Here is a 144,179-nt window from a genome sequence, read left to right on the forward strand (position 1 = left end):
TGAATGTGGCTGGGTGAACATTCGCAAGAGGCAATGGGTGTTACAAATACTATCCAGCTTATGAAGCACTGCTTTATGGTATCACTGTGTGCAGAGTATAAAAAAGATATTTCATGCCACGGCATAGCCGACCAATCGTGTTCAAAGGACAGAGCACTAGATTCATCTTTCTTAAGTTCTGTAACTGTAGTTCTGTATGTTGATCTTGTTGAGGTGGTGAGGTTGGAATTCTTATCAAGCCGTCTCATGCGGGCTTTACAGATCAGGGAAACTGAAACAAAGAGCTCTGGCCTCTTGGAAAGGATGCCTCCTAATTATGTATTGTTCACCAGTTATTTTGTTTCCCAACAGGTTGGGGTTCTTCTATCTAAGGACAACTACTGTAGGTTGCTGTGCCTGCAATTAATTTACCTCAGAGTCTATCAGGAGTTTTCCTCATGCTAATCTTCCTGTAAAGAATACACAAAAGGGGCATAGCACCTCAACAACTTGCACCTATGGACTCACACATTACATTAGGACATTTCTCAGAAAACATTTTCAAGGTTCCTGAAAATTAATTGCACTTTTGCTGTAAAGCCAGCCACTTGTTGCCATTAGATGGTACCAGACAATCAAACCAGAGAATTGAGGCCCATCACATTGTTGTTCAGCAAAGGATTGGCCTCCTCAGCATCATGTCTGTGTCTGGATCATACAGTTCATGCAATCAGTCTGTACTTTCACAGAAACCAACCCATGTACCAAATTTGCTGAAATGGACTCAGAAATATCCTTAAGATATGGTCTCACTTCCTATTCAATCATGTCTTTGAGTTATTTACACCTCATCATCAGGTCAACAATCTGGGAGGAGATGCTCAAAATAGAACCAGTCTGAATATACAATACAGTAGAAACTGACATCACTATGTACAATCAACAGACATCACTATGTGCACTGAATCAGGAATCAGAGAATAAAATGATTCCCCAACAGGTCAAGCACCCTGAGCACTAATGCATGAGCAGGTTTAGTCAGTGGATGGCACCAAAGGGTCACAGAACGGGAGATGCCTGGACTTGTGAATGTTTTGGACAGTTCACATATGTAGTGTGCCTTTGAGAAACCACACTGTGCCTGCATTTTGGCTGGTAAGCCCCTAAATAAACTGTAAATAGTTTTCTGGCTCCATAACAAATAAATCCTCTCTTTATCCAAAGTTTCAGCGTCATTCTGTTAATGAATCCTGACATTTTGTGAAGCAGTTCAGTGAGACAGTTTTCACAAAACCTGAACTAAAAATAGAAACCTCAGGATGAAAAGGTCTGGAGTCTCCACTGTATATCTTGAGCGTCTGCCTTGGTTCTCTCTTCCTCTCTGTGTCTCAGACTGAACCATAACAGAATCAGAACCATGACATCCCCAGAGGTTGCATTCTGTGCCCAGAAGGGGCTGAAGTCTCCTCTCTCACTCGTTCTGGGTCGAGCTGGGCCAAAAGAACAAACTGGGCAGTCGGTATGAGGAGCCTCTGCGGGCGGGGTCTGGGAGGGTGAGTGTCTCAGGGGCAGACTTCTTGCGGGGCCAGTCTTTAGGCACGGGCAGGAAGTCAGGGGCCTCGGTGCAGAGAGGGGTAGTGGGGGCGCTGGAGGTGCCGCAGGACACCAGTGGGTTCTGACTGATGGTAATGGCAGGGGGGAAGGAGCCGATCTTCTTGTTGGTGGCTTCCTGTGTGACACGCTCGTATTCTCGCACCTCATCCATGGTCATGTCTAGAGATGAGAGACGCACAGTCATACGTTACTCTAAATGTGGCAGTTTCTATGGAGGCTTCACTTACTAATGGATTTCCTCATAAATTTAAGGCTTGAGATCGGTGCGTTCTTCAGATATCGATAATCAAAAAAGTGTTCTCGATGATTATGGATCTATCTCAGATAGAAATAAAAAGGTGTCTCTTTGCTACGACAAACCATGTATCTATGGTGTGAAGGCAGATTTTCAGTGTCTTATAAGGAAGCGGCACTAGATGAAGCCGTTTTAACCTGAACGAGCAGTGGAGTTGTCATGTCAGAGTGTCATTATAAATTACAAAGCTAATAATTTCAGCCAATCATAAAAGTAAGCACATCAAATAAGATTCCCACAAGAGATATTTTGTGCAGCCTATAAATCAAAAGTTGATGCAATAGCTAATAAAAACATTATGAAAGGCTGGTCTCATATTAATAGTTAACTAAACATGATAATGTATCCCGTCCTGTCAAGACTGGGGCGGGCTACATCACATAAACATGGCCTCACAACGCAAATATATCGTTTTAATGAGCTATACTTGTTTATTAGTATTTAACTCGACTGGATGAAACATCTTCTGCGGCGTATCCATCTTTCACCGTTGAGCCTTAGCGAAACAAACTAAATAGTGTAACATTGCTCAGTCTGTTTAAATAAACTGGCGTGTTATAGGACGGATATAATATTAATGTTTTTGATTATGTTTAACGTGTTTGCCAGCCCTCCTCAGAAGGCTTAGAAGGGCTGCTTGTGCCTTCACAGCCTATTTCTCAACACGTTAGTGAAGTAGGGTGTGAGAGAGAGGTGAGCCAAGTTATTTAATTATAACTATAGAAGGCCTTGATTTTATATTGCACCCTTGTGGTTTTGAAAGCTTTGATTCCAGACTACATAATAGGCAGGAGGCCAACTGAATTAATTGCAGATCACACATATTAGCGTCAAATTTAAATGTTGGCTCATTTTGATATCGATGGCACAAAAACATATTGTGGAAATAACGTGAATCACAACGTTAATCAATAATCGATACATCAGTCTTGTTATTGCTAATAATTTCGATTTCAATGAGATGTGACATTTGACAACCATTATAACTGAGGTTTTAGAAGCAAGCATAACTAAGCTAAAGTTTTCCAGACCTTTGTTGCAATTAACCTGCATAAGCTCTACAGTGCATGTTATGGATACATGGTTTGGATGTGGAGTGTGACAGCTGCTTAAAAACATTCACAGGTATTGATGTGCATTCTACATAAAAAAACTGTTGTGGAGTGCCTTGGTAACTAACAACTGAGGGCGCTAAAGAAACAAAAAAAATTGACACGAGAATTTACCAATCCATTCATCAACCCAGGAAAAAGCCTGCTTGTGACCGAGCAGAAGGACATCCTTAACCATCTGAAGAGAGGGAAATTGAGAGAGAGAAAATGAGAGAGAGAAAGAGAGAGAGAAAATGAGAGAGAGAAATATCTGAAATCCTGACAATAACAAGAGCTGTGAGGATCCACAGATTAACAAGCGGTCCTGACCTTGTGAACAAACTGTTCCACGCGGGTTTGGAGCCCCCACACTTCAAACTTGACAGTCACCAGTTTGTAGGAGCACATGATGGGATCCTGGGTATCCCTCCAGTCCTCCTGCAGCATTCCCCTGAGTGTCTTTTCTGACCTGAAGTAGCGAAGGTCCTGAGAGGCAGGAACAAACGGTTGGTCAGGTGAATGTGGTGAACCCGGGAAACAATGCAAGTTCTTAGGGACAAAGATAGGCAATTCAAATAGTGGCTATGATTACATCCAAGCATTTTCATCAATCTATTTAGACTTATTCCAGTATCAAATTCATCATTTATATGTGTCCAGATATGTTTATCATAAGATAATGATTATAGAGCTCAGGAACAGTTTCCAGTGTGGTCTTCTGATTTTTGGGTCACCTGTAGAGCTACAGGTGACCCAAAAATCAGAAGACCACACTGGAAACTGTTCCTGATTCTGCCCTTCTTGCCATGGTAGAGGCTGCCCACCCAGAAGACACTAAAATACATGACAGAATGAATCTCCATGTGTGGGGTGGTTGTTTGCATAGTAATTCTTGTGGGAGAAATGCTCATATGGGGGACTGATGTATCCGAATATTTATGTTTCCATGTACTAATTGGTTGTGTACATAGTCATTCTTGATCATAAGATAATGAGCTCTATAAGTGACCCAAGAATCACACAAACGAACCTGTATTTATAAATCTGTATCAGAATCAGAAAGGTTTTTACTGCCAAGTAGGTTTTCACCTACCAGGAATTTTTTTGTGGGAGGTTGGTGCAAACAATAAACATACACAATAAACTATACAAATATTAGTTATTATACACATATTAAGTTATTAATTATAGGAAAACCTAAATCTAGAATATCTATGATCAGGGATCCATAGTGACTTTTGCCACACAAATCATGGTCTTTCTACCTTTTTCTCTTTCTTTTTCTCTCTCAAAAGTACAGAACCTTACAAAATAGGTTTAATTTGAAAATATAAAAAGTAAAAATATAAAATCATACTCATCATATTGTGCCAATATCTCACTACAAGGTGAATTAAGTCTGGATATATGTGAGGTTCTGGAGTGCCACTTAACATAGTCAGAAGACTCGAATAATAAACAGCTGCACCAGAACTGGTTGCACAATACCCTGTTTCACTTTCTAATGAACTGGGGAAGTCTAATTATAAAGCATCGATACCACACAATAGGGCCTCTGCTTGTCACTTGAGCCTTACATCAGTGGAACACTTCCTTTCAGGCCAATTAAGTCTGCTTTTGAATCCCACATTCACATCAGATGTGTGAAGGCCATGAATGGAAGCTTGTGTGCATGTCCTCACTGCCTCCAGGTGCGTGACCTCTAAGGACTGACATTTGCATCATAACTGATATCAGAGGAGAGTGTTATTGTTCGTCTAAAAGATTGAGAAATGAATGTTTGATTGTGATTGTGATTACCCTGTGGTTGATTAGGAGGGTGAAAATTGTACAAAGATTGCCTCCTACAGATCGTGACTCGGGTGCAAAACAAAACCTGCTAATTAATCCCCCTTAGTGAAACACTCTTTTCCTGCCATATGTCACGAGGAAGAAGGTGTAATGAGGTGCGCTATTCCTCAGCATCTTCATTTCCAGTTCCAGTCCAAATGTTTTGACCTCTGCAGCTCACCAGAATTCAAACATTTCAGTGTAGCCATAAATATAACGGTATATACCGTTTTATTTAATTGCTTTGCAGAGTAGAATAATGAATACTAGAGATAATCTGCTCAAGGGATTCCGGAACAAAGTATATAAAAAATATACCCCCAACCCCATACACAAACTAATGGATCTATTTTTATTTATTAGTTCCCTTATTATCACAAATAGATTTCTATTTTGAAACTGCTTGAAACTGATGATTTTAATTTGATTTGCTGTAAACTGACAAGATCTATTAATCCACACTGGATTGTCCGAGCAGGTATTGTTTCACCCTCGCTGAATAATGAAATAAACTAGAAAATGCATTTCCTGAAGGAAATACCAGTGCATAAAATGCAAAAGTTAAGAAAGTAAGAAGAAAAGAAAGAAGAGTGAAAGAAGGAAACAAGAAAAGAAAGAAGAGTGAAAGAAGAAAGGAAAGAAGAGTGGAAGAAGGAAAGAAGAGTGGAAGAAGGAAACAAGAAAAGAAAGGAAAGAGTGGGAGAAGAAAAGAAGAAAAGAAAGAAGAGTGAAAGAAGGAAAGAAGACTGGAAGAAGGAAAGAAGAAAGGAAAGAAGAGTGGAAGAAGGAAAGAAGAAAAGAAAGAAGAGTGAAGAAAGGAAAGAAGAGTGGAAGAAGGAAAGAAGAAAAAAGGAAACAGTGAAAGAAGGAAAGAAGACTGAAAGAAGGAAAGAAGAAAGGAAAGAAGAGTGGGAGAAGGAAAGAAGAAAAGAAAGAAGAGTGAAAGAAGGGTGGAAGAAGGAAAGAAGGGTGAAAGAAGGAAAGAAGAGTGGAAGAAGGAAAGAAGAGGGAAGAAGAGTGGAAGAAAGAAAGAAGAAAAGAAAGAAGAGTGAAAGAAGGAAAGAGCGGAAGAAGGAAAGAAGAGTGGAAGAAGGGAAAAAGAGAGGAAAGAAGAGTGGAAGAAGGAAAGAAGAGTGGAAGAAAGGAAAAAAGAAAGGAAGGAAGAGTGGAATTAAGAAAGAAGAGAGGAGAGAAGAGAGAACAAGTGTGGCTCTTGTTAAAGACAGTAAAGAGAGAGTGAAAACGGAAAATATTGAGAGAGAGAGATTGAGTGTGAGAGAAAAAAAAGTAGAGTATGGAAGGTGTCTCTTAATATTCCTAGTTATACAGTTGAATGGAGAGGGACAGAGAGAAGAGGAGCCTTGGGACCTTGGCGCAGGTGTCAGTGAAGCACAGGTGCAAGCCAGTTTAATGACCCTATTATGATGTCATAATGGCCCAATGTAAGTCAATGGGAAAATTTGTATTAGTTTTTCTTTAATATCTTAAAAAGTATAAAGTTTAAAAAAGTAAAAAATACATAGCATAAGTGTCCTTTACAAGACCTACGCGACAAAGTTTGAACGAAGTTTCTAAGTTAAGCGGTTCGAGCTGAATTAATCGCAGAAAAAGGTGAGAAGAAGAAGAAGAAGAAGAAGAAGAAGAAGAAGAAGAAGCCTAGGATTAACAATACAGGGCATTTCATGCACTGTAATAACAATAAAGTCCCAGTGAGGAAAAACTGCTGATTTTAATTGCATCCTAATCAGCATGCGATTTCATTAGCAGCCACCGACTGCCTCTGCCTGCCAGTCACTCACACATTACCATGCCTCTGTCAGCTTGAGTTACGGGCCTGGTGGAAAATCAACGATGACAGGCTCCTTGATTCATTAAAGTGTATTGATTGGCTGAACATTTCCCTTCTCAATGGAGGATACAGAGAGTAGGCAGGCAGTGAATTGAAAAGGTATTGATCCAACAGCAGGGTGTTCTCATTCAGAGGACGGCTGGAGGAAATACATAGAAACAGCCCTTCAGCACGGGGGGTGTCCATCTGAAGCTATGCTCACTGGCCAACGGCTGGACTTAAGGTAAATGTATGGTACTTCAAGCTCTCCAAGTTAGGAAAATTAGTCGGTGCACGACAGCCTCTCCGAGGTGCTCGGACAGGGTTCGGAGAGAGCGGTTAAAAATCGGAGAGGCTTCCCCTGTTTCCGACTCCGTGAATCGGAGTAGCATACATTTCGCTTAACTGATCTCTAAAGGTGTCTGAGGGTCTGTCACGGAACTGAACACGACCACTGCAGGTATTCGTGAATGACTGTTTTATTTCGCGAATGGATTGACAGCACAAACAAACAGGGATACCGAACGGCAACACAGGGCGCGTTCGCTCCTCGGTAATAGTCCAGCCCAGGAGGGGCGCAGGCTCACAGCACTGCTGAAAATAAGGCACGGGTTCACAAGAACCCGGAAACAAAAACAAAGAGCCACGCTCTTAAAGAAAAGGACTAATATAACAAAACCCAGGAGGGTTAACAAAACACAGGTCTAACTCGGACAGGGCTAAACAAAACCGGACAAAAACAGAAGGGAGCATTAACTAGACGATAGCAAGCGAAGATAGAAACTCTTACGGTCAGTAAGATGAGAAGAACGTTTGGCAACCTGTGATGTGCGATACCAGACACCGAGTGTGAGGTGAGTGGAGTATAAGAAGGGACTGTGACAAGTGTATATGATTAGTCCTCGTGAACACTTCTCGGGACTCTCGGGAATGGGCAGCGGTTGCAGCTTCCATCGCCATGGCACAGGCAGCACAACCAGCCACGAACCTACGAACTGACTCGGCCATGCCATGCCACCAGAACCGGTCTTGAAGAAGCGAGAGGGTCACATTGACCCCTGGATGACCTGTGCCCAGTGAGGTGTGTGCTGATTTGATGACCTGCTCTCGCAGGGACGCAGGAAGATAAGTCTTTCCGGAGGGGGTGCCCGGCGGAGCAGGATCTTGCTGCTGCGCTTGGCGAATCTCCTCCTCCAGGTGCCACTGAATGGGGGCGACGATCAGGACCTTGGGCAGGATCTTCTCGGGCTCCTCCGTGCTCACCTCACTCTCGTGGAGCCGTGACAACGCGTCTGCCTTCTTCGACCCGGGTCGGTATGAGAGAGAGAAGTCGAAACGAGTGAAGAAGAGAGCCCACCTGGCCTGCCTGGGGTTCAGGCTGCGGGCCTCTCGGATGTACTCCAGGTTCTTGTGGTCAGTGAGCACGGTGAAGAGGAATCGAGCCCCCTCAAACCAGTGTCGCCATTCTTCCAGGGCGAGCTTCACCGCCAGGAGTTCACGATCCCCAACATCATAATTTAGCTCCGCCGGGCTGAACGGCACATGGGTGGAGCCGCGATGGTGACCCGAAGCGCTGGGAGAGGGCCGCCCCCGCTCCTGTCTTCGAGGCATCTACCTCCACGAGAAATGGGACCTCCGAATCCGGCAGGGTGAGGATGGGGGCGGTTCCGAAAGCATCCTTCAGCAGGGTAAAGGCCGCGACGGCCTCAGGGTTCCAGGGTAAGGACCTCGGCTGGCCCCGTAGTAGAGTGGTTAGGGGCGCTGTGATTTGGCTGTAACCTCGGATGAAGCGTCTATAGAAGTTTGCGAAGCCGAGGAAGCGCCTTCACCGTCTTGGGTTGGAGCCAGGTCTTGATTGCGCTCACCTTCCCCTCGTCCATGCTGATGCCAGCTGGGCTAATGTAGTGGCCCAGATACTTCAGCCGGTCCAGGTGGAACTCACACTTCTCCCTCTTGGCGAAGAGGTGGTGCTCACGAAGCTTCTGGAGGACCTGGGAGACATGCTGGATGTGTTCCCTCTCGTTCCGGGAGTATATCAAAATGTCGTCGATGTAGACAATCACAAATCGATTCAGGTACTCCCGGAACATGTTGTCCATGAAGCTTTGGAATACGGAGGGGGCGTTGGCCAAACCGAAAGGCATCACGCAGTACTCGTAGTGGCCACTAGGGGTGATGAAGGCCGTCTTACACTCGTCCCCCTCGCGTATTCGGATGAGATTGTAGGCGCTGCGAAGGTCCAGCTTCGTGAACACCTGAGCCCCCTGCAGCTGCTCCATTGCGGACGGGACGAGAGGAAGAGGGTAGCGGTTCTTGACGGTGATGGAGTTGAGGGCTCGGTAGTCGATGCATGGCCGAAGTCCTCCCTGCCTCTTCTTCACGAAGAAGAAACTGGAGGCCGCCGGGGATGTGGATGGCCGGATGCAACCCTGCTGAAGCGCCTCCTGTACGTAGTCCTCCATGGCCTTCCTCTCCGGAAGGGCGAGAGGGTAAACCCTTCCTAGCGGCACACACCCACCGGGCAACAGGTCGATGCAGCAATCCTCCGGGCGATCAGGGGGCAGGCGAGATGCCCGCTGGGAACAGAAAACATCAGAGAATGATGCGCACGGAGAGGGAAGCTGATGACTGACCTGTTTGGTGGTGCTCTCCACCGTGGTGGCATGCAAGGCCAGACGTGCGGGGGTGGAGAAGGACCGGTGACCCCGAGGTGGCGCCGTGGTGGGGCGTGAGACGATGGGGCAGCGGTTGAAGCACTCGGCGCCCCACTCTTTCACCTCTCCGGTCTCCAAATTGAGCGCGGGCGAATGTTTGAGAAGCCACGGCCGTCCGAGGATGAGGTTGGCCGTTCACTCCTCCAGAACGAGAAATTGGATCTCCTCCTTATGGAGAACGCAGATCTTGAGCTGTAACGGAGAGGTGAACTGCCGCACCTGCCGTCTCGTGACGGGTGACCTGTGATAGAGTGCAAAGAGAAAGAAGTGGTGCTCGGGATGCGTTGGAGACCTAATCGCTGACATAAAGACCCTGAAATGAAGTTGCCTGTGTCAATCAGGGCTTGGGCTGTGAGGGAAGTAGATGAAGTGAGAAGTGAGTATGACTGGGGAACATAAGGGGTTACACACTTCAATCTTTGGTGGTCTTGAACTCACCCCGGATCGGGTGGGACGAGTTGGACACTCCGTCACCACGTGACCCTTACCCCCACAGTACAGGCACAAGCCCTGCGAGTGGCGGCGAGCTCTTTCCTCCGGGGAAAGTCTTAGTGTGTCAATGTGCATGGGCTCCTCCTCGCCGCTCTCTCTACCCCTGGTGGGCTGCCATGCGCGAAGAGAGGAGGGGATGGGCCACTGGTCCTGAAGGCACTGCTGTCGCCGATTCAACACCCGAATGGCGAGCAGAATGAATCTCTCGAGGCCGATCGTGTCGTCGTAGCCCGCCAGCTGGAGCCGTAGTTCTGGTTCGATCCCCTGGCGGAAGACGGTGATCAGGGCAGGCTCGTTCCAGCCACTCTCACTGGCCAACGTGCGGAACTGCTGCGTGTACTCCTGAAAAGACATCCTGGAGCCCTGCTGCAAATGAAGCAGCTGGACCTGCGAAGAGGAGTCCCCCTCAGGGACGGCGAACACCTCCCGGAAGTGGTGAATGAATGCATCGTACGACCCCATGGCAGGTCCCTCCTGATACCACACCGTCTCTGCCCAACGAAGCGCCCGACCCTGGAGAAGGGAGATGATGAAGGCGATCCTCGCCCTCTCTGACGGGTAGCGATGAGCCTCCATCTCGAGGATAAGTGTGCACTGGAAAAGGAAGCCCCGACAGCTGACTGCCGACCCAGCCCGTGGGCAGGAACCGGGCAGGAACCGGCCTCGGAACTGGCTGAATCCATCCGGCTCTTGGTCTGGTATTCTGTCACGGAACTGAACACAACCACTGCAGGTATTTGTGAATGACTGTTTTATTTCGCGAATGGATTGACAGCACAAACAAACAGGGATACCGAACGGCAACACAGGGCGCGTTAGCTCCTCTGTAATAGTCCAGCCCAGGAGGGGCGCAGGCTCACAGCACTGCTGAAAATAAGGCACGGGTTCACAAGAACCCGGAAACAAAAACAAAGAGCCACGCTCTTAAAGAAAAGGACTAATATAACAAAACCCAGGAGGGTTAACAAAACACAGGTCTAACTCGGACAGGGCTAAACAAAACCGGACAAAAACAGAAGGGAGCATTAACTAGACGATAGCAAGCGAAGATAGAAACTCTTACGGTCAGTAAGATGAGAAGAACGTTTGGCAACCTGTGATGTGCGATACCAGACACCGAGTGTGAGGTGAGTGGAGTATAAGAAGGGACTGTGACAAGTGTATATGATTAGTCCTCGTGAACACTTCTCGGGACTCTCGGGAATGGGCAGCGGTTGCAGCTTCCATCGCCATGGCACAGGCAGCACAACCAGCCACGAACCTACGAACTGACTCGGCCATGCCATGCCACCAGAACCGGTCTTGAAGAAGCGAGAGGGTCACATTGACCCCTGGATGACCTGTGCCCAGTGAGGTGTGTGCTGATTTGATGACCTGCTCTCGCAGGGACGCAGGAAGATAAGTCTTTCCGGAGGGGGTGCCCGGCGGAGCAGGATCTTGCTGCTGCGCTTGGCGAATCTCCTCCTCCAGGTGCCACTGGATGGGGGCGACGATCAGGACCTTGGGCAGGATCTTCTCGGGCTCCTCCGTGCTCACCTCACTCTCGTGGAGCCGTGACAACGCGTCTGCCTTCTTCGACCCGGGTCGGTATGAGAGAGAGAAGTCGAAACGAGTGAAGAAGAGAGCCCACCTGGCCTGCCTGGGGTTCAGGCTGCGGGCCTCTCGGATGTACTCCAGGTTCTTGTGGTCAGTGAGCACGGTGAAGAGGAATCGAGCCCCCTCAAACCAGTGTCGCCATTCTTCCAGGGCGAGCTTCACCGCCAGGAGTTCACGATCCCCAACATCATAATTTAGCTCCGCCGGGCTGAACGGCACATGGGTGGAGCCGCGATGGTGACCCGAAGCGCTGGGAGAGGGCCGCCCCCGCTCCTGTCTTCGAGGCATCTACCTCCACGAGAAATGGGACCTCCGAATCCGGCAGGGTGAGGATGGGGGCGGTTCCGAAAGCATCCTTCAGCAGGGTAAAGGCCGCGACGGCCTCAGGGTTCCAGGGTAAGGACCTCGGCTGGCCCCGTAGTAGAGTGGTTAGGGGCGCTGTGATTTGGCTGTAACCTCGGATGAAGCGTCTATAGAAGTTTGCGAAGCCGAGGAAGCGCCTTCACCGTCTTGGGTTGGAGCCAGGTCTTGATTGCGCTCACCTTCCCCTCGTCCATGCTGATGCCAGCTGGGCTAATGTAGTGGCCCAGATACTTCAGCCGGTCCAGGTGGAACTCACACTTCTCCCTCTTGGCGAAGAGGTGGTGCTCACGAAGCTTCTGGAGGACCTGGGAGACATGCTGGATGTGTTCCCTCTCGTTCCGGGAGTATATCAAAATGTCGTCGATGTAGACAATCACAAATCGATTCAGGTACTCCCGGAACATGTTGTCCATGAAGCTTTGGAATACGGAGGGGGCGTTGGCCAAACCGAAAGGCATCACGCAGTACTCGTAGTGGCCACTAGGGGTGATGAAGGCCGTCTTACACTCGTCCCCCTCGCGTATTCGGATGAGATTGTAGGCGCTGCGAAGGTCCAGCTTCGTGAACACCTGAGCCCCCTGCAGCTGCTCCATTGCGGACGGGACGAGAGGAAGAGGGTAGCGGTTCTTGACGGTGATGGAGTTGAGGGCTCGGTAGTCGATGCATGGCCGAAGTCCTCCCTGCCTCTTCTTCACGAAGAAGAAACTGGAGGCCGCCGGGGATGTGGATGGCCGGATGCAACCCTGCTGAAGCGCCTCCTGTACGTAGTCCTCCATGGCCTTCCTCTCCGGAAGGGCGAGAGGGTAAACCCTTCCTAGCGGCACACACCCACCGGGCAACAGGTCGATGCAGCAATCCTCCGGGCGATCAGGGGGCAGGCGAGATGCCCGCTGGGAACAGAAAACATCAGAGAATGATGCGCACGGAGAGGGAAGCTGATGACTGACCTGTTTGGTGGTGCTCTCCACCGTGGTGGCATGCAAGGCCAGACGTGCGGGGGTGGAGAAGGACCGGTGACCCCGAGGTGGCGCCGTGGTGGGGCGTGAGACGATGGGGCAGCGGTTGAAGCACTCGGCGCCCCACTCTTTCACCTCTCCGGTCTCCAAATTGAGCGCGGGCGAATGTTTGAGAAGCCACGGCCGTCCGAGGATGAGGTTGGCCGTTCACTCCTCCAGAACGAGAAATTGGATCTCCTCCTTATGGAGAACGCAGATCTTGAGCTGTAACGGAGAGGTGAACTGCCGCACCTGCCGTCTCGTGACGGGTGACCTGTGATAGAGTGCAAAGAGAAAGAAGTGGTGCTCGGGATGCGTTGGAGACCTAATCGCTGACATAAAGACCCTGAAATGAAGTTGCCTGTGTCAATCAGGGCTTGGGCTGTGAGGGAAGTAGATGAAGTGAGAAGTGAGTATGACTGGGGAACATAAGGGGTTACACACTTCAATCTTTGGTGGTCTTGAACTCACCCCGGATCGGGTGGGACGAGTTGGACACTCCGTCACCACGTGACCCTTACCCCCACAGTACAGGCACAAGCCCTGCGAGTGGCGGCGAGCTCTTTCCTCCGGGGAAAGTCTTAGTGTGTCAATGTGCATGGGCTCCTCCTCGCCGCTCTCTCTACCCCTGGTGGGCTGCCATGCGCGAAGAGAGGAGGGGATGGGCCACTGGTCCTGAAGGCACTGCTGTCGCCGATTCAACACCCGAATGGCGAGCAGAATGAATCTCTCGAGGCCGATCGTGTCGTCGTAGCCCGCCAGCTGGAGCCGTAGTTCTGGTTCGATCCCCTGGCGGAAGACGGTGATCAGGGCAGGCTCGTTCCAGCCACTCTCACTGGCCAACGTGCGGAACTGCTGCGTGTACTCCTGAAAAGACATCCTGGAGCCCTGCTGCAAATGAAGCAGCTGGACCTGCGAAGAGGAGTCCCCCTCAGGGACGGCGAACACCTCCCGGAAGTGGTGAATGAATGCATCGTACGACCCCATGGCAGGTCCCTCCTGATACCACACCGTCTCTGCCCAACGAAGCGCCCGACCCTGGAGAAGGGAGATGATGAAGGCGATCCTCGCCCTCTCTGACGGGTAGCGATGAGCCTCCATCTCGAGGATAAGTGTGCACTGGAAAAGGAAGCCCCGACAGCTGACTGCCGACCCAGCCCGTGGGCAGGAACCGGGCAGGAACCGGCCTCGGAACTGGCTGAATCCATCCGGCTCTTGGTCTGGTATTCTGTCACGGAACTGAACACAACCACTGCAGGTATTTGTGAATGACTGTTTTATTTCGCGAATGGATTGACAGCACAAACAAACAGGGATACCGAACGGCAACACAGGGCGCGTTAGCTCCTCTGTAATAGTCCAGCCCAGGAGGGGCGCAGGCTCACAGCACTGCTGAAAATAAGGCACGGGTTCACAAGAACCCGGAAACAAAAACAAAGAGCCACGCTCTGAAAGAAAAGGACTAATATAACAAAACCCAGGAGGGTAAACAAAACACGAGTCTAACTCGGAGAGGAGGGAGCATTAACTAGACGATAGCAAGCGAAGATAGAAACTCTTACGGTCAGCAAGATGAGAAGAACGTTTGGCAACCTGTGATGTGGATACCAGACACCGAGTGTAAGGTGAGTGGAGTATAAGAAGGAACTGTGACAGGTGTATGTGATAAGTCGTCGTGAACACTTCATGCGATGCAGGTGTGTGAGAGTGCAGGTGCGAGTGATCAATACACCGGTGAGTGTGAGCGAGAGAGCGCTGAGGTGGGCGTGGCTGGTGCAGGTCCGGGCTCTGACGTGACAGGGTCACTGCTAGTTTAAACACATGCACCTGTAGAATTGAAAAAAGTCTGTGTTGCAATGTGAGAATGAAACACAGATATTCAGGTCCTCACCTCAGTTCAGTATCTATTTGATGTAATCAGCACTGATGCCAACAACAAGGAAAAGCACATTACATTTAACTATATCCACTTAAATTGCCTAAACTGCTTGGATCCATCAACAATATTTATGTAAATAACATGAAAAGTGTCTGAACTCAGCCGGTGGTCTGTACCCCCCCTTATCTCTATGACCTCTCACCTCTGACTCTTTGTAATGGCGTTCAGGGACCTCATCATAGGCGATGTCAACGGAGCACACCTCTGTCGCCTCATCCTTCTCCAAGCTGTCGAAAATCTATGTGAGAGCAGTGACACACAAGAGAGTTATATTCCTAATACAGGGACAATTAGCTTAATGGGAATATGGTGACAGAGGAAGTACAACAAACAAAGTAATCATAGTCACTGCTGAAACCTAATTAAAACAAAACAAATAAACAACATGTGTGAGTAATGTGAGGGAGAAAACAAAGCATGCACTCCAACTCAAGTGCTTTTCATTTGATGAGCACAAGATGGCGCTCTGGGTTGCTTTTTTTTTTGCAAGGTTTTGTCCGCAAGACAGCATTGCATAATCCTCTTGTATCAGTTCCTCTGCCTCGGCTTCAAAAAGCCCCGGTTTGTGAGAGCAAAGCAAGGCAAAGCGGAGCTAGGGGTGATATATGTTGATGTTGAGCTTCATAGGGCAGGGAGGAGTGCTGAAGGCGGACACTCAGCTTTTATTTTTAACTTGGGTTAACTTGGGTACTCGTGCCGTCTCAGAGGACAGAATTGCACAACAATGATCTGTAAAGACTAGCAGAGCCTTTGTGGACAACTAACTAAAACTAACCGAGGAGATGTTCTGAGAAGGAAAAACAAGAGTCTCTGTGCTACAAGGTTACTGTAGAATAGGCTTGATCAGCCTGGGCGATTTTAAGAGGGAATTAATGAACTGAAACATAAATCAAATTCACCTGAGACCTGATTGAAAGACTTTAATGAGCTCAGCTGACAAGAGAAAACGAACATTAGTTTAGGGGTAAAGATCCATCAAGTGAGTGAGTTCAAAGTGACTGATTACATTAGAGTAGAACATCCTCAGATCAATGACTGACATTTAATTCAATAGCTCTGTGGAAAACAACATGTGACCAATGAGCATCAATCATCTGTGCATGAAATCAGAAAAAAAGTTGGGCCTCTCATGTTTTCACAGAAACATTTTCACAGAAAATTGCCTTGACTGTCAACCCCTTGGAAAAACACAGCACTGCGTCCATCTTTGGCTCAGGAGAAGGTGACAGATGGGCCGTTCCCATTTTCTGCATCATAAAAGTACGATACAGATCAAGCTATTTGCAGCCTTCACACCAATGGTTTGACTTTTTCTAAAAAGAAAAGCACTGAACTGAATGCCCCTTTTCTGTAAAGATGAGCACACATCATCATGAATCATCCTTCAGAACTGTTCTCTTGCTCTTCACTCAAGGTTATGGTGACACATCAACAAACAGATGCAGTACATTTTTATGCAGCCTGAGTCCCAACCCGTGGTGGGTGGGCACAGCACCAGAGCGAAGCCCAGCCGTTCCTTGGGTGCACCAATTAAGTACGCCAAGTGGATGCTGAATGGAAAACAGCCTTCAGACAGGGCAAAAGAACAAAGGGCCTAAACAAAACTAAACAAAAATATTTATTCTATTTCAGAATAAAGCAGTCTGCCGAAGCTGAAAAGAGACTGCACACGTCTCTGGATCTGCCGTGTTTACATGGCCATGAATTGCAAACATTCACAATGCCACTTCTACATGGATCTACTACTCATCTTCTGCCCCGGAGGCCTAGGTCTGACTCATGTCAGTGTCTCTTTTCATTTCTCACGTAATGAGATTTTTCAAGTATGAGACTTTTCACATTATGGAAACGTGCATGCTAGGAAGCCTGAAGCTCAAACCCAGACCAGGCAGGATATATATGGCTCTGGTCAGTTGAGTATGAGAAGACAGATGTGAAATTCAACCTTGATTTGATTTTCACCTCTTCATGTCTCCTACTGAGCGTGTGTCTTAGCCTATAAACAATTCCAGATCATATTCAGCATCCCATCTGCACAGACGAGGCTCCCTTTCAATACATGAACCGACAGGAAATAAGCCACACCTATTCTATGACATGGTTTTCTCAGCGGGGTGCTTCCACTTGAGTGGGAGTGTGGTCGATAAAAAAGGCAATTAAAGTGTTACTAATGCTGCAGCTGGATGCACCAATCAGTGCTATTTCTGGGGGCCTTAAGTCGTTGAGAAAGTGAAAGCTTCTGGGGTAGAACCTTCCATAGGAGGTTTGAAGATGTGAAAAAAGACACCCTGCTAAAAGTTGTTATCTTTGTTAGTTATAAACTGCATGAAGTTCAATGACACACTGAGCACAGAAATGAGGTAATATAGCCTTTAAAAGCAGAGGGGATTAATGCACGTGCCCAGAATGGGTAAAATGCATGTGGTTAAACATACACATTGTTACTGTGAGATAATTAAACGTTATGGGTGAGACAAACAGAGAAAAAACACAACAGTAACGGCTCAGCCAGAAACAAGGAGATGGCAAGAAAACCGCAAAACTGGAGTTATACAGCCTCTGCAAACCTTGCACAATTATAAGAATTGTAATACATAAACAATTCAATTACTTTAAAGGTGGTGGACGTAATTATTCTTTCAGTTCACATTTGACATGTTAAATACCAACCAACAGGGTCAAACATGCCAACATGAGTCAAATCTTTGGTTGCTTCAATCATCAAGTTTAAATCCTCAGCAAATGTTAGCCATAGTTCTTGAGAAACTTACATTGTCATTGCTGCCTTTGTTGTCCTCATACTTAGTTTCTATATGAATGGAGAACTTGGGCAGAAATGAACACTGCGGAACAGAAAAAGATAATTAGTGCTCTTTGCATGATAACTTCAAACTGAATTAAATTGCGAGTTCTAAACTTTGTCACGGCATTCAGTCCAACTGATTTAAATGAATTATGGCCAGCTATCGGATGCTGAGTGGGGACAAAAAGACTGTAGTTTAATGGGAAAAAACACATTATTATATTATATTGAAGTAATTCAAACTAAGAACAGTTCAAAGCCAGCATGTGCAATGGTATTGACACTATTGCTTCTCTCAAAAGATGAGTGCTGGAAAGTCAGTGGTGAAACCTCAAGATCAGCTTTAGATGATGTGTCCTCAACCTTTCCCTTACAAGAGCAGGCCTTCTCAGTGCGCTACCTCATCTTGGAATAATGAAGATTTTCCGCCTTACAGATACATGATTTATGGATATGGATATATGTCTTCTTTCAGCTACCCCTCTTCCCCCTGCCTGTGGATCAGAAGCCTCCCCTTTTCTCCACAGCTGCCCACGACATGCCTGATTAAATCAACTATGTACGACCAAGCAATCACAATGGGCACCTAGTGCATTGGTTACGCAACAGAAGAAGGGAGGAGACCAAACAGATCAGTAGGAGTATTATAGGCTGTGAGGGCCACGAGGGACTGAGAAGAGAAACACATGAGGCTGGGGCATCTCAGTAATTAATGATCTCCCATTCTCCTTGGACCCGCTCTCCGTCTGCTCCCCACTGATTTGTGTGGCAGGACCGGGGCCGGCGTGGGGGAGAGGAAGAAATAATAAATCGTTCCACGGATGACAAGAAATGGCGCGTGGCGAAGCAGTAGATCACCGTGGTTCTGTATCGTTTCTCAGCATACGTCCCCAGGACGTCCTTCAAAAACGTCCCCGTTACCTTTACCTGTGGTCCTCTGCCTGACGTTCGCATGAGCCTTAAAACGGACTTTTAGGGAACATTCTTATTTGGTCTCTCAGCATACGTCCCCAGGACGTCCTTCAAAAACGTCCCCGTTACCTTTACCTGTGGTCCTCTGCGTGACGTTCGAATGAGTTTTAAAACGGACTTTTAGGGAACGTTCTTATTTGGTCTCTCAGCAACATACGTCCCCAGGACATCCTTCAAAAACGTCCCTGTTACCTTTACCTGTGGTCCACTGCGGGACGTTCGCATGAGCCTTAAAACGGACTTGCGTGCATGCATTTATCTCAAGTCGGTTAGATTACTGAAACGCACTCTATGCTGGTCTAACAAAACAGATGTTAAACAAACTTCACCTTATCCAAAATGCAGCTGCTAGAATAGTCACTAAGGGCCTGATTTACTAGCATTGCGACCGCAGCTTAAACTGCGATCGCACATTAACGCACAGTGTTTTTGCATTTTCCGTGGTATTTATTTAGGAAGAGAAAATGAAGGTTCAGCGAAGAGGAGATATATACAGTATATTGGTTCACGTTCGCTCAATCACTGAACCTGATTCAATGTGTGCGCTGTTATATTGTTGTTCTGCCCGCCATCACCTACAGCGAGATGTTTAAAAGAACACGATTATAAAGAATATGCTATTGGTGGCATTAATGCATAAACTGTCTATTATAACAATATAGATGTGTACCTGGCGAGATTAATAATTTCTACAAGGGACATGGGTTCACTACAATATATGTGGATGTGGGTGCAATCAATGGTTCCAATTACGTTCAGAAAGTTTGCGATTTCAAAAAAAGTCCTGTTTGATGTCTCTAATTTCAGCTATGGCAGTGGGGAAATGTATTGACCAGTGCGCCGTAGCAATGCGTCGAGTACCTGGGTGAATTTTTGGCTGAGTGAAGGCTGAGATATACCAACTGCTGATGCTGTAACTGTTTGAAATGATCCGATGCCAATATTTGTTGTCCGGAATTTAACAACTGATGGAATGGAATGTGATCTCCGGTTGGAGGGTTCGATGTCGTCTCTGATCTGGTTCAGTAACTGAAGTATTGCGTGGCTGGTTAACCTGTACCGTCTAATGATTTGTGGATCGCTTAACGGGAAAAGTGTTCTGTGCGCTGTTTCTGTCTATATCTTAGCCTTGCTCTTATAACTGCTGCCATATCAACGTTTTCAGACTCAATGGAAATGCGCTTCCTGGTTAAGACGTGCTTTTATGAGGCGGAGAATTATCCCGCAAATTAGAGACGTGTGCTCGCCAGGCAGTTTAAGTAAATACCACGCAATACATCATTAGGCGCACTTATCTTCTCTCCTCCCATATATTTGCGCTTCACGCCCATGTTTCCACCCACGTTTCCGTGCCCTCCCCATCCACACCCACAAAGCGTTGATATGCGCCTCTACTCAAATGCGCCCCCTTAGTAAATACCATTTTATGTTTACGACCGCTATTTTTCGCCTGAAATGGGTGCAATCCTGTTAGTAAATAAGGCCCTTCAAAATTCAATCATATCACCCCTGTCCTTAAATCACTTCACTGGCTCCCTGTACAAAAAATAATTGAGTTTAAAATACTCCTTCTTGTCTATAAATCACTAAACGGCCTTGCCCCACCCTATATTTCCGATTTGATTTCTTTTTATGATCCATTGCGTTGCCTAAGGTCCTCCAATAAATGTCTTCTCACGACCCCAAGAATAAACACCAATGCTGCACACGGTGCCTTTAGGCCATGTACAGACGAAGTCTAGTTTGTCTGCGTCCGTAAAGTTCAGAATACAGATAGCCCTATCATTTAGACGAACACTCTCTATCCGCACACGGTATCCGCAACGATCCGAATCGGGGGTAGAAAGTGAGTAGAACGGTACGGGGGCTGGTGTTCGTCTGCACGGATTCACGCAACCTGATGACGTCATTGCCCCACATGATCGCTTTACGACCTCCAACCAATTTATATAAATCACTTGTTCTCCGTTTACATATCACTCGTGGTGGGTCTCGAATTCACTCTCATTAATCCAGCCTACTGATTTTTGTTTAGCCTCCTATCTTGATCTAATTCTTTTTATTCAGACGTTACATAACTTTCATGACCACAAATATAAATTGGCCAGCGATTTAATTAGCTTTTTTCTTCATATATTAATGTAGAATGGTCGGAGCAAAGCCTCATGGGAAATGGGATGACAGCCATGTCATGTTGTACTGTTCCAAACTCTTTATTATCAATAGAAAATATAATTCATTTTCGCATAACCTTTAGTCTGACCACTGATTTTATTAACCACCATAATGTAATGTTGCTAATTGGAGCTAGAATGTCTTGTGTAATGTTTTTAACCGTGTGCTGTTTAGTCTTTTCTTCTACATTTTTTCAGGTCTATGTAGCAGCGCTAAAGCGCCACCCACAGGCGTGGGGTATGTACTACAGCCCGTTCAACACAATCTGGTGGCTCCGTTTTTACGCAAATCTCTCGTTACCAGGCTCCGTCTTCACGAAATTAAAAGATTTGATTTGTGTGAAAAATGAACCCTATTCAGTGAATCTAGGCTTCATGTAAATGAGGCTTCAGTGAATCTAGGCTTCATGTTAATGGGGCTTCAGTTACTGTGCCCCAACCCTCTGGAATAGCCTACCTCTGGAGTTAAGGTCATCGCACTCAGTGCTCTCTTTTAAAAAGGGAATTAAAACTTTTTTATTTTCTTCTGCCTATTCATGACCTGTATGTGTTGATGTCTTCATGTTCATGTTCATTGTGTTGTCTCTGTTCAACTAAATGAATTCGCAAAATGTACCGTTTGAAATTGAACTGCAACTTTCATTCATTCAATCATTTTGTGCATCAAAATCGCCCAAATTCCCCTGTTTTTTTCCCAGCAAGCCTGCATTTCTTTCAAATAAACACAACAATGATCGCAATGATTACAGACATTCAAACATTAATTTAAAAAACAAAAACTGTCACTTCTACATTCTGAATTCCGCTACGGTCAAGCCCCCCTATACAGTTCCGCTACAGCCTGTCACATTTATTCGCTCATCTTCCCAATCACCTGCAAATAATGTTTTTTTAGTCTTTTGTTCTGTTGATGGCTGGCAAACAACAATCTTAGAAGGTTTGGGTCACTTGCAGCACATATTATTCACTAATTTTAAGCCATCAATCTACCTCTGGGTGAACAAAATGAGCAGAAATGGAATAAAACGTGTAAAGAACTTTTTTTTAAGGGGGGTTACAAACATGAAAAAAAAACAGGGGGGTACGTAGCTTGAGATTGAATGTCTGAAGGGGTACGGGACTGTAAAAAGTTTGGGAACCACTGGCCTACTGTAACTAGAAAAGTATTTAAACTAGCTCATTCAAACTTTCTTGGCTTAAATATCATTACTTGAAGAATATGAACTTCCAAGGGTGTGGCTTGGATATACTGTATCATATCATAGTTTTCGGGGTGCTTGAATTTGCGCAAAAAATGTACTCTACGTTCTGTTGCAGCATCTTTGACGACCTGTGGAAAGCTCAATGTTAAAGCTAGAGACTTGATATTATACACAGACCTTCCTATGTATGCTCTGTATATTGTATTGGAATCATGAAGAAATTACATTTATAGCACAGATCAGTAGAGAAGCATTAATATTTCTTTTATTTCATCATTATTAGTTTGGCTAGTTATTCTGCCTCCCTGCCCGCATGTCCGTGACGTGCCATGGATGTTAATCAAAAAATGAATCATTACGGAAAACCCTCAATGCATAGTGACTGAGATCGCTACAATATGCTTTTCCTCAAACCCTCGGAAAAAATGACTAAGTTTGTTGATTGTCTCACACTGCGATAAACGTGTTAAAGTGACAAAATAGTAATCAGACAGTGGTAGTACAGTAGGTAGAGAAGTTGTTTAGTAATAGGAAGGATGCCGGTTCAATTCTCAAGCCTCGCAATCAAGTGTGTAAGCGCGCGTGTGTATATCATGTGAAATGTGCTATATAAATAAACCTGAACTTGAACTTGTGTGTGTGTGTGTGCCCTGTGAGCAAAATGACGGCCCGCGAGCTATTATTATTATATTTTTTTCATTTAGCTCAGCAAAAACGGTCTTTACCCCCACCGTGCCTGCTACGTCCGCGGTGCGTCCTTAAATAACGTCCCCAGGACGTCTAAAACACGTTTCCCAGAAGTCACCACAAAGCCCACAGGACGTTCTTGCAACTTCCTGCAGAACGTCCCCAGGACCTATAGAAACACGTTTTCCAGACGTCACCGCAATGTCCTAGGGATGTTCTTGCAACGTCCTGCAGAACGTCCCCAGGACCTAGAGAACACGTTTCCCAATTGTCACTGCAACGTCCTCGGGACGGTCTTGGAACGTCGTGCAAAACGTCCTAGAGTTGTCAAGGGAGCCATACACATTTACGTTTTTAGAACGTTCAGAGAGACCATTACAGGACGTCGAGGGGACGTAATTTTGCTTACAGGGAAGACACATAATATCACTGCAGTGTAGCTGAAGCTCTTTGCCAACAACAGGAGCAGACATTAAGCTCAAGGGAGTTCAGCTCAGTAGCCACATTCTATTTCGTTATGTGTACTCCTGTTGCACAAGCAACAAGCTTATCCCACTTACCACCCTTATTATAGTTCTACGTGTTCAAATATGGATGTTGCCAAGTTGGGTCCGAAAAATTGCTTTTGGAGTGAATTCAGCTGGCACTGAGACCTGCACAGCGCCGGTGTTGGACCAAAGAGGAGTCAATCGGTAATTTTCAGAGCAACAGAACTGATTCATCTCCCACTCAGAGGAGCCGCTCATTTGCTAGAGCATCCAGCCTTGAAATTGTATATTGACAGAGTGGTGTGAGACCTCCACTGGAAGAGAGAGAGAGAGAGAGAGAGAGAGAGAGAGAGAGGGAGAGAGAGAGGGAGAGAGAGAGCGAGAGAGAGAGAAACCGAGAGACCGATACTGCTTTTCACTGTGTATTTTTTCTCAGTAAAAGCCGTAGCGGAGGAGTCCAATGGGACATACCTACACATAAATACATTGATAGAACTCCTGATGGAAAGCATACCTTTTAAATATGTATAAGCCCCCACCTCTCTCTCTCTCTCTGTCGCTCTCTCTCTCTGTCTCTCTCTCTCCCTCTGTACTTCAAATAATGGTACTATCTCAGATTTAATCTGACTATCTGAGTGGCTGTTCTAAAACAAGTATTCCACTGCGGAGCTAAAGCAGCTGCAAAATAATACTTCACGGTTGACATGAAGGAACAGATTTTTTGTATCTGGCACTGGTCCACATGGATATATTTAACCTGGGCTCTGTTCTCCTGCAGCCAGCAGAGGGGCGACTGAACAGCTGTGATGCTTTGTTATCTGCATGTGGCACGCTGCTCCGCGTCTCCTCAGCCTTTTATCGCAGTGGGTAGGCCAGAGACCAGATTCGGGCTACTGCTATGTGCGCCTTACTATCAGCACAGGCCATTGCCTGGATTATGTCCTATCCTCGCTGTACCCGCAGGGCATTGCCGGGCAGACATGCTCCAGTTACAGGATGGGTCATGAGTGTGTCTGGGGCTGTTTTGTGTTTTTTTATGTTTGGGATCATGGGCCACAGCCATCACCTGGAGAGAGAGGGAGGTACTCACTGTGTACTCTGTGTCAGAGGAGGATCCACCCAGGCATTGAGAGAGAGGGAGAGAGGGAGAGAGAGAGAGAGAGAGAGAGAGAGAGAGAGAGAGAGAGAGAGAGAGAGAGAGGCAGTGAGTGAATATAGAAGGTAGAGACATTCTTACAAAGGCAAAGTGCTCTCCAAACAAAGGGTATTCTTTGATTAAAACCTCACCTTATATATACTTTCTACAACATTTTACTGATAGTCTTGCATTGATGCAGGAAATATTGTTACACCTCAAAAGTGCCACCTCAGTTAGTGTGTGAATTAAACCACCAACAGCCATGGAATTAATAAACAAGAAAAACAAAAGACGTTTTTAAACACAGGATGATTTTACCTGTGATTGTGTGTGGGTAATAGTTCCAGGCCTTCTCCGTCACGTAGAATATTTTGGGGACCACGGCTCTCGCCCAGCTGGGCAGCTTGCTGCAGGAGAGGAGTGGGAAGATGGGGGAGGGGGGAACAGAGATGATTCCCAACCATCTTTTTGCTAAACTGGAATCATGTTGTCTTTGGATGGAGGGTGAAGTATGGTGCTGATGCTTACAAGCCTGTGTGCTTTTCTATCATGCTGCTCACGCCACTGAGTTATGGGGGGACTTGAAGAGAAGCAGCCTTGAATTAATGGCCTTTCAGCAAAAGCCTTATTATTTAATACACCACCAAAGCTTTTAGGATGCGACGCTCATATTACAGTAAGGGAAACAGTTTTATAGTCCCTGATTTCAGTGATGCCCAGATGATGAGAGGCACTAACCTAATTGATGATAGGAAGCTGTGCACTATTAGTGTGGAACATATACTAAGAGGAGATACTACTGGACCCAACACAACAATGTGGTTTGGGTAGCTTGATTATGCTTAATTGGCATTTTGTAATGCATGAGAGTGTCACCTTTACATAAGATATAAAAGATATTAATTGGGAGCAATTGGCTACACAGTGCAATTGGCTGCCTAACTACCCATGTGCACTCAAAAGGCAACCTACCCATGAGGTAGCTATCCAATGAACATTTCCGGATCATTCTAAGAATTAAAGCCCTTATAACACCCCAGAGAGACAGCTGTATTATGATTTGATATACTGTATAAGTTATATGAGAAACTGCAAATGAACTGCGATAACACATCACTCTGCGTTAGTTGTAGCATTGGGGGCTTGAGTCACCTACCTTCTCAAAGTCTTATCAAATAATGACAGACCATTTAACACATCTGTCAAACATTAGAGTCCTCTGCGTCTTTGTTAACGAGTCTGAGGCAGGCTGGTCAATCGCCACAGCTCAAGTGGGATGTCTGGTCAATTAGATGCTCTTCCGCACAGGTCTGTCTTGGATAGAGTTAAAAATGGGACCCCATAGATTTTCCATAAAAGTGGCCTGACAGCGGCAATGACTGGAAGAAAAGGGCCGTGCTTCCAGGACGGCTCTCTGGCCGTCTGCCTTGCTATTTTTGGAGAGGGTATTTTTGAATTACGAACTGTCAGCCACATTTAGCCTGGACAATATGCTTGCAGTCATACCTTCCACAAAGTGGAGGATGGATACATCTGCAGTGCTTTAAATATCTATTGGCCTGAGGCTTTGTAGCTGTTAGACAACATCCTGGAGAAAATAGAATGCTTGAATCTAGGATGAAACCATGTCCACATAGCGGTCAACAGAGTTGTTGTTTGGGTGTTCGGCAGACAGCAAAGATAAACAGAAGTAATGAGTCGTGACTGTCGATAATGGGTCGAGTCTCCATTAATATTAGCAGCATGAGAGAGAACACTTCCAGCCTGAGTATATCACTGGAATGTCACAATGAATGCATTAGACATCTTCGAGCTTCTCCAAAGCTGAACACTCATGACACTCATACTCATATACATAAGTATACTGTTTATGTAACATACAGCAGGTCTCTTTACAATGTTGTACAGGTAAAATGCCAGATTGGAGCACTGAACTGATGTATTCTCATACTCTCCTAAACTGAACGAGGTCTGAATAACCTCCTTAACAAAATCAAGTGTATACAATCCCATGCACACATCTCGACCTTAGTCCACTGTTCTCACAAGAAACATGTTTCATGTCCTCTTTTCCAGAAGCACATAAGCCTCCCTACTTATTTACTGATCCCAGTAAATGAGTCACATACGTGCCCTTTATCCATTCTTATGTCTGCCGATATGCCCCTGCCTCTAACTGAAGCAGCATGTCTCACGTCCATTTCATAATATTCTTTTTCAAAAGCAAATACCTGCTTATTGAGATGATCCCTGATTCCAGCCAATGAGTCACTCACTCATGTCCTTCATACATTCCTTAATTTCACATGAATTCAGTTCATGACAGATCACATCATTGCATGGCATTTGAACATAGAATGGTCTCTTCAGGGCTTGATGATATTTTATATATTTTTATAATTTGTGCCAGCTGCAAAATATAAGTACGTTTTTCTTTGTGGATTCAGGGATAGTTACATTTTTGGCTACCACATACCAACAGACTAAGGGCCTGATTTACTAATATGCGAGCGCTGCTTAATCTGCGTTCGCATATTAACGCACAGTGTTTTTGCGCATTTTCCGTGGTATTTATCAAGCCAGATCTGCGCTGGGCAAATTGTCCTTACTCCGCCCTTTAAAGAGCCTGATTTACTAAGATTGATTTGTGAACGCATCTTAATCTGCGCCTTTGCCAGGCGCACATTAACGCACGGTGATTCCCTGCATTTTCCGTGATATTTATCAAGCCAGATACTCGCTGGGCAATCATTATTTAGCGAACCGTTAAAAGACTGGAGAACTTGCCAGCAAGTTACTGCCACCATGGAGATTCGAGGAAGAAAAAACTAAGGTTCAGCGAATAGATAGCGAGATAGATATATTGGTTCACGTTCGCTCAATCACTGAACCTGATTCAATGGGTTATATTGTTGTTTTGCCCGCCATCACCTACAGCGAGATGTTTAAGAGAACACGATTATAAATAATATGCTATTGGTGGCATTAATGCATAAACTGTCTATTATAAATATATAGATGTGTACATGGCGAGATTTATACGTTCTACAAGGGACATGGGTTCACTACAATATATCCCCACTTAAACAAATACATTTACCAAGTAGCCAGGCCTCTCCAAAATCACCGTTGCTCAATCATGGATAGATGGCACTATTCCGGAAGATAAAACTGTCATGGACAGACCACTACCACGTAAGTAATGGTCATGTTGGCATCACATATGACCTGGACATTCATTGAATATGTGTGCTTTCTGTTTCGGTAAACGTGTTCGTGGATTGAAGGTGGGACTGTTTGCATGTGGGTGCGATCATTTTCTCCAATTACGTTCGAAAGTTTAATTTCATATATGAATATATGAATTATACGAGTTGAAAAAAATATTTCTGTTCGCTGTCTCTGTCTATGTCTTTGCCTTGCTGCTGCCATATCAACGTTTTCAGACTCAGTGGAAATGCGCTTCCTGGTTAAGACGTGCTTTTATGAGGCGGAGAATTAGCCTGCAAATCAGAGATGTGCGCTCGCCGGGCAGTTTAGTAAATACCATGCAGTTCATCATTAGGCGCACTCCTCCCATTAAATAGCGCTTCACGCCTACGTTACCACCCACGTTTCCGAGCCATCCCACCTGTTTGCAGGTACACACCCTCAAAGCGTTAATATGCGACTCTACTCAAATGCGCCCCCTTAGTAAATACCGTTTCATGTTTACGACCGCTATTTTACGCCAGAAATGGGCGCAATCCTGTTAGTAAATCAGGCCCTTAGTAGTAATGGAGGGTGAATTTTTCAGGATAATTTGCAGCTTAATGCACATCAAGGGGTGACAAATGGTCCCAGGGAAAACTGGGGCAGTTTGAATCCCAACCAGAAAATTGGAAGTTCATTTTAGGAATTGTAAGGACAATAAGCGCTCTAACATGTAAGAACTCTAACATGTATTATTTTGCAGGTCAGTGCCAATCACTGTGTATAGCACATATAACCACTCTGATCACTGATGTCTGATTGGCCCCTAACTAATTCCTGGCTTGATAACTACAGTGTGTATGCCTAATCTGAGTGCCTAAACCTAGGTGTAGGTGAGGACTTTTCATCAACAATCCAAAGGCAAATGGCATTCACCCAAACTCACTTTAGTGTTCCCCTCTTACTCAGCTAAACTGGACAAAATGGAATGCAACAAAAGTGTGGAATACTCTGCAACACTTTTGTGGAAATGGCAAACCAAGTATTTTCATTGGTAAAATGAAACGGAACCCTTTTCTTCCCTGGTACACCCTTACAACCCTCTACACACCCTTATTCATCCTTGTCTTTCTCAAAACAGACAGGAATAAAAAGACGCAATGGACAACCGGAGGAGCAGATGGTCTGGACCGAGGCCCAGTGGCAGACGTACTTGTTGAGATAGACACGCTTCTCCGTGAATTGGCCCAGGCCGTGTGTGGGGTCCTCGTAGGGCTCGTTCTGGACCACCTCCACGCCCTCCCCCCGCTCGCTCTGCTCCAGACTGTGCTTGCTGATCATGTACAGCTGGCCAATCCTGTACTGAACACACAGGAGAACCACACATTCATTTATTATGTTATTGTGAAAACGCTCGCTTTAATAAAGTCCTGCCTAGGGTTATGTTTTAAGAGACCACAGATGGCACGCTTTATTCCCATGATACGCTTTAGTTCTTTCTTTTAAAATAACTTTGTATTTACTACATTTCCAACTTCTCAAGTTCATTACTTGTTTCCCATAACTCAACTGCCTACCCAACTCTCCTAGTAGTGCTAAAGATCTGTTTACCAGAAAAGAGCCATTTGTTTGTGAACAGCCCATCTGTGGTCAGATGATACATTTATGGATAGCGTATGATTTCAGCCTTTGTGTCTAATAGAACAACATATGTGCCAACACACACACACACACACACACGAACACACACACACACACACACACACATAGAGAAACATGGTTGGTTTCACCACTTAATTATGACTGCTTTTTTTCAATATGTACTGAGGAGATGCTTTCTTTTCTGAACATGAGAGCTCTGTTTTGGTGAGAATTGTGAGACCAGCACCAGATAGATGTGTATCAAGAATGCAAGTTTGTGTATTTTAATGCAGATCAATGAAATATACTGCCTTCATAAGAGGTGTTTCAATCTTTGTTTTAATCTTTTCAAACTTGGCTGAGTTGCTGGAGCTTTTAATGATCAAACTAGAGGTGAAAGAAGCAACCGCACACTCAAAACATCTCTCTTGGATGAAATGTAAGCTCAAGGATTGACTTATTAGAAGTCATGCAGAGTACTACTCAAGATTAAAAACAGATAGAGGTCATCCAGTCTAAGCACCTTCAGCGTCATCAAGCCAGAGGTAGAAAAATATTTAAAGATAGAGGGATGGATGGGTGGATGGATAGAAGACTTTATTGGCCATTTGAGCATTGTTTTTTTCATAAGGCATGCTGCACAAGACATAGTTAAAGAAAAAACAAACCCCATTAAAAAACCATTACATGTACACCACCCCCCCCCCCCCCCCTCAGTCAGGTTACAATTTTGTAAGAGTTGTGTTCACTATCAGAGATGCAACGGTGCCTAATGATGCTGCTTTGAAATCTTAAAAAGGTTTTCTAGCTGCAACAGATGGATGTTTCAAGATGTATCTCTCCTCCTTCTCACTCTACGTCTCTCTACCTCTTAACCACATCACTGGGAAAATAACAAACAGCAGATGAAAGGGTCGACTCGAGAGATAGGTCGCCGTGTGGGCGGGGGATGGATCACCAAAGACTCCGCCAACTTTCTTCTGATGGCCATGGTGGCGATTCTGTGCTATAAAACAGCAGACAACATTTGGGTTCTCGCGACGTGAGGGTGATTAATGCTACTGAGAGTTGGTATCCATAGTGACGAGATGAACCATCTTTGTAAAAGTGAGGTAACTGCGCATCAGATAACCTGCAGAGAAGCATAACCGTAAACTACGCTTTACAGGAACACAACCGCTAATGAAAGGCTCCAGTGTGCTTTGATGTATTTGTGATGAAAAATGAATTAACTATACAGGATGAGCATAGCATTACAGCTGTTGAGCTGTTGCTGTGATTTTTGCGCTGATTTTTAGTGCTGCATATTACTTGAATGATCCAATTGTTTTTTTGTATGTTTTTAATGTGACCAAATCAACGCTGTCACGCACTGCATGAGAGACAAGCCAGGGTCCGTGTATCAGACATAAACCAAACAACAATGTCATAGCTGATGTGTCAACACAGTGAAGATGGTTAGCCTACTTGACATAGTTACTTCCTAGTGCCACTAGGGAGAACAACAACTCAATTTAAACAGACAAAACTGGTACATAACCAGACAGACAACAGAGAGGGAGCTGTTCCACCTGACTTGATGAATTCAGTTTTCACAAAGCGGAGCCCTTACTCGCTAATGATGTGTGCTATCAGATTATGGCCTGCCGATAAAAAACAGTCTCCAGAGTGTAGCACTGCAGTACCCAGGCGACTGCATGTATGTGTATGTATGTGTGTCTTTAATTCCATCTGTGTATGCCCTCACACTTACAGATAATGGCAAATGACTTCAGACTCCCCTGGTGATTAGATTGCACTCATCCATTGCACCAGTAACAAAAGGAAGGTAAAGGGGAGAGAACGAGCCCCAGCAGACTGCGCTAGAACTCCCCCCTGCGCTTGAGGGTTAGCACCGGGGAGATCTATAAAGCTGCCAGCAGGCCAGAGAGAGAGGGTGTTTAGGACCATCAGGGGTAGAAGGCTGTTGGGCAAGAGATGATGAATCGCACTACGGCAGAGTGGAGCCTGAGCTGTGATGGCATCTGAGGGTGGACTTTGTTGTACGAATGGAGTCTGTGTAATGAGGTGATTCAAGTGGCAGAGGGAACACACTGCGTGGGGTTTCAGGGTATGTGGGGAAGGAAGGAATGGGTGTGTGTGTGTGGGCGGGTGGTTGGGTGGGGTGAGTGGGGGTGGATAGGGATAGGGGATGTTCGGAGGGAAGAGGTTGGTTAGGGCACTAGACTGGGTCATGGCAAGGTGCCAAGTGAGGGAGAGAGTGCAGCATTATACCTGCAGTCTATCCATCACAACCAGAAAAGCCGCAGAGGGAGGGACAACATGCAGCCTCAGCAGAAAAGGCCAATGGTACACATCATATCCAATACATATGGATGTCCATGCATACACAGGCAGAATATATCTGTATACATAGATATATATATGGACAAATAGATATAGTTCTAGATATATACACATGTGATAGAAGTAATAGTAGTAATAGAAGTAATAGTTCTTCAAACCAGGGTATTTTGGATGGCCTTCTTTAGCTGTACACTGGGGTTTAGCGTACATTTAACATATAGCTGAAAACTGTGCATATGTAATGCAGCGTGGTCACATTCAGTAATGCCCTTGAAATTTAAGTTCATGTGATTTGCTGATATTGCAAGAGACGTCTGATAGGCTGCAGAGAATGTCCTTTTGAAAACCGCGTCAGGAAAGTCTCAACACAGGAGTGTTCAGAAATGGTGAGTGGTTTGTAAATGTACGTTCTTTGTTCTGTAAGTACCTGTAAGAGCATTCACATTTGTGGATATGGAGAAACATTTCAGAATCGCGTGGCATTTATTTGTGAATTTTGAAACCACTCTAACTCCAACTAAACTGTCTTTTTGCGATGACAGTGATGTGAAGCATTTGTTTAAAAATGTGGCAACAATGATGGCGGCAGTGCTAGAGCTGGATGAAGGGATACAAAAAGTAGTATCAACGCATGCAAACATCAAAGAATTAAAGGCAGAGCAAGAAAAATGCATACATTTACATACATACATACCTACATACATACATTAACAAGGCTGGTCCAATTTTTTCAAAATGACCATGAAGCCCATTAGGATGCAACGACTGGAAACAATCCCCAATGGACCGTGTCCAGACCTTATTCACAAAGTGAATTTTGGTCTATTCATGCTAATATCGTTTTGACAAAATAATGTCATAAATATGTTACTAGTAGTACTAGTACTATTAATATGTGACTATAACTAGTGAAATGAAAATTGAAGTGCCGGGCTATGTTTTTTTATTACTGCATATATTCTATTACACACATGTAGTATCTATGTGTGTGTTTGAGAGAGAAAGAGAGAGAGAGAGTGTCTGAGTAAATGACAGAGATAATCTGTCCTACTGCATCTGTATATGTGATTTTTGATTAACGTAGAGATCTGAAAGAAATACCTGAAAATTATGACATTTACACAGACATCCAACTGAGACAATATATCATCTCCTTCTCATATCTTTCAGTTGACACTGGAGTTTTCAGTCCGCTGTGGTCTTTTGTGTATGTAAGGGTGTTGCTGTGGCATAGCTAAGAGTCTTCATTTTTGTGAGAAATTGAGTTTTTTTCCCGTATGACTAATGTTTACATAATTCAAATCCATATCCTTCTAGCCAGATCACATCTAATGGCCTCTTTCAGCGGTTGCATGGCAACCATAACCAAAACCAGGTAGGCAGTTAGAAAATGGCTTTCTGTCACTAAAGGGACATGCACACTGCCTTACTAGCACAAATTTCCAAGTGTACGTTTTAAATTAACACACTTAATCACTTGATGGCGCTCAGAGTCTGTGAGCTTGTTTGGTTTGGTATTCATTTGGAGCTGTTAACAGCTGTGGTAGCTCAATTCTTTAGGGCAGCTCAGCAACCTCTGTGGGCTTTCTTTCATGGCTGAGCCGAGGTGTTCACAGTTCACACGCAGCAGCAATGAAGGCCAACTTCCAGGGATTGTCATTCGCTGCTGATCACCCTTATGTGTGAATGGGAGACCGCACTCTTTTCATTTATATCAGAGACATGTGTGGAGATGGTGCAGAAACAGTAGTTCAGCAGCTCACTCACTGACACGCTGATGAACACACACACACACACACACGCACACGCACACGCACACGCACACGCACACACACACACACACAGAAACACACACACACACACACACACACACACACACACACACACACACACACACACACACACACACATACACACACACACTCTCTATCTCTGAGGAGAAGAGAGCTGAGAGGCAGGATGGCATGCAGTGGAGAGGATAACTGAAGTTCCATTAGAGTGGGAGAGTTATGCGTCTGTGGGGCCTGCCAGCCAGCTGGAATGTTACATAAGGCTCTGGTAAAGGGTGATATATGCTCTGTTTTAGACGTAACGCGTAAGCACGTAAGATACACAACCCCCCCTTGCATTTCTGACTATGCGACTAAAACACTCCAGCCCTACGCAGCTCGCAAAGACGGTGATTGGCCGGCTTACCACAGCCTTTCACAGAGTCTCACGTTTCCGGTTTTATAGCATACTACAGTCTTTTAGACCGAGAATTTTTTTAATCATGAATACCCTGCAGACCGTCTCACAAGCCTTTTCTTATGGATTATGAACAAACATAACAGAAGAGGTCCGAAGACATGAACTACTTTACAAATCCTCTTTAGACACTTATAAGGACGCTCAAATGACCGCAAATTTATGGAGAGAATGTCCCATTCTCACCCGCGATTGTTTGGAGAGAATGTGCTAATTCACGAACAAATACTTTCATATTCATTTTCCACCACTTGTGAGTCATGATGATATCATTCATTGAGTTCATATTGACGTGAATCAATCAATTGCACCCGCGAGTTTGATAGAATGAGCCCGGTCTGCTCATATACAAAAGTTAATATTAACGTGGCGTTAACTTGTGGCCAGCACCATTGTATTTACAAGCATTGACAACGTACAGTCATGATGAGATTCTCTGTGCAATAAATACGCTTACTTCACTCAAAATAAGTCTACAGTTCTGGCGTCAATTTGCTTTGCAACACGCACAATCCTTAAGGCTGATTTAGGCTCGTTTTAGACGCAGAGCCGTAAGCACGTATTTTACACAAAGGGACTTGTTTTAAACAAGTTTTGATTTACGGTTCCTTAAGGTTCCCTAAGGATTGTGCGTGTTGCAAAGCAAATTGACGCCAGAACTGTAGATTTATTTTGAGTGAAGTAAGCGTATTTATTGCAGCAGGACAAAGGAAAAAAACTTACCGGAGCATGAAAGTGTAGTGGGCGAAAGGCTTGATGTTATGAATACATGTGTTACACAAAATACAAAGGTTGGCAATACAGTACCAGTGGCGAAAAAGACAGATCACATGACGCAAAAGTTAGTTTATTGACACATCTTTTAATGACTGCGACAGCGCTTTAAAACGATGTGTTTATGAGTTACATTATTCAAAGATGACTGTACGTTGTCAATGCTTGTAAATACAATGGTGCTGGCCACAAGTTAACGCCACGTTAATGTTAACTTTTGTATATGAGCAGACCGGGCTCATTCTATGAAACTCGCGGGTGCAATTGATTGATTCACGTCAATATGAACTCAATGAATGATATCCCCATGACTCATAAGTGGTGGAAAATGAATATGAAAGTATTTGTTCGTGAATTAGCACATTCTCTCCAAACAATCGCGGGTGAGAATGGGATATTCTCTCTATAAATTTGCTGTCACAACAAGTGTTTAAAGAGGATTTGTAAAGGAGTTCATGTCTTCGGACCTCTTCTGTTATGTTTGATCATAATCCATAAGAAAAGGCTTGTGAGACGGTCTGCGGTCTTAAATTTTAAGGGGGGGTATTTTACTGCTCAAGGGGGGGTTGTGTATCTTACGTGCTTACGTGTTACGTCTAAAACAGAGCATATATCACCCTTTAGGGAACCTTAAGGAACCGTAAATCAAAACTTGTTTAAAACAAGTCCCTTGTGTAAATTACGTGCTTACGGCTCTGCGTCTAAAACGAGCCTAAATCAGCCTTAAGTCTCTCCCTCTCTCACCCACTTCCGTCTGAGACCCTGGGGCAGCGCTGTGTGATCACCAGTAAGAGCACTGACGGGGGAGCACCCTGCTGAGGGCGCGCTGGCCTGTGGCAGACCCACCTCTGATGTTTGAACATGTACTTTCACTAACAACTGCACAGTCAGACACTGATGTCCCTGGTTCTAACCTTAAAGCTAATGAAGGGCCAACACTTTTCAAACCTAATGGTATTTGACACCTTGGCATAAAGTCCTTATACTGCTCTCTTTCTGTGGCCAACAAGGCATATGAAATGCTACCTTTATTGATATTTCTCACGCTTTCTCTCTCTCACTCACACAAGCACATAGTCACAATGACAGACTCTCACATAGACAGAATTCAAGTCTGAGTACTTTTGAGCATAAATAACACATGACATGGGTCACTCCACAACCTCACGTACGCACACACCTCTCACTACCTCAAGTCAATGCACATCAGACACATACTAATGTGGAGGCAGTGCAAGACACCTGGTTTGAGTACCACTCTCCTGGCTTCATGCTGATATAGTTTTATATTTTTTTTTAAGCAAAATATAGTTTTAAAGTGACAAGTCACCTTTCAGGCTCAGCTGTGGAAACAATGCTATATGCATACATATTGTTGTTGGAAATTCTTTATTAGGAACAATCCCTTAAGATGAATCATCTCGTTTTCAAGGGGGTCCTATAAACTACAATATGGACAATTTTTCGTACAATTCAGCAAGACAAGACAAACAAAACAAAACAAAACAAAACAAAACAAAACAAAACAAAACAAAACAAAACAAAACAAAACAAAACAAAGCAAAACAAAACAAAACAAAACAAAACAAAACACATGGACACAGCACATATATCATTGCGTCATATATCTGTTCAAATGATGGTTATTAAAAACATGAACAGGTGGTCTCTAGATGGGATGATAGTGCAGTTTTAAAGAGGTTGAGTGATGTTATGGAGCGAATATGGATTGGTAGATTGTTCCAGTCACAGGGAGCTTTGGATATAAATGCTTTTTTGCCAGATGATGTAGGTGTATTGAAGTAGATTCGTGAACAATGCCTGAGGTGATGTGAAGTTGTGTATGGGACCAAAAGTTGTTTTAAGTACTGTGGATAATTGAAGTAAATGCATTTGAATATGAAATTGTAGCCAGTGCTGGTGTCTTCTTGAGGTGGGAGATGGAAAATTGAGTGTTTCATAAAGGGTGCAGTGGTGGGTCATGTATGGACAGTCAAGGACGAATCTGCATAATTGATTGTAAACTGAATTGAGCGGAAGAAGGTGTGTTTTAGGGGCGGTCTGATAAATTACGTCTGCATAATCAAGTATTGGTAGTATGAGTTGTTGAACTAGTCTCTTTCGTACTGTAAATGTAAAGCAGTTTCTATTTCGGTAGAGAACACCAGTGCTGAAGTAAATTTTCCGGGCTATGTTATCTATATGGCATTTGAATGATAAAGTTGAATCAAGCCAGAGACCAAGATATTTTGTTTGTTCAACTCTATGCAGTAGTGTACCATCAAGGAAAGAAATATTGAAGGATTGACTGTAAGTTTGTGCTTTGATATTCTGATTGGTCCCGAAGAGCATTGTATTTGTTTTTGTTTTGTTGATAAGTAATTTATTTTCTCTGAGCCATGATTCGAGATAATTGAGGTTAAGTTGTTAATTTGTAATTGTATTGTATTTAATGTATAACCCATGAGATGCCCACATGAATAACAAGATTAAGCCCAGCAATCACCTTTAATCTTATGGATGCACAGACCACATTAAACTGTTTCAAAATGAGAAGTGTTATAGCTATAGCCGCATGTATTTCCTGTATGTATAAATGTGTCAATCATCAGAAGTGTAGCATTGAAAATGCTCCTTATTCCATCCTCCTGTGTTCCACCACTGAGATGCACACTTGGAAAGTTAATGGAATAAACCTGCTAATAGGCAAACACTTTCAAACAGTCAACAGCCAAATTTAACTTCCTCAGCCAAACTAAAGCTGTCTGACCTCTGGTGAAACGCTGTGAGCGAGTGAGTTCCAGAATGGAGAGACCGAGGAGAGGAGAAAAGCCGCTGACAGAGAGAGTGTCAGGAGACAGAAATGACTGAGAGAGCTGTGTTGTTATAAATATAAACACAGACACACACACACACACACTCACACAATAATAACACCTACTGCACATGGACCACTATGTTCACTTTTCTTTTCACCTATTTTCTTCTATCCTATTTTTTTTCTTCTATTCTTTTCTTCATTTCTTACAATTTAATGTGACATACATCAAATGAATGTCAATCTGTCAGGTTAGACATTATGACACTGTAATTGCAAGAGTTTGGTTATGAAGTTAGAATGTGTGGAAGAGAGAGAGAGAGAGAGATATGGTGTGAGGCTGAAACACAAAAGAGGGTAAGAATAGCCCCCTGTCGCCCCTAGTCGCCCCTGCTGTCAGTGACCGTGTCAGGGGAAGTTTGCTGGCTCCTGCCAGTCCCACTGGGGAGGGTGTGATGACAGCCGAGCAGCGATCCTCTTAGAAACTGGCAGTGGAAAAAACGTGGACAGGTGAGGGCTCACGTCAGGCAGCGAAGCTTGGACGGGAATTCCGTGACAGGAATGGGATAAGATGGCGCTTGGTTGGAAAGGGAGGAGGGCGGTTGGGGGTGGCTTGGGGGGTGATTATCTCCCCTAGGCTCTGGTCTATTTCCTGCCTGACGTCCCAGGCCTTACTGAAACCCCTGAAGTATCCCCACGGCTGATGGATGGCCTAGGCATCACATGGTGACCACTGAGCATCTCCTTGCTCTATTAGTCAGAAGATAGAGACAACAGGAGGGATCAAGGCTTTATGGCTGTAAGCTCACTTCCCAGAAGTCACGGCAGAGTAGGTCAATCACTGAAACCACAACTGCCTTGAAGCCTGGGAGATGTCTGTATGTATGTTTGTGTGTATGCATTGATGTCTGTATGTATGTTTGTGTGTATGCATTGATGTCTGTATGTATGTTTGTGTGTATGCATTGATGTCTGTATGTATGTTTGTGTGTATACATTGATGTCTGTATGTATGTTTGTGTGTATGCAATGATGTCTGTATGTATGTTTGTGTGTATGCAATGATGTCTGTATGTATGTTTGTGTGTATACATTGATGTCTGTATGTATGTTTGTGTGTATGCAATGATGTCTGTATGTATGTTTGTGTGTATGCAATGATGTCTGTATGTATGTTTGTGTGTATACATTGATGTCTGTATGTATGTTTGTGTGTATGCATTGAAGCCTGGGAGATGTCTGTATGTATGTTTGCGTGTATGCATTGATGGATGAACAGATGGAAGCTTTGGGAATGCTGCAGCCTTATTTCTTTGGCCACATGTTAGAGACGATAGCTGCTGCTGGCGGACCAGGTTCATGCCCATGTTAAAGAAGCATTCCGGATCAATTGCTATTCGCTAACAATATGCTAGCGGCTAAAACTAACGAAATCTCTTGAAATGTGCGGACTGACATTATAACAAACTAGTTACTCAACAACTGTCCTAACACAGTCAAACATCAAGCAAGTGCAACACAAGACAAAGCAAGTCGGCAAATATGCTCCTTACTAGTTTGGCAGACAGTAGAAAGCCGGGCGGCGTCAGGCAATTAGCTGTTATATGCCTATGGACCCTGGTATGGCAATGGCACGTAGGCGATTCTCCATATTAAAAGTCATTGTAGCGCCCCAATTTTTTTCAAGCTGTTATTTTAAGGTAAAACTGCTTATCCTAACCCTAATCCTGAAGTATAATTGTTGCATACTGTTACTTTAACTAATTGCATATTTGATGACCCATTGTGCAGGCAATAAAAAAAACATTTGTATCCATCCTGAGTGTCATAGTCCCTCCAGTTCAGCCCAAACACAATGCATGGTTAGTTACAGGTTACTTCTGCTTACAGTAATTAAGCCAGTTACTTTCCTTGTATGTATAAATATACTTGGCCTATAAAGAATTCTGATTCTGATTCTGATTCTGATTCTGATGAGACAACCACATAGACAGTCATTTTACACCTTACTTGTTTCCAACTTCACTTATTTACTCAGTAGCTATGTTTCCATTTTGGCATTTGTTTATTCAACTTATATAACTACCCCTTTGGAGTTTGTTGCTCACTGCAGCTACCCCTGATGGCACAACCAGTTCATCTGTTGGAGCTCGGACCTGCGGCCAAGAGGAATGACGTTAATGGACGGTGGAAACGCCACCTGAAACCAAGCCACACAGAAGGGACAGCAGGGGAGGTGTGGAACAGAGCATGAAAAACAGGAGCGTGAAATTGACAGTCATCATAGGAAACGTTCCCATTTTCCGTCCCACAATGTTGCCAAGCTGTCAGCAAGTGCTACATATATGGTGGTTAGTTCTGCATTGCGGCTATGTGGCGCAGGAATCAATACTTCAGATGGAAAACTGGAGAGAACCCAGGATCTAGTCATTGCATCATTAAAGAGAGCTTTCATGCAAATCTCAGGTCTATGAAAGAGTGATTTTCCTCCCAAATGGATTATTTTCTTAGCAGCATGATAGGTTACCAATGTTCACCTAGTTACCATGAAGGCAGAAGTGGAGACATTGCCCTGACTTATGATTACAGTAGAACATGACAATTTCTGCTCTACTTTCACCAGGAGTTGCCTGGCTTCTGTACTTATGCTTTTCACATCCATTCACAATAATATACAAATATGAGCTAAGGAAGATTGCATTTTTTTTATCTTAAGGCCAACAATTATCTTTAACAATAACCGTTACTGATCTGGAGAGAGATCAGTCAAATTGGGTAAGTGTTTGTATGGGTGTCACGTCAGAGCCCGGACCTGCACCAGCCACGCCCACCTCAGCGCTCTCTCGCTCACGCTCACCGGTGTATTGATCACTCGCACCTGCACTCTCACACACCTACATCACATGAAGTGTTCACGAGGACTAATCACATACACCTGTCACAGTCCCTTATTATACTCCACTCACATTACACTCGGTGTCTGGTATCGCACATCACAGGTTGGCAAACGTCCTACTCATCTTGTTGACTGTAAGAGTTTCTATCTTCGCTTGCTATCGTCTAGTTTCTGCTTCGCTCTGTTTTTGTCAAGTTTTGTTTTGCCCTGTCCGAGTTAGACTTGTGTTTTGTTTACCCTCCTGGTTTTGTTAGATTTGCCCTTTTCCTCTCAGAGCGTGGCTCTTTGTTTTTGTTTCCGTGTTCTTGTGAACCCGTGCCTTATTTTCAGCAGTGCTGTGAGCCTGCGCCCCTCTTGGGCTGGACTATTACCGAGGAGCGTACGTGCCCTGTCTTGCCGTTCGGTAAAAATAAAACGAAATAAAACAGTCATTCACGAATTACCTGCAGTGGTCGTGTTCAGTTCCGTGACAGAATACTAGACCAAGAGCCGGATGGATTCAGCCTAGCCTGGTGACACCAGCCTACGTATTTCCGCCTGAATTGATTTCAAGCTTATACTCAGTCTGGCCTAACCCCGTTGACAATCGTCTCCAGGACTCAAAATTTTGTAGGAACAATCAGCTAACAGTTCAGAGCTGTGACGCAAAACTCGCCTTGGAGGAAAAGACACGAAAAGCTATCGGAAAAGTTGTCTCAACTCTCGAGAACATCAGAAAATTAAAAGGAGAACAAGATTATTTTCTTGTAAGTTTTATGATTGGAAAGGACGTCGTAGCTCTTCTCCCAACTGGCTTTGGGAAGAGTTTAATCTACCGAATGCTTACTAAACGTTGCTGATTGGTTAAGGGAACTCCAATGATTTTAAACCTCAAGATAAGCACCCGCCCATCTCGGAAACCAAAATGCATTGGGTTGGCCCAGACTGAAAGACGGAATGAAATGGAGTCACAGGCTGGTAATGGCCAGGCTAGATTCAGCCAGTTCCGAGGCCGGTTCCTGCCCACGGGCTGGATCGGTGGTCAGACCTCCTCCCTTCACCGGAGTGACCTCTGCCTGTCAGGGTTCCTGTTCCAGTGCACACTTATCCTCGAGATGGAGGCTCATCGCTACCCGTCAGAGAGGGCGAGGATCGCCTTCATCATCTCCCTTCTCCAGAGTCAGGCGCTTCGCTGGGCAGAGACAGTGTGGCATCAGGAGGGACCTGCCATGGGGTCGTACGATGCATTCATTCACCACCTCCGGGAGGTGTTTGCCGTCCCTGAGGGGGACTCCTCTTCGCAGGTCCAGCTGCTTCATTTGCGGCAGGGCTCCAGGATGTCTTTTCAGGAGTACACGCAGCAGTTCCGCACGTTGGCCAGTGAGAGTGGCTGGAACGAGCCTGCTCTGATCACAGTCTTCCGCCAGGGGATCGAACCAGAACTACGGCTCCAGCTGGCTGGCTACGACGACACGATCGGCCTGTCGGGTGTCGAATCGGCGACAGCAGTGCCTACAGGACCAGCGGCTCGTCCCCTCCTCTCTTCGCGCATGGCAGCCCACCAGGGGTAGAGAGAGCGGCGAGGAGGAGCCCATGCACATTGACACACTAAGACTTTCCCCGGAGGAAAGAGCTCGCTGCCACTCGCAGGGCTTGTGCCTGTACTGTGGGGGTAAGGGTCACGTGGTGACGGAGTGTCCAACTCGTCCCACTTGATCCGGGCTGAGGTCACGACCACCAGAGATTGAAGTGTGTAACCCCTTAAGTTCCCCAGTTTTACTAACTTCTCCTTCTACTTCCCTCACAGCTGATTGACACAGGGTCCGCTGGTAACTTCATTTCAGGGTCTTTATGTCAGCGATTAGGTCTCCAACGCATCCCGAGCACCACTTCTTTCTCTTTGCACTCTATCACAGGTCACCCGCTCACGAGACGGCTGGTGCGGCAGTTCACCTCTCCGGTACAGCTCCAGATCGGCGTCCTCCATAAGGAGGAGATCCAATTTCTCGTTCTGGAGGAGTGAACGGCCGACCTCATCCTCGGACGGCCGTGGCTTCTCAAACATTCGCCCGCGCTCAATTTGGAGACCGGAGAGGTGAAAGAGTGGGGCGCCGAGTGTTTCCACCGCTGCCACACCGTCGTCTCAAGACCCACCAAGGCGTCACCTTGGGGTCACCGGTCCATCTCCACCCCCGCACGTCTGGCCCTGCATGCCACCACGGTGGAGAGCACCACCAAACAGGTCAGTCATCAGCTTCCCTCTCCGTACGCATCCTTCTCTGAAGTTTTCTGTTCCCAGCGGGCATCTTGCCTGCCTCCTCATCGCCCGGAGGATTGCTGCATCGACCTTTTGCTGGTGGGTGTGTGCCGCGAAGAAGGGTTTACCCTCTCGCCCTTCCGGAGAGGAGGGCCATGGAGGACTACGTACAGGAGGCGCTTCAGCAGGGTTACATCCGACCATCCACATCCCCGGCGGCCTCCAGTTTCTTCTTCGTGACGAAGAGGGAGGGAGGACTTCGGCCATGCATCGACTACCGAGCCCTCAACTCCATCACCGTCAAGAACCGCTACCCTCTTCCTCTCATCCCGTTCGCATTGGAGCAGCTGCAGGGGGCTCAGGTGTTCACGGAGCTGAACCTTCGCAGCGCCTACAATCTCATCCGAATACGCGAGGGGGACGAGTGGAAGACGGCCTTCATCACCCCTAGTGGCCACTACGAGTACTGCGTGATGCCTTTCGGTTAGGCCAACGCCCCCTCCGTATTCCAAAGCTTCATGGACAACGTGTTCCAGGAGTACACATCGTCTACATCGACGACATTTTGATATACTCCCGGAAGGAGAGGGAACACGTCCAGCATGTCTTCCAGGTCCTCCAGAAGCTACGTGAGCACCACCTCTTCGCCAAGAGGGAGAAGTGTGAGTTCCACCTGGACCGGCTGAAGTATCTGGGCTACTACATTAGACCAGACGGCATCAGCATGGACGAGGGGAAGGTGAGCGCAATCAAGACCTGGCCCCAACCCAAGACGGTGAAGGAGCTGCAACGCTTCCTCGGCTTCGCGAACTTCTATAGACCCTTCATCCGAGGTTACAGCCAAATCACAGCGCCCCTAACCACTCTACTACGGGGCCAGCCGAGGTCCTTACCCTGGAACCCTGAGGCCGTCGCGGCCTTTACCCTGCTGAAGGACGCTTTTGGAACCGCCCCCATCCTCACCCTGCTGGATTCGGAGGTCCCGTTTCTCGTGGAGGTAGATGCCTCGAAGACAGGAGCGGGGGCGGCCCTCTCCCAGCGCTGCGGGTCACCATCGCGGCTCCACCCATGTGCCTTCTTCTCCCGGAAGTTCAGCCCGGCGGAGCTAAATTATGACGTTGGGGATCGTGAACTCCTGGCGGTGAAGCTCGCCCTGGAAGAATGGCGACACTGGTTTGAGGGGGCTCGATTCCTCTTCACCGTGCTCACTGACCACAAGAACCTGGAGTACATCCAAGAGGCCCGCAGCCTGAACCCCAGGCAGGCCAGGTGGGCTCTCTTCTTCACTCGTTTCGACTTCTCTCTCTCATACCGACCCGGGTCGAAGAACATCCAGGCTGACGCGTTGTCACGACTCCACGAGAGCGAGGTGAGCACGGAGGAGCCCGAGAAGATCCTGCCCAAGGTCCTGATCGTCGCCCCCATCGAGTGGCACCTGGAGGAGGAGATTCGCCAAGCGCAGCAGCAAGATCCTGCTCCGCCGGGCACCCCCGCCGGAAAGACTTATCTTCCTGCGTCCCTGCGAGAGCAGGTCATCGAATCAGCACACACCTCACTGGGCACAGGTCATCCAGGGGTCAATGTGACCCTCTCGATCCTTCAAGACTGGTTCTGGTGCCGTGGCATGGCCTAGTCAGTTCGTAGTCAGTTCGTAGTCAGTTCGTAGGTTCGTGGCCTGCCCGCCTCAGAGGGCTACACCTGTATTATTATTGTTGTCGACCACTTCTCTGAATCACGCAAATTAATCCCTACATCTCCCCACAGCAGCCAAGACAGCCACGGCCCTGTTCGACCATGTCTTCCGACACTACGGAATCTCGGAGGACGTGGTCTCGGACCGGGGTCCGCAATTCATCTCACGCTTTTGGAAAGCTTTTCTCTCTGGCCTAGGTGTGACAGTCAGCCTGTCCTCGGGCTACCACCCTCAGACCAATGGGCAGACGGAGCGGAAGGTGCAAGAAATCAGCCGGTTCCTACGAACCTACTGCCACGGCCACCAGCACAGCTGGAGCCACTATCTCGCCTGGGCCGAGTACGCCCAGAACTCCCTCCGCCAGGCCACGACGGGCCTCACCCCCTTTCAGTGCGTGCTCGGGTACCAACCACCCCTGTTTCCCTGGTCTGGGGAACCCTCCACGGTCCCCGCCGTGGACCACTGGTTCCAGCAGAGCGAGAGGGTCTGGAGCGAGGCACAGCGTCACCTCCAGAGGGCAGTCCACCGCCATCAGCATCACGCAGGAGGAGGTCGAACACCGCCTACACCGTCGGACAGAGGGTCTGGCTCTCCACTCGGGACATCCGGATGCGGCTGCCCTCACGCAAGTTAAGTCCTCGCTTCATTGGCCCCTTTACCATCATCCAACAGATCAACACAGTCTCTTTCAAGCTTCAACTCCCTCCGCACCTCCGTATTCACCCTGTATTTCACATGTCACTTTTCAAACCGTATCACCCACCAGTCACTCCTTCTTCTTCTTCTCCCTCACAGCCTGACGCTGACGTGCCCCCGCCACCGCTCCTACTTGAAGAGGGCCCAATCTATGCCATCCGAGAGATCCTAGACTCACGGCGTCGTCGGGATCACTTCGAATACCTCATCGACTGGGAGGGGTATGGGCCGGAGGAGAGAGTATGGGTGCTCCGGGACCAGATCTTGGAGCCCACCTTCCTCGCTGAGTTCCATAGAGCCCATCCACTCCGCCCAGCTCCCTGGACTAGAGGTAGACAACGGCGACGGAGTCGGGGTCCGAGGCCCTCAGGAGCGGTCCCTGGAGGGGGGGGGGGTAATGTCACGTCAGAGCCCGAACGTGCACCAGCCCCGCCCATCTCAGCACTCTCTCTCTCACACTCACCGGTGTATTGATCACTCGCACCTGCACTCTCACTCACCTGCATCACATGAAGTGTTCACGAGGACTAATCACATACACCTGTCACAGTCCCTTCTTATACTCCACTCACATTACACTCGGTGTCTGGTATCGCACATCACAGGTTGCCAAACATCCTACTCATCTTGCTGACCGTAAGAGTTTCTATCTTCGCTTGCTATCGTCTAGTTTCTGCTTCGTTCTGTTTTTGTCAAGTTTTGTTTTGCCCTGTCCGAGTTAGACTCGTGTTTTGTTTACCCTCCTGGTTTTTGTTAGATTCGCCCCTCCTGGGCTGGACTATTTCCGAGGAGCAAACGTGCCCTGCCTTGCCGTTCGGTATCCCTGTTTGTTTGTGCTGTCAATCCATTCGCGAAATAAAACAGTCATTCACGAATTACCTGCAGTGGTCGTGTTCAGTTCCGTGACAATGGGAGTGTCATTTGTACGATGATGTTAAGTAGGGCAACTGCAGACATGGACAAAGTAAACTGAATAACAGTTTTATCATACATTAGCTAACTGATGCAAAAGTGTTGTTTCACAGTCAGGGGCAAGCCTTTTCATGTGCCATCAGCTAGAGACGGGGCCTGTGGCTGTGAGCGTTGGCACAGGAACACTGATCCTCTCACCCGCCGCTGCTTCACAGCAGCCCCCATGGAGAGTGTCTGATTGCGCCGAGGCCCTGCAATCAATGAGTGTGACTGCGTGGACCCACCAACCCACACACACACACGCACACACATACACACACACACACACACACACACACACACACACACACAGCGCTTCTCCTCTCCCACTCCAGCCAGCGATGTTATACACCCAGTGCCATCAAACTGTTTGGTCAAGAGCCACCATGCACATTTGATTTTCACACCATTCCACAGATACGATCTATGTGATGGTGATCGTTATGTAGTCCACTGTGCAATGCAGTCAAGCAAAAAAAGTCCCCAATGTCTGCCGCCTCAAGGCTTAAAAGCCTGTTTCACCTCTTTCAGTGAATACGGTGGCTGCACCTTAACAAGAGGACACACTGGGTCAAACCACGTTCTTGTCTAAAATTCATCTGCTCAGTCAATTTCATGGGGAAAATGTCCATACTATTTTGTCGACTCTCTGCTAAAATATTTGACATGTCAATCCAATCTTAAACAAACCAAAAAAAAAAAAAACTAATTTGCCTGAAGAACAAGAAAGTGGAGAAGGAAAGATGAAATCCAGACAGATTTCACATATGTAGTGTTCATGATGCACCATAATCTCTTGCCATCAATTCCAAATTGCTACTTCTTGCAGCATGCATACAGGCAAGCCCAATGGAAATAAGAACTCTCTCTTTTCATAGCTGATGGGAGATGATGACTGCGTGGAGAAAGCCTTCTGTGCTACAGCTTTATATGCGTCAAACTAAAATCTCACAAGCGCAGTGAAAGGCTTAAACATTTTGGAACAAACTAAATAAGGGTGTTTTTTCAGAGAGACATGAATCATATAATAACAGATAAACATGGACAATAGACGGACATGAACATATGCGCACTAGCACAAAGCACAAGGTCAACACTCCGTGTGGTGGGCAGACTCATTAAGATTTTGGCCCTGAAACCTTTGCTTGGCTGCCAGGGCAACTAGGGCAAACTAAGCTCAGGGTGAGAGGCAGTTATAAACACTCAAAATTGACAAGGCCTGTTTAACTGATGGGGCTTGTTGAACTGGCACCCTGTACAGCACTTAAATAAAACTAAAATTCCTAAACCACATCACAGAGAGCAATCAAAGACCCTCTCCATTTATATGTGTTGTTCCCTTCACCAGAAAATTAAAGAGCAGCCAGCAAAACAGGACAGGTTTAAAGAGTAAACAAATCAATCTTCAAGGCTCCTATAGTTCAGTGGGCCACTGTGACAACCCACCAACGGAAGCAAACAACCCCAGCCAAGCAATCTTATTAAGACCTACTTCACACAGAATGGGAGAGCACCAAAGCTGGAAAGCTTTAAAGATTTGAGAGCCCTTTGAACATTTTCTCTGAAGAGTACATCTAACAGAACAAATGCAATATCTCTAAAGGTCGAGCTGGTCTATACATTGGCACAGATTTTCAGAACTGCCATTGTTTTCAAGATTTTAAATTACTGTCTTTGATAGGCAATGCTTGAATTACATTAGATCAAAGCAGACTGTAAAAAAAGATGCAGAATCCACTCATCACAGGGGTAGGTTAAATATGACCTTTTCAAACCCTTCTGACAAAGAATCAGATATAAAATAAATCCCTGGCGTACATTATTTACCACATCACATCTTAAAATCATTATATAAATGGATGCGTTCTCTGAGCTACCCTGACCAAGTTACAATGGCGTCACCTAGTGGCCGATAAGTCTCCGACAACAAGCGTTGACAACAAAATATTAGTAGGTAAAACACAATTAATCACTTATTCCGGCTATGTTATGCAATGTGATGTAGAAAGTAGGGTAGTCTAATTGACAATGTTTCTGGATCAGCTTAATTTACCTTTAGGCTATGTTGAATATAGTTGCAATCATTGTATACACAAGATGTTATGAAGTCATGAAAGTGAGTTCCTACACCTAAGCAAAAAGTGTCTCAACTGTACTCACTCTAACTATAGTTAGTAGGCTACTGCTTGGTATGCAAATCTATCAAACTATTAATTATAGTAACTTCATGACTTCAAACACTTACCTCCTCCACGGTCAGTGGCATACATATTCTGTATTCTTTCATCAGCATTTCTGCGTGTTCAGAGTCTTCGGTGAACCAAAGTCTTCTTATGAAAGGTGTCTATGTAGCCGAATTACCAACACTAACAATCCTTTCTCACGGAAAGGTTTTCCCATTAACTGTCCTTCAACTTTTCACAGAAACTGTTTTCGTATCCTTTTCGTTCACATAGGCCTAAGTAAACTAATAAAAATAGCCTATTAATTTAAAGATATAAATTGTGACAAGAATCCACGGATTCGTAATGGAGAAAATCGCACTGTTTCTTTCATCATAAATTAAGGTAGGCTAAAGCTATGTCACAACACGAAAAGTAAAAAAATCACTGTCTGGTCGCCAGTGAAATCGTTGCATTAGATGTCGCGCCCATGAGAATTTGATTCTGAGATATCTTTCCCCATGTCTATTGAAGCTGTAAGCCTGAGAGTTCAGTGGTCAGTAGAGTTCAATATAACCGTCTTTTCTCTGAACACACAGGACTTGTTTGCCCTCTCCCCGAAAGCAAAGCCATTTGTGACGCTCCGATGAGGGATGCTCAGTTGCAGCGAGGGGAATGTCCTGGTGTCGTTAAGGGTATAAACTACCGCATGAACACCGCACTACCTACATTTAGCCTGTATGTCCTGAGTGAACGCGCAGGCAATTACAAGTGACAATACAAACATATTTTATTGCTGATAACTCGACGTGACAGTCTGCAATAGAATAATTTACACATTTTGCATAAGACTATTTATTCATTCTGAATAGCCTAATTCTTTGTTTGGAGATATCCAGTGCGAGTCCGTAGCTTGCTAATCACGATAGTAACGTAGCCTACAACCCAACTAGTTTGAAGAGTAACCTACATCCGTACCCCAGCGTGTTACAAGAAGAGATATAAACACCGCTCTGGCGCACCTATCACAGATTTCGCATTTTAAGATGATGAATCAGTCACCACCGATTAAAAGAAAGGTATAACCAAGCGTAAGTGTCACTTGCTGGCTTGAGTGGCACGAAGATTGGCACTTAGCCTACTACACACAACCAGCTCTAGAGGCAATTGCACCAGTGTTCAGTTTCATAGATGTCTTCTGGAGGCAATGATTCCAATTGCTGCCGCTTCTATTTTTCGAAATGGTCATAAACATTCCTAAAATTTTGGACAGTTTGTCTCATTCTCTACTGTCCAGATAGAAGATGGCATATCGTACTACTCTGAAAACTGCATGTTAATGCATCTCCAATTTGTGATCTCTGTCACTATTTTTTTAATCAATTCATTCCATTTAAAGGTTCAATCCAACCGATGTGAATAATGACTGAATTAGTGCACAGTTAACAGTGAAACGTCTGCATGTGGCTTATCACGCTATAACAGAAAGGAAGACTTATTTTCCCAATTCCAATTGCTGATAAATGGGCCATTCTACCGAATTGATGCAAAGTCATGTCGGATATATTTAGAATTTTTTTATGGTTTATTCCCAAAACTTGGTCCGTATGTATATTGTACCATATCTAAAGTACACATATCTAGTAAAAGAACAGTCAAGTTTTATATTGTATTTTCAGAATGTGTTGGAATGTTTTTCCTCTTCCAAAAATTGTCACTACCGAAACATCACATTTACTATAGTAAAAAAGTATTATTATTGACCTGTTCAGATTGTGTTTCCTTCCCTTCTCTGAAGAGTATTTTTACAAATATTTCTTGAAGGTTTTCACAATGAAATCCATAGAAATTAATTTTTTACCAAATTTTCAAGTTCAATTTATCTGTTTCGGTAGTGACTGCACTGTTTCGGTAGTGACTGCACTGTTGGATGGATGTTAATTTCTCTCCCAAAATCATCCAAAAGGTGCTTTGGGCCGCCCTTTAGTCCACATAACACATTTATTTAAAAATGATGGGATTGAACTACTTACCATTTCATTTTGTCACTACCGAAATCATCTGGTCACTACCATATGTTTCGGTAGTGACAATTCTAGCTAACTTTAAGCATAAATAAAGAATTCTAGCACGCACATGGCTTGCAAACACATCTTTGAAGAGGTGAACACACATACGATTTTCCATAAAACCCCAAAAGGTTTACTTAATTGAAGAAAACATGCGTTTCGGTAGTGACAATTCTTAAGGTTACACGTCGATTTTCAGACTTTGGAACACATTTATATAAAAACTATGGGATTTAGCCACTTACCATTCAACCATGAGGGACAGAGATGCAGTGTCACTGCATGGTCAAAAATGCAGAGTCGTGGCTAAAACACAGGCTCAGCCAACGGACTAAAACTCTTGTCTTTCGGTAGTGACATGAAAACTAGGGACATGATTTTTTGAGTATAGTAAATTGATTTAAAAATTAAACCCACAATAAATCTAAATATTCCAAGTTCTGTTTCAACCCAATCATAAAGATCTTTGAAATTAAATAATTGAAAAAAATCTTTAAAAATTGAAAAGTGTTATTTAAAGGCATTGAAATTTAGATGTCAGGGTTGGGGACAGCTACTTCCCAATAGAAAGTACCCTATAAATTATGATTTTGTATATATTTAGCTTATCACTATCTCATGTAATGCATTGGGTTTATATAGACCATAACATTTTCTAATTAAACATCTATGCCTAAATACCTAATTGTTTTGTAAATAGTTTTTATTGTTGAGGGACTGCATATTACACGAATTCGGTAGAATGGCCCAAATAAGGCTTGTAGTTTTGGCCTACTACCACAACAAATACATAGTTCAGTGTTCCACATAAAATGATATCGTTTTAAATACCATTTCAAAACTTAAAGTAGCCACAATACACTTTCAATATTTTTACTATTCAATAGGCCTAATCACATTTTTAATAACATTACACTGACCTAAAAAAATGGGGTTAAGATCAAAGTATAGAATAGTTACCTATGATGTTTCGTTCCTTTTCATTCTTAATTTTGTTTAATTTTTATGAGGATTGGGTGAGCATAGCAGCATTGTCTTGTAGCCTACAGTGGATACATGAGAATTACTGTTTGGTTCTCTTTTCAGATGGAATACATTGCACACAACATTGTGTAGTTGGTAATCAAGTAGCCTACATTATAGTACACCAAATCATCTTTGAGCTTGTCAGTGTCTTTTTAGTTCTGGCATTTAAGGTGACGTCTGCAGTTCTGTCAGAATCTGGATGATATTTGAGCACAACAGCCAAACAAATACACCTCTCCCTTCAGTGCTTCTGAAGCAACATTGTTCATTGGCTGGTATAGTCAAGTCAAATCAAGTCAAGTCAAATGTATTTATAAAGCACATTTAAAAACAACTCACACTGACCAAAGTGCTATACAACTAAATAACAATAAAATATCAAAACAAATAGAAAAACAGAAACAAAACAATTAGATCACAAAAAAATTATATAAAATCGAATGGAAAACAGAAGCAACACACTCAACTAAGCATCTATATACACATCAAAGAACAGAAACACAGAAAGCAAATATACAAACGATCAACTAAAATCAAGGGGATCCAAATGCTAAGGAATAAAATACGTAGGTTTTGAATTGAATTAGTAGGATAGTGAATTGCTTGGCCCAAGCCTCTTTTGTTTGTTTCTCATTTACATAGCCAAGACCGTGTATGAACAGTTTTTTTGTGCACTCACGCGGAACAGACATCTGGAGGACTGTGAGGAGAAATTAGCTGAATTTGTAATGTATTGCTGTTGTGGACTAAACCTTCAACTGGGCTAATATCTTGTCTGAGGGCCTCTCAATCTCTGATAAAAATGGGCTTTTATTAATATTTTCATAGGCCTATAATTTATGGAGCGCATACTACAATTGTAATGTGGGTATATTAATGACCATGGGATTTTGAGCAATGCTCTTTTCAAGATTTCTGCAAGACCCATGTGTCCCTCTAACCCTGTTAAGACTTCAGTGGTGTGCCCACTCCTGCTGGTGTGGTTCATGTGGAGTGTGTGTGTAGTTTATAGGGCCTACCTTGTACAATTACATTTGAGTGTGACACGATAGGGTCCCACTTAAAACAAGATGTAATCTGTCATTATTATATTGAGACTTTTCCCTCCAGACTGCCTTTAGGGAGAAATCCTGTAGAATACAAGACTCAATATACTTATCAAAACTCAGTTTTATTCCTTGGGTGCTCAACGGAAATGCGAGCGAAAATGAAGAACATTTATGTTCGACTAAACAAGTTGACCTCAAGGTGGCTTTTGAGCCCTCACTAGGCTACACGATTATTTTAAACAAACCATCACCGTCCCTCGCTGCTTTGAATGCACGATTGCCTGCAGACTGGCCTACTGTCTACTACTTGACTGTCATTTCCCTGCCCGTGATAGCAGTCCAACATACTGATGTTGACCATACACATGAGCAGTTTTTCCAGGAAGCAGGGAGGAAAATATTTGACCATAATGCCATGCGAAAGGCTGACAAGTGGATCCAAGATGGCGTAGAAAGTATAGCTAGGTAAGTGCAGACTTCCTATGAAGATCTTATAGCTGGGTATATATAAGATCTCGATCAAAGGTCTTAACTCTGCTCAAAGTCAAAATGCAGAAGGAATCTTCGTGGAGATGTACTAAATATTTCGTTTTCCGACGTGTAGTTTACGACATGAATCGAATCAATATAAGGCCTGAACCGCAACCCTTGCAGCCTACTGGCTACCTAGCGTTTGTAGAACTAGCTGGCTAAGCTAGCTAGCTAGCTTTCCCTAGCTACACGAATAGACATCAAGCTAGTTGGTCCGTTCGCAAGCTGAACGCATCAACACGGCTGTTGTGTATTCTAAACTGTATATGCAAAGTGTTGATGATAATTTTGAGTGTACAGTCTTCCGTGTTGGTATCGTAAAATGTGCGGTACAATTTACCTTGTAACGTTATGGGGGCGTGAGTTGCTCAAGGCCAAGGGAGGTAACGTTAGTTAGCTAGCAAGCTAATACTGGCTAGCGAGCTAGGTATTTAGCTAGCTAGGGACTAGCCACAGCGCAGAAAATAGACAGCAATTGCATTGACGGACAGTTGAGCTTCCATGGGTTATCGGGAACTACTTCGAGATTTCAAAAGACCAGCCATAAATATCTACCAGTTGACACTTAAGGGGCATTTTGTTTTATGTGTGTTGATGGCAAAATTACCGAAACAGTGTGTCGCGTAGCAAATGAACGGTAGAATGTGGTTGTTTTCCTCTCTTGATGGACATGCAACACACACTCAAACGGGACATCTATAATTAACTGACCTGGAATCCAAATATAGACTGTTTATATTTTTACTAAGTCACTATGTTACCTTTTTTGGTCTGATCCAAGTTAATTAGATCTACCGTTTAAAAGTCTCGAAGTTGGATGGTAACGTTAGCGACATTCAAGTGAGGCCAACTTGAATTATGAACAACAAATTAGACTAACGTTTGTCCTGTTTAGTGTTTTGAATGTGTGGCGTAACAAATTATGACCAGTTTAGCCGTTACTATTTCACTTAAACAATACCCTACCCTTATATATATATTTTTTTTTTCACCGTTAGTCCTAGTAGGGTATTGAGTGGGCACTGGTGCCACGCACGTCTTCTCGTAGTTCTGCGTGGTGGGTCTTCTGCACGCTCCACAGCTGTCAGTACGTTAAACTACAACTGTTATACAGACTTCCTTCGTTAATAAAATCATTGCAACCATGTTCATATCCGTTTTACGCATCTACTTGGCAAATGGAGAAAAGCCAATTGCGACGCTACTTAGTCGGTTTACACTGACGTAAAGCACGTAAAGAACCAAATGATGGAAGAAAAGGGAAGTCGTTCTGTAGTTGTCTTATATGTTGGCGTGGCTAGTTTCTACTCTCTGCAGAACTCTCCCCCCATAGGCCTAAATTCCACTGAACACGCAGACCCTTTGCTGCCCCTTTCATTGTCTTTATTTAGCATGAAATCAGATAGCCACTTTCCTGCCCTCACTTTTCTGTTCTCTGTGCCCTTAGAGCACACTGTTATTTTTGATAAAACTCCCCTGCACCCAAGTGTGCTGATTCTTACTGATTTGCTCATAAGTGTTTTCTCAAATAGTTATTTTTTCTCTGTATGCTGTCACTCTGATTAAGTGTTGGGAAGGTTGGTTCTCATTCTGAATCTCTCTCTCCCCCCCATGCTCTCAGGAACTCTGTCCCAGAGACATGGAGGACGGGCGACCGCAGAGGTCATGTGAAGAAGCCATTGGATCACTTGTGAGACATGATTATGAGGAGGCGGTGACCCAGAGCACCGAAGCGCTGTTGGTGCTTGGGCCGGGGCCCCTGGGCCCCCACGGGGCCGCACTGCGCTCGCGTGCTCTGCTGTACAGAATCGCTGCTCTCCTACAGCTGGTAAGAGATACCTTGAATCTCTAGTTCCCCCTCTCAACTAATACATGTAGCAGTGGGTCGCACACCAGGGCCCTGTCTGCATTGTTTGTGTTCGATATCCTGACAGGGTGGAAAGCATGTGCTCTGTGTTCATTTCATGACTACTGATATTGACCTCTTGGACCCAAATGTGTCCATAGTATGGTTCTTTTCTTTTTTGGTATCATCTTTTAGTCTGATTTGCTTACTTCCTCATTTTGACCACTGTCATGAACATCAGCATCTGAAAGAGATGTCGCCAAAATGGAGAAATTGCTTGAGGCGACCTGCTGAGTAACTTGAGTCAAGTGGTGTTTTTAGTCCAGTGGTGTGGTTACTGTTATTGGATTGGACCCACATCCCATGGTCTTGTTTCTTGGCTTTGTGACTCCTAGGTTGCAAGCTGACTTTCTTAGCAGAGAGTAATGTTGAAATAGCCAGAGAAGAAGTTTGATCTCATTGCTGTCTGCACATTGTGCACAGTGTGACCTGACGTAACATGTCCACATGTTGCTGTTGACAGATGGATTTAGCCACATTTGTCAAACACAACACACACTTTATATTAATGATAAATCAAAACATGGGGGACATCAGCATGTATGTATAATGAAATGCTGATGTCCACTTCTGTAATTGCTTGGAATCTGCCCATTCCCTGTACAAGCACACTTACGCCTGACTATCTTTCTCCTCTTTCCAGTAATACCCAATCAGCTTTTGACCAAGGCTGTAGTGTCTCTAATTTGGCTAGTTAAACAGTCCCTCCATGATCTTGCGAAGGTTTGTTGTGATTATTTTGGCCGAAAGTGAGAATTTGCCACATGAATTCTCAAAAACTGTGGTTGAAATTATTGTGATCCTGAGTGAAGAGAAAATTGCAACCCTGCAATTGTGGGTAATCCCTGAATTCGTGTGAATTTGTGAAGACGCAACATTGCGAAATCTTGGAGAGACTGGTTAAAGCATTGAGCTGTGCACAGCAAATTTCTGAACACTTGGCCAACTTGACTGTAGTTGCTTAGAGGTATGTTACTGTAATCTCCTCCTGGCCAATCTGGAGAAAGCCTTTCCTATAACAAAACCACTTGAATGCATAAACCTCCCTGCCAATCAGTCCTTATCAAACTGTGTTGCCAGATTACTTGAAAGCCTCTGTAGGCTAATTAAAGAGTTTATGTATAGATGTGCCTTGCAGATGTCCAGTGTAACTTTTCATATTCATTTCTGAAAAGAAAAGTCACTTAATTCTTCTCTATCTAACTATTTGTATGCATTTATGGCTTAGGAAAAAATAGCTGTGTTTTTTTGTGCAGTTCTGAATGTACAGAAATACACCATGTCTGAGTAAAGGTTTGTTGGATATTGAAAAATGAATGTCATTCTATTTATGATTTCTTTAGAAGTGAATGATCCCTTTTCAAAATTAGGTCTGAATAAATAAAAAAAATAGCACTTAGCTAATAATGTGGTTGGGGAAAGATTAGAATTGGGTCAGTTTGAGCTGCAGTGAGAGCATAGCCTTGGGGTGTGTCGTATAAATTAGGAGGGCCTGCAAAATACAGCACAGAGTGCTTCTCCCTTAAAACAATTTTAAATGTTGTGCAGTTTGGAAAAACTAAGATTGCTGCTGGATCAACAGTAACAGTGCAATTTTTAAGGGGCAGTGAAAAGATAAGTCATACCAGTAGTTCTGAGCATTCTATTCAGTACTTTTTTCCCAAGTGCGTTTGTTTTGTCCCTTTCATTATGTACACAACTGTAACAAAATGTCCGAAGCTTGTGAGTTGTGGCTGCTTTTAATTTAACATGTGCTTTCCTGTTATCAAGGTCCTCAGCTCAACAGTTGACACTGAAGTTCCTTATGTACTCCAACTGTTAACTGACTTTCCTCACAGAGAATTGCCTGCTGTTGTTACTTACTAGTAGTAGCAGTAGGTTAGGTGCAATAAGGGCTTTTGTGAGCAGGAGGGCATTCCATATCAAATCAGCCAGTTTACATTAGTTATGCACAAGATGGGGTTCTTTACTTCTTTATGCACAAGATAGTGTTCTCTATGGGAATGTATATGATTTAATGTTTCACCATGTGTTCCACATTTGATTGGTGGTTGTTGAAAATATGGTACATTTGAGGTTTTACAGTCCATTTTCTGCCAGATGAAATCACTGATGGCCTTGGAACTGCACAGATACCCACAAAAGCTTGTTTTACAGCAGGCACACAAATATTAGTTGGATATATTTTTCACACTTTTTAGGTAGTGGATGGTTATTTTGTAGAAATGTAAAAAAAAAAAAAAAAAAACTGAACCAACCCCCTAGGACATGTGCCAATCTTACCAGAACCTTGTAGACCAAGTACACCTCTGTCCCCATAAGCCAAATGATAGGTATGCTTCATTTGCTAAGTACCTTAATGAAACCCTTAAACAGCTCGAAAGTTGCGTAAAAGTGGCTGTAACTTAATAAGTAATTCCCCCATGGGGAAGGTGGGTTGAATTAACCTGAAATAGTCCTATAAGGCTAATGAAAGTAAAGAGTAATGAAACAAGTCCACATTGTGCACAATATTTGCAATACTAAACAGAAGCAAGTGCTTGATCTAGCTTCCACAAGCAGCTGTTAACAGCTGTGTTGGTAGTCGTCTTAAACTCTATGTTGTGTCTAGGGTTGCAATAATATGAGATATTCACTGTATGATAATCGTTTCAGTAAATATCATGATTTCACGGCCTCGTGGCAAATGGTATTTCAAAATTATTATTATCAGTTACAGTGACCTTTAAAGGAATGAAAACAGAAGTTTTTTTGGCTGAACAAACATATGGAAGTGTGTTTAAAAAAATCTGTATATCTCACGTTTGAACAAAATAATTTAGGAGGAAGGATTAGGAGGAGGATCTTTAAGAATAGTGATCTCTCTTTAAAAAGAAATACACCAAGCTACTTCCTTTTGAACAACATAAATGGGAGAGGAAAAAAATAAGTGCAGGGCCTTTTATTGCTTTTTTCCTGAGGTCAGGTTACCATAGCAGCATGTATTTCTTGATTTTTGTTTTCCTGTTGAGATTTTCAGTGCTCTGTCTGGAGCGCTGAGGTGACTGCGTCTCCCTTTTGTCCTGGACATCCTCTCTGACGGCACGCTCGTGGCAGGGGTACAGTGATAATTCCTGGCCACATTTGCCAGGAGAGGCATTCGTTCAGCATGCATTTATCCAGGAGAAGAGACATGTACACTGGCACCTCATACAGCACCTGTCATGGACGGTTTCATTTCCTGAGGTTGCCTTGTTCTGCGTGGATGAAGTGATTCACTGGAACCACCCAGACAGACTGTTCTTTCTCCTCTGAGTGGTTATGCTGCTGCCGCTGCTGCTTCCCTCTCCTGCCTCATTCTCTTCCCCCTCGGCTTGAGGCTGTTCTCTGCATGGGAACCCTATTGTTGCCACATTCACGGCTTCCACGCATGCCTCAGCTGTGCCATCCAGGTTTTTTACAGAAGCTTCTATTCCCTTAAATTGGGCCTCCACAAAGCGGGAGATGTGCAGCTCTCGTTCCATCCGCTCTGTGTATCTCACCTTTAGCATGTCTTCCATCATTACTTGCTTCATCTTCTTCTGGTGGGTATATTGCCTTCCGCCTGCCCAGTGAGGCTCACTGCCTGATGTGCTCCCGCGCTGGTGTGAGTGAGTGAGCATCGCATCGCGTGACTCATTTCTCTGAGGCCCAGGTACCAGTGAGGTCAAGGAGTGTTTGAAGGAGCTTCTTGACATTATCAAGCTATCAGCAACGTCACTGTCCTTTAGCATGAGCTGCTATGTGCTCCTGTCGCTAGCCAGTACAGACGGCCTGTTGCTGCAACAGTTGATCCCTACCTTCATCACATCATAGAGTAGGGCATCACACAAGGTTTTTTTTTTTTTCTCTTTTTTTTCTTCCTCCAACTTAAAATCCTGAGGAAAAAGTGTTGGCATGCTCTGACAGCAGATTCCACCCTTTGGATCTTCAAGACTTTGTTCCTGGCCAAATTTAAATTGTGGCCGAAAAACAATTGAGCCACACACAAGGAAACTCTAAAAAGGCCTTCATATTTGTTGCGTTGTCTGTGGTTATTCCAGGATTCCAATCCTGGAGCATGTTTTCAAACATTTCTGAGATGGTTTCTCAGGAGTGGTCTTCAGGAAGAAAGAGTGTCCAGACAATGGCCTTAAGCTACCAGTGTGAGGTGAGGTAGCGGACTACAAAACTATAAAAATGAATGGCTCCCCTCTTCCACTACTGCTGGTCCACAGGTTTACCACACAGATTCCTTCAGCGGTTCTTCAACATAGGCGCTCACCTCTTTGTACATGTGGGGGACTTCATTGGTGGAAAAATATGTTCTTGATGGGACCCTGTAGTACATTGGGACTGCTTTCATCAGGTAGAGAAAGGCAGGTTTTATAGATTAGATGTACTCATGTATTTATGTAAGTTTGATAAATTAGATTTTTTTTTTCAGTAATTGATTGATTGTTTGGTTTGTAAACATTGTGAAAATAGTTAGAAATGTGCTCCAAATAGCTCAGGTGAGATTCTCTGTCCGTTTGCTTTCTTTTTCAATGCCGGTAATGAGGAAATGTACTAAAATCAGTTTTCATACTATGGTATACCGTAAAACTGGTATACCGCTGCAACCCTAGTTGTTTCAGGTATCCAGTGGAACTGCTTGGCTTATGGTTATTCACAATTTTAAATGACAAAGATGCAAGAACTGATCAACCATGTGCCTCATAGACACAACACTATCAGTATTTTCATATATCGCCGCTAAAGGTTGTGACTGTATCAGTTTCTTGTCCAATTGGAGCTGAGAGTTTGAAATGGTGGTCTCAAATGGTTTGTTACTATGTGTTCTGAGACTGCGTTAAGAAACTATGTTTTGTATGTCTTTCCTGAACTTGTTTCAAGCATGACAATGGTGTACTTTCCTCAAATCATCAAAGTATTCATTGCGTTCTGTCTTGCTCCCAACAGAAAAACTACGATCAGGCGGACGAGGACTGCAAACATGGTGAGTCTCTGGCCAGCATGAGAGGGTCCTTGCCTGGCTTACATGACACATGAGAGCCATTTCCTGGGTGGTAATAAAGCTTAGTCCTGATGGGGCAATTCAAGGTCTCAAACTGCAGACAAGACAAGGGCTCAGCCTCATTTTTGATCATTGATGAAAAAAAATGATGCTTAAATGTCTGACTTCAGATTAGTGTGTTCATAAAACCTTCTAAAGCAGCAGTAGGCAATTTTTATCTAAAACTAGTGAGCTAACTACCTAAAAGGCCAGCAAAACCCTGCAAACACCACCAACAGCCCTGTTGGCACTGATCAAGGATTTCTAACATCCTTACTGGTGTCTTGACTTTACAGTTAGCAATGGTGTGAGCTTTTCTTTCTTTTTCGTGGGTTGCAACACAGAACTACATAGTGCATATCCTGGATGGTTGGTGGAATTTTGTGTTTATCTGTGCTTCACACCATATACAATCAAAATAAATTTGAAGCTGATGCCAAGACTATTTGCCTGATTAATGACACACTGCAGAAAGTGGCCAATTGTTGCATAGTAGTGAATTAGTTCCTATATGGAGAGACAGGCTCTTTAACTCCTCCCTGAGCTTGTCTCCTTGTGGCTGTTATGGTGTCAAGCAATCGTGGGTTGCAGACTGGTGCCTATAGGCATGACGGTCCGGGTGATGGGGTGGTGGCCTGTTTAGTTATTGGTTAGACAGGCTAAGAGCAGGGTATAATTATCCAGTAAGAGATGGAATCACATTTGTGGACAGACCCCTACGTGATCTAGATCTGGCGGATCTAAAGGAAGGTGTGAACACCCACAATAACACACAGATTGCTCTTTTTTCACCAGCATTTACAAACACAATTGTTGAACCAGGAGAACTCATGGTAGGCTGCAGTGGGGATGTAAAAGCAAAGCAGAGCATTCAACTGCAAAATCACACATTCTTCCAGCTAGGTTAGAGGGCTGGTCATAGGCTCTTTGTTCTGATGTTGGTCCATGTGTAGTTTGATGTGAGGGCGTGTGTGATTCCCCATGGTTTAATGTGTAGTTTGATGTAAGGGCGTGTTTGATTCCCCCATGGTTTAATGTCTTGTTCTGTGTGTCCTCACAGTCATTGCCCAGGAGCTGGCCAAGGGGGACGGTTCTTTCAGAGTGGGACTCCAGAGCATGGTGTTGGACGGGAGCCTGCAGGAGGTGTCCCTCATCCTGTCTAAGGCCCTGTTCGGGGAGCCTCTGGTAAGCCTTCAGAGCGACTGTGCTGTCATGAGGTGTGAATCACAGTGAAGGCTTTGTTTTGCAATTCTGGATTTGTCTTCATGTTTTCCGTGAGTCAATTTGTATTAGTCACAGTTGAAACCAAGAAAGAAACGAGAACACACAAAGTGCGTAGAAGACCATATCGGTTGGTTGGTTTGTGAGAATGGATTTTTGCCATGCTGTGTTGTGAGGGGCTCTGAAGGTCTCAGCCATGCTGCTTTGTTTACTCATCATCAAAATGGTTGTTTCAGAATGGAATCATGACAAAAGACATGACCAGATTGAAAATGCTGCTCTCTGAAATTGAGGTGAGTGCCCTCAGTAACCTCCCCAAATTTCACAACATTTTCAACTTCTTAGCATCCACCTATACCTCTGCAGAAGAACGTTGATGCGATTGGAACTGAGCAAATTCAAATCTAAGTTGAAATTGCCCCCTACATTTTGAATCTAACTCTCTGAATCGCTCCTTGTCCCACAGGCAGCGAATGGTAAAATGGCGCCAGAATTTACAGAAGACACCGAGGAAGGTCAGTAGCTCCTTGACCAAGACTGTTTTGCCTCTGAGTATTTTCTTCTCTCCTTAAATAATTGAATAATTGTTCTGTTGATCTGTCCCTCCTGTTGTCCTCTCTCTGTCCTGTCTATCTGTTCTGTCCCTCCTGTTGTCCTCTCTCTGTCCTGTCTATCTGTTCTGTCCCTCCTGTGGTCCTCTCTCTGTTCTGTCTATCTGTTCTGTCCCTCCTGTTGTCCTCTCTCTGTCCTGTCTATCTGTTCTGTCCCTCCTGTGGTCCTCTCTCTGTTCTGTCTATCTGTTCTGTCCCTCCTGTGGTCCTCTCTCTGTTCTGTCTATCTGTTCTGTCCCTCCTGTGGTCCTCTCTCTGTTCTGTCTATCTGTCTCAGATGGGAAGGAGGGATGGCAGTTTCGCCCTCCACCTCGGGGGATCACCAGCAGTGAAGAGTATACTCTTTGTAAAAGGTACGCACACACTCCAATACATTTTGTAAAAGGGACACAAACACTCCTATAGCACATATTTTGTAAATTGTACACACTCGAGATTTTACATTGGGGCGACAGTGGTTACGGAGGTAGAGGAATCATTTAGTAATCGATCCAGACTCTTCCTCGTCCTTGAGCAAGACACTGCCCCTGACCGCTCCCGATGTGCAGGTTGGCAACTCAGATAGTAGCCTCTGCCATCGGTGTATGAATTGGTAGATGTCTGAGGCATTAACGTGTAAAGCGCTTTGAGTGCTCTCTGAGTAGAAAAGTGCTATATAAATGCGGAGTTTAACCACAGACGTTATAAGAGGACACAAATCACTGAGGGGGAAATGAATGGGGGAAGTAGCAGGCAACTGGAAGTCCTGCCCTGTATTATAAAGAGCCAATCACATTGATGGAAACCACATAACTGAAGTTTTCACCTCTCCTACATGTTCTGTTTATTTCCACTGTTGCCATAGTAATTGCCACTAGGAGCCTGATCTTGGCTGCTCTGAGGTGTTGACAAGATGGCTGCCAAGTGGCAAGACTTGCCTATAAGGACTTTGGTTTAACTTTATAAATTATGATTGGGACTGACAAAGTAGTAGTCATAGTTTATGTAAGTCTTCTGGTTTTTTTTTGTTTTTCTTCAGATTTTCAAAATATATTCCTCACGCATTCTTCCTGCTCTCTGTCTGACTTGCTCAACAATAAATGTAGACGTTCTATTTAGATTGTACTTGCGGAAGAACTGTCCTAACACTTGCACACCAGGATTTGTGCATATAGTGACTTCAGTAACTCATGTGGTTTCAGTAAGGCAGTTTCTTGGATCTGAGTTCACCAGCCGATTCCACTCCCTGATGGGTTTGGTGTGTTTGTGCTTCAGCAGGCCCCTTGAACACTGTTGGGTAACCCTGTGGCTGCTCTGTGTTCAGCAGGCCCGTGGAACACTGTTGGGTAACCCTGTGGCTGCTCTGTGTTCAGTTGGCCCCTGGAACACTGTTGGGTAACCCTGTGGCTGCTCTGTGTTCAGCAGGCCCCTGTAACACTGTTGGGTAACCCTGTGGCTGCTCTGAGTTCAGCAGCCCCCTGGAACACTGTTGGGTAACCCTGTGGCTGATCTGTGTTCAGCAGGCCCCTGGAACACTGTTGGGTAACCCTGTGGCTGCTCTGTGTTCAGCAGGCCCCTGGAACACTGTTGAGTAACCCTGAGGCTGCTCTGTGATTGGCCGTTGCAGCACCACAGGAAACTGTTGCAGGGTGCAGGTCCCTCCCAAATGTTGATGATCCTGTGTGTTCTTGGCTGCAGCAGGATTGAGCCATATCTAACACTGACCGGCGGTGTATTTTTGTTGAGTTTGGACCACTAGAGCCGAGATATCGGCACTGGGCCAGTGTCAGGCGGTCCCAGATGAGCAGCAGAATCATGGAGCAGGTTTAGCTGTGTGTTCAAAGGAACCCTCATCTATACTGTCCTATGGAGTATATGCTACTGTGTGTAACATTCTGTGTTTGTGCAGTAACATAAGACAGATGAGTGAAGTAGCATCGCCTTGGTATCTCAATGACACTTTGTCAAAGAAGGGTTATGGGACGTACACTAACAGACTGTATACTTTGTGTGTCTCAGTATATAGTAATACAGCAGTAATGGGTATCGTAATGAATGTCACTCATTGATGGGGTTTCTCATGGTCTCCCTCCACCCCACCCCCTTAGGTACCTGGAGCAGGGCCTGTGTCGTTATGGCGCCCAGTGCACGTCGGCCCACTCGCAGGAGGAGTTGACGGAGTGGCAGCAGCGGTATGCCTCGCGCCTCATGCAGCTCAAGCAGCAGCAGGAGAGGCAGAGCTTCACCGAGAACTACATGGAGTCGCTCATCGAGAAGTGGATCAACTCCCTAACACCCGAGAGAGTGGTAAGAACACCTTCAGAGGGTTTTTTTTTTTTTGCTTATGAGATTTAATGTGTTTCCAAACTAATTTGGTTGCATTCTAAGCACTTTAGCACATAGCACTTAGCACAGTTTGTTTATGTTTGATGGAGATAACATTACTCTTAATAGTTTGGCAAGTTTTGCTTAGCATGCTACATAAGAATGTGCCACTAAAAAGTCCATCCTTAGCTATGAGGCCCCTCCCCTTACACTACTGCTAGACAGTGGTAATGAAAGTGTTGCAAATATGTGTTGCTTTAAGGTCATTTGTTTCCAGGAACCTTGTCTTCATTCGATTGAGTTTAATGGACATTTTTTCTGGTCTTATCTCCTGTAGTTGAGTGACAGTTTAGACGGTGTCAGCGTGGAGCACAGCTCCGACCTGTCAGTCACTGTCATGTCCAAAAAGTCATCTCACGCGTGGACCTTCTCTCTTCTCTGCAAGGTAAGACTTGCGACACTCTCACACCACACGCAAACACACAGTCATTTCTCACAGCACCTGACTGTGTTTGAAACATTTCAAAATGTCTACGTGTTGTGGAAAGATATGTCACGATATGTTTGGTGTGCGATAGTCATTGAATGTTGCAGAAGATTGATAGAACGCAGAATCAAATAATTCTGATAAGGGCCAGGAGTTCCATATGATATTAACAAGGTAGTTTCTTTCCAACCCCTTTCCCTACCATCTGTCTCCAGCCTGCCCGCGCTTTACAGCGTGTGGCACTGCTCTATGACGCCAACCGCCCGCACTTCTATATTACGGGGGTGGCGGCCGGCGACACCTCCTCTTTGGTGCCCCAGGACGTGTCCCCCGGGGGGTGCCAGGAGTGGAGTGGGGGTGTTGGTCTGGTGCCGCCCAACGGCATGGACCATTGCCTATACACGGTGAACGTTGTCTTCAGCACAGAGATCTTCGGAACCTTCCGGCAGACTGTGGTGTTCGACTTCGGCTCCGAGCCCGTGCTGACGCAGAGGGTGTTGGTCGACGCAGCCTCTATAGAAGGTAAACAAACGCACAAGGTGCAGCCTCTATAGAAGATAAACAAACGCACCAGGTGCAAGCAGTAAACGCAGCCTTTATAGAAGGTAAACGAATGCACCAGGTGCAAGCAGTAAACGCAGCCTCTATAGAATGTAAACAAACGCAGGGTCTATAGAAGGTAAACAAACGCACCAGGTGTAGCCCCTATAGAAGGTAAACAAATGCACCAGGTGCAAGAAGTAAAAACACAGCCTCTATAGAAGGTAAACAAACGCACCAGGTGCAAGTAGTAAACGCAGCCTCTACAGAAGGTAAACAAACGCACCAGGTGCAGGCAGTAAACGCAGCCTCTAAAGAAGGTAAACAAACGCACCAGGTGCAAGCCGTAAACGCAGCCTCTAAAGAAGATAAACAAACGCACCAGGTGCAAGCAGTAAACGCAGCCTCTATAGAAGGTATACAAACGCACCAGGTGCACCCTGTATAGAAGGTAAAAAAACGCACCAGGTGCAAGCTGTAAACGCAGCCTCTATAGAAAGTAAACAAACGCACCAGGTGCAAGCAGTAAACGCAGTCTCTATAGAAGTTAAAGAAACGCACCAGGGTACTGTTCGGCGACGCTCGCCAAGCGGTTTAGCGAGCTAGATTCCAGGCTAAAAAAAGAGAACGCCCCTTTATCGGGTTCGGCGAAGCAACTTCTGATAAATTACTATAGTAACATATCACTTAGCACTAACCTGCTCCACGTCAGGCTAACCAAAGTTTAGCTGGCTAAGCTTGCCAAACCCACGGCAAAAGGAGGGATCCCATTGACAAGGAGTCATATTAGATACTTTGATTAGCGTAGGAAGAGTTCTTTGCGATCGCCAAGATCCATTTTTCCAACATGATGAGTTCTTGTATGACCGATCCACCCGACAAGGAATAATTCATTTAAAAGACCGTCTTGAGTAATATATTGCAAGCACGAACATTGAATGTCTTCACTTTTTTGCGAGTGGTAGCCTTCATTTTTGTAATGTCGCCGATGCGGAGAACAAAACACTCATAATTATATGACAGTGGTATTGTTGAGTTGATACACCCGAAATAACTTGCATGCGCAGCAATTCTGAGACGTGATTTTTAGTTTGCACATGAATACTAACGTCTTCTTTGATCCCAGGAAATTTGAGCACATAGCCCATCTCCCTTATGGAGATATTGGCGAACGTTGTTTTACCTACTTTAACTTACATCATTGCAAACGTCTAGTTTTGCAAACGTGTCTAGTTTTTGTGCAGTAGTGAACAAAGTCTCAGTCTACTACACCATATAGCATATCATTTTTGTAGAAAATGATTAAGGTGGATGCATGATCAGAAGAGAGAAATACACAATATCTTTCCATTGCTTCAATTTATTGAATTTCTTATTAATACATTTACATTTAGTAATTTAGCAGACGGTTTTATTCAAAGCGATTTACAAGGATATGTAAAGCTGCATTTATTGCGGAGGTGAGGGGGGTCGAACCAGTGATCTGTTGCATGCTAGCCATGAGCTCTACCCGCTGCTACAAAGTTACATATTCGACACAGAAAAAGATATCACGTCTTAGGGCTCAGATACACATACGCGTTTTTGTAAAAACGCGACGCTAGGAAATGCATTGATTCCTATGGTACGGGGCGCTTTGCGTGAAAGCGCGCCGTACCATAGGAATCAATGTATTTCCTAGCGTCGCGTTTTTACAAAAACGCGTATGTGTATCTGAGCCCTTAGACAGCCTATTGACAGTTTCTTATATTGCTGTCCTAGCGGCGGCAGTGTTGGATTTTGACATGATTATGGTCTTGAATTCTTCATAACGCGTTCATGGTGATATCCTGCCTTAGCGGAGAAAAAAATGAGTCTTTTTCTTTGAGTTTAGACTACTGTACCTTAAAAAAAAAATATCATTGTTTTGGTGATCGACCTTTCCTGCCATTTGAAGCAGGACGTGGACGCGCAATTTATCTGACGAGTTTAGCCTGGGACAAATTAACTTGACGTTGAAGTAATTTTGCGCACGTCGCCAGACCGGTATAGCCTGTTCTCATTTAGCGAGCTAGATTATCTCATGTCGCAAGCTAAATGTATTAACTTAGCTTCAGTTGTATGCCGAACAGGGCCCACGTGCAAGCAGTAAACGCAGCCTCTATAGAAGGTAAACGAACGCACCAGGTGCAAGCAGTAAAGCACCACTCTCAAACTGGCTACAGGGGCAAGACACAAGGATAGGTGAACATTTCATTTTATGTTTCAAACTCTGATTTGCAACATCCACATACATTCATACGTATACATATACATTTGGGAGCATAAGACACAGAGATACAGACATCTGTCTTTTCTCTGCTCTCAAGCACTAAGGTTTGCATTCTCTGGACATGGTCCCGATCCCTTGGTCCCATTCCCTTGCTCCTGATCCCTTGCTCCCGATCCCTTGTTTCTATGTGATTGACTGAATCATATGTGACCAGCCGTGGCTAAACCAGCCACAAGTCTCCCCAGAGACATTTTGAGTTATTCACATATTCTGAAAGTGTAGGTTTAAAGCTACCCAATGATGTCTCACTCATGTAGATCTGATAATATTTGTATAAGTTGTGATCATTTGAATGTATACCCCTCAGAAAAGCTTTTGCTGAGAAAAAGGACCTCTAATTTTTCCAAATTGCCACCTCACCTGGGACAAAGGGAAGACAGTTGTGCTCATTTGCATCTCAGTGAGATAAGCCCTCCTCTACAGATGTCACACTGACATCTGGTATCTGTAGCCCTTCCCCCTACAGGTGTCACTGAAGACTCAAGAATTGTAGTGCTGTTAATTATGTAGTGTTATTTTCATTAGAACTTGAACTGGACTTGAATCAGAATTAGAAGGTACTAAAATGGAAATGCTTTTATTACATAAGGCATTGAATAGCATGCATTAATACACAGGATAAAATGTTACAATCCCATAATCCAAGGTATAAACCAGGACTGCAAAATGGAAGTCAATATGAATCCAATACACTAGACAATAAGAATAAAGATACTATTAAAACGATTTTAAAAAGTGTTTGATAATATCAGTCAGGTTGTTTTTTCCAATTCTGAAAAGGGAAACAATTAAGTTTCACATCATGGGTCATGCTAACCCTAGAATGTGATGATGAAGTACGGTACCCAGCGTCTTAACTGAAGCTCAACTCAACTATTACAGCTAGCTTGCCGCTAACACTAACTGAAAACACATTGGAACACATATTGGCTAGGTAGCTAGCTGCTAATAAGTAACATATAAGTAACACATCAGCAGTAATGAATCAAGTGTACTGATATTAAATGTACTACTTAATGTACTACTAACATGCCATTCTCAAATTAAAGCCAGTGACATGATGGTTAACGATTAACGAGTTAACGATGGATACCGACAGTTAGCATACCTAGCTAGGTAGCATTACCATTGGATTTGAATGGCAGTTATGCTAGCTCTGGCTATCCAGACAAAGGAGCCTTGTTTCTGGACACGTTTCACTTGACGAGCGGGGGCAATACAGTCATTTGGAAAGTTTAAAATGATACTAAACGAAGGGAAATCTACTGTATGGAGATATTTCTGCTAAGTAGACAATGCAGATTCTAATTAGGCTGGTGGATATGTCCAATGTAAGAAGTGTGAAGTTTTAATGAAGTATGATTGATGCAACTCTCGTTCTCCACAACAACATGGATAAACCTCGCTGGTTGGATGTAGATAGTTTTCAGAACGAACGTCGGCTTGCAAAAAGATCTTCAACGGTAAGACTTGTCTGTTGAGCCTCTGTTGGTGTCTCATAAAACGTGAGTTTTATTAAAGCATAGCGTGTGTAATGTGTAGCAATTTCATTCCGTTTGTTAACCTTTCCTGCTGTCTGTCTCTGAACGTAGAGATTGCAGGGGAGTAAAATGCTCCGCTGCCGAAGTAGATTACATGTTTTTAACTTCGGGGTTAATTCCCTTTCCTTTACGTCTGCTGCTGGCTTTTTGGTGGATGTAGTCATCTCCAAAGTAACTACTGAACTTTGCCTCAAGATGTCCAATGATTCGCATGTCCTGCCACTCTCTCTCGGCTGCTAGAGAATCACTCCGTATGTTGTACATAAGCTCTGGAGAAAGTTTGTTGCTACACGAATGTCTCCCGAGGAGAGAGTTCTCCTTTCTTCTTGCGTTGCATTTGCAGAAAAGTTACCGTAGAGATAGCGTCTGATATGTCACGCTCCAGCTCCTCTGCTGCTAGGCCAAAAGATTCTTCCTCATCGGATAAGGTCAGCTGTAGACTAGGGATGTTCTCCAGTTTGATGAAATCGCGTTCATCATCTGTGCACTCATCTTCAGATTCAGAAGTCAGATTGCTATCTGGATAAGAGTAGTGGAGTATGATGCTGTATAAGTAGCCATGTGTATCGCTTGCAACGTGCAGCTGATTGGTCGAAAAAATAACAAACGGGATTCAGCAGTTCATATGGAAATTAGGTAACACCCCCCAAGCGCCACGAGAGCGAAGCTGAATTTAACCAAACTTTACCAACTTCAACGACAAAATGTATACTTTTAAGGTAACCAATACTGTTATCTGAAACATGGAGTGGCTTCTTCATGACTTCAACTTGCACATTCTGCAAAAAAAAACTTAAATTCTGTTTTACGGGAATTCGTCTCGGCCAACTTGTTCCCCCTTTTCCGATGCCGGGTCACATATCTGACTGCCTGCTGTCTGTTTTTGGTCCATCAGACCTGGAGCACCTGATGCAGGCGCGGCAGCAGCTGCTGATCACTGCCAAGCGCTGGGACTCGTCCTGCAAGACCATCGTGGAGTTCACGCCCAACGAGACGGGCGAGCTGGAGCGCAGCCTGTTGGCCCGCTACCAGATCCCGCTGTCTGCCGACCAGCTCTTCACCCAGTCCGTGCTGGACAAGGGCCTCACCAGGGACAACTACCAGGCCCGCCTGCACGACCTGCTCTACATCGAGGAGATCGCCCAGTACAAGGAAGTCAGCAAGTGGGTGTCCTTCCTCTCCTCTGTGGCATCTCTCAGCAAACTTTGTTTAAAAGTTTAATTAATACATTTATTTGTTTGTAATTGATGTTTTCGAACATTCTCTCTATTAGTTGCGAATGTGTTCCCATGAGGAGCAACTGAATTAGTCGACTTCCTCTTTGGCATGTGTTTAATAATAATAATAATAATAATAATAATTAAAATAAAGAATTGTATTTATATAACACACTTTAACAGAGAATTCTCAATGTGCTTTACAAAGCAATCAAACAGTGTCACAATCAAAGAAAGTTGATAATAATAAATCAAAATCATAAATCAAAGACAGTTAAAAGGGGAAAAAAAGAACGCAAGAACCAAGACCTTAGTTGAAGGCAGAGATAAAAAGGTTAGTTTTTAGTTTAGACTTAAAGACCTAAGTGTCCGGGATGAGGATTGAGGGGTAAGGAGGTCCTGGAGATAGGTGGGCGCAGAAGAGTTTATGGCCTTGTGAACTAACAGTAGGACCTTGAATATTATTGTGGTGTTGATCAGTTGGAGGGACAGATTGGATCATGGTGTTCTATTGTCCACTGGGACATAGGTGTTTATACGTCTTCATCTGAAGAGTGTAGGTTGAGTAGCTGCTCTTGTTAAACCCCCCTGGGCTGCTTTCTCTCTCAGGTTTAACATTAAGGTGAGCCTTCAGCTGGTCAACAGCTTCATGCTGACGGGCATCTCGGGCGGAGCCAAGTATGCCCAGAACGGGCAGCTCTTTGCCCGCTTCAAGCTGACGGAGACGCTGTCCGAGGACACGCTGGCTGGCCGGCTGGTCATGACCAAGGTCAACTCGGTGCTGCTGCAGCCGTTGGACCGCGAGCGCAGCAACCATCCAGCAGGTGGCAGCAAAGAGCGTGTGTACGAGGCACTGATCGAGGAGAAGACCAAGGATTACATCTTCCTGCGCGTCTGCAGGGACTGCTGTGGGGAGCTCAACCTCCTGCCTGACCGCGAGCTACAAGTAAGCTTACACACATGCGCACACCCGTACGCACGCACACACACACACACACACACACACACACACACACACACTTCTCTTCATTTCTCAGCATATGCAATCACATGTACTGCATGTCTGCTTACACATGTGTTCTTGCCCACCACCAAATGTGCACAGAAGCCCCCCCCCCCCCCCAACACACACAGGCAACAGCATGGTTGACAGATTAGCACATACGTGTCACCTCTCAAATAAACAGGAACACCCATGCGTGTGTGTGTTTAACCCTAGTACCTCAACCTTGTCCAGCCTCCTCCATCCTTAAGGAGAGAAGCAGGCAGTAGCTGCTGTAACCAGGCATGCTGCTGGACAGAATAACAGACAGACAGACAGGCTTGACAGAGGATAGAGAGAGAGAAGGAAGGGGGGGGGAGAGAGAGAGAGAGAGATGGAAAGGCTGGACAAAGGAAAGTGAAAGAAAGAGTGAGTGAGTGAGCGAGAGAGAGAGAGATGCCATGTTAGTCATGCAGGACTGGGGGAGGCAGCTGTAAATTCATAAGTTGTCTCACTGTGATCATCTCCTGGCAGCTTCACTTGAGAGCTACCCACACTAAATGAATTAGGCACTGGCCATGCTGAGTCTGGCAGAGCTGGAGCTGTCAGTGGGGGAAGCCAGCTGCTGTATTTTGCGTTTATTTTTTTTAATGTTTTTGGCCGATGCAGAAAAGCATTGGTGTTGACGGGTAGAGTCTTCTATGAGTGTAGGTGTGTGTGTGTGTGTCTGTGTCTGTGAACTTGTGTTCATATACCCTTCCTCCAAAGTCAGTCACAATTCAGTCTGTTATGGGCCTTGCCTAGTGCTCTTTTCGTAGATGGCTGAAGGAGGTGACATACAGGACACACACACACACACACACACACACACACACACAAACGGAGAAGTGGACCAAGGAGGCCTGCCCTAAATTCTTGTAGACAGCAGCCAGCCCTGACAGGACACAGAGAAGTGAGATATCCTTGCTAATTCCACTGAGAGCATCTCCCAGAAATCTGCTCTAAATGTCTGCTGTTGCGGTCAAGGACGGCAAACAACGCTTTCTCTCAGACGACTTTTCTTGAGCCGCCCCTCAATGTGACCATCAAACTAGGGCTGAACGATTGGGGAAAATAATCTTATTGCGATCCCCCCCCCCCCCCCCCCCCAATTGCATTTTTTAATAAAAATGTATCCTCTTTCCCACATTTGTATTTAATTGCTTATTACAGAAACAAGAATACAAAATCTGTGGCTTTGCCACTGTACATTTACGTAATTTAAACAAAGTCATTGTAAGTATAAGCACAAGGCATGCACTTTTTAAACACTGTTTTTTATTATATTTTTAGACCATGTTTTTATCACGCACGTTGCGGTTAGAAAATCGTGTTTTATCATATCGCAATTTTATCGCACTCAAGGCTAGGCCTCCATGGGAAACAGACGCTAATACTGCTGCTGTATCCTCATGTCTGTCCCTCCCTCCCTCCTCCTCACAGGTGGAGCTGCAGTTTCAGCTGAACCGGCTGCCCCTGTGCGAGATGCACTACGCCCTGGACCGCGTCAAGGACACCGGCCTGCTCTTCCCTGATGTCAACCTCACCCCCACCATCCCCTGGAGCCCCAACAGGCAAGTGTGACCCCCTCCCCAGACACACACACACACACACACACACACACACACACACACACACACACACAGAGTTCAGGCCTGTCAGGCAGTTATGAAGACAGGTGTGCTGTGCTAGCAGGGACTCCTCTCGAGTACACTAGACTAGACAGTGCTGATAGTTTTGTTCTCTCAAACGCACTATATTTAACATGGCCCTTGCAATAACAGATCTACTGAGTTTCACAGAAGCAATTGTTTGCAGATGTAAGTGGTCATTGTTTGTGATTGTGTGTGTGTGTGTGTGTGTGTGTGTGTGTGTGTGTGTTTTCTTGGTTGTTGTTTTACGATGAGTCATGTAAAAGGGGAGAGTGACCTTAAACAGCGCTCGGCGTGCGCTTTCAACACGTGTCAGAACGATAGCAGGTCCCCCGTAAGGGAACCATTTGGTTTCGGCGAGGCGAGCCCTCCCCACAGGAGCCGTAAGCAGCGTCTCCAAACTCCCTGAATCATGGAGCCAGTCGCAGGCAGCACAGTCACTCAACAAAGGGCTGGGCTGAGCGAGAGGAGACGCCGCATGCAGAGCTAGTGGCAGGAGAGGGCCAACAGAGGCTGTGTGAATAGACAGGAACAAAGGCAGACCACTCTGTCACAAACTACACATGTATAGTACATGTATAATACATTAAAACACCCCCCCCACTGTTTCGACATTTAAAGATGTTCCATTGAGGTGGTCATGGTAGTATGAGAATTAAGTGTATTGTTACAACTGACAAGTTGTTTTTAGCTGAGAACTTAGTTTTTTGAACTAGGCCTACTTTTGTATGAGTTCCTATGTTGTATGGAGCAGGCCATATGTTATGCTAATTGGTAGTGCAATTTTTAGTTAATTATTTTGCTAACAGTTTTGTCAAATAGCAGTGATCCCAACCTTGTATCCTTCTTGTGATTGGTGCAGGCAATGGGACGAGCAGCTGGACCCCCGTCTGAACGCCAAGCAGAAGGAGGCCATCCTGGCCATCACCACGCCCCTGTCTGTGTGTCTGCCCCCCGTGCTCATCATCGGCCCATACGGCACGGGCAAGACCTTCACCCTTGCCCAGGCCGTCAAGCACATCCTCAAGCAGCCCGGCAACAGGTAGGTCTACCTTCTACCCAACCAACCACACCAGCTCGCTCTCTCTCTCTCTCTCTCTCTCTCTTCCTCTTCCTCGCTCGAACACCCCCAACCACCCACACCAGCTCTCTCTCTTCTTCTTCCTCTTACGGACACCTCCAACCACCCAAACCAGCTCTCTCTCTTCCTCTTCCTCACTATAACACCTCCAACCATCCACACCAGCTCTCTCTTTTCCTCTTCCTCGCTCCAACACCTCCAACCACCCACACCAGCTCGCTCTCTCTCTCTTCCTCTTCCTCATACAAACACCTCCAACCACCCTCACCAGCTCGCTCTCTCTCTCTCTTCCTGAAGTTGTGGAACTAGTGGACAGGGTTAATTTACCATGGTCCATATTGATTCTCAACATGAATAGTGAACCGGGTTAAATCACCATAGTCCGTATTAACTCTTAACAAGAATAGTGAACAGGGTTAATTCACCACGGTCCATATTGACTCTCAACATGAATAGTGAACAGGGTTAATTCACCATAGTCCATATTAACTCTCTACATGAATAGTGAACAGGGTTAATTCACCACGGTCCATATTGACTCTCAACATGAATAGTGAACAGGGTTAATTCACCATAGTCCATATTAACTCTCTGCATGAATAGTGAACAGGGTTAATTCACCACGGTCCATATTGACTCTCTGCATGAATAGTGAACAGGGTTAATTCACCATTGAGTCAACATGAATGAGTATTGCTGTCCTGAGACCCGTGAGGAAGAAACCTTGATTTGGTGCAGTGTGTGGAGGTGTTGAGCATTCACCGCCAGAGCTGATGTATTTATTTCCAGTAATGTTTTATATTTATTTAAAAATGTTACATCCTGTATTTAATTTTTAAATCATTTGAATTTTAAATGTATATGCAATGGTCAATGTTTTGTGTTTTCTCTCTTCTTTCTCAGGGTTCTCATCTGCACCCATTCCAACAGTGCAGCGGATCTCTACATCAAGGACTACCTGCACCCTTATGTAGAGCAAGGCAACCCCCATGCTCGCCCCCTCAGGTATTGGACACATCTCTCTCTCTTCCCTTTCTCTGCCTCTCTGTGTGTCTGTGTCTGTGCCTCTCTCTGTGTCTCTGTCTGTGTCTGTGCCTCTCTCTGTGTGTCTGTGTCTGTGCGGTTCACTCTGTGCCTGTGCGTCTCTCTGTGTCTGCGCCTCTCTGTGTCTGTGCCTCTCTTTGTGTCTGTGCCTCTGTCTGTGTCTGTGCCTCTCTGTGTCTGTGTCTGTGCCTTTCTCTCTGTCTGTGTCCGTGGCTCGCTCTCTTACTCATCCTCATGTGACAGGCTATTGGCTGTGTCTGAACTGATGACCAGATTTGTTTCTGTAATTGGATAATGTGTCTGTCTGAGGCACTTGGATGATTTTTTTTCTCTCTACCTGTGTTTAGATGATACATCTCTCTTAATATCTGTTTCATGTCACATACTGTGCGGTGTTTGTGTGTGTGTGTGTGTGTGTGTGTGTGTGTGTGTGTAGGATTTACTTTAAGAACCGCTGGGTGAAGACGGTGCATCCTCTGGTGCAGCAGTACTGCCTCATCTCCAACACCCACTACACCTTTCAGATGCCCCAGCGGGAGGACGTGGAGCGCCACCGTGTGGTGGTGGTGACTCTCAGCACCTCGCAGTACCTCTGCCAGCTGGACCTAGAGCCAGGTTACACACACACACTCTAACACACACACACACACACACAATCACATGCAGACCTCTCAAACCCCTTCACCAGATACTGGTGATAAACCGCGCCAGAGTGTGTGTGAGGCGATGGCAGTGGTCGCCAGGCGACACACTTCCCCGCCGTCACGCTGACTGCTAGAGCAGTAGAGAGCAGCCCCCCCCCCCACCCCCGAGAGAGCCACTCCGCCAGTTTATTAACAGTATTCGATGCTGCCGCTCACATCATCATCTGTTGCTAAGAGACGTGCCTCACATGTCCAATGGGCTCAGCATCATTAGCTCCCCGTGTCTGGAAGGAGCCGTCACAGAGGCAGACAGAGGATGCTCAGATAAACATTGCCAAAGCAGAACGTACCAGCATCCCTGAACCTGATTGATAAACCAGCATACAGATTAGTAGCATATCATAGCAGAATATTTCAAACCAGTTCATACCAGCAGGACTATCATATGCAAAGTGAGCATCATAAAGCCAGTGTGTACCAGTTCCTCTTGATGGAACCTGTTTACAAGAGGAAGTCATTGGGAGCATTTTAATCACCAGACTACCTGGCAGAACTCACAGGAGCGTCATTATGTTTCAGCCCCAGAGCAAACCTAACATTTGGGCTTTTTGACCAGTCTAGTAATTGCTGTTTGGCTGTTTGTGTGTGTGTGATCAGTGTGAATCTGATGACACACAGGGGTCCACTTCTTCTCTCTTATTTCCACTTGATCCTATTTTGGTTTGTTTGATAGACTCCCTCTCCCCCTCCAGCCCTTCCCATGCTCTGAGGAGACCCATGTGGCCTCTGGTCCAGGCACTACTCTCCTGTGCTGTGCTGAATGTCTGCCTTGCCTCCCTATCTCTTCCTAAAGGTCTCTTCACCCACATCCTGCTGGACGAGGCAGCCCAGGCCATGGAGAGCGAGACCATCATGCCCCTGGCCCTGGCCACCAAGAGCACCCGAATAGTGCTGGCAGGAGATCACATGCAGGTACTTCCCCAGTACTTCTCTCTCTATCTATCTATCTATCTATCTATCTATCTATCTATCGATCTATCTATCTCTATCTATCTAGCTCTCCATCTCATTCTCTCTCTCTGGGCTGAGATAAATAACACACCATAAACTCAATAAAAGGTAAATCCAGTGAATGAGCTTTGCCTGAGGTTCATCTGTTAGCAAGGGCTCAGTTGTATAAAAGAGGAATAGGTAACTCTAAACCCAACCATTGTCGTCCATTAGGAGATCCATCTCCCTCCTAGCATAAAGTACAATATTCTTGTCAACAATATTGCAGCATGAACATGTAGTACCTCTCTATTGCACCTGTAACATCTGAAAACATCTGTGACCTATATAAATGCAGTTTAATTGATGACCGTGTGTGTGTGTGTGTGCGTGTACGCAGCTCAGCCCGTTTGTGTACAGTGAGTTTGCCCGGGAGCGTAACCTGCACGTGTCTCTGCTGGACCGGCTGTATGAGCACTACCCGCCCGTGGACCCTTGCCGCATCCTGCTGTGTGAGAACTACCGCTCCCACGAGGCCATCATCAAGTAAGTGAGAGCCGCCTTACCCCAACACTACCCACCCATGCCCCAAGAACCCTCATGTGCACTCGGCGTCTCTTGACACACCCACACACACCCCGATGTGTGCTCACACTTTCTCAGTCCCCAATGGCACTACGTGAACAAACGGAAGCAGACGCTTTCACATATTGTCACACACACATCTAAGTACATCTTGTAACACACACACATGCCGCTTGTCTGACACGCATTCCCCATTGAGAAGAGCTGGCAGATTAACTGAGTTTCACCTTATTAGAGGGGAGGGGGGGAGGGCCCTCTCGCTGTCACCCACCACTGCTGTCACCAGAGACCTTACACACCCCCCCCCTCCCCCCTACACAATGTAGAAATCAAAATATGTGAATGTATCGTGTTTGAGGTCCAAGCATCCTACCCACCCAGATCCTAATGAAGACACGCTGTGTTTGGGTGTGCTCAGACTGGGAAAGACTTCCCTAACATCTGTTGAGGACGAATAGCTCAACTTAAAATCACGAGTACTGTCCAGCTGTTTGCACGCCTGCCCCTGTATGCGTTGGCTTGTGACACTGAAAGGTTACAGACTTAGCCAGCGCCTCCCTGCTTCCTGCTTCGAGACTTCCAATCTGAAGCCAGGCAGTAATGGGCAATCTCAGACGACAGCTGACAGGGTATGGTGAAGAATCGGCGGCCGGCTCCACCAGTGCCACTGTCACCAACACTTCAACAGTTTATCAGCTGTTTCCCCACAATCCACCAGTCAGGGAAGGAGCCTGAACACTGTAGCAGCTGGTGAACAGAAAGTCGTGTGTGAACCGTACTTCCGTGCCTCTGCGTGTATGATGATTGGGCATATGGCCGTTTGGTAACCGTATTGCAATTATGTGTTAGTCTGGTAATGGCCAAATGTCCTGGTCTGCTCTCAGTCACTATAGTGTGAGATAATAATACTATAATATCTGAAGTGTCTGCTGAATAACTACGCTAAGTAGACAAGCTAAAAATGAACTTTATAGAGTGGTCTCTGATTGGTTCCCTCCTCTCTCTCTCTCTCTCTCTCTCTCTCTCTCTCGCTCTCTCTCGCTCTCTCGCTCTCTCGCTCTCTCTCTCTAGCTACACGTCAGACCTGTTCTACGAGGGCAAGCTGATGGCCAGTGGGAAGCAGCCCCCGCACAAGGACTTCTACCCGCTCACCTTCTTCACGGCACGAGGAGAGGATGTGCAGGAGAAGAACAGCACGGCGTACTACAACAACGCAGAGGTGAGAGACAGACCACGCACTCTCGTCCTCTCGCCTCAATGGTGGAGCGCAGTTGGCCCTCTTCCTCATAACACCTGTTTGGACGCCTTTTCACACTTCCAGAAGGTTGCCATTGGTTCACAGAGGTCCCACAACACAGGAGGAGGTGCAAATTGTGTAATCGCACGCTGCCTTGCCATTGGTTTTTTGTAAGGTTTAAGGTTTGCCTCGTGATAGCACGTGGATGTCAATGTGGATACGTTTACGGCGCTCTTTGGAGACGCTTCGCTCCCTTTCGTGTTAGGAAACGGTTTGAGGTGTCTCTTAACCTCCCAACTCATGTGAGACAGACCCTGCTTCTCTTCCCCATTCTACCATAACAGTAAGCTCCAGTGGAATGTCCTCAGACAATCTCAACGCAAACATACTTAGAAGATCACAAGCCGCATTAGCCTAAGGTCACTCATTTAAACAGACTTCAGGAAGTGGTCCAAGCACACGGATGTGGAAGGACTTATACCTCAGTACTTGGGAACAGTTGAGCAGGCAAAGAAGCGCCTCTAGATAATGACCCACGTTAACTGCTCTCTCTTAACTTGGGCCGTCAGAGTTTCCTCAACTCAACTCCAGGTGGAGAAGCCTTCATGCCGGTGTCGGACCAGGGGTTCATGGTGCAGTTCGGTGTGTTATTGTTGTTAATGGGTGCCGTCAAGTTCAGATGGTGAAGAGGAGCATTTCATAGAAGAGGTGACGAGCAGGATTACGCGTTGGGTCTGTGCACTAGAAGAACCAGAGAGGAGAGGAGAGGGGAGGAGGATGATCATGTTTGTGACCACAGGAACTAGAAGTTGAGAACAACTCTTCAGACTTTTAGTGGCTCATTATTTGAGACTGGGGAATGAGTCACACACACACACACACACACACACACACACTCACACTCACACCAGACCGGGGCAGTAGGGGGTGGGTGGCGTCCAGTCCAATGACACACACTCATGAACATACACATACTTGACTTGTATGAGTCATAAGCATTGGCCTAGACACACACACTCACACACGCACACACACACACACACACTGATTGGGCTTTTAGAGTTTCCAGGTGAAATGGGTTGAAATAATGGGCGTCTGGCCTGTGAGTAGGGCCCGGTATGGGCTCTCAGTGGGAGAGTCTGCATTCATCAGCCCCTGTGGTTTGAGGAGTAAAGAGGACTGGTTAAATTAGTACTGACTGCGAGGTCTTACTGAGAGGAGTAGGTGTGTCAGCTACTCCACTCTGATGACACACAGCACACTTTCTAAGACAAAACACACAGACACACTAACGTGTGATTGTGTGTGTGTGTGTTTATGTGTGTACAGTGGGGAAAATAAGTATTTGAACCCCTTGCGATTTCACAAGTTTGGCCACTTGCAAAGAAATGTCTGATCTATAATTGTAATGGTAGGTGGATATTAACAGTGAGAAACAGAATATCAACAAAAAAATCCAGAAGAATGCATTTTATAACATTTATGACTTTATTTGCATTTGATGCAAAAAATAAGTATTTGAACCCCCAAAACTGACTGACAAAAATGACTTAGTACTTGGTGGAATAACCCTTATTGGCAAGCACAGACGTCAGACGTTTCTTGTAGTTGGTCACCAGGTTTACAAACATCTCAGGAGGGATTTTGGTCCGCTCCTCTTTCAAGATCCTCTCCAAATCTTTAAGGTTGTGTTTTCAATGGGAGGGAATGAGGGAATGAAGTTCAAGCCCAATATTCGAGGTTACATGGCCCCATCCATAGTTCCCTTGATGCGGTGGAGTCGTCCTGTACCCTTGGCAGAGAAACAGCCCCAAAGCATAATGTTTCCACCTCCATGCTTGATGGTGGGTATGATGTACTCTTGGGGTCATATTCAGCATTCCCCCCCCCTGTCAAACACGGCAAGTCGAGTTGATGCCAAAGAGCTTGATTTTGGTATCATCTGACCACATTCTGTCTCCCAATCCTCCCTAGAATCATTCAAGTGTGCAATGGTAAACTTCAGATGGCCCTGTACATGCGCTTCCTTGAGCAGGGGGACCTTGCGAGTGCTGCAGTACTTAAAAAAATGACGGCGTGGTGTGTTGCCAATGGTTTTCTTGGTGACTCTGGTCCCAGCTGCCTTGAGATCATTCACAAGCTCCCCCTGTGTAGTTCTGGGGTTATTCTGCACCTTTCGAATGATCACTGATTCCGCACGAGGGGATATCTTGCATGGAGCCCCAGACCTAGAGCGGGTGACAGTTGTTTGGTGTTGCTTCAATTTATGAATAATCGAACCAATAGTTATCTGCTTCTCACCAAGCTGCTTGCCGGTGGTTTTGTAGCCCATTCCAGCCTTGTGCAGGTCTACAATCTTATCTCTGACGTCCTTGGACAGCTCCTTGGTCTTGCCCATGGTGGTGAGGTTGAAGGTGTGAAGTATGATTCTTTGGACAGGTTTCTTTTATACAGGTCACCAGTTGAGATCAGGTATACCTTGTTAGACCTAATGAGGACTAATCTGTGTGCTTTTTGGGCACATAACTGGCCATTGGGAGCCAGAATTCTTGCTTTTTGCTTGGGGGTTCAAATACTTATTTTTTGCATCAAATGCAAATAAAGTCATAAATCTTATAAAATGCAGTTTTCTGGATTTTTTTGTTGATATTCTGTTTCTCACTGTTAAAATACACCTACCATTAAAATTCTAGATCACACATTTCTTTGCAAGTGGCCAAACTTGCGAAGTCGGCAGGGGTTCAAATACTTATTTTCCCCACTGTATATGAATGTATGGTTACTATCGTTGTTGTAACAGGATGCTGTCTATTCATTGGAAGTCACATTTGTCTCTATAAAGGTGTATGTGACTGCGTGGTGTTGATATTTTTGTAAGTTGGATTTATTTTCCTGTGTAGTTCTCTCTGTATAAATGTGTGTGTGTGTCTGCAGTAGTGTTGACTGGTCATGGACGGTGTATTTCTGACTGTGTGTGTGGGTGTGTGTGTCCGCTGCAGGTGTTTGAGATCGTGGAGCGCGTGGAGGAGATGCGTCGGAAGTGGCCGGTGGCCTGGGGCAAGCTGGACGACGGCAGCATCGGCGTGGTGTCACCGTACGCCGACCAGGTGTTCCGCATCCGCGCCGAGCTGCGAAAGAAAAGGATGCCTGATGTCAGTGTGGAGAGGGTGCTCAACGTGCAGGGTGAGACGCGCGCACACACACACACACACACACACACACACACACACACACACTACATGCGACATGTGAGCACACACACTTACTCTGAACATACATTTGGGTGCAGTGTTGCTTGGGTTGCCTGCTGGCACCTGACCTTTGCCTTTTGACCCCTGCCCTCCCCTGCAGGCAAACAGTTCCGGGTGCTGTTCCTGAGCACGGTGCGCACGCGCCACACCTGCAAGCATAAGCAGACGGCCATCAAACGCAAGGAGCAGCTGGTGGAAGATTCTACCGAGGACCTGGACTACGGTTTCCTGTCCAACTACAAGCTGCTCAACACGGCCATCACGCGCGCCCAGTCCCTGGTGGCCGTGGTGGGAGACCCCATTGCCCTCTGCTCGGTGGGGCGCTGCAGGTGAGATACCCCCCACTCCCTCCATTACACACACACACACACACACACACACACACACACACACATAATGTGTGCCTTTAGAAGAAGGAACCAGAAGGGTCTACACTTGGAAATAGAGAAATCCTAGGGCTTGAAAGCTAGCAAAATCCATAATTTTTCTCAACACATTGACAGAATAACGTGTTGACATTGTTGTGTACTGCGTTAGTTAGTCAGTTTGTGTCTCCATCAGGTTATTTTGTTGACTTGTGCTCAGGGCTCGAAATTGGCACCCGCCAAGCGCCAATGGCGTGTAGATTTTTGGGCTGGCGACTAAATTGTCTCCGATGCTCCGCCACTTGGCGAGTGACATTGCGGAGCAAATCTCCCAACTATTGCGCCCGTCATTGTTAAAAATAGCTTGCAACGCCAATACGGACAGTGGGAGAAGGGAAGGGGTAACATAAAGTTCTTAGAATTTTAATACAACAATTTTGCCAGCGAATACAAAGTTCTAATACTTTGCCGGCGAATACAAAGGTTATAAAGTTATAATATTTCGAGCGATACTTTAAAGTTGAAATCGACTTAGTTGACCACACGCAAGTTAACGCAGTTAAACGAAAGCTAAAATAATGTGCTGATTCATTGCCGTTGCATCACCTCAAGCAAAGGTGCAGAGAACCTCTAGGGAGGAAGAAACAACAGCCACAACAGCAGCTACAGCTACACCAAGGGCATGTTGCAGTAGGTGGCTCATTGTATTTTGTGTAACACATGTATTCATAACATCAAGCCTTTCGCCCACTACACTTTCATGCTCCGGTAAGATTTTTTCCTTTGCTCTCGCACGCCCCCTTCAGTGAAGCAGAGGTACTGTTTGCCTTCCCTTTGTTTTTTTCAATGCGTTTTTTTGTCAGATCAGTAAGACTATAGTATAATAAGCTTTTGAATATCCATGCTGTAGAGTTAGTTGGACAATATTAATCTATCATATAGGTGTCATTTAAAAGCTTAATTTATATTTTTTTTTAGTAGACCTAATGCAGCGCTTCTTATGAGGTTAAATTAATTCATCTGAAGTAAATTTTTAATAGCCAACTCTTGAATGTGCTTTAAAAAATTGTGGTTATGCAAAGTAAATTAAATAATAAATGTATCGTGAAGGAGGGCCTTTAAGGATTCCCGGGTATAGCATACAGCGCGTGTTGTGGCAGTCACCAGCCAATTGTGCAATATTGGTTGATTTCTTTTAATCCATTCTGAGAGTGATTCACAATGATATTAAAATCATATGTAAAGATTGTTTATATCAAACAATGTCAGAGTAGGTCTGAAATGGCAGGTTTAATTTTGGCCGGTAAAAAATATGATTGGCTGGTAAAAAATGTCATCTACCAGCCATGTTGGCTGGTGAGCCAAAAAGTTAATTTCGAGCCCTGCTTGTGCTTTATTACTGCCCCCACTTTCTTCTAGTCGACCATTGTTGCATTAAAGTTTTTTTACTGGAAAGGAGTGTTGGGCTTTACAAATAAACTTTGGAATTCAGAAAAGGTCCTCATGGAATGGTACAATGATATTTCACTACACCCCTGTGCTTAAAGTAAGGCTCAAAGGAAGGATGTGTTGGAGAGGGGTTGTGTAACGATACAGTCAACTCACCATTCAGGGCTCGCGGTGATACACCCCCAATATATTCAACAAAGTAAGACTGAAAACAAACTAGGATCTCACAGATCGTATTTATTCCAATTCGCATGAACATTTACAAAATAGCTATAGTAAATGTTATAAATATATATAAATATAAAATAACTTTTTTCCCCCTTATTCTGCAGACTCCAATGTTAAATGCTAAATGTGTGTGGGTGTGTATATGTGTGTGTGTGTGTGTGTGTGTATGTATTAGGGGTGCACGATTCAGAAAATGTCACGATTCGATTTGATACCGATTTTTAGGCTCACGATTCGATTCAAAATCGATTTTCGATTCAAAAACGATTCTCGACTGAAAAAAATGTATTCACAGTATGTAAATGTTAGTGCTGTCAAACAATCGTGATTAATCGCATTTTTGTCATATTTAACTCATCGCAAATGAATGAATCGCAAATTTTATTTTAATGCTCTTATCATGGAAAAGTGGATTGGCTTGCTTTATGCAATGTTTTATTTTATTGAAAAACAACATTGCCAAACAGGGCGGTACAAAATAAAATTATAAAGTGCACATTTCAGACTCAGCCGTAACAGTTAGGTTGTCAATAAAAGGTATGCCTACTACTTCTGTGCTTTCAGCCAGCTGCCTGTTGACATTTTCAGACAACAGTGAAGCTCGCTTCTTTTGCACATCACAACTTTTAAAGGTAAACTTTCTATTCAGAAGCTTTTTATCAACCATTTCGCGGTATCGCGCTCACCATCACTCAACCCGTAACGTTAGCCTACTACACAGTTTGCGGAGCCAAAAAGAACGTTAATTTAAATAAAAAAAAACTTTTTTTTTTTTTTTTTTTTCAATATGAATCGATTTTTGGAATTCTATGAATCGATTCTGAATCGGAAGCAATTGAATCGCGATACGAATGTGAATCGATTTTTTTGCACACCCCTAGTATGTATGTATGTATGTATCTATATATATTTATTTATTATATTTTTGTTTTAAAACATTTTTATTAATTTTTTAAGCAGATCCCTGTTTTTCTATACCATTTTAACTGGCTCATGGCATCAGTTTCCAATGAAAGGTGTGCTGTTACTAAGCCTGCCAACTGTGTTTGAGTTCTTATTCTGTGAGACCACTCCCGGCTCCACTTCCCTTGGCACAGTTAACACACGCAAACCTGGCGCCTTGTGTAGCAGCTGTGGTGACAGCCAGGTGACGACACAGTGCCCAAAGTCTCTTTATTGTTTGTCACTGCTATTAAAACATCTCAATGTAGCCTGCAATGGCAATTAGACCACAGCCCACCATTAAGCTTAACAGCAACCAAGCTAGTGTGGTGAAAATTAGCATCACCAATGACAAGAAAGGGAACCCCGCTAGTTCTGTTGTCAGGGAACTCAGATAAATAAATATGGATTTGGCATACATGGTGAATAGTCTATGCAATAATATTTGGGTATCAGAAACATTTCCCTGTTTCCCTTTGGTGCACTGATAGTGCTGCTGCCAAGGACTGATTTAAAAATGAGAGATTGTCTTCATAGATAGGTGATGGTTTATTATTAAAAACGTGTTAGGCTGTAGCCACGGAGCGTTGTTGCAGCCCTAGTGAACTGTGCCATTGCTTCTCACTGTGGTGTAGAGCACCAGTTCCTCGTGCAGGCAGCTCTGAGGCTGGCATTTTCACATCACAGGATGCAGCGCTGGAGTTTGTCTGCAGGCTGGTGTGAGTGTTTGTAATTGTACCGGTTTGGAAATGTCACATTGAATCTGCCTGCACAAGATGATGAAGCCAACTATATCCACCACGCACGCACGCACACACGCACACACACACACACACACACACACACACACACACTCATGAGCGAACACACACACTCATGAGCAAACACACAGACACACAGAGTTAGACAGCCATAAACAGGTGGGGTGCAGGGGAGCAGCTCTGCGGGGCGCTTGTGGTGTGTGGTGTTTGTGCTGATGCCAGCTCTGCTCCCACTCGGGGTGCTGTCGCTAGTGGGAAGGTGAGAGACCCTCACTGATCCACAACAACATGCAACAGGCCCCCTCTGTATCTGTCTCTCTCTCACTCTACGTGTCGTTCACGCTTCCTCTCTCTCTCTATCTATCTCTCTCTCTCTCTATCTATCTCTTTCTCACTCCTATCTCTCTCTCTATCTATCTCTTTCTCACTCCTATCTCTCGCTTGTTCGCTCTCCTTTTCGCAGCTGCAGCTCTTTGCCGTCTCCATGGAGACTGCCTCATGCTCAGCCAATCACTGAAGCTCAGACCACAGGAAATGTCAAGCCCAGAGCCCTGGCAATTAAGTCAATCTGTGTGTGAGCACGTGCTTGGTTTGTCTTTTTTCTCCCTTATTCCTCCTTTGGATTACTTTTATTCATTAACTTCACTTTTTGAGTGGGCGAGAAGCCTGGCCCCTCCGTTCTGGCAAGGCGAGAAGCTTTTTGCGGTTCCCTTTTGCCAGCGTTATTTTTATGTGTACCCTGTGATTACACAGACCTGTGTGTTTTGACCGAGGGAAAGAGTGAGATGGAGTGGGGGTGGGAGGCTTGTAGCTGTCAACCTTTCAAGCTTCAGTATCGGCCAGTTGCTAAGCAGTAACTCCAGCTTCCCCAAGACGAGGTGTACAGATATCACTCACGAGGCAGGGACATGTCTCCAGGGTCAACTCTGCTAATAGGGTCTGTTTGTTCTAACTCAGTAAAATACATAGCAACCCTTTCTATTGAAGCCTTTGTATGGAGATGCCCTAACACTCAGATGTGTGGGCTTCCAGCTCCCAGCCGAGTGCAAATGAGATTTTTGTGTTCATATTTATATGTGTGTGTGTGTGTATGTGTGTGTTTAACCCTTACAGAAAGTTCTGGGAAACGTTTATCTCCATCTGCCATGACAACAACAGCCTGCACGGCATCTCCTTCGAGCAGATCAAGGCCCAGCTGGAGGCTCTGGAGCTGAAGAAGACCTATGTGCTCAACCCTCTGGCCCCCGAGTTCATCCCCCGTGCCCTCCGCTCCATGCCCCCACCACAGGCCACCAGCAAGCACCAGCACTCGCCTCCCAAGGTGGGACACTCCTCTCTCTCTCTCTCTCAGGCTCACGACAGCGCTTGGCTTCCAAGCCACAGCAATCATCATCTTACACCAACACTGTCACATAAGCAGGCCTCAATAAGAACACTCACTTTAACCGTCACTCAAGCAAACACAACCACATTTCTCCTGCTTCTCCTCTCTTCTCTTCTTCTGGAAGATTTGATCATCCTCTTCTGCCTAGGCTGCCTCTCCAGAAAAACAGCCAACAGTATGACTGCAGACCCATCTTAATGTAAATGATTGATTGTCAGTCAAGGCGCACACCAATAATCTGAAGGCTTCAGTAGCTCTAGGCCCCTAGCTCCCCAAAGGCAGTCCAACTCCCGCTGTCAAACCATCAGCCCAACCACCCCAGCCCAAACCATCAGCCCCAGCCCAAACCATCAGCCCCAGCCCAAACCATCAGCCCCACACCCCCAGCCCAAACCATCAGCCCCACACCCCCAGCCCAAACCATCAGCCCCACACCCCCAGCCCAAACCATCAGCCCCACACCCCCAGCCCAAACCATCAGCCCCACACCCCCAGCCCAAACCATCAGCCCCACACCCCCAGCCCAAACCATCAGCCCCACACACCCAGCCCAAACCATCAGCCCCACACACCCAGCCCAAACCATCAGCCCCAGTCCAAACAATCAGACCCACCCCCCCAGCCCAAACCATCAGCCCCACCCCCCCAGCCCAAACCATCAGCCCCAGTCCAAACAATCAGACCCACCCCCCCAGCCCAAACCATCAGCCCCAGCCCAAACCATCAGACCCACCCCCCCCAGCCCAAACCATCAGCCCCAGCCCAAACCATCAGACCCACCCCCCCAGCCCAAACCATCAGACCCAGCCCAAACCATCAGATCCACCCCCGAGCCCAAACAATCAGCCCCACCCCCCCAGCCCAAACAATCAGCCCAACACCCCCAGCCCAAACCATCAGCCCCAGTCCAAACAATCAGACCCATCCCCCCAGCCCAAACAGTGGAGGCTCAGGCACTCTGGAGCGTTTTACATGTCACATTTGACCCCCCCCCCCCCCCCCCCCCCAAAAAAACGTGGCTCCCAGTCGTTTCCCCTCAATGCTTCCACAATGTGACCTCATGACCTCTGCATCTCTAAACCATTTTGTGTCTGCTCTTCTCTCCTCCAGGCCAAGGGGGCACTGGCCAACCACTCGGAGCACTTTGCACCAGAAGGATTCGGTAAGGAATGAATCATGTGTCTCTCTCTCTCTCTCCTCTCTCTCTCTCTCTCTCTCTCATACACACACACACACACACACACACACACACACACACACACACACACACACACACACACACACACACACACACACACACATTGCTTCCTGATTTTAAATGGCATTTTTCATGTTCCATGCTTGTCAACTTGTATTTAACAACATTTCTATTAAGTTCATGTGTTATTAAATTAACTTTAGTTGTATTGAACAACATTAATATTAAGTTTATGTGTTATTCCATTTCCTTTAGTTGTATTTACCATGCAAAGGCCAATGCATTGACGTGCAGCTGCCATAGTACCAAACGCTTCAGCCCCCTTTCATAAGTTTGGGGCGTGATATTATTAGAGCGCTTCCGAAAAACGTGCTGTCACTGTGAATCGTCTGTAGGGCAGCCAAGGAGAAATCGCTGAGGAGAGGAGGAAAGAGAGAGGGAGGAAGGAGAGGGGGAAAAGAGGAGGAAGGAGAGGTGTTAGGCAGCGGTTAATTGCAGGCCTCCGAGGCCTTGAGAGGATGAGAGGATGAGAGGATGAGAGGGCCCCGGAGTGGATCAGGAGTCCGTGTAAACAGAGCACCACATGATGATTACTTGTCCAAATGACTCTCATTAGCGTCCCTTGGGTGTGTGTGTGTGTGTGTGTGTGTGTGTGTGTGTGTGTGTGAGTGAAGGGCTCCCTAGAGCATCTGGTGGAGTGTGTGTGTGTGGAGGACTTTGGAGAGACGGCTGGGGAGAGGAAGGGCTACTCTGGTTGTTTATGTTGACACCAGGCCCTCTCCGTCTCTCCTCACATCTCTTTCTGTCTCTGGGTCTGCTCCCATTCCTCTTTTTCATTTCTGTTCTTCCTCTCTTTCTCCTTCCCTTCCTCTCCCTCCCTGTCCTTAGTTCAGTCCAGTGCTGCTGTGCTCATGGGAAACCCCATCCAGACGTTTACCCCCCCGGTGGCCGGTGGAGGAGCAACAGGCTCCGCAGGGAAGTCCCCCAGCCCAGTCCAGAGGGTGGACCCCCACACAGGGGCCTCCATCCTCTACGTGCCGGCGGTCTACGGGGCCAACATGGTCATGCCCATGCCGTTACCCGTAAGTACAGCCAGCTATCCGCCTTATTCCCACGCAACGCCATTTTGAAACGAAAACGAGGCTTGTCTGGGTAACCCAACCTGAGGTCATTCTCTACGATACGTAGAGAAATGATGGACTGAAAATGGAGCACATACAGTGGGGAAAATAAGTATTTGAACCCCTGCCAATTTCGCAAGTTTGGCCACTTGCAAAGAAATATGTGATCTAGAATTGTAATGGTAGGTGTATTTTAACAGTGAGAAACAGAATATCAACAAGAGAAAGAAAAAACTGCATTTTATAAGATTTAGGACTTAAGTAGACTAAAAATACAAATAAGTATTTGAACCCCCAGGCAAACAGCAAGAATTCTGGCTCCCAATGGCCAGTTATGTGCCCAAGAAGCACACAGATTAGTCCTCATTAGGTCTAACAAGGTATACCTGATCTCAACTGGTGACCTGTATAAAAGAAACCTGTCCAAAGAATCATACTTCACACCTTCAACCTCACCACCATGGGCAAGACCAAAGAGTTGGCCAAGGACGTCAGAGATAAGATTGTAGACCTGCACAAGGCTGGAATGGGCTACAAAACCATTGGCAAGCAGCTTGGTGAGAAGCAGATAACTATTGGTGCGATTATTCATAAATGGAAGCAACACCAAGCAACTGTCACCCGCTCTTGGTCTGGGGGTCCATGCAAGATATCCCCTCATGCAGTATCGGTGATCATCCGAAAGGTGCAGAATAACCCCAGAACTACACAGGGGGAGCTTGTGAATGATCTCAAGGCAGCTGGGACCACAGTCACCAAGAAAACCATTGGCAACACACTACGCCGTAATTCTTCGAAGTACTGCAGCATTCGCAAGGTCCCCCTGCTCAAGGAAGCACATGTACAGTGCCATCTGAAGTTTGCCAATGGACACTTGAATGATTCTAAGGAGGATTGGGAGACAGGATGTGTTCAGATGAGACCAAAATCAAGCTCTTTGGCATCAACTAGACTTGCCGCGTTTGGAGGGGGAAGAATGCTGAATATGACACCATCCCCACCGTCAAGCATGGTGGTGGAAACATTATGCTTTGGGCTGTTTCTCTGCCAAGGTTACAGGACGACTCCACCGCATCAAGGGGACTATGGATGGGGCCATGTAACGTGGAATATTGGGCTTCAACCTCATTCCCTCATTCCCTCCCATTTAAACGCAACCTTAAGGATTTGGAGAGGATCTGCAAAGAGGAGTGGACCAAAATCCCTCCTGAGATGTGTGTAAACCTGGTGACCAACTACAAGAAATGTCTGATGTCTGTGCTTGACAACAAGGGTTATTCCATCAAGTACTAAGTCATGTTTTGCTAGGGGTTCAAATACTTATTTTTTGCATCAAATGCAAATAAAGTCATAAATGTTATAAAATGCAGTTTTCTGGATAATTTTTTTGATATTCTGTTTCTCACTGTTAAAATACACCTACCATTACAATTCTAGATCACACATTTCTTTGCCAGTGGCCAAACTTGCAAACTCTGCAGGGGTTCAAATACTTATTGTCCCCACTGTATCTTCTGCCCTTGCCCCTTATTATCATGGCATTAATAGATTATTTTTAATGGACCACATGTCTTCTGCCCTTGCCCCTTATAACCGCAGCATTAATAGATAATTTTTTGCAACTCACCGTCAGCATCATGTTTATTTACTTGGCTAGCTAGCAAATGGCAGCTAAGTTATACTGTCAGAATTGCTAGAACGAATAAGTCAAAAATGTGTAAAATGGCAGGTGATTCATGGCATATTTTTTTCTCTAACCGGGATGATCTTGTAAATAACAATGCTTTTGCAGTCAGAAAGAGAGAGAGAGGGCATTTCCCTCCATGAGAAAGAATGAGATCCCTACATGGTCAAGGTAGCTAAGTTAGATGCAACAGATGGGAGGAATTGCTACATCGCTAACGAGATGTTCGCGGCTAAGCCTGTTGACATTTCTCTAACCGGGATGATCATGTGAATAACAATGCTTTTGCAGTCAGAAAGAGAGATTGACAGGGCAAGTGTGAGAGCGAGGGCATTTCCCTCCATGAGAAAGAATGAGATCCCCTACATGGTCAAGGTAGCTAAGTTAGATGCAACAGATGGGAGGAATTGCTATATCACTAACGAGATATTAGCGTCTTAAACTAGCCTAGCGAAACCAGTTGAAATTCCCTTACTTTGACACTATGACAAACTACTGAGTCAAAGACTTTCCTATCACAGTCAAACATCAAGCACGTGTTACACAAAACGGCATATAAGCTACTTCGGCAGACAGTAGTAACCGGGAGTCTCAAGGCAAACATACATAACGCAGTAATGCCTTCGGACCCTGGTATGGCAATAGCACAGAGCCCATTCTCCATATTAAACGTCATGGTAGCGCATTTAAGCTGTTATTTTAAGGTTAGATTGCCAATCCTTACCCTTAAGTACAATTGCTAAATAGCGTTCCTTACGTTCAGAGGCTGTTCAAAGGTTGCTCAAGTTCTGAGCTTCTACAGTATTTTGGGACACACATTCCATGTTGGTGCATTTCATAATAGTCAAGTAAATAAACATGATGCTGACAGTGAGTTGCAAAAAATAATCTATTAATACCGCGGTTATAGGGGGCAAGGACAGAAGAATTGTGGTCCATCTCCATCCATCATTACTCTTCGTATAGTAGAGAATGGCATCTGGTCGGGTTTACCCAGCCAAGCCTCGTTTTTGTTTTCAATGTGGCCGCCAGGTGAATAAGGCGAATTCTACGTTCCAAAAGAACAGAATTGGACCAATCCACAATAGATCAAAGTGTCTCTTGAGCAGGACTAGACAGATACATTTTCCAGAGTGCATATAAATATAGATATATAATAGAACTATATATATATACAGTACCAGTCAAAAGTTTGGACACACCTTCTAATGTTTTGAGAAGTTTTTTCGTCATTTTTATTATTTTCTACATGGTAGATGAAACTTTTTTTGTTTAGTACATCATTCCATATGTATTCTTTCGTATTGTAAATGTCTTCAGTATAAATCTACAATGTAGAAAACTAGTCGTAACGCAAAGCGTTACAAAATATGACCGCCGAACTGTTCAGTAGGTTACAAAAAACATGTGGCCCTCCTAAGCCCTCTGTTCTCGGGATATTCAAAGAAAACTGTGTCAGGCCACCTTCAGGCCAGTTGCTGTACAGTCATATAAAAAAAAAATATTGTATGGCCCCCCATGGACAGAATTGCACGAAACTTGGCATGCATTCAGAGGGTCTCATAATGATCCACCACTTTCAATTTCTTGCACTTTCGACAATATGCATAAGTTATAAATGACTGGAGTTGTGAAGAGTGCATAGTTTGACTGTCTGCCACGCCCACACCCTTCAAACTTTGTAAAAGATTCTCATAACTTTTAATTCCCCATCGCTGAAGAGTAACCTGACCACGTTTGAAGGCAATACCATTAAATCTGTATGAGGAGTTCAATCACATGCGAGGTGTGGAAACAAAGTGAAGTTTCCAACCACCAACAGGTGGCGCTATAGGTGATATCATTCAGGCATATGTACGCATTCGGGCCGGATTCCAGCGGCCACCCTAAGACATTTTCTCTGGATCAAATAATGTACGTAAGAGTTATAAGAGACTTTGTGTTTTGTGGCAAGCACTGGCAAGTTGCCAAAGTTTGAGGGTCTGCCACGCCCACACCTTCCGACTAATGAGAAAATCTTAACTTTTCAGCCAAGCTGAAAAGGACCGGACCACATTTCAAGGCGTTACCATTAAATCTGTCGGAGGGGTTCGATCAGATGCGGGGTGTGCAAACGCCGTCAAAACGCATCTTCCACTCAAAATGGCTGACTTCCTGTGGACCTGCCACCATGGCGTCAAGAGACTTTTTGGTGCGTCCAAGCATGATAGACGTGTACTGAATTCCGTCAAGCTACGCCAAAATAACCCCAATGCGCAGGGGTTTTTGCAATGTTCTAGGGGGCGCTACAGAGCCATTTTGCTCCATCCATGGACAAAAACTCTCCCGAAGATGGACGGTTACAGGCTTGATATCCCTGGCAAATTTGGAAATTTTACACCTAATTTTTGCATTTTAATTTTTTACTAGGTGGCGCTATACATTTAATGACTGGTTATGGTATGGGTTGACATGGCCCCTTAACACAAACATACAAGAACAATTTGGCCCTCCTAGGCCCTACGGTTCTCGGGATATTCGAAGAAAACTGTGTCGCGCCACCTACAGGCCAGTTGGTGTATAACCATATAAATCAATTTATTGCATGGTTTTCGAAAAATGAATCGCCCCACCCTCTTTAAAAGGGGTCCAGTCCGACGGGGGTGCAACGGATCAAAACGAAAATCAATGGTTCCAAGCTAATCTAGTGGGGCTACATGCCCACCAAATTTCGTGCACCCCGGTGTCCCGGGAATCGTTGACAGAAAATCGGCAAACAGGAGAAAAAAAAGGAAAAAAAACTCCGACTCCTGTCGCGCGGCGGTCATAATGATAAAAGTAAATAAAACACTAACACAATAAATTAAAGGGGGTGTGTCCAAACTCTTGACTGGTACTGCATATATATAATAGAAATGATTGACAAATGTCTCCACTCTAAACCCTTCTGGTCTGGTCTGGTCTGGTCTCCCCCACCACAGCTCCCCTGGCCGGGCTACCAGAGCCGCTTCCCCATGGACCCCAGGCTGATCAACCACCAGGCAGCCATGGCCGCCTACAACCTGAACCTTCGCCAGCCTACCAGTCGAGCCTCTCCGGGCCTGTATGGCCTCAGCCACCCCTCCCCCCTCGGTCTAACGCCCCAGTCCAGCACAGACAAGGAGCTACTGCAAGACGCCAATGCTGCGGGTACAGCCACACATTACCACAGTTCTCAGATCAGTCACGCCAATGCTGCGGGTACAGCCACACATTACCACAGTTCTCAGATCAGTCACGCCTATGCTGCCGGTACAGCCACACATTACCACAGTTCTCGCATCAGTCACGCCAGACATATTGATACACACATACCAGCTCCTATTGTTACTGGGTTCTTGTCAGTTCCTATGGTGACAGTTTCCACGGTAACATCAGGTTTTTTTTCACTAGTTTCTACTGTCACCCCAGTCACACAACTTGATGTGTCAACTGCTCCCCCAGAAACAGCAGTAACATCAACACCAGCTCCTAGAGTAGCACCTTTCACATCACATAGAAATTAAATAACACTATATATTTGTGTACACTAACACCCTGGCTTTATATAATAACACCTGGCCCCTAAAGTAACCAAGAGTACAGGTCCTCGCTAGATTCAGCTTGCTGTTTGTATGCTGGTTAACATTTAGCATGTATGCTAACACCATGTGTGCTTCAAAGGTAAAATGGACATGAATGGGAAGGTGGAGCACGGTCGCCTCCTCACCCCGGAGAGGAAAGCTCCTGAGCTGAAGGACAAGCAGGTGTGCACTCTACCTCCTCTTACAACCCTCCATTCCCCCCCAGTGTCCCCCTGCCTCTGTGGGTAACTGTTGTGTCTTCTTGCAGGGAGAGTCTGACCAGGGGCCCAACAGGAGCCCCGAAGCAGTCGGCCCTCTGGGCTACCCCGCCGGGCGCCTCCTCCGCAAAGATGCCCCGTCTGGCACGGCCCCGGGCCCCCAGAGGCCCCTGGGCTTCCCCCACCTGACCTCCCAGCACCACATGCCCCCGCACCACCACCCGGCGTTCCCCCCTCCGCACACGGCCGGCAGCAGCCAGCAGTTTCAGCAGCAACAGCAGCCCTACGGCCTGCCCCGCCCGGGCCAGCTGCGCATGCCACCCCACCAGGGCCCACCCTTCCCCACGCCCAACGCCCCTCCCCCCACCTCCTTCTTCCTCCCGCGGGCACTCCAGTCGCCGGGCCTGGAGGGGGACTCCTCCGAGCAGCCTGCCGTGCCCGAGGAACTGAAGGGGGCGCTGCGAGCCATGCCCCCCTCTGCGGCCGCACCGCCGCAACCTCAGCAGCTCGCTGTCCAGCACGCTCACGCCCAGCACGCTCACCAGCATGCACACACACACACACACCATCAGAACATGCACGTCAACAGCTATGGGGAGGACGGTCTGGAGTCCGGAATGGGAGAGGGACTCGGTAAGCTCTCGCTTGTATTGCTCTGAAATAAATCTTTTCATGTCGTGGATTTGTAAACATGTCGTTATCTATACTAATATCATCTGATCTAATCTAGTATGTGTCAACTGCACCCCCAGAAACAGCAGTAACATCAACACCAGCTCCTAGTATGTTATGGAATGAGGGGATTTTCATTTTCAAATATCAAATTTCATTGTCAATTGTTTACCAAACATCTGGTTTGGCTCATTAGCATAACTGGTTAACTTCTTAAGGGGGAAATGTGATTTGGGTCCCTGCATGCAAGGCACACTGGGATTGTTTAGCTCTCATGTGGTTCCTCTGGAGCAGCCTGGCGGTTACTAAAGCAAGATGTCTCTCTCTCGCTCTCCTTCCCTCTCTCTCTCTCCCCCTCCCCCCCCCCCTCTCTCTCTCCCCCCTCTCTCTTTCTCTCTCTCTCTCTCTCTCTCTCCCTCTCCCTCTCTCTCCCCCTCTCTCACTCTCTCCCCCTCCCCAGACCCCCAGGCCTCGTCCAGCCTGGAGCTGATGTCCCAGCAGGCTCGGCTGGGCCAGTGGGGAGAGCACACCCCCTTCCTGCCTCCGGGCATGGCCGCCTTCCCCATGCAGCCCCTCTCCCACCTGGGGCAGCCGGGCATGCGGCTCCCCCAGCAGCTCATCAGGACAGGCTGGGGCCTCCCGCCCCCGTCAGAGGAGGACGGCCCCCCCAGAGCGCCTCTATCCAGGTTAGCAGAAAGATGGCCAACCGACCCCCCTAACCTGGGGTGGTCCGGGGAAGAAAACCTCTCTGCATCTCAAAGCAATGTTCCACTGTTGTATCATTTATAATACCCACATGTCTACTGGCTAGGAGAGCAGTTTGTATTTGTGTTCAGGTTCATGTTTTGTGCTTGTCTGGGAATTCCCTGCCCCTTCACTGCATTCCATTTGCTCAGTTAGTCTGGCCAACCACTCATTAGCGATCCACTTCACTCACGTAATTGGACACGCCTTTAACCAATCAGACCAACGATACTATACAACGATACAACGATCGGTAATAAAGCAAACACATATTTTTTCTGTATGAATTGTTCCAGGGCAAGTTTCTGTTCTGTTTTCAAAGAAAACTTGCCTTATCGAAGTTTTGCGGTGCTTCGGCGGCCACCATGTCCAATGTTTAAAAACTCTCCGTGCAGTAGATTTTGTAACGTAGCCGTGGTAAGTTTAAATCCGCCAATGGCTCGCCAGGTAGCCAAAAGCCAGTTTGTGATTGGCTCCAAGGATTCTGGAAATCTTGAAATGAACGGCTATCCGAAGTTGACCAGACCCACTGCAGAGGCAAAATCAATTTGGCCGGAAGAAGTGGGGCGGGACTTCCCAGACTAGTTTTGTGCTCCAGTGCACACAAATCTGTATGGTGGTGATAAGTGTTCTATTTACAGACAGTCAGCGAACATTTCGAGTACTATTCCCTAGAAATACATTTCAATGGTGGAGTGCAACCTTGATCGCTGCTGGCAGAAGTATTCTCTTATTGTTATAGAAGGTTATGTTGTTGTTTACGTGTGCGTGTGTGTGTGCGTGTGTGTGTGTGTGTGCGTGTGTGTGTGCGTGTGTGCGCGTGTGTGTGTGCGTGTGTGTGTGTGTGTGTGTGTGTGTGTCTGACTACCTCTCTGCTCTGCCTTTGTTGCAGCAGGTACCCCGGGCTGCTGCGTGAGATGTCCGCACAGGAGCACTATGAGCAGCAGCAGCAGCAGCAGCAACAACAGCAGCAGCAACAGCAACAACAACAGCAGCAACAACAACAACAACAACAACAACAACAGCAGCAGCAGCAGCGTGAGCCCCCCGACATGCCCCCCCCTCAGTCTCGCCTGCTGCAGTACCGCCAGCAGCAGGTGAGGGGCGCCCCAGGCGGGGAGATGCCCTCGCCCTCCCACTCCTCCGCCTCCTCGGCCGGCCCCTTCCACGGCTACCCCGATCAGGGCCGCGGCGACATGCAGCAGGCCTACCCCCCCCACCAGGCCTTCCCCCTGCCCCCAGACCACCAGGGCCACCCTGCGCCCCTGCCTCTCAAGTACCTGCTGCCGGAGGCGGCGTGGGGGCACCCGGGTCTGGCGCAGGGCCACATGCTGGGTCAGCACGGCCTGCCTCTGGGCCTCCAGAGCCTGGGTCCGCGGCCCGAACACAGCCCCCTCCTGCTGCAGCAGCAGCATAAGCAGCAGCAGCAGCAACAACAACAGGCCACACACACTGCCCTGCAAAGCTTAGAAGAGGTGAGCAAGCCTCACACACACAGACACATACACATATACAGGCACACACATATACACATACAGGCACATACACACATATACAGGCACACACATATACACATACAGGCACATACACACATATACAGGCACACACATATACACATTAGGGATGCACGATATTGAATTTTAGCCGATATCCGATATGCCGATATTTACAAGCTCATTTTGGCCGATTGCCGATGCCGATACCGATATATACACCTCAGCTTTTTAATTATTGAAAAGTCTCTCCTGTACTACAATTAATCTGTTATTATGCTAGGGTATTGCTTTAAATACAGGACATTACAGACTTGATGTGTATCAATTTAGAAATAGACATTCACTCATGAAACTGAAATGGTTTCAAATATGGCAGATTTATTTTTTCACATCACAATTTTCATACTTGAACAGTACCTCCTTGAACTTGAACAACTACACTCTGGAAATGCAGCTTGGCTTACTTGGCAAGCTAACGTTGGTTAACTGACTTACAGTTTAATAACGTCCCTTCTAGGATTTCTAGACTAATCTATGTAACGTTATTGCCAAGTTAGCTGTTTAAATTCCACATATGGAAAAGTAAGCCATGTAGATCGCGTGGGCTCGTGACATAACGTTTCACATCGGGTCAAATGAGGCATCATCAACTTCTCTGGTGTCACGTAGCATGCTTGGCTAACTTTGCAAGCTAACCTTGGTTGACTGATTTACAGTTTAGTAACGTCCCTTCTAGGATTTCTAGACTAAGCTATGTAACGTTATTGCCAAGTTAGCTGTATAAATTCCATAAATGCAAAAGTGAGCCATGTACAGATAGCGTGGGCTTGAGACATAACGTTTCACATCCCGTGAAATGAGGTATCATCAACTTCTCTGGTGTCACGTAGCATGCAAGCTAACAAGCTAGTGTTGTCTAACTAACTCCGTGACTTATTAACGTCAATTAGCGCGACAGGTAATGTTGTAAAGCGTGGCACGCGGGTGGTCTGCATCTATGCATGCAACCTACATTATGGCCAAGCTGCATCTCCTCCTCCTTCTCCTGAAAAGTTTTCTGACAAATAGGCATTTTGTCATCATCCTCTGATACTGTGAAGTAGGATACTGCCACACAGCCGACGCTCATAAACATTTGCTTTGCGTGCGCATAATTTACACGTCACCTTATCGGCCAGGTACATCGGCAGAAATTTTTCATATCTGCAGATACCGATAATTAAGTTTTTAAGCCGATAACTGCCGATACCGATGTCTTGCCGATAATATCGTGCATCCCTAATACACATACAGGCACATACACACATATACAGGCACCCACACACGTACAGGCACACACACATACATGCTAATGAGTAGAGCCAGTGAAACGCATGTATACATAGTATATTGTCCTATCTATGCTTCCCAGAGTGTGATACAAAACACATACATACACACATTATCCTATCTATGCTTCCCAGAGTGTGATATAAAACACATATATACACACATTATCCTATCTATACTTTCCAGCGTGTGATATAAAACCTCACACTAATTTGAAAGGGCAACAAGCTGTGCGCTACATGTGTGTGTGACATAATGAGGGGCGCTTAGTTCTGTGCACATGTTATGAAATGACCAAAAGAATGAGCTCTGGTAAACAAAGTAGATGCCCTTCTCTGTTGCACCTGCGTTGTGCCAGGCCTGTCTTTATGTGCCGAACGTAGAGAGCCTGTTCTGTATTCCTCCCCATGCCAGTTTTACAGGAGCTGTCTGAGCCTGCAAAGAATTCATGCTTTTACAGAGAATAAATTCAGTGTTGGTGTGATTAGTAGCGCAGTGGCAGCTAACAGGTCCTCTTTACAACTCTCTCTCTCTCTCTCTCTCTCATTCTCTCTCTCTCTCTCTCGCTCTCTCTCTTCTCGCTGCAGTATGAACCCCGGGGTCCCGGCCGGCCCCTCTACCAGCGTCGGATCTCATCCAGCTCTCCCCAGTCGTACCCTGACAGCCCTCAGGACCCACAGCCCCCCGCCCCCCCCTGCCGGTTCCCTACCGCCGAGCTGTGGCCCTCCAGCGGCCCCGCCTCCCTCCACAACATTCCATGCAACGGAGCGAGCCCCCTGGCCCCTCACCGGGACAGCATAGGTACCGCACTCAGGAACCTCATTCACACTTTGGTTCTCATAGTAGATTGGTTTACTTGTACATTCATGTCTTTCTGCTACTTTGCTTTGATATGTGAAAAAGACCTTTTAGAATCCCCATTGATATCCTGTGTGTTGGATAAAATGAAATAAATTGTGCTTGTGGTAATTAGTGGTGCATTAACAGTGTTGAGCGACCCCTAACAACACTAATGTGACCTCGCTGTTTCTCAACAGTTACCAAGGCCATGAATGCCACGGAGGATGGTGGGAAGGCGGAGGTCCTCCAGACGGCCCCACACCCTCCCAGCACCACGTCTCTGCAGCATCATGGACAGTTCCCTCCGCTCCTGCCCAGCAAGCAAACCCCTCCCGACCCGGGGGGAGGGGGCAGCCCCAGCCCTGCCGGGCCCCACAAGACCCCCACCATGTCGTACGCCAGCGCCCTGCGGGCCCCCCCAAAACCACGGCCCAACCCTGAGCAGGCCAAGAAAAACAACAACCCCCTGTCTCTGTTACAGGAGCTTAGCATAGGCAGTTCAAACAGTAGCAATGGGTATTACTCCTATTTTAAATAAATCAAATGCATACCTGTAAAAAAAAATATTAAATCTATATAAAAAAAAAAAAAAAATTGAAAAATAATCAAGAAAATGAAGAAAAAAAATATTTTGTCTGATTAGGTTTATTTTCTCCGCGATTTTCTTTTCTTTTTTTTTTTACTTTTAATTTAGCTAGTTGTTCTTTTACAGTTTGACCATTGTGATTTTGCAAACGAAATTAAACATATATTCAAAGTTATACCAAAATGTTGGGGCAAAAACAAAAATCACAGGGAAAAAAAACACAAAAAAAAAGATTTATGGGACAAACAAATGAATAAAAAGGAAAAAAAAAAAGATTTTTAAAAACATATAAGTGAATTAGCTAACCACTCAGTTGCCTGTCCTCTGCTTCCCCCTTTTCAGGAATTATGTCTGCTTTGTTTGCATCGATTCATAAAAAAAGTAAAATTGTTGAAGTGATTTTTCTTATATATATTTTTCTCTTCAGCTGGCTTTCATTTTGAGATGATGTTGAATTCTTCCTTTTATCAATATCGGTGTGTTTCCTTGTGCTAGCAGCTGAGTGGTCAGTTGATTCTCTCACACACGCAAACACATACACAAAAAAAAACTATATAAAAAGTTGTATAGATGTAGACAACCCTTTTCTCAGAACTGTACATATGAATAAAAAGACCTGAATGAAATAGACCCACGTCTCCAGATTACAGTCTTTCCTTTCACAACAACAAAGCAGAAGCGTTTGAATGAAATACTTCACTGAAAACTGATGAGGAAATGAAGTGTATTTGAATCATTTAGAATAAAATACTTCACTGAGAACTGATGATGAAATGAAGTGGATTTAAATCATTTAGAATAAAATACTTCACTGAGAACTGATGAGGAAATGAAGTGGATTTAAATCATTTAGCATTCAGTCTTTTTTCTCCCCCTTGTTGACTCGATTTCTCCGATGTTATTTGTGTGTTGTTCTAAAGCAGCCTGTGTGTATGATTCACTTTCACACATACTTTAGACATGTAGACATCAAACACCTTATTTTTGGAGTTACCTCATCAACGCTATTGCTTTTGCACAGAAAGGAGATTGCTTCAGAATAGATGCTGAAGTGTGCCTTAAAATGTGAAAATCTCATCTACAATGTTAGACCATGTTAGTGATTTAGCTGGTTCAGCTGTTGCTGTTACCCTATAGTTTTCTGTTTAAGTGACTTTTAGTCCCGAATTTAATCCAGTGATGGTTTTAAGAAGAATGACTCTCATCCCTTCACATTTTTAGCAGTACAAAGAGATGTCTACTTTTTTCAATGTTATTTTCCCACCCATTGTCAACCACTGAGTTCCATTGAGTGTCAATCATAAGAGAAGCCTTGGAGACGCTGCCTCTGCATGGGCATCAGCAGGTCTGTTCATGTTTCCTTTTCACACAATATAATCATATTTTCCTCTTATGTCAGACATGTCTCACAGGGTCAACAGATAGCTACAGCTCTTGCTCCTTCATGTGGCTGATTTTGAAGATGAGCCATTCATTCCCAATGCTGAACACAAACACAATTCTTGAAGGGTTTATTTTGTGCAATAATACTTTATTTCATATTTTCGGTAAAATACATGACTAACCGAGTCTTTCTTTTGTGAGCTGTAGCATATATGCTGTCTTATATTGTAGGACTGCCCAATAGATAGAAAAGGTACATCAATGATGACAGGCCAGTAAATGCATACAATGTTTAAACTTATCATTTGTAAACCTTCATTTTGTTTATTACCTGACTCCAGGTCAGTTCATACTTTACTCTTGTACGCTACTTACTAGTATTCTCTTCAGACCGCGGTGGCCAAGAAACAGGACTGCATTTCTGTGCCTTCATCTGGCCAATCAATCTTCTGTGGTACGTCACCTTATCCTCTAATGGGAAGAAGAGGCATCTGTCTGTTTGGGCCTCCTAATGTCCTCTGCTGCTGACTGACAGTAAAAGCTCTGTCAAGAACCATTTGTACATTTCAGACTGAGAGGGGTGAGCATGGGACCTTTTTGAGACAGGGATTGAGATGGTAGCCGTGTGTTCTCTCTCCATCACCAAACAACAACGGCGATCTGTTGCCAGTGTGAATGCCTGGGGGTCTGACAGCCTCTGTTCTCCTCAGCAGCACATAGTACAGTGCATAAACTTCAAGAGGGAAGACACATGACACAAGTTAGACATGATTCTCCATTTTGACTGTGTTTACTATAAGATAGTTTTAATAAAAAAGACTATTGGCACTAGTTTTATGAAATGTCATCTTATCTTTTTGCGTAACTTATGATAAACAGATAAACAGTATGGCAGATATATGTGGAGATAGCCACAGGATGCCTTCTGCACAATACCTCTGAAGTGAACAGTATCAGGATGCGATGGATTCATGATGGTTGGCTCAGTCCTACGCTGCTGTGACATAAACAAACACACTTCACACTTATTGGTGTTTAACATAGTAGTGGTTTACAAATTGCAACATCTGTACAATATTCCACTCCATTGTTGATATATCTGTCCAGTTAGTTAAATGTCTTAGTGTTGAATGCTTTAGTCATTTTAGGGGTAGAATGCATACTTGCAAACTGTTATATACTCACAGTAGTTGACATAACAGTTAGACATTGCAACAAATGCACTGAACCTTTAATTCCACATGTAATTATAAATAACTTGAGGCTTAGAAAACACAAGCTGATAAAACCATTACCCCCCAGTATGTCCCACACATGCAGACTGACTTAATCAAGTTCCCCCTTGACCCTAAAAAACAAAAAAGGATACAAAAAAATCGTTTCTAAACTTCATCTTTAGGTTCTGAGAAGACGAGTGAATGAGACTAGTTATTCCCAATGCTTTTTTTTTCAGGTCAGAGGGGGGAAATGTATTGGTACTGAGGAGAACAATAACTTAAGCTTCAACTTTAGACAGCAATTACACTCCCCCCAGCTAGACTAGTCTGTGGTCTCGGGTTCGGCGTCCATGCAGGTTTCCCAGGGGTTGCGGGGCATGTGCGGCATGGAGACAATCAGTAAGGTGATTCCGCTGAGGAAGAGGAGGATGAAGGCTGAACAGGCACACGCGAAGGACCATGAGTAGTAATACTCCATCCAGACGGTCTCCTTGCTCGTGATCATCCTCTTGACCGACTGGCGCATCGCCTCCACGGAGATGACGATGCAGAGACCTGTTGGCGGAAAGGAGGAGGAAAAACTGAAGTGTAACGGGTGTGTTTTCCTCTCGTAGTTAGAAATCTTTAGGTCAGCACATGATTCAGATGACGCTCGTAGTCCTCCACTTCAATTGGATCATAGACCGTACCGACTAAAATTGTACTAATGTACGTGAATATGCTTTGTTTTTTTTTGTTCTGAATCTTAACAACCTACCGCATTTGCTCTGTATGTGTTAATCGTCCTTTCTCTTGATGCTGGTTGACCAACACATCACTATAGCGCTGTACCCATGGACGGATTATGAAACCATGGGCCCCCTTTCGCCCGCGCAAAAAATATTGTACAAAACATGACTTAAATGTGCAAAACATGACTTAAATGTAACTCAATTTTTTTTCAACAGCACAACAACTAAATTCACCTGTACCTTGCAATATTAACAGCGCAAATACACATTTTCTAACACAGCGTAGGTACACTCAATTAAAGCCAACAAAATACACTGCTTCCAACCACAAATAAGAGATACATTCAAACCACCCTTAGTATTGACTAAACGACAAGAAATGCAAAGTAAATAACAGCTACTTCACACAGAGGCTCTGACTTAGGGACCCCTTGAGCTCATGGGCCCCTGGGGCGTTCGGTAATCCATCCCTGGCTGTACCCTGTATCTCACCTGCAAAGGCATAGAACATGCCAGACGGCCTCAACAGGTAGTCTCTGCCCTTCCCAAAGGCCCCTAGGAGGCAGAGGGTCCCCAGTAGGATGAAGGCCAGACTGAAGATGGCGATTGCTGCAGCAGAGATGTTGTACTCTGAATACCAGGAGGGAGAGTCAGTGCTACACCTGGAAAATACAAGAACTGCCATACTGTGATGTATTTGGTCTAACATATGTGGTTCTCATATAAATAGGCTCATTGAGTGTACTGAACCGTAGTGTGGAACTTTTTACAACCAAATTAACTTTAAAAATAACAAGAGGACGTTGGATGACATATATAGCTTGGATGACATATATTCTCATTCTTGGAGAAATCAGACAGGCTTGGTAAACACTATTTTTCCAGCCGTTCATCTTTCACTTTTATTTAGAAAGGATGAGGCGCTGACCCTGAGACAGCAGAGCAGGAATCATTTGGCAGAAGAGCGTGTTTACAGTTTTTTCCTATCGTTTTAGTTCTTGTACCCATACCATGGTCACTTTTCCCTAACACTTAACACAGTGGGCTATACAGACACACATCTGCATATCAGTTAACCTTTGGTGCAAAATGCACTACAACAACCACACCACAAACAATTCTACCATTACTTAAACACATGTTCCTCTCAGAGTACAATTACCTAAAAAACACTAACAACTTGATGCATTGCCAATTGCATATATAAAATGTTGCTGTGTCCTCCAGTTTGGCATACATTTCCTGTAGTGTTGCATTGAAAAAAGAGAAAAAACACAGACAAACACTTCTTTGGACTACAGTAATAAAGTTTGTAATATGACAGTAAAACAAATTATTCTAAAATACTGAAAGATGTCAATCTAAGCCAAGAATCTGATGGCAGTGTTCATATGTCGGTTTCCCTCTCACAATAGATGTCACAATTGACAAGTGTTGTAAATATTCTTTACTGTAATTGCAAATACAGTAAATAAGTGTTTTATCAGAAACATAGAATAACATTTTTTGGGGGAAATTACGTAATATTTGATCAAGAAACAAATCACAAACACAACAGATTTTCGCCAACATCGTAACATATGGTTTCTCTTGCCATTCATCGTGGATAAAATCTTTGTGCATGACTTATCCAGGCCTGGATGTCTTCGGGGGCTATGTACATAAACCCCGCAGCCATTGCCTCTAAAAGTGACATCTGGTCCTGTGGGCGTTGGTCATAGACCTTCCATCTCCATGCGGAGAAACAATCTCAATGGGGTTGAGGAAAGGAGAGTACGGCGGCAGGAATAGAGACACCATCCTAGGATGCGCTGCAAGCCACCCTGTGACTTGGCGGGAGTTGTGAAAGGCCACAATATCCCATACAATCACTAAAGTTGCTAAATTCTGCCTGTCTAGCTGCATTTCAAAAAAGGAATTCCATGCCAATTCACCAAGAACTATGGTGCACAGGAAAACAAAAATAATAATAATTAAAATAAAATAAATAAACTATCTGCTAAAATAAGAATTATTTTTCTTATTTAAACATATAACTTAATTGGTCTGACCAAATGCAGCATCTTTCCATACAGTGATCTAAATTACTGATAAGTTAGGTTTTGAACTGAAAGTTAACTGTTTTGAACAGAGTATCTAAACATTGGTAAAATATGCTGTAGATGCACAGCGCTTTGCCGGTAGTGAACATTGACTGGGGCAGGTATCCATGAATTTTGGAAGAAGGCGTCATTGCCAGCATTTGTATCTAAGCATAGGGGCAAGTAGCCACAGTTTGGTTTACATGGTCTACTGGTGTGCTCGATGTGTGAAGTGTTTTGGGAATGTGAACATGGTTTAGGTAAATTGACTAAAACGATTGGAAAAAACTGTAAGGTGGGCACTGGCCAATCATTCAGTCTCCCCCTGATCAACAGCAGATAGAGGTCAGCGAACTTGACCTGTTCACACAGCATGATGGCTCAGTGGTTATGACCACATTATTGCCCAAATGATACACCACCGTCTACCATTTGACGTCTGAGTGGGTGCTCATCCGACGGGTTTTAAAAGTGAGCCTGGTGAAGGGGCTATTACCGTCTCTGTGTTCCACAGATTGGGCTGGGAGATATGTGGAATTGTCCCTTGTTCCATTTCTCCATGGCTTCCTCTCCAGGTGTTGCTCTCCTTAGCAGAGCATTGATTGAATGGGCAATAAAAGATCATGAAGAGCTTTTATGTTGAGCCAGGGATGTAGACACTAGCCCCTTTCTCGTTCCCTCACAGGGATTAAGAAGACATTTCGAGGGGCCACCTACCTTTCTGTGTCTTTACCTCAAAGACTTCCGCCTCCTCCTTTGATGTGAAGTGTCTGAAGTAAGAGCAATTCTCCGCTGCAGAAGAGAGCAGAGTTTGATCGCTTTGAGACCGAGGAGTGGATAGGTATCGGCTGTCGTGGCAACAAGGCAGAGCTCGCAGTGAGCGCGGCCTGAGAATTTCAAAAGCTGGCAGCCACGTTGCACAAGCCACCGGCGCATGGACATGCATGATGGAGGTGTGGAGAGTTGAGGATGAGCGTCTCATGATGGACGTGTGGAGGGTTGAGAATGAGTGGGAGGGTCTCATGATGGCGGTGTGGAGGGTTGAGGATGAGCGTCTCATGATGGAGGTGTGGAGGGTTGAGGATGAGCGTCTCATGATGGAGGTGTGGGGGGTTGAGGATGAGTAGGAGTGTCTCATGATGGAGGTGTGGGGGTTGAGGATGAGTGGGAGCATGATGGAGGTGTGGAGGGTTGAGGATGAGTGGGAGCGTCTCATGATGGCGGTGTGGAGAGTTGAGGATGAGTGGGAGCATGATGGAGGTGTGGAGGGTTGAGGATGAGTGGGAGCGTCTCATGATGGCGGTGTGGAGCAGTGGCGCAAAAAGTGGGTATGCGCTCTATGCGGCGCATAGGGGCGCCGCACCCATGGAGGCGCCAAAGCGATGGTAAAAAAAAAAATATATTAAAATGTTTGGGGTATTTTCTATATGTAGCTACTGCTGTGCGTTTCTAAATCATTTCTGCATTTCCTTAATGTTATATAACATTTTAGAGGACTAAAGAGGCTAGAGTAGGCGCCTCATCTCTTAAGATTCCATAATAGAATTTTGACATAGAAGAGGGAGCGTGAGCACCGTGACCGCTGAACACACAAGCAGTTAGAACTAGGCTACGAGTAGTGAGTTGGTTGGATGGAAGATGGATAAAGCAAAAAAAAAAGGGGGGGGGGGGGGGCGCCAAAATTGTTGCTGCATACCCCCCTGACACTGGGCAGTTGCATCCCTGGTGTGGAGGGTTGAGGATGAGTGGGAGCGTCTCATGATGGCGGTGTGGAGGGTTGAGGATGAGTGAGAGCGTCTCATGATGGAGGTGTGGAGGGTTGAGGATGAGTGGGAGCGTCTCATGATGGCGTGGTGGAGAGTTGAGGATGAGTGGGAGCACTGTGGCAGAGGTCAAAAGCCAAAGCAGTGCAACCCAGCTTCAGACAGTATCACAGGGTGAGTATGAATTAGGAATTAGTAGGGTGCATTCTCTAAATATGTTGTTTGTTTGCAGATCTAACATTTACTCTTATGGTACACATTTAAATCTGTACTTACTGACCATGGCTCAGTGGAACATTTTGCGTCATGTAAATCCATTGTAACTTAACCATCAGTGGTAGCATCCCCTGCTGTATAGGCAGGTACATGTAAATGTGCAGTGGAACTCTCTACGTCTATATCACTGCTGAACCCCACACACAGACTAAGGGAATCTGAAAGTGGCCCATCTTAGCTAGAGAGTTGGAGATGGCTCCTAGATATGATTGTGTGCTGGAGAGGACTGGGTGGCTGTGTGTGTGTGTGTGTGTGTGTGTGTGTGTGTGTATGAATGTGTATGAATCTCTATCAGGATGACAGAGAAAAAAACAGCCCACAGGTTACCTAGCAACCATCTTGTCTTAGCAGCTTAAGCAGTGGGGGAGAGGGGAGGGACAGTGAAGAAAACAGATAGCAGAGAAAGAAGAGGGAAGGAGCGGAGAGATGGAAATGAGCAGAATAGAAAGAAATACAGAAAGAAAGAGGTGAGGTAAGAGAGGAGAGGAGAAAGGGTTGGGGAGAAGTTAGAAAAAGAGAGCTAAAGAATGGATAAAGGAGAGGAGATTTTTTGAGAATGAAATAGAGGAACTGTATTGTTTCCGGTCCCCAGTCCATTGTCATTAACAACTTTTCATAGCAGGAGAAACTAGAGGTCAGTGATCAACTAACAGTCACTGTTGCTGAAAAACCTCACAGCCTTCAAAACAACATTTCAGGAGGAAGAAAACATTTCCTCGTAGAATTGGCCCTGTTGATTCATTCTTCGTCCTGTGGTCTAGTGAATATAAACTTTTTTACATGCATTAAAAGCATCATGGTATTGATTTCAGAAGCAGTTGAATGAATGACATGAGGGTAAGCACTGGCAGTGATCGTGTTCACAGGTACATATCTTTGTATGAAAGCAGTCGTTTTCGCCAAAAGGCAAGTTAATTTACCCCATCATTCTAAATCCTCACCACAAAATGTTTTGACTAGAGTTTAAACACCAATTTATGTTATTCTCATGTTGTCTTAATTGTTTTTACATGGCTGGTATTTATTATGAAGGTCTTGACATTTTTATAGTCATCTATATAATGGAGAAATGAAGAATGGAAGTGATATTTTTGGCACTTAAATTAGCCTTGCTGGTTTGTTAATGACATTGAAGGTCAACTAAGAAGTCATATAGCTTATCATGTTGAGTTTATATGTTACGTCCTTTGTGTCCCCCTCACCACACCAAGCGCTTGAAGCAGGACACAGAACCTGTTGCTGCTGATCTGAATCTGTCACCACAAGTGGCTGTCTTTTTTAGAACTTTTTTTCCGTCTTATTATGGCTATTTTTGACATTCAGTACATTTAGGATTTTCATGTTGGGAAGCTTCGACTAATGTGGAAAAAAGAAGAGGAGTGTCTCTTGTCCACACAGAGAGAGAGAGAGAGAGAGAGAGAGAGAGAGAGAGAGAGAATGACCGTCAGATTCTGGGTCAATGTGAATAGAGGACGCCAGTGGAGCTGCTAGCCTGCTAAGAGCACTGGTATCTGGGTCAGCGCCAAGCTTGTGCTCCTCTGGGGCTCCAGCGTTTGTGCAAAACTTTAACCACTCTGGGCCCCCGGCAGCTCAAAGTTTGAGTGGCACCACAACATGAATAACATCTCATGCCCCTCTCAGAGGACCACAGCTACCTCTGTTCTCTGTCCCTTTCAGTCTGTCTGTCTGTCTGTCTGTCTGTGTGTGTGTGTGTGTGTGTGTGTGTGTGTGTGTGTGTGTGTGTGTGTGTCTGTCTGTCTGTCTGTCTGCCTCTCTCAGTCAGTCTCCTCTGTGTTGTGCTTCTGTTAGTGTCATGTCATAAATTAATGAATATTTTATCACAGTAAGTTTGCGCTTATCTCGGGATACATCTGTCAATATGGTAGGATTCTTCTCTGTCTGTCTGTCTGTCTGTCTGTCTGTCTGTCTGTCTGTCTGTCTGTCTGTCTGTCTGTCTGTCTGTCTGTCTGTCTGTCTGTCTGTCTGTCTGTCTGTCTCTCTCTCTCTCAGCTTTCTGTTCTTTCGATACAGGTTTACAGAGATAAAATTAATTTTCGTTTTTCCTACAGAGCCCTCAGCTGTTGCACAAACAAAGATTGCATGGCGTCCCACTGCTATTTCCACCATCATTGCATCTGTATTTGCGCCTGCTCTGGTCACGGAGAGATCCTCTCCTGCGTGTACCGTACATTTTAGGGGCTGTTATGACAGCAGCATGCTACCAAGAACAGTCATTTCATCTTGTAGCTCTCACTGCACAAAGGCGCTGTAATTGAAACAGTACATGATATATTGGCCTGCCCCCAGCTCTGCTATTCAGCATTCAAATCTGATTATATCTAGAGTGTTCTCTGTCTCTTGGGCCAGACGCTGTGCTCCTTACATCCCATTCTGCAATTACATCTGTGGGCAATCACGCTCCGTCGTGGCGCTGCGCTGCCCAGCCCAGCCCTCATTCCCTCTTATTAGCCCTGAGACGCGTTTGCTAAACTGACAGCATCAGTAGCGGCAGCATTACAAGCAACCCGAAGGTCTGGAGGATGCATAGAGACGGAACAGTGTTCAGTTATTACTGTGAAGGTGGGTGGGGGTATAGGTAGCTGGCTGCTGCTGCTAAAATGAAAGAGAGAGAGAGAGAGAGAGAGAGAGAGAGAGAGAGAGAGAGAGAGCATGGGCTGACATAGTGAAGCTGTAATATCCAGTGAAGGCTGCCCCTGAGGGAGAAGAGAGAGGCTCTATCCCAAACATGTCTGCCGGAGCACAGAGACTAAAGTCACAAGCGCTACCATTCTAGTGCTATACCTTTCATGGATAAGTCTGTTGCAGTGTTGCCCCTTAGGCTGCTGACCTGTGATAGGGTACAGGACACACAGGGGAGAAGGCCAGGTGTTGACCTGCTGCTACTGGTGTGTGTGTGTGTGTGTATGCCTGTGGGACTGACAACCTGATGTTTAGCCTGACCTGTTTGTTAGACTAGTCTCTCTCTCTCTCCCTCTCTCTCTCTTTATCTCTCTATGTGTGTGTGTGTGTGTGTGTGTGTGTGTGTGTGTGTGTGTGTGTGTGTGTGTGTGTGTGTGTGTGTGTTTGTGGAGCCACTTCATTGGAGAGGAGACAGAGCAGTGATATTGATTATCATTTATCCAGCAGGACAGCATGCTTGCTTTCGGAGGAGTCGGTCTACAGGGAGCTGTTTCAACTGACCAGGCGAGCATTCAGACCCTTCCTGGGCAGACACAGCACACTGAGTGAAGCGTTTAACCATTTCAGACCCTTCCTGGGCAGATACAGCTCACTGAGTGAAGCGTTTAACCATTTCAGACACAACAGCCTGAAGACTAGTATTTAACATTAGTATTTTATTGTGTTCTGTTACTAATACAAATTGATAATGTATTTACAGCTGGCATGATAAAAACTCAGCTTGGGACATACTTGTTCAAGATATTTATGGAGCTTCAACATTAATCTATGAATAATAATAGTGTTCCTACAAAGGTTTAAAATTAGTAAATTATCCTTGGTCGTTCTTTATGATTTGCCATGCCAGGAGTTCCTTCTGCACGAACATGTCATCCACCAGTTTGCACATATATTGTAAAATTGATATTAACTAGTATATGCAGTCCTATACAGCACATGATACCAATCAATCAATAAATTTGTTTAGTTGATCAAGAGTGTACATTCATAAATAAAATAAAAAAAATAAAATGAAATGAAATGAAATTAAATGAAATGAAATGAAATTAAATGAAATTAAGTGAAATAAAGTGAAATAAAATAAAATAAATTCCTAATATACAAGACACATGTCATACACATTAATGACACGTTATTTTTGTTCATGACTGGTTCATGACTGTTGTCATAATGTGTCATTCGGTGTTTGTAGGGTTAGGGTTAGGGTTAGGGTTAGCTGTGTGTACAAACACCGGATGACACATTATGACAACAGTCATGAACCAGTCATGAACAAAAATAACGTGTCATTAATGTGTATGACATGTGTCATGTCATTCTTATGACAGTGTCATGTCACCCTTATGTAGACCCCTTCAAATAAAGTGTTACCGAAGCCCTTACCTCCCGGCAGGCTCAGAGGCCCACAGGCTGGGCCCTGGTGGTCTTCCTCGGCGATGAAGATGGACTTCTTGCAGAGTCGCCACAGCCCCAGGTGGGCCGTGTCACAGGTGGAGTTCAGCCGCTCCAGCCGAGCGCTCAGGACTGCCCAGTGGTCCGTCACTATGGCCACAAACATGGAGGAGATCCCCACGAGGATGATGAAGAACGTGATCTTCACCTTGGTCTTCTTGTCCTCCAGCATGGCTTCTCAGCTGTTGTTTACCTTGCGAGGTGTTCAGGTACTCCCTTCGCCTGTTGGTATGTTTGGTATTTTTGTTGCTGTCTCTGAGGGTTCCCTCACCCTTGGGTAACGCGCTGTTGCCTCAGTGACGTGGGCTGAGACTAAGGGTTCTCCCTGTCAACCGAGAACCTTCTGTTACCAGACACTAGAATGTCTCCTCGCTCCAACCTGCTGGTCACAAATCTCTGCTTCTCTGCTTGGAAAAAAAGGGTCCAGATAACAGTGCCCTAGATTTGGTACTCTCACTCTCGCTCCCTGTGTTGTGTTGCTGTTATGGGCTGTGGCTAACACCTCAGCCTTTCAGGCAGATGTAATGACACAGAAAAGCTTTATCACCAATTTGCCACAAGCCCATTATGGCTCTGAAGCTTGATGTTCCCCTGTGGGACTTCTGACAGGAAGGCGTGAGTCAAATCTGGGGCAGTTTCATGGCTTTAGTCGTCAACAACAAATCTTTACATTATCGGATTGAAGAAAGTAGTTCACTCGTAGTGAAAAGATGTTGATGGAATGTTGTCCTTCGCCTTGTGGTTTTACTTCCGCAGCCAGGATTCATTTTTTGGTTTTGCTGTCTCTTGTTTCAGGTCTTGGGGGAAATGTATTTTATTATTGGAGGGGGTTGTCTGAACAAGCTGATCTACTTTCTCCCAATCAGAGAGAGGGTGAGAGACATCCCATTCACCTGACTGCCTAGACGCTTTATAAAATCAAGCTGAGAATATAAGAGCCTGCTGCTTCCAGAGTGGTAGATATAGGGAGGAAGGACAGCATGGAACACTCTTGTGTGTGTCTTCTGCTTTCACTGTTCAATAGCTACAAAATTCCACCCACACGTTTGTCGTAGTGATCTAAAAGAAAATCCACACTCATTGAGGGAGAGTATAAAAAAAAACATGAACATATGTTGTTTGTGATACTGTCAAATTGCGTAGTTGATTCATCAGTCTGCAAGGTTTACCATTCTACATTTACATTTAGTCATTTAGCAGACGCTTTTATCCAAAGCGACCTACAAGGGAGAGAACAATCAAGCTACAAGCAATAGAGACCTAGGGTAACAATAAATACTATGTGTGTGTGTGTGTGTGTCAGTGTGTGTGTGTGTGTGTGTGTGTGTGTGTGTGTGTGTGTGTGTGTGTGTGTGTATGTGTGTGTGTGTGGACAAATAAAGGAAGTCTGCTGTTGAACCCCTTCTCTGCTCTGTGAGTCTTTGTGTACACGCTTTAGAGTCCCACTTCCATCCCATTGCCTCTCTCCACTATGTCCCAAATAATGACACTGGTAGTCAGTCTGTATGCTGTAGGACAGGGCTCTTCAATAGGCGGCCCGCGGGCCGGATCCGGCCCTTGTGTTCTTTGGACTAGCCCCCAGAGTGAGCTACGGTAGCCTCATTCAGTTTGTGACTATTGATAGTTTTCAGCTGACGTCAGAATGACCAGCTGGCGGGCAAAAAAGACGTTCTACAGCTGTTTAACACGGGAGTTAATACAGGAACCACCCACCTTTCAAGCTCTTGTACGTTAGTAAAACGCCAGACAGTTGTTGCTCGGTTGGCTGTTTAAATTGGCGAGGAGACAAGGAAACCTCGTGTCAGTGTTGCATGCATGAAGAGACATTACATTTATAATAAAATATTTAATGAACAGAATTTCTTAAGCAGAAAGAAACAGAGCTCAATATGAACATGTGTGAAATGTTTGAGACTACAGGAGAAAACCTGCCACCCTAGTCATCGCTAGATGACCTGTTTTCACAGTCTGTGCACAGGCATAGGTCAGTACATGGCAGATCATGCTGTTTGCATGTACATCTGCCCTTCTTACACTGTTTTTTTTTGCAGGCACAGTGTACCAGTGCCAGTACAGCCTCTGGAGCTGGTGGCAGGGACATCCACTCCACTACGTAGCCATCTCCATATCCAATTCACTATCAGAACTCCTCCAGGCTCAACTTGGACTCTCTTGCTCGCCTTATTCCCACGCGACGCCATTTCCAAACAAAAACGAGGCTTGGCTGGGTAACCCAACCTATGGTCATTCTCTACAATACGAAGAGTAATGATGGACTGAAAATGGAGCACATATCTTCTGCCCTTGCCCCTTATTATCGCAGCATAAATAGATTATTTTTAATGGACCACATATCTTCTGCCCTTGCCCCTTATAACCGCAGCATTAATAGATTATTTTTTGCAACTCACCGTCAGCATCATGTTTATTTACTTGGCTAGCTAGCAAATGGCAGCTAAGTTATACTGTCAGAATTGCTAGCACGAATAAGTCAAAAATGTGTAAAATGGTGATTCATGGCATCTTTTTTCTATAACCGGGATGATCTTGTAAATAACAATGCTTTTGCAGTCAGAAAGAGAGCGAGTGACAGGGCAAGTGTGAGAGCGAGGGCATTTCCCTCCATGAGAAAGAATGAGATCCCCTATATCAGGGGTTTTCAACAGGGGGTCCGCGACGGCATTGCAGGGGGTCCGCGACATGAGCCTAAGTTGATCAGTTCACCATTTAATTTTTGTATTTTTATGAATTTGCTTTGATATTTAAACACATTTCCAGATAACTCTTGAATATAGTGAAAATATCGGGATGTTCGCGGCTAAGCCTGTTGACATTTCTCTAACCGGGATGATCTTGTGAATAACAATACTTTTGCAATCAGAAAGACAGAGAGAGTGACAGGGCAAGATTCTCCATATTAAACGTCATTGTAGCGCATTTAAGCTGTTATTTTAAGGTAAGATTGCCAATCCTTACCCTTAAGTACAATTGCTAACTACTGTTACTTTAAGGTATTAGAGTTCCTTACGTTCAGAGGCTGTTCAAAGGTTGCTCACGTTCTGAGCTTCTACAGTATTTTGGCACACTCATTCCATGTTTGGTGCATTTCATTAATAGTCAAGTAAATAAACATGATGTTGATCGTGAGTTGCAAAAAATAATCTATTAATACCGCGGTTATAGGGGGCAAGGACAGAAGAATTGTGGTCCATTCTCCATCCATCATTTCTCTTCCTATAATAGAGAATGGCATCTGGTCGGATTTACCCAGCCAAGCCTCGTTTTTGTTTTCAATATGGCCGCGAGGTGAATAAGGCGAATAGGCATGTAATATACGTTTTTTTTCCAGTTGTCTCAGAACTGTTTTACTGTATGCATCAAACTCCCAAGGGATGGTTTCTAAAACATGAATGCATGAGCTAAGGGCCCAGGAGACTCCTAAAGTGAGATATATACAGCCGCGGAAAAAATTAAGAGACCACTTCAAAATTATCAGTTTCTCTGGTTTTACTATTTATTGGTATGTGTTAAAGTAAAATGTACATTTTAGTTTTATTCTATAACCTACTGGCAGCATTCCTACCAAATTTCAAATAAAAATATTGTCATTTAGATCATTTATTTGCAGAAAAATGACAATTGGTCAAAATAGCAAAAAAGATGCAGTGTCTTCAGATCTCGAATAATGCAAAGAAAACAAGCTCATATTCATTTTTAAACTACACAATACTAATGCTTTAACTTAGGAAGAGTTCAGAAATTAATATTTGGTGGAATAACCTTGATTTAAAATCACAACTTTCATGTGTCTTGGCATGCTCTCCACCAGTCTTTCACATTGCCGTTGGGTGACTTTATGCTACTCCTGGCGCAAGAATTCAAGCAGCTCGGCTTCTTTTCATGGCTTGTGACCATCCATCTTCCTCTTGATCACATTTCAGAGTTTTTTTTATGGGATTCAGGTCTCGAAATTGGGCTGGCCATGACAGGGTCCTGATCTGGTGATACTCCATCCACACCTTTACTGGCCTGGCTGTGTGGCATGGAGCATTGCCCTGCTGGAAAAAACACTTCTCAGAGTTGGGGAACATTGTCAGAGCAAAAGGAAGCAAGTTTTTCTTCCGGGACAACGTTGTACTTTGCCTGGCTGAGGTTTGTAAAAGACCATAAGGATTGAACCAAAGCGGACTGGAGGGTCTCCTAGTTCGTCTTCTCTGATGAGTCCAATTTTCAGCTTTGCCCAACACATGGTCGTCTGATGGTTAGACGGAGACCTGGAGAGGCCTACAAGCCACAGAGTCTTGCACCTACTGTGAAATTGGACTCATCAGAGAAGACGAACTAGGAGACCCTCCAGTCGGCTTTGGTTCAATCCTTATGGTCTTTTACAAACCTCAGCCAGGCAAAGTACAACGTTGTCCCGGAAGAAAAACTTGCTTCCTTTTGCTCTGACAATGTTCCCCAACTCTGAGAAGTGTTTTTTCCAGCAGGGCAATGCTCCATGCTCCACATACCAATAAATAGTAAAACCAGAGAAACTGATACTTTTGAAGTGGTCTCTTAATTTTTTCCGCGGCTGTATACCCCGCAAACAGGGAACGTCCCCAGGACGTTAACAGGACATTTGCAACGTCCCCAATCGTCCCCAATTGGTCCCCGCCACAACGTTCGCTAGATGACCTTACCAGAACGTTTTTGACGTCTACGTTTGGTCCTTCTGTGACGTTCGCATGAGTCTTCAATCGGACTTTTAGGGAACGTTCTAATTTGGTCTCTCAGCACACGTCCCCAGGACTTCCTTCAAAAACGTCCCCGTTACCTTTACCTGTGGTCCTCTACTTGACGTTCGCGTGAGCCTTAAAACGGACTTTTAGGGAACGTTCTAATTTGGTCTCTCAGCACACGTCCCCAGGACGTCCTTCAAAAATGTCCCTGTTACTTTACCTGTGGTCTTCTGCATGACGTTCACATGAGCCTTAAAACTGACTTTTAGGGAACGTTCTGATTCGGTCTCTCAGCACACGTCCCCAGGACGTCCTTCAAAAACGTTCCCGTTACCTTTACCTGTGGTCCTCTGCGTGACGTTCGCATGATCCTTAAAACGGACTTTTAGGAAATGTTCTGATTTGATCTCTCAGCACACGTCCCCAGGACGTCCTTCAAAACCATCCCCGTAACCTTTACCTGTGGTCCTCTGCGGGACGTTCGCATTCGGTCCTTCAAAAACGTCCCCTTGACGTCCTCTGATGGTCCTCTCTGAACCAGAGGTTCCGCTAGAGAAACATTTTCATTTGCCGGACATTTCGGCTTTGTCTCTGGTGATGCTGTTCGAACATCTAGGGCTTCAGGTATTCAGTGTTTAGAAAGTTCACTTTCTACATGAACTACTTCAGTTCACGCACGGGCATAGACAGTATAATGAAATGAAACGCGTTCAGACGCAACACTGCAGGTATTACAGGTTCATCCTCGTCAGACGGTTTACCCTCATCAGTTGTGTTTGGCCTCTGAAAAAAAGCTTTTAAGGCTAGTCTGCTTGGCCATGTTGGATCCTTCTCACTCAGTTCGCTCCTTGTTTGTAACCGACGGTTTGCGCTTTATTTAAAATGCAGCATATGCGTGTTGTTTAATAACTTTCTAATGGCAGATTAGCCTGTTCCTTTAAATCATAATAAGGGCAGTGCACGTTTGCTTTATAGGCCTAAATATTAGGATTGTTGTCAAATTCAGATTGTGTTTGCGAGACGGGATTTTTAAGAAATTCCAATCAGACAATTTGACCGGTGAGCTCATACGTTCTGTTGCAGCATCTTTGCTGAGACTTGATAGACCTTCCTATGTATGCATTGTATTGGAATCCTGCAGACATTACATTTATAGCACAGATCAGTAGAGAAGCATTCATATTTATTATTAGTTTGGCTAGTTATTAGGCTCTGCCTCCCTGACCACACGTCCGTGATGTGCCATGGATGTTAATTAAAAAAGGAATCATTACGGAAAACCCTTAATGCGTAGTGACTGAGATTGCTACAATATGCTTTTCCTCAAACCCTCGGAAAAAATTACTAAGTTTGTTGGCTGTCTCACACTGTGATAAACGTGTTAAAGTCACAAAAGAATAATCAGATAGTGGTAGTGCAGTAGGTAGAGAAGTGGTTTAGTAATAGGAAGGTTGCCAGTTCAATTCCCAAGTCTCGCAATCAAGTTTGTAAGCGTGTGTGTGTGTGCTATAAATAAACTTGAACTTGTGTATGTGTGTGTGCCCTGTAAGCAAAATGACGGCCCGCAAGCTATTATTTTTCATTTAGCTCAGCAAAAACGGTCGTTGCCCCCACCGTGCCTGCTACGTCCGCGGTGCGTCCTTTAACCGTCCTTGAATAACGTCCCCAGGACGTCTAAAACACATTTCCCAGAAGTCACCACAATGCCCTGAGGACGTCCTTGCAACGTCCTGCAGAACGTCCCCAGGACCAATAGAAACACGTTTTCCAGGCGTCACCGCAATGTCCTATGGACGTTCTTGCAACTTCCTGCAGAACGTCCCCAGGACCTATAGAAATACGTTTTCCAGGCATCACCGCAATGTCCTATGGACGTTCTTGCAACTTCCTGCAGAACGTCCCCAGGACCTATAGAAAACGTTTCCCAATTGTCACCGCAACGTCCTCGGGACAGTCTTGGAACGTCGTGCAAAACGTCCTAGAGTTGTCAAGGGAACCATACACATTTATGTTTTTAGAACGTTCAGAGAGACCATTACCGGTCGTTGAGGGGACGTCAGGGTATATGTCATATTTTCGGTTGAGAAGCTTACCGGAAACATGCATGGTAGATCAGTTTTTCATTTCAATTCCTGCAACTTCACAGTCCTGAAGGCCTCTAATTCTGTTATATTGAAGCTCAAATATGTTACATTTATCCCCAAGAATTACTTAAATCAAATTAAGTATGAGTAATGCCAATATCTAGAGAATATCACACAGAGATACATAAAAGCTCCAACGGGTCTTGAGTCATTTCTGTCTGAAAGTTTTAGTGTTTCCTATTTCCTGTGTATGAACTGTCACAATGTTCTTAAAATGGCAGGACATAGCAAATAACTCCTACTGTAACTGAAACCCCATTCAGAAGAGCTTTCAGTAATATGGTAAGGCCATTAGCTGATAGATATAAATAAAAAAAGCAACAGAAAGGGTCCTCCAGTTTTGTTGGGTATTTATTCATGGGAATAGCAAGGACCATTGTGAACAGGTCGGAACCATAAGCCCTAGTAAAGGCAACACAATTAGGGTATGATGCTTAAATTGTTTTAAGAGTTTGTGTGTGACAAGCTTATCCTGGGCTTCTGGCCAAACAGTAAGAGGAGCCAGCCGGCCAAGACTGTCATTCAGAGATTCACAGAAGTCCTAAAGCCTAAAGAACATAGTGGACTTTTACCTCCTGTACTCTTTGTGCTGTATGACACAAAGACATGGCACTTTGCTCACTGAAAAGGCAGAACACAGTGATGATGGAAATGATTGGACATGACATGACAAATGTTTCCCTGCTTCCCCCTCATTTGAAAATAGATATTTACAGTCGAGAAGCCCTCGTCCTGTGCAGATCCTTCTGCAATCAGCCGACTCCCACGGCCTACAATTACAGTCAGGTTTGCTTCTTCGGTCTACTGATAATGGTAGCATTCACATAGCACATATAAGAGATATGGTCTGTTGACTTACACATGATCAAAAGCAAGTATGTCAGGGCAGGTCGCCTTTCAATCCAGATTGGTTGTTGGTTGTGGCCCCAACACAAACCCTTCAACGTCCTGCATCTCAGCGCCCTTGGGTGTACCTGTCACAAACCCTTTAACGTACTGCATCTCGGTGTACTTGGGTGTACCAGTCACAAACCCTTCAACATACTGCATGGATCACTTCATGCCTGAAACACTTTGAATTATACTTACAAATTCCCACACTGAACAGGTAACCTGATTTGCATTGGCAGTTCCACTGTCCCACTCTAATCCTGCATGACCGGTAATAACATGCCTGCCTGCTGTCTCCACGCCTGCTCGCACATACAGTATATATATATATACCTGTACAGAGATTCAGTCAGATGTAGACTTGCTCTTCATTTTGTCCTGTTTGTTTTTTAGTTTTACTCCCTGTCCTCCTCTCTTCCTCCCCCCTCTTCCTCTTCTGGTTCCCTGTTTCATGCCCTTCCCTTCCAATTCTTCTTCCTCTAATAGGTGCCAAACTTGGAGAGGTCGGGATCCCCACACTCAGCTCAGCTCAGCTTCCCCTCCAAAGGGAGTTTTCCTGGCAGCTGTTTCTGTGTGACTGCTCACGTTTGTTCCTCAGATGCTCTGGTCCTGTGGAGCAGCTTCAGACAACGCTTAAATAAATCACTCACACTGAACTGGAATGACTCAGTTCTCACTTCTCTACTTGAGATCATCGTATGATTAATCAGGAGGGATTCAAACTCATAATTGCAAAGATTCTGTGCCAAGACGTGGGCTGAAATGTTCTGACTGCCAACCCAGAAACAGCTCTAACTGGTGGCCTGAGACTTTGTGTTGTGTGTGGGTGTGCCATTGGTGGTACTTTGTGTCGTGTGTGGTTTTGCCATGGGATGAACTGGTGGCCTGAGACTGTGGGCTGTGTGGGGGTTTGCCATGGCTGAGACTGTGAGCTGTGTCGGGGTTTGCCATGGGTCGGACTGGTGGCTGAGACTGTGTGTTGTGTGGGGGTTTGCCACGGGTCGGACTAGTGGCTGAGACTGTGTGTTGTGTGGGGGTTTGCCACGGGTCGGACTAGTGGCTGAGACTGTGTGTTGTGTGTGGGTTTGCCATGGGAGAGACTGTGTGTTGTGTGTGGGTTTGCCATGGGTGAGACTGTGAGCTGTGTGTTGGTTTGCCATGGCTGAGACTGTGAGCTGTGTCGGGGTTTGCCATGGGTCGGACTGGTGGCTGAGACTGTGTGTTGTGTGTGGGTTTGCTGGTGGCTGAGTCTGTGTGTTGTGTGTGGGTTTGCTGGTGGCTGAGTCTGTGTGTTGTGTGGGGGTTTGCCATGGGTCGGACTAGTGGCTGAGACTGTGTGTTGTGTGGGGGTTTGCCATGGGTCGGACTGGTGGCTGAGACTGTGTGTTGTGTGGGGGTTTGCCATGGGTCGGACTGGTGGCTGAGACTGTGTGTTGTGTGTGGGTTTGCCATGGGTGAGACTGTGTGTTGTGTGTGGGTTTGCCATGGGTGAGACTGTGTTGTGTGTGGGTTTGTCATGGGTGAGACTGTGTGTTGTGTGTGGGTTTGCCATGGGTGAGACTGTGTGTTGTGTGTGGGTTTGCCATGGGAGAGACTGTGTGTTGTGTGTGGGTTTGCCATGGGTGAGACTGTGTGTTGTGTGTGGGTTTTCCATGGCTGAGACTGTGTGTTGTGTGTGGGTTTGCCATGGCTGAGACTGTGTGTTGTGTGTGGGTTTGCCATGGGTGGGACTGGTGGCCTGTCATTCTCCACTTTCCCCTGATTTCTAGGGGTGGGAATCTCTTGGCACCTCACGATTCGATTCGATTCGATTCCGATTCAGAGGTCAACGATTCGATTCTAAACCGATTATCGATTATCAATTCTAAACTGATAAAACGATTCTAGCATTTCGACTTTTAAAACATTCGAGTTTGCTACTCAGAATCTAAAATCACTTCCTACTTTGTGTTTGATAATTAAAGAAAATCAACAGATGAATTACCTTCTCAATTTTTTTATTAGAGAAAAAGCTTTTCCTTGTCACAATTTTGACTTTCTATGAACAATGCAGTTATCGATGCAGCTTGCATTTCAACATAAAATGGATGAGTAAAAAAAAAAAAAATCAATTATGAACTTTCCTGAATCGAGACAGAATCGTTTTAGAGAGAATCGAGAAAAATCGAATAATCGTTTTTTTCCCCCCACCCCTACTGATTTCTATCAGCTTAACTTTCTCTTGCACACGTGATGTCTCAAATCTCATTGTCGGTCTCCACCCCCCCCCCCGCCCCTCAAGATGCGTGACATTTGTGCTGGCAGTCCTTTTGTCCGCCAGTGGCTTCCTAGTCCCCCTTGGTGCCTGGCCACTGCACAGAGGAGCGGTCAGAGTCAGACGGGGAGGTGAGGTCAGGTGAGGTGGCCATGAGATCGACGGAGCCATCTCTCAGACTCCGAGGAGGACAGGCTAAATTTAACTCACATTCACCATTCAGACAAATGTCAGCCGTTTAAAGTGTGTGGTGGTGGGGGAGGGGGCTTCGAGCAAAAAGAAAGTTGCAATAAAAAAAAGCATTTCAGTGACGGTACTTTTTCTGTATACACGATTATTAAGAGCAACACTGATTTATCCAGCCTAAATGCTTGGCTGCCATTCCAAATGATCTTTACAGATTGTTGTCCGTAGGTGAGCTGCTAATTGTAGCTTTCAGGGTCCCCTTCTGTGTGTCTCAAACTGTGAATGTGTACACACAGTAAATGTAAACACCAGTGCCTGAGGGCCAAAGAGCTGGATTAAGCAATCATACCCTCCAGGGGTGCTAAAGGCACCGATAAGGCTTGATTTTAGAGATTTTACTCAATTCAGACGGGTACAATTTGGAGAAGGGAGTTAATCCAGTAACCAACAGGTTATTGACCTTTTTCCAGATGTAAACTCACACACATGGTGTTGCTATGGGGATGCTTTTTGCCTTTGTGTCTTTCTCATGGCCAGCCGTTTGGTAGAGGCAGTAAATAACGGTAATGATCACACCATCCAAACATCTTCAGTGAAAGCCATCCTGATTAGAATACAATATTCATGATGTAACTCCACATTACAATTACAATCAAACGGAACCATTCTGTGTACCAATAAAGAGATCTTCTGAATGGCACGGTTCCAGACCAGCATCATTTTAAACACACCCCGAGACTGTTTTAATAGTAAAACTGGGCACTGAATGGGAAATACAGATGAGTTCAATAACTTAAGACACTACAGGCAACATTTCACAATCCACTAAAGAAAAACATTACTAAAAAAAATATACATTAATAAAACATAGCAAAATATTTTGGCAAAATGGCACTTTTGCTGACATTTTGATAAAATACACACACATGTGGACACTGATATCAAATGTCAAGTTCAAAAGTGTTCGAAGTAAAGGCATTTTAATAAGGGGAGCAACAGCTTACCATACACCTGGGTGAAAACTATTGCACCTCAACAAAAACGAAATACTGTTTTCCTGTACATGTGGGCACGGTCGTCAGTCTAGGCCCTGATCCGAGCACAAACTGTTCCCCCGTTTGGCTGATAGGCAAAGACAACAGGATAAGACAACTGTGGCTACAAAGATATGGCACAAGAGAGGTTTACAGTACTAAACTAACTGCCAGTATTTCTACAGAATGCACACAGGTGGCTGGGACTCAACCTCTCCTTAAGCACCATTGCAGTCCATGAAAGTCACATTTCTACAGGATGGTAGGTGTGTACGTTTTATACCTGAAGGAGTAAGATTTTCTCCTCCCATTTAAGATAAAAGGTTAAATGAACTAGTTGTACGATTATATTCTCATCAGAGGGATTTTGTTCTACGGTTTCATATTTTCATATTCATGACTTGTCAGGTAGAAAGTGCAACATCTATAAATGAGACAAAAATGTGCTTCTTTTCTGTCTTGTCCTGCGAAAGGTTCATAGTTGAGAGGAAACTCGATATCTTCTCCTTTGAGAAATCCTTCAGCGCTATAGAGAAAGTCCCATGCTTGGTCCATCAAACATGATGTGACATTGTGTCATTGCTTCTCAAGAGATTACTTGACCACCCTTTGCCGCCATTGCCGTTGTCCTTTCTGGATGTTGACTCGTCTTTTACCATAAATGGGACTCTACATCAACAGTTTAAAAAAATGTTTTACTGTAGAAAGATGTGGCACTTCCATTTCATATTGGGACGGTGTGAAGACCAGGCCACTTTGATCTCTATGGGAAGCTTAAGGACCTTAGGCATGGTCCTGCTGGGTCTGGCTCATCAAGCAGGCTCCAGCTCGGCTCAGTGTTTGCAGGCTTGTTCATTCTACACACCCAGCCCATTAGGATACAATAAGATTCGGGAAAAGCATTCTTGGCTGAGTTCATAGGAGTTCATAGGCACTCACAGTCTCTAAGACACGCGGTTCCTCAGGCACCCTCTCGGTGCAGATGTGTGACCAGGTTAAATGGACTTCATACAGAGGGGGGGCTTCTAGATCCATGTCATATGGGCTTGGCTCCTCCAACAGACCCAGTCCATAGAACATGGGCTGGGATGGGACCAGGACCATATTGGCATGGTCTTACTGAGCCCTGGTCATATGGGCTTTCTGAGAGGTTCAGCCGTGATCGGACAGGTCCAGTTATGTGAGAGTGCCCCCTCCTCATATGGGCGTGTTTCTCCTGTTGAGGGAATAATTGAGGGTTAGTTGTTTGAGAGTGCCCCCTCCTCATACGGGCGTTGTTCTCCTGTTGAGGGTATCATTGAGGGTTAGTTGTTTGAGAGTGCCCCCTCCTCATATGGGCGTGTTTCTCCTGTTGAGGGTATCATTGAGGGTTAGGTGTTTGAGTGTGCCCCCTCCTCATACGGGCGTGGTTCTCCTGTTGAGGGTATCATTGAGGGTTAGTTGTTTGAGAGTGCCCCCTCCTCATATGGGCGTGTTTCTCCTGTTGAGGGTATCATTGAGGCTTAGTTGTTTGAGAGTGCCCCCTCCTCATACGGGCGTGGTTCTCCGGTTGAGGGTATCGTTGAGGTCGTTGGGGAAGCAGTTGTGCACCTGCAGGAAGCCAGAGGGGTCGTGCTCAGGGCTGTAGGTGCTGTCTGTGCCCGCCTTGAGCGAGTGCTCGCGCGTCAGGGTGTACATGGAGATCTCGCCCAGCGGGGCCGTGCCGCCCGCGCTCCCGCTGCCGCCGCCGCACCCCATCGAGGCTTCGTGCGACGAGGCCTCGGTGGAGTGTGAGCTCTCACGGGACGGCCGCCGGCGGTAGCGGAAGCTGGGGATGCGGGAGTAGGGCGAGGAGGACGAGGCGGATCGCACAAAGGCGTGGCGCGAGTGCAGCCGGATCACCTCCTTGTTCTTCTCGATGTAAATGCTGACGGCCAGCACGGCCACCATCTCGGCCGCGATGAAGGACAGCGCGCCGAAGTAGAAGGACCAGCCGTAGTTGTACTGGCTCTTCTTGTCCTCGCCCTTCTTGTCCCCTGGGTCTCCAGTGTTGCTGGAGATGTAAACGATGATCCCGATGATGTTGCTCAGGCCTGAAAAGAGGAAGTTTGGGAACAAGAATAAGCTTAGCTGGGTCAAACATCGCCTTTCCATTTATAGCTACAGGTGTTCTGGATACAGCTCCTTGCATTTCTGTCTTGCAGCAATGTCAAATGAGAAACTGTTTCACTTCCATGCCGTTATTTTCCACGGCTGCATCCGGCTGGAAATGTAACACATTTGATGTTTATTTCTGGCTTGAATTCTCCTGTTAAGATTGGTCTCAGGGAGATATGGTGTCAGACCTGAGCTACTGTGTTAAAACAGAGTAAAACTAACAGCTGATTTACTGTATTCAGTTAAATCCATCTTGGGAAATGTTTACGCCTCTGGTTTTATACAGCAATAAAGTCATAAATGCTAATATCAGAACATTAAAGTCATAAATGCTTATATTAAAACAGAACTATCGAGTTCTACAATGAAGATTTAAAACACTTCTGACACTTACAACCTGCCAAATACAACCTGTTCGTCACAGTGAACTTCATGACAGCAGTAAAAGAAAGCTAAATCTCCTTGATAATCACAATACCTCCTACGATAACGGACATGTCCTTGTGAGACCAACAGACAGGTGTGTGGACTCACCTGCGGCTACAAACATGATGCCAGCACTGAGAAGGATGTTGTTCTTCTTGCTGTAGATGCGGCTGACGGCCACACACAACCCTCCCAGTAGCAACAAGACTGAGCTGAGGATTGGAAACACACTGGACGCCCGCACTATGCCTGTTGAAAAACACACACACACACACACACACACACACAAGCAGGCACACAAACACACACACAAACACACACACACACGAAAACACGCACACACACACACACGCACACAAACACACACTCATACACACACACGCCCAAACACACACACACACGCACACACAAACATACAAACACACAGAGCAGTGATCCTCACTGGTGATATGACACCTAATAAAACAAGCTTTCCGTGGGACGAGTATATTAAAAACAGCGGGCCTGGTTACTCACGTAGGAGATATTCTGAGCTGTCGGTGTCGTAGTCATTATCATCTGGGAAATGATTGATCCGGTAACAGGCCCCTTTATTGATGCCTGAGGAAAAGAACAGGACGTTTTTGAGGAGGCTAAAACAGCTTTGAGCGTGTGGGGATTTTACCTTTCACCATTAGCACTACTGAGTGCCTATACATTCACATCTACCCTCACTCACAAACACGTCAGATTTGTTTTCCATAGCAACTTACAAGTGTATTAGTAAGGGAATCACATGTATTATAAAAGGAATCAAATGTATTATAAAGGAATCAAATGTATTATATAATACATCAAATGTATTATAAAAGGAATCAAATGTAATATAAAAGGAATCAAATGTATGATATAATAAATCAAATGTATTATAAAAGGAATCAAATGTAATATAAAAGGAATAAAATGTATTATAAAAGGAATCAAATGAATTATAAAAGGAATCAAATATATTAGTAAAGGAATCAAATGTATTATAAAAGGATTCAAATGTATTATATAATAAATCAAATGTAAAAGTAAAGAAATCAAATGTATTATATAATAAATCAAATGTATTAGTAAGGGAATCACATGTATTATAAAAGGAATCAAATGTATTATAAAGGAATCAAATGTATTATATAATACATCAAATGTATTATAAAAGGAATCAAATGTATTATAAAAGGAATCAAATGTAGTATACGAGGAATCAAATGTATTAGTAAAGGAATCAAATGTATTATAAAAGGAATCAAATGTATTATAAAAGGCATCAAAATGTATTATAAAAGGAATCAAATGTATTATTAAAGGAATCAAATGTATTATAAAAGGAATCAAATGTTTTGTAAAAGGAATAAAATGTATTATAAAAGGAATCAAATGTATTAGTAAAGCAATCAAATGTATTATAAAAGGAATCAAATGTAGTATAAAAGGAATCAAATGTATTAGTAAAGGAATCAAATGTATTATAAAAGGAATCAAATGTATTAGTAAAGGAATCAAAGGCCTTCATCCTCCTGATTTGGTCAGAACTCCAGCTGAGTGCTGTGAGTCAGACTTGCACAAACATCTAACCACTTGGCTTATGTAACTACTAAAATACATTACTGCCAAAATAGCCTTTTCTATCAATAAACTCTTTACAAAACTCATAACTTTCACTGCATCATGTCTACATTGAGCAAGGCTGGCCTTAGCCCTATCAAAACACATTTCTTTGATAAATCAGGTTCATGCAGTCTAGTCCCAGTGAGATGGAATTCAACTGAGAAACCTTCCACTTGTACCTGCTAGTGTCCCTAAGTGAGATAAGCTGCCGAGGGTCCCTTGGGGGCCACACATCTCAAGCTATAATAGTGGAGGCTTGCTCCTGCATTCATGGGAGGCAGCTGCCGTACGCGTGTCAGATGAATCACGTCTTCAGGGCTGTGGCTGAGAACAGGGGTAAGCGTGTTCTATGCTCCGTCAGAGCTAAACATGACAGATAGCATCAAATTGTCCATTCAGTTAAGCTCATTACACAAGCTCTCTGCATGCTCGCAGTCCTAATGGAGCTCTTTATGGTTTAGACTCACGAGACAGACCACACCTGATGCTCCAGGCATCTACCCAGTGGATAACTGTGTGCATGCAGTCTCTCAAATGCTTCTGATTACCGGTACTCAAACCCTTCCACCTCCCCCATCTCAGACTGGATTCTCTCATGGTTTCCATGACTCCCATAAGGCACCACGATGTGTCTGATCTAAGGATAGGGACACCATGCAGTGATGCACTCCATACTAGCCACGCATAGTGGATGTGAACTTGCAGAGAAGTTTGATACAAAAGCTTCTGTCCTCATTGCGAGCGAGACAAGCCAGCCTACCACAGGGAATTTAGGCTCTGCAGTACAAGAGGGCCATCCTATCAGTCCGAGCAGATGTGAGGAGGCCCCTGACTGTGTGTGTGTATGTGTGTGTGTGTATGTGTGTGTGTGTGTGTGTGTGTGTGTGTGGTGTGTGTGTGTGTGTGTGGGGAGGGCTGGCTGAGTCTTGCGACGGGGCTCTGAGGTGAGACGGTACAACACTCTGTTAACTGGGTCTGCTGTTTAATCAGGAGCATCCAATTAATTAGAGTTAAATAGGTCTGAGGAAGTGGAGCACTGTGTTTTTTCTTCTTCTCTTAGCAAGTCATTGTTTTAAAAAGAAGGGCCTATTTCAGGCCACTGGTGTGAGTGAAACTCTTGAAGCTGATCGAGACTTAAGTATTCTTTGCCTTGTGATTCATGTGACCAGCTCTGAGATTCTTACAATGTATGTATATCATGCACTGTTCATTTATGAAGCTATATACAGTATATATGAAACATCAATGTTGAGGCAGAGTTATACACGCAAAGCTAAGCATGCCAGTGGTAACTACAGAATATGCTCTAATTCTTTTTACCGATCTGGGTATATCTCATAGAATATGCATTATTAGTATGATATAAGTATTATAAGAATGAGGACACAATGCAAAGGACATTCTGGCCCTATGGTCTGCATGGGTGTGGATTCTGAGTCAGACGCTAAATTCACATGGTTAATCTGTGATGTATATCCTTTGAATAAAATGGTGTGTTTGAAATATTCTACCTAGATATCCTGATGGTGTGATTATCTCTCTCTCCCTTGCTGTTCACCTAAGCTGTCATTTGCCTCTCCATGCAGAGCACTTCTTTCCATATCATCGCCAGGCAACAGCCCATGTTCTGGAGCTGGTTAAATAATAATAATAAATAAATAATGCATACTGGACTCTGTGGAACAAAAGCAATTTCATCCTCCAGATCGGTAACGACTGAACCGTGCACATCAGGGCTTACGCTGAAGTGCAAGCACAGAATGGAACAGAAAAAGAAAAGCCAACACCCTCACACTTGATATGCACAACAGTATATATCACATTTGGGCTTAATTAGACCCTGTTGGTGAACCTTTATACTGTATGTATAACTGACCTTTGGTGGTGATTTGACCATTCTGGTCACACACATGAAACTTATTGGATAGTATTTGTAAAACCTGTCACATGTAGACACTATTTCTGACAGATTAATTTCTGTAGTACAGAAAGCATGGTGTCAGAAATGTCAGTGCTGTTTTGTTCCAACACTTGTCTTCTTTAGTCGCACCTGAACATAGTCATACAAAGAATACAGAGTCCATAACAAGGTGTGTATGCACACTTGGAATGTAGTAAGCTTAGCGTAGCAAAGAATGGGGAACTTCAAAAATATCAGAACAGTCAATTAAATAGGCCAGAAAAAACAACATCAGGGATAAAGTAAAAAGACCAAGGTCAGAGGTACAAGACTGCAACATTATGCAATCCAAGCCATATCCTGTGCGGCACAGAACACAGAACACAGAACTACGTGTTTTGACATTTGACATCTCCATATCAGACCAGAGCTGCAGGTCTTCTAATCTGAGACAGTCAATATGTTAACTACAGAATAGACATACTGCACATGATGCTATTAAGGCATTTCAGTGTTCTCGGACCTGTTTCAAAAGGCCCTGTGTGTTATTTGAACTAGGATTCATAATTGAAGTGCCACAAGGTATGCATTCCCAGTGAAGTAGAGATGAATGATCTTCCATTAAGAAAAAGAAATTGCCCAAAACTCCAAAGCTGTCTGTACAACCTGTTGTGTCAATTAGCCATGTCTTTGGGTAGAGGTTGATGACGGTATGGTATTCATCCTTGTTACAACCGAACTCTCACCTTCGCACTAAACAGGAAGCTGACAGGCTTGCATGACTAATGAGTTCATATTTCCATTAAACCGAGAGTCTCAGCCTTTATTGTGCATAGTTGGTAATCCATGCTGAGTGAGTGTGTGTGAGTGTGTATGTGTGTGTGTGTGTGTGTGTGTGTGCCTGCGTGTGTGCATGTGTGTATGTGTGCAGTATGTGGTTGTGAGCAGAGAAGAGTAATTGCTCAGTGAGAAACACAATATGCCTGTGTTGCTGCAGGCTCCCCATTAAGTGCTCACCTCACTGGTCTTGCGCTGTGTTGCACAGGCAGCGTGCATTAGGTGCTCTCATCTCGACACCCATGTGTGCCCTGAGGGGACCCCCCCACTCTCTCTCTCTCTTTCGCCATCTCTCTCTCTCTCTCTTTCTCTCTCTCTCTGCATTCTGGGAGAAAGTTGACAAAGTGTGTTGAGTGTGAGTGCGAAAGATTGCCGACTGTGGCCTTCTAACTTTCACACAATTATTTTATCGCGCGTTAACGCAGGTTTTATGATTTATTTTATGATTGTAAAAGTCTGTTGCCTACAGGCTTTTATTTTGAAAAGTCTGCTGCTGACTGCTGCGCAACCTGAAAAGAAACGAATGGGCGGATAAACAAACCTGGAGAAGGGCATAGACATATGTACTTGAAAAGTTGACAACACGCAAGTTAACACAGATACACGAAAGCTAAACTTCTCCAAATAATGTGGCAATTCATTGCCCGTGCATCACCTCCAGCAAAGGTTAACGTCAGTGGGCGTTAACCGGTCAGCTGTTCGCTAGAATCTAGATGTTCGTTGTCTCTGAATGATGCTAGCAGCAGCTAAGCAGCTGGCTATCCTAGCCTGTCACCCTACTGGAATGGATCCATCATTAAGATCACATCAGGATGACAAGAAAATCAACTATCGAAAATATGATTTTGAGCTTGTTGTGCAATGATATCCCCTGTCCTCCCGGTTCCCGATAAGTTAAGCTAACTAATGTTACCGTGCTAGTTATCGCTAGCTAGCATGGGTAGTTGCCATTAACTAGCGAGCTACAAACGTCAAAATCAAAAGAGATATGGCAGAAACAACGTCATAACCAGGCTGGTTAGTTTCATTACAGGGAAACCAGCCATCAAGTACATATTGTCAACACAACTTTTTGGTGCTTCACCAAACTCTAAACATTAATGTCCTGGCAGTGGCAATAAGCTTTAGTTTTGTATTTTTTTTGATAACATTGTTTAAGGTGAGAATTAGTATTTATTTTATTAAACTGCTACTATATAAAAATGTTGTGGCACTTTTGGTCGTATGGCAGAACATTTAAAATAAAAGTGCGCTATACTTTTGAATTGATTATTGGATTTTGCGTATAGAAATGCCATTATTCGTGATTTATCAGGGAAATCATGCGATTAATCGCGATTCAAATTTGTAATCGTTGCCCAGCCCTAGTTTCTATACGTTAGGAATAGGATTGATCACTCGCTGGTTTATTTCTTTTTTTGTTTTGACTGGGTTCCTGGAGGTGCATACCGGCCTCTGCTGGGTGCAGGGCACCTAAGGTACCAATGGATTTCGAATATTTAATGCGGCGCCACGGTGTTAAAGTGGAGTCGGGGGTTAGTATTGAAGAGTGCAGTTTAGCTGTTGGAGTCGTAGTAGGTCATGAGCATGTAGTATCTGCATCAAGAATGAACAAAGCAATTGTTTTATTTTTGAGTTCAGTCGGAAAAACCCATGAGGTGATTTAAAATGGAGTTGTTATTGGGGACGAATTTACGCTCCCAGTAGTCCTTCGAGGAAAATGATCCTATCAAACGTTCCTCCGTTTATCAAGGACGAACTTATTGAACGCGATTTATCACGCTATGGTAAGTTAGTATCCCCAATAAGAAAAATTCCCTTAGGTTGTAAGTCACCTCTTGTCAAACATATGGGGTCTTTTAGAAGACAGGTCTATATTGTTTTTAAAAATGGACAGGAGGACCTCGAACTTTTGTTAAAGTTTAAAGTGGAGGGGTTTGATTATACTGTGTTTGCGACATCAGACTCAATGATGAAATGCTTTGGTGTAGGAGAATAGGGCATCTAGCGAGAGCTTGCCTGGAAAAAAGGGATGAATCTGCCAAGGAGCAAGATCCAGGCGCCGATCGGAATCGATTCGATTGCAGCTGGGTCTACTGACCCACCTGCGGCTGGCTCTTCCGCATCGGAGCCACCAGCACCTACTTCCCTGTTAACAAATGCTGGCCCTGATGTGCCGGACCCCCTCGCGCCTCCGGCTGGTGGGCCGACGGCGGCTGGGTCGGTTGTGGTTGAACCTGTCACGATTGAACCTGTCGTGGCTGATTTTGTTGTGAAGGAGACTGCTGGGGGAGATTGTGATGTGGGTGACCTCATATCCCTTGAACCAGTCGCAGATTCTTCTGGGCCTCATTTAGATAAAACTGAGAGATTAATGCCAGACGTGGTGTCGGAGATGGACACTGCGACAACTTTTAAAGTACCAACAACCACAAAGAGAAAGTGGCCAGACCGTGAGAATACATCCAAGAAAGTTGAGTGTGCTCATGAGGATCATTCCGCAGACGAGTACTCATCTGATTCCAGCTGGTCAGGGTGTTCGCAGACCGAAAACCTGCCCGTTGTTTACAAAGCTGAAGAAATAAGTACGTTTTTAAAAGACACTAAAGGGTTGAAGGGGGTGCGCATAGAGGATTATTTTCAGGATAGAGTGCAGTTTGTTAATGATGTTAGTTGTTTATTGAGAGATGGAGCCTTTTCTAAACATGAAGTCTATCGACTAAAGAAGAGACTCATTGAGTTACGGAAGGAACTTCGGAGTAGTGATGAGGCACTGGTCTGATTTTCCTTCCTGTCTATACTGTTTTACGGTTGTTTTGAATATCTTTTTATTATCTGTAAATGTGTATACAAATCTTAATATTGGAACTCTCAATTTTAATGGCGCCAGAGACTGCAAAAAGCGAATGGCGGTTTTTGAGTTCATGAAGCTAAAAGGCTTAGACGTGATGTTTTTGAAAGAATCGCATAGTGAAACAAAAAATTAGGTTGACTGGCGGAGAGAAGGGGATGGTTTAACCATCCTAAGCCACAAGTCCTCCTTAAGTGGAGGTATGGCGATTATATTCTCCAAAGCCTGCACACCCCTCTCTTATGAGGTGGATGAAACACCTGGGACTAAACACCTCCCTCTGCAAATGGATCTACAGCTTCCTGACGGGGAGGCCACAGGTGGTGAGACTCGGTGACCGCATGTCAGCCACAATAATCACAAACACTGGCGCCCCCCAGGGCTGTGTGCTTAGCCCTCTCCTGTTATCCTTGTTCACTCACGACTGTGCACAATGCACAGCTCCAACCTCATCGTGAAGTTTGCTGATGACACAACCATCGTAGGCCTCATCACTAACAATGATGAGTCAGCCTACAGAGAGGAGGTTGACACCCTAACAACTTGGTGTCAGGAAAATAACCTCTCTCTCAACATCAGTAAAACTAGGGAGATGATTGTGGACTTTAGGAGACGGCAGGGGGTGGAGCAAACACCCCTTCACATCAACGGATCTGAAGTGGAAAAGGTCAGCTGCTTCAAGTTCCTCGGGGTCAACATCAGCAATGATCTCACCTGGTCTGCCCACACTGATAAGGTGGTCAAAGCTTCCTGGAAACGCCTCTTCTTCTTGAGGAGACTCAGGAAGTTTGGCATGAATCCAGACATCCTCAACAACTTCTATAGATGCACTATAGAAAGCATCTTGACTGGTAGCATCTCAGTGTGGTTTGGGAGCTGCACAGCCATGGACCGTAAGGCCCTACGCAGTGTGGTCAGATCCGCTGAGTTCATCATCGTCAGGAAACTCCCATCCCTTCAGGACATCTACCTCACAAGATGCCTCCGAAGAGCTGGCAGGATCCTAAAAGACTGTCATCACCCATCCTTCAGACTGTTCACCCTGCTGCCTTCTGGTAGGCGGTTCCGAAGTATCCGGTCTCGCACCCGCAGACTGGAGAACAGTTTCTACCCTAAGGCCATCAGACTCATAAATGAACAATAATGCACTCTCATCACTTTACACTCGCCACTTTACTCTACACAGGCTCCCTTTCACTGCTGTTTGCATTACATTTGCAATATTGCACCACCCACATACTCGAAGTGTCTATGTCTCTGTGTTCTTGGGTTAGTATAGGTCCCATGGTAGTTCAGGTCATTATGTGTATAATATGTTCAGTTTAGCTCATGTAGGTATGTTTATCTGTTTAGTATCTGTTTAGTATGTGTATTTATGTTTAGTATCTATATTATATATTTATTGTTTACTCTAGTAGGTCTACTACCCTGTCTTTTCATATGTTTATCTTTTGTTCAGTACTTATTGTTAAGTTATGTTATGTTATATCATGTTGGAGTACTTATATGTTTTTATGTTTATATGTTATGTTATGTCTTGCTAGGTTATGGTAGTGTGGTATGGTGTCCTGTCCTAAGCATTTCAGTGCCTAGTCCGACTCTGTTGTTCTGTGTATCTGACAATAAAAGACTTGACTTGACTTGACTTGAAATCGTCCAGGGACGCTGCGTCAAAGTTGTGGCAAAGTTTGAGAATGTGACCTTTGTTTTCTTGAATATGCGCACACTGGAGGGCCAGACAGAGTTTTATTTTTAGGTAAAATTGGCAATACCCTTAAGGGCTTAAAAGCTGATGAATCGTTATTTTTAGGTGGAGATTTGAATTGTACAGAAAATGATGAATTGGATAGAATCATTTGGAACCACATAGTGCTTCCCAAAGGGCTATAGTCCAAATTATTGAAACATATGATCTCTGCGACCTGTGGAGAAGAATGCATCTAAGTGCAAGACAGTATACATGGGCACACAGCAGAGGTAACTCTTTATCTCTGGCCAGACTTGATATAATGTATGTATTCAATCATCAAGCCAGCTCTATAAAGCTCTATGAGCTTTTCAGACCACTGTGCAGTTATTTGTTGCACATCTGTGGTGGCTTTTCAGTCCAAAAGTGCATATTGGCGTGTATTCTAGAAGATAGACATTTTGTGGATGTTTTTACTTTTTTGGGGAAAAAAATGTAAAGAGCAGAAGAGCGCGTATATTTCTTTGCAACAGTGGTGGGATTGCGGTAAAGTACAAATTAAGCAGCTTTGCCAACAGTATACTTTGAATGTCTCTGGGGAAATAGCCCAGTCAATGAGAGTTTTAGAGTCAGAAATTGTTGATTTGCAAGAGTTAACAGTTTCCTCAGGAAATGAAGAGCACGTAAAAGCTGTGAAGCAGAAAAAGACTAGGCTCGCTGGTTTGATGGACTTTAAAGCTCAAGGGGCCCTGGTTCGTTCCAAGTTCCAAGGTGTGGTGCAAATGGATGCTCCATCCAAAAAAAAATTCAACTTGGAGAGGAAAAGCAGTCAGAGCAGAGTCATACATGCTCTTAGGTCTGCAACAGGCCAGGAGCTCACAGAACCTGCTCAGATACGTAGCTGTGCTACGCGTTTTTTTATTCAGAACTTTATAAAAGTGAGTTACTGCATTGTGACGCTTTTGTAAATGATGCCTAGAAAAAGGTCTTTTACCTCTTAGCTGCCGTAGGTTGCCTAAGAAAGGAAACTTGCAAGAAATAAGTAACTGGCGCCCTGTTTCTCTCCAATGCACAGATTATAAGATCTTGTCTAAGGCCCTGGCGATGAGACTTAAAAAAGTAATGGAACAGGTTGTACACTCTGATCAATCTTACTGCATACCAAATCGCTCAATCTTCGATAACATAACCTTAGTAAGAGATGTGCTGGCAGTCTTTGGGAATCAAGGTACCAACGCTGGGCTGATTCCACTGGACCAGCAAAAGGCTTTTGATCGTGTGGAGCATGCATATCTGTGGCACACTCTGGAGTCCTTAGGCTTCAGTGGGGGTTTTATATCTATGATCAGAACCATGTATTGTAACGGCAAAAGCATTGTAAATGTGAATGGTGGCCTGAGCGCTCCTTTCAAAGTACAAAGGGGGGTCAGGCAGGGATGTCCCATGTTGGGTATGTTATATTCTATTGCAATAGAACCTTTTACGTAAAAGTTACGTGCCAACCTGAAAGGTCTTTCGGTGCCAGGTTGAAATTACCGTTTTTTTTTTGTCTGCCTATGCAGAGGATGTTATTGTTTTCATTAAGGATGATGATGATATACATGTGCTTAAGAATGTTGTGCAAGAATTTAATCCGCTTTCCTCTGCAAAGGTGAATTGGGGGAAAAGTGAAGCTCTCATTATAGGGGAGTGGATTGGACAGCACTCAGGTTTACCGGGGGGCTTGTCTTGGTAGAAGGGGGGGCTGAAATATCTCAGCGTCTTTTTAGGTGATGACACTGTGACAAATATGAACTGGGAAGGGGTTTTGGACAAGGTCAGAGTACGCTTAAATAATTGGAGATGGCTGCTCCCCCAACTGTCGTATAGGGGACGCGTAATCATCATTAAAAACTTGGTGGCATCTGCTCTATGGCACAAATTTGCTTGTGTCGAACCTCCCGTTGGGCTTATTGAAAGCATTCAGAGGGAGATGGTGGACTTTTTCTGGGACAAGTTGCATTGGGTCCCCCAAGCAGTTCTTTTCCTTTCGAAAGATGAGGGAGGCCAAGGACTCGTACACCTGGCCAGCAGAAGAGACACTTACAGGTTACAGTTCATCCAGAAACTGTTTACTGGGCCGAGCGATCTGGCATGGAGACATTAGCCTATAGCATCCTGCATGGAGTTGGTGACATGGGTGTAGACATTGCACTTTTCCAAATGGATTACAAGCAACTTGGTTACAGTGGATTACCATCTTTCTACAAAAATCTGTTTAAGGTCTGGGGACTGTTTACCCATCGGTGGTGTAATGGATTATCCTCCCTGCATTGGCTGTTTGAGGAGCCAATTGTGTATCGGGCCCGGCTGGCTGTGTCTGGTGTGGACATGCCTGGTCGCACTGGCTTGCTCTGCACACAAAAAGCTGTACAACTGCATCACATTGTTTACAGGGCAGGTGGAGATCTACAAAATGCAAAGGCAGTAGCCTCTTTCCTAGGGATAAAGTTCACAAGGTATGTGGAAAGATTTCTTTGCAAACTTGGTGGGGCTCTCAGTCTTCAGGAGAGAGGTCTTCTGGAGGATTATGCCAAAGGCAGTGCCTTCTGTAGCAGCGAGGATGTGCTGCTTGAGACAGGTCACGTAAATCCCCTGCAAGAGTTTGGGGAGCTTGAACAATGTGATTTCTTTTCTGTTAGAGGGAAGGTTCTATATAAAAACCTAATTAAAGTGATAAATAAGAAATCCTTGAGTGGGAGAATGAACACTGTTTGGAGAGTGAAACTTGGCATTGGATTACAAACTAAACCAGTGTGGAGAACAATTTACAAAACTCCACTGAATAAAAGAACTGGGGACCTGCAATGGCGGATCCTACATGGGGCCATTGCAGTCAATGCTTTAACATCGGCAATGAACCCCACAGTATGTGACAGGTGTCCTTTCTGCCTGGAAAGAGATACAATTTACCACTGCTTTATGGAGTGTTTCAGACTTGGCCCTTTATTTAACATGTTAAGTGTTGTGAGCACCAAACAGGGTTTTATCTTTGGTTTTAAGTATAATAAGTGGAAAAGGTCAAAGTGCCAGCTTATACATTTTATTTTTGGGCAAGCTAAGCTTGCGGTGTACCTGAGCAGGAAAAACATGGTGCAACGGAAACCTGGGGAAATTATTCCAGTTTTCAAGAATCTAATAAAGTCAAGGATTATTATAAGTTAATGAGCGCAATTGAGGTATTTGAGGATCTGTGGTGCTGATGGTGCTCTGTGTTCTGTGCTAAATGATGAGTTATGTTTTGCCCTTGGTTGGAATAACTATTACTTGTTTTTCTTTTTTTGTTATATAATGTAATGTGTATGAGAGGGGTCTGATACCCCAAAACTCATTAAAATCTCTAATTTCTAAATCAAAAATCTCTCTCTCTCTCTCTCTTTCGCCCTCTCTCTCTCTTCCCACCCATTAGGTGCTCTCATCTCGACACACATGTGGACCCTGAGGGGACCCCCCCACCCTGTCTCTCTCTTTCTCTTTCGCCCTCTCTCTCTCTCTCTCTCTCTCTCTCTCTCTCTCTCTTTCTCTCTCTCTTCCCACCCATTAGGTGCTCTCATCTCGACACCCATGTGTGCCCGGCAGGGACCTCCCCCCTCTCTCTCTCTTTTCCCACCCTTGGTCTGTCTGTCATCATCTCATCATCAGCCCCCTTTCTCTGAGCAGGGGCCCTTTCACAGAGGCGTGCTGATCATCACTCACCAAGAATTACACTCTGAAATAGAGAGAGAGAGAGAGAGAGAGAGAGAGAGAGAGAGAGGGACAGGTCTCTATGGCCTGCCTGGAGGAGTAAAAGTGCTCACGACTGAGCACATCTTCTCCATGGCAACCTCAGGTCTGTTCCCGACAATCTGATTTCCATAATGTCTCCTCAGATGCCTTTGACATCTTCATTGTGCTTTATTACAACAGTCAATAACCCCCCCAGCCCCCCTCACATATGAAACCCATCTCCCAACACCCTCCAGCACTGTAGGGGGGGCAGGGGCGGGGGCAGCAAAACAGCTGTCACAACAGCGCTGCTGGTTGTCAGAGGTTGTTATTGGTGTAAATTAATCCAGTAATAAAAGCCAATTATGGCTCACCTGTGGTAAACGTATGGCCTTACTGCCATAATAGATCTTTAATCTCCACTGCGACTGAAGGCAATACTTAAGTCAGAGCTTTTGAAGAGTCGGTGGGGGAAGGGTAGCTATTCTCTTTAAAACCAGTCATAGGTTATGATGCTATACCAACCCTTTTAACACAAAGGGTGTACGGTATGCCTAAAGGCCGACAGTGGTGGGTAGAGTACTGAAAATTGGTACTCAAGTAAAAGTACAATTACCTCCTTCAAAATCGACTTGAGTAAAAGTAAATATTCCAATTGGAAAACTTACTCGAGTAAGAGTAAAAAAGTACTCTGTTTAAAAGTTACTCAAATTACAAGTTACTTTTTTGTGTTGGCAGCGATTCAAGTTCGAGTCGTAACGGTTGACCTGAAGTTGTCTCCTGCGCGGCTATGAAATGACATCGATGGTTGCCGTGTATGCTTGTATTCCAGTAAACAAAGATATGTGTACTTTTATCACAATACTCATTTTAATGAAAGCACAGTGGAAATGTAACTGAGTAAAGACTAGAATTCTAATTCAAATATTTACTCGAGTAAGAGTAAAAGGGCAGACTTTATAAAGGAACGCAAAAAGTACTCGTTACCCGAAAAATGTACTTTTTTACTCATTTGCGTTCCTTGTAACGCGTTACTACCCACCACTGAAGGCCGATGTATACTTGTGCTTAGAATCTTCGTTGTAGGTATGGTGTAACCCTGTACCCTATGCCGTAGCCTGGCGTGACTCCCCAGCAGCACATAAGTGTAAATACTCACTATGGCGATGGCTACAAGTATACTTTGGAGACACCCATGTGCACGTGACACGTCCACATGGCGGCATTGCGCAAAGTGGTGCCAACAAAGTACACCTGTCCCTTTCCAGGCAGACATTCAGTTTGATTACTGTTCAGGCAAGTATCCTTAATCTCTTCTTAAATATAGAGCATACATTGTTATCTTTGTGTATGCTCTTACCCCGATGACTGATGGAAGGCCTCATTGTGGCATTCAGATTATTATCCAGACTGGCCTCATCATATTCATTCATGTATTGGCCTACTTCGCAAGGCCAAGGTGTTCATCCGTCATAGACGACCTATGTAGATAATAAAACTGCGGTGGTCAAGAACCTCCGGATTGGCATCCTCTGAGGCCTTTGGCACGCACCCTACGCTCATTAACGCTCCTCATTGTGCTTGCTGAGCGGTTGCGGAAGCCAAAGCGGGTGGCTAATGAGTGACTCGTCTTGGCCTTTCAGCCGCCGCCTTTTAATTACAGATCTGTGGCTCATGCTGGGAATGAAAACGCTACATTTCTCAACCCCCCTCTATCCCCATCTTCTCAAAGAAGACGGCTTGGCCTCTCAGCTGACATTGGGAAGTGGTGTTTTTGTTTTTTGTCTTCTGACAAAATGGCCCCACTCTCCTATCATGTTTAGACTATTTCCTTTCTCAGTTCTCTTATTATTTTACCTCAGGTTTCATTTGCAAGAATAGTCCAACCACTGGTTTATTTCAATTTCCTATTTATCCCATGGCGTTTGAAATAAATATCACTGTAAAATGAAAGTTGGTGGAAACTGAGATTACATGACAGGTCTGTGTGTAAGACATGAATTGCTTTATTTGCAACATATGTGGGCTTAAGCAAATGTATGCGTGCTGGATGCTAATGACATAAGGTTACTGCTGAAGTTATAGTCCAACTTTCGCTCAGGAAATAGCGGTATCCATGAAAAGTCTTGATGAAAACGAACATTTTCCGAAACTTTGCAGGTTTCAATTGCAGTTTTGCGCAAAATTGTAACAATAAATAAAGTCGATAAAACACAATTGCGAATGGTCTGTGATTCCATTGAGAGATTTTGGTACGATTAAAGCTGGGTTTTCTCTTTTCGCGTCATTCCAGTTAAACACGGCGACGGATCTCCAAGAACTGATCAGTCTTGGCACTTAAATTGTATCCAGCAATACCCACGGTAGTGACCAATCGAAGGCGAAGAGAGCATGTGATGCACGCGATAATGATCTAAAAGGCAATTCCCTTATTCGTATCACGTAGCTTATCAGACATGTCGTGGAGTGCGAACAAATAGTTTCCAGTTCAATTTTGCAAAACAATGCTTTTCCAACCATATCATGCGAGCTGCAAAGAGCGCATACACTTTTTTGCGATATTGAGAGATTTTTTGAAATTCCGAGTTTCAATTAAGCCCTACTTGCTTTTTGTTCGCAATCCTCAAAAAGCGCATTAAGCAGGTTAATGTTAAACCGCCTACTGACAAACATTTGTCGTTTCAATCCTTCACAAGTTTTGCATGTGTATAAGTTGCTATTATGAACTTCAGCGCCATATGAAATGACAGCGCACAGATCACCGGCTGCGTCATCATGCGTGCCATCACAGGCGCATTAACTTAACTTCAGCATTCTTCATTTTAACCTGGAAGAATTGCAGCTATTTTAACTGAAGTTTGGCTAGACCACCAAAGATAAACTGACCATACTTTTGAAGTCTTTAGGGTAAAGGTTAAACTTGACCCAGACACTAAGATCATTCATCTATTATTGCAATATTTCGACTTTGGTGTAGGCTACCTCATCCAAAATGATAGCCTACGCAACAAGCCTAAGCACTCAAGAATTCATGTGATAGCTCCTAAACTAATCACTCTTATCACTGATAAAAAAGTTGATATTTCATAATCAGCATACAGACGGACGGGGGTAAGGTCATCCTCTCTACAATATATGTACTCGGCTATGGCAAAAAGCAACAGATATATCTAGGGCTATTTTTGAACCTTTTAAACCCAACGTTACCATAGTGATTTCAGACATGTTGTTGCCAAGCAACAGCATCAGATACAATAAAGACATGAATGAAAGCAAAGACTAAACACATCTTTCAAATACAGTCAGTTGATTTCGCTCATTGAGTGATACTAGTGGATATAACTGAGCATTCCAGCTTTGTCAGAGCCACCCCAATTGAAAATGTTTACGTCGAAAGTGGAATCTGCCACATCCTGTAGTCGAAAAAACTCGTATTTACCACTACAAGGCTTTGTATTTTCCTATACATCGTTTTTTTTTGTCGTCAAGATATGCATAGAAACGACTCTGTTCTCGTCACTGATCTTATTGTTTTATAGAGTACCCTCCTCCCTCTAACTTTGCTGACAAGATGTCAGACAGATGTAAATATCTGGACACAGGTGTTTCCACTCAAACCTAGCTGCTTGATTTGGTATGGACAAAAGCATGTCTGCTTTTACGCTCACTTTAAAGTCACTTTGTTTTCATTGTAGATATTATTATTATTATTAATAATATTTGGAAATGAAAGAAAACATTGGGCAAAAACAGAAGTCATTCTTACCTTCTATACAGCAGATTCTCCACAAGCCGGAGTGCGTAAGATCGCCCTTAGTTGTCTTAGTTTCATCCGTAGTAATATTGGTGGCGTTACAAATATATGCCCGTGAGTACAGCCAGTAGTCGGTACCTATGGCGATGGTCATCAGACTGAAAGCTGCGAAAGCTCCCGCTGTGGCAAGCAGCATTTGAACCCCACGATCGCACCCAGCCATCGCGCCTCATACTAACCCAAGTCCCTGTTAACACACAAGAAGCGTCACGGCGCGCATCCCATGTCCACGGTGTCTACTGACTATGCGCCTTTGTTTCCCCACACTGCTGAAGCCGATGCCGACTCTTATCGCAGATGTCATCTCAGTGCGCACATCCTGTAAACTTCAGCTCTCTGATGTGCTGTTTATACGAAGTCTAGTTTGTTTGCGTCTGATCTGTTCATAATACAGATAGCCCTATCATAAAGACGAACACTCTCTATCCGCACACGGTATCCGCAACGATCGAAGTCTGGGGTAGAAAGTGAGTAGATTTGAATTGGTACCGGGGCTGGTGTTCGTCTGCACGGTTTCACGCAACCTGATGATGTCATTGCCCCACGTGATCTTTTCGCAATCTCCAACCACTATATATAATAATATATATATTTTTTTTTTTTAATAATTCATTTTATTTTTAAAGCACTTTTCATTCAAAGGAATCTCAGAGTGCCTACATATTAGAAAATAACTATAATAATACAATGAAATTAAAAACAAATTTAAATATTAACATAAGCATAACAGAAAAGATTCAACACAAGGCCAGAAATGCCTTCCTGAATAAAAAAGTCTTAAGTCCAGCTTTAAAGGAATCCAGCGTCTGCATTGCCCTTAGGAGGTCAGGGAGGCTGTTCCATAAATGTGGCGCTGCCGAGCAAAAGGCCCGGTCGCCCATGGTGCGACGCTTGGTTTTGGGGACACGGAGGAGCAAGCTGTTTGAAGACCTGAGGGTGCAGGTGGAGGTTTGGGGAGTAATTAATTCTTGCAGGTAGGGAGGTGCATGTCCATTTATGCATGCATGGGTGATTATAAGGACTTTGAAGTCTATCCGGAAAGAGACAGGGAGCCAGTGTAGTGAGTGTAATATTGGTGTTATGTGCTCATATTTCCGGACCTTCATCAGAATCCTGGCAGCGCTGTTTTGGATGTATTGCAGCTTCTGGATGTTCTTGCCAGTGATCCCATAGAAGAGTGAATTACAATAGTCCAGTCTTGAGGAGATAAAGGCGTGGACAAGCTTCTCTGCATCTGATAGGGTTAAAGTGGGGCGGAGTTTGGAGATGTTTCTTAGATGATAAAAAGAGGTTTTGCACAGGTGTTTTATATGATCATTAAAGTTCAGGTGAGAGTCAAACCTAACTCCGAGATTAGTGACTGTGGAGGAGAGGGGGATGACCTGGCTGTCGAAGGTGAGATGAGTCAAGGAGGATGACTGAACCTGGTGTGGGGTACCAACAAGAAGGGCTTCAGTTTTGCTACTATTAAGCTGGAGAAAGTTGTTGCTCATCCATGCCTTTATCTCCCCAAGACAGGCGTTGAGAGATGACATGGCTGCAGTGGGGCTTGGGGCAGTTTTGATATAAAGCTGTGTGTCATCAGCATAACAGTGGAAAGACATCCCATGTCTGCTGATGACGCGTCCGAGGGGGAGCATGTACATAATGAAGAGGATGGGGCCGAGGACCGACCCTTGCGGAACACCACAGGAGACAGGGAGCTGTCTGGACTTGCAACTTCCCAGTGAGACATATTCAGTTCTGCCAGAAAGGTAGGACTGAAACCACTTCAGTGCAGAGTCTGATAGTCCAATGGTGGTGTGGAGGCGCTCTAGCAGGATAGTGTGGTCCACTGTGTCAAATGCAGCAGTCAGGTCCAGGAGGATGAGGAGTGAGGGTGATCCTGCATCGGCTGTCATCAGCAGGTCATTTGTCACCCTGAGCAAAGCTGTTTCAGTGCTGTGGGCTGAACGAAATCCTGATTGAAATTTTTCAAACAAGTTGTTGTGTTTGAGGTGGTCCTGAAGTTGAGAAGCAACTACCTTCTCTAACACATTGGTTAGAAAGGCAAGGTTTGAGATAGGCCTGTAGTTGGCTAGAACCTCCGGGTCCAGGGTGGGCTTCTTAAGAAGGGGACGGATGACAGCAACCTTGAGGGCAGGTGGGACACAGCCAGACTGAAGGGAAAGGTTAACGATTTTGGTGATGAAAGGACTGAGAGTGGGGATGTGTGACTTGAGCAGAGCAGTGGGAATGGGGTCCAGGGTACAGGTACACGATCTCATTTTTCTGAGGATTTCTTCAACATGGCTCTCCCCAACCTCAGCGAGATGTAGAGGAGACAGCACACTCGCAGATGAGGCGTTGGTGTCATAGGGAAGCAGAGCCGGGGAGCTTGACATCTGAGAGCGAATGTTGTTGACCTTGGATCTGAAAAAGTCAATGAAGCTGTTGCATTGCTCCTCTGTATCCTCAGTTGAAGAGGATGGTTATGGCTTCAGGAGATGATT

At 44.9% G+C, this 144,179-nt stretch overlaps 4 protein-coding genes across 6 annotated transcripts; 1 reads left to right on the forward strand and 3 right to left on the reverse strand.

Annotated features, from left to right (window-relative positions):
* Positions 1–1,450: 1,450 nt before the first annotated feature.
* Positions 1,451–47,983, reverse strand: pitpnc1a (phosphatidylinositol transfer protein cytoplasmic 1a; the record flags this gene model as incomplete). Its single annotated transcript, XM_080856528.1, has 9 exons — positions 1,451–1,752; positions 3,115–3,178; positions 3,310–3,465; positions 14,879–14,974; positions 17,508–17,579; positions 24,153–24,160; positions 24,519–24,607; positions 28,606–28,754; positions 47,936–47,983. The coding sequence occupies 9 exons, from the start codon at positions 47,981–47,983 to the stop codon at positions 1,451–1,453; spliced, it is 984 nt and encodes a 327-aa protein (XP_080712654.1).
* Positions 47,984–52,368: 4,385 nt separating this feature from the next.
* helz (helicase with zinc finger) lies at positions 52,369–100,451 on the forward strand. 3 transcript variants are annotated; one of them, XM_080855863.1, is made up of 31 exons: positions 52,369–52,461; positions 54,149–54,355; positions 59,393–59,429; positions 60,547–60,671; positions 60,944–61,000; positions 61,174–61,222; positions 61,596–61,671; positions 63,406–63,604; positions 63,960–64,067; positions 64,325–64,631; positions 69,397–69,664; positions 70,328–70,664; positions 72,183–72,313; positions 73,254–73,433; positions 74,376–74,477; positions 74,953–75,131; positions 76,014–76,132; positions 76,551–76,696; positions 77,807–77,954; positions 80,972–81,155; positions 81,324–81,552; positions 86,082–86,289; positions 87,463–87,514; positions 88,439–88,632; positions 93,316–93,574; positions 94,037–94,119; positions 94,205–94,787; positions 95,287–95,512; positions 96,463–97,045; positions 98,983–99,196; positions 99,433–100,451. In XM_080855863.1, the coding sequence occupies exons 2-31, from the start codon at positions 54,167–54,169 to the stop codon at positions 99,771–99,773; spliced, it is 5,913 nt and encodes a 1,970-aa protein (XP_080711989.1). In that variant the 5' UTR covers positions 52,369–52,461; positions 54,149–54,166; the 3' UTR covers positions 99,774–100,451. The 3 variants fall into 3 exon arrangements, with proteins under 3 accessions (XP_080711989.1, XP_080711990.1, XP_080711991.1); XM_080855864.1 differs by having other exon boundaries at positions 96,466–97,045; XM_080855865.1 differs by having other exon boundaries at positions 93,316–93,523.
* Positions 100,452–102,743: 2,292 nt separating this feature from the next.
* cacng1b (calcium channel, voltage-dependent, gamma subunit 1b) lies at positions 102,744–111,596 on the reverse strand (the record flags this gene model as incomplete). The annotated part of the gene is made up of 4 exons (XM_080857188.1): positions 102,744–102,976; positions 103,645–103,782; positions 105,951–106,025; positions 111,356–111,596. 4 exons carry the CDS (start codon positions 111,594–111,596, stop codon positions 102,744–102,746), a joined length of 687 nt encoding a protein of 228 aa, XP_080713314.1.
* Positions 111,597–124,184: 12,588 nt separating this feature from the next.
* Positions 124,185–141,850, reverse strand: cacng4b (calcium channel, voltage-dependent, gamma subunit 4b; the record flags this gene model as incomplete). The annotated part of the gene is made up of 4 exons (XM_080856079.1): positions 124,185–124,729; positions 125,328–125,468; positions 125,736–125,819; positions 141,640–141,850. The coding sequence occupies 4 exons, from the start codon at positions 141,848–141,850 to the stop codon at positions 124,185–124,187; spliced, it is 981 nt and encodes a 326-aa protein (XP_080712205.1).
* Positions 141,851–144,179: the final 2,329 nt, after the last annotated feature.

This window comes from Sprattus sprattus, assembly GCF_963457725.1.
Source record: "Sprattus sprattus genome assembly, chromosome: 18".
In the NCBI taxonomy this organism is placed as follows: Eukaryota; Metazoa; Chordata; class Actinopteri; order Clupeiformes; family Clupeidae; genus Sprattus; species Sprattus sprattus.

What these genes read in the sequence shown, in the direction of transcription:
- helz (XM_080855863.1), top strand. Translation starts at nt 54,167, where the DNA reads ATGGAGGACGGGCGACCGCAGAGGTCATGTGAAGAAGCCATTGGATCA. An exon ending in TACAGAAGACACCGAGGAAG is followed by an intron (nt 61,223 to 61,595) that starts GTCAGTAGCTCC and finishes TATCTGTCTCAG; the next exon opens with ATGGGAAGGAGGGATGGCAG. An exon ending in CCCAGAGCGCCTCTATCCAG is followed by an intron (nt 95,513 to 96,462) that starts GTTAGCAGAAAG and finishes CCTTTGTTGCAG; the next exon opens with CAGGTACCCCGGGCTGCTGC.